At 42.1% G+C, this 144,179-nt stretch overlaps 2 protein-coding genes and 2 long non-coding RNA genes across 8 annotated transcripts; 3 read left to right on the top strand and 1 right to left on the bottom strand.

Annotated features, from left to right (window-relative positions):
* The first annotated feature begins 12,270 nt into the window (after positions 1 to 12,270).
* On the top strand, positions 12,271 to 34,689 carry SIAH2 (siah E3 ubiquitin protein ligase 2). The gene is made up of 2 exons (XM_516819.7): positions 12,271 to 13,347; positions 33,118 to 34,689. Exons 1-2 carry the CDS (start codon positions 12,931 to 12,933, stop codon positions 33,673 to 33,675), a joined length of 975 nt encoding a protein of 324 aa, XP_516819.2. The 5' UTR covers positions 12,271 to 12,930; the 3' UTR covers positions 33,676 to 34,689.
* A 4,642-nt stretch (positions 34,690 to 39,331) lies between these two features.
* Positions 39,332 to 43,673, top strand: LOC134809616 (uncharacterized). Its single transcript, XR_010155844.1, has 3 exons — positions 39,332 to 39,458; positions 40,940 to 41,006; positions 43,589 to 43,673. It is a non-coding gene; the product is annotated as an uncharacterized LOC134809616 (long non-coding RNA).
* A 10,842-nt stretch (positions 43,674 to 54,515) lies between these two features.
* Positions 54,516 to 72,275, bottom strand: LOC104005800 (uncharacterized). Of its 3 annotated transcripts, none has more exons than XR_008547142.2 (4): positions 72,108 to 72,218; positions 68,623 to 68,867; positions 67,785 to 67,862; positions 54,516 to 55,934 (listed from the first exon to the last, which is right to left on the bottom strand). It is a non-coding gene; the product is annotated as an uncharacterized LOC104005800 (long non-coding RNA). The 3 variants fall into 3 exon arrangements; XR_010155843.1 differs by having other exon boundaries at positions 55,657 to 55,934; positions 68,623 to 69,504; positions 72,108 to 72,275; XR_679245.4 differs by lacking the exon at positions 68,623 to 68,867 and having other exon boundaries at positions 72,108 to 72,244.
* Positions 71,778 to 115,871, top strand: ERICH6 (glutamate rich 6). Of its 3 annotated transcripts, none has more exons than XM_063807274.1 (14): positions 71,778 to 71,969; positions 73,613 to 73,670; positions 76,903 to 76,994; positions 89,424 to 89,480; positions 89,757 to 89,812; positions 89,920 to 90,036; positions 93,471 to 93,569; positions 94,852 to 95,009; positions 95,244 to 95,314; positions 97,215 to 97,360; positions 101,734 to 101,819; positions 106,322 to 106,477; positions 108,758 to 108,986; positions 115,601 to 115,871. In XM_063807274.1, the coding sequence occupies exons 2-14, from the start codon at positions 73,648 to 73,650 to the stop codon at positions 115,862 to 115,864; spliced, it is 1,554 nt and encodes a 517-aa protein (XP_063663344.1). In that variant the 5' UTR covers positions 71,778 to 71,969; positions 73,613 to 73,647; the 3' UTR covers positions 115,865 to 115,871. The 3 variants fall into 3 exon arrangements, with proteins under 3 accessions (XP_063663344.1, XP_516818.2, XP_063663343.1); XM_516818.6 differs by having other exon boundaries at positions 71,785 to 72,279; XM_063807273.1 differs by lacking the exon at positions 115,601 to 115,871 and adding an exon at positions 111,897 to 113,495 and having other exon boundaries at positions 71,797 to 72,279; positions 108,758 to 108,990.
* Positions 115,872 to 144,179: the final 28,308 nt, after the last annotated feature.

The raw sequence follows: 144,179 nt of genomic DNA, 5'->3' as shown, positions 1-144,179 counted from the left end.
CTTTTTGTTTATTCTCTTAATTGTGGTAAAGTTTCACTGGTGTATACATATCTCAAAACCTATCAAACTGTACACTTTATATGTCACTTGTTGTATGTCAATTAAACCTGAATAAAGCTGTTTAATAAAACAATCTATTATAGGACCGCACATACTTGGGAACCTAGTATGGATAAGAAGTTTTCACATGTATTATTTCAATTAATGAGGAAGATAATTTGTTACAACGTATGTAAGTGTGTAAGTGACAGACCCCAATTCTTTCTGGCCTGAGAAACCAAAATGGAGGATTATTATCAGGTCTGGTCTTATGAGCTAATAAGTTAGCCTGCAACTATTTCACAGATGCTGCCAGAGGATACAAAACTTCTGAATCAGATACAAGGAACTGTGTTACTCATGGTACAACAATGATGGTGTAACATGAGGAGCATTAACATATTTACATGGATTCCCTTGAACCCACTGATGGCAGCATTGGACTGTCCGGAGTGGCCCCTGGGAAGACGCTGCCTGTGGCAGGGGAGGCACAGCCAAGGTTGTGTGCTCTGTGAGGCCAGCAGGAGCTGGGAACAGGTGGAAGCCCCATCCCCTACTGAGTTGGTAGGGCAGGAACCCCACATTCCTGGGCACAGCTGCAGCCGCCCAGCTGCGGCTGTGGACCCACGCATCCCTGCGCTCTCGGGGGCCCAGGAAGCCCCTCTGCCCCTGCTGGGTTGGAAGGGCCTGCTTCTTCTCCCTGGCCTCTCCCCGCTCCTGGTGCCTGCTCCAATTTTGGAGCAAAGTTGAAGCTGAGCCCAGGCGCTGTTGTGACCCACCTGGGTGTGCATGCACTGGAGGCAGCACTGATATGACAGCATCCCCCTCCCCCTCCCATCACCTTGGCTCCTTCTGAAACTTTGGACATGCACGAGCTCAGGGAGGGAGACTGGGGGGTGCTGAGGGCGACTCCACGTGGGCCTGCAGATACTCCTTGGCACAAACATCCTGGGCACCATGGATGGCATGTTGAAGGCAGGAGGCAGACAGGTTACTGGGCAGGAAAGGGACAGATCCCTGGTGAAACCCCACCTTCAAGCCAGGACAGCCTGAAGCCTGGGGGCTGGGCTGCCACTTCCAGGTGGAGTCCAAGGCCCAGAGTGAGAACTTGTGGTTTTTCCGGGCTGCCCATGGCAGCCCATGGACCAATCAGCATGCACTTCCTCCCATTTGAGCCCATAAAAAGCCAGACTCACACAGACATCAGGACTACCAGCTGCGGAAAGGAGCTACTCACTGCAGGTCTCCTGAGAGCTGTTCTGTTGCTCAGTGAAGCTCCTCTCCACCTTCCTCACCCTCCAGTTGTCTGGTACCTCATTCTCCCCGGACATGGGACAAGAACTCAGGACCTGCCAAATGGCAGGACTCAAAGCGCCGTAACAAAAACAGGGCTGAAACATGACCCCCTGCTTGCCACATTGTGGGCGACGAGAAGGAGAAAAGACCAGTAGCCCTTCGGGGAATCCAGATTTAGGGCGTCCCCACGCCAGGGCTTTGACACCTTCTTTGGGGGCTCTGTGGTTCCTGGCATCTCCAAGCTATTGGGCACCAAGTTCCCCTCATCCAGATGCAGGTGCCCGCAGCCGAAGCCGTATGTGGTACATCTGGTCCAGCAGCAGCCTTGCACAGAGTTGGCACCTGTGCTGGTGCCTGGAAGTGCCCGCCCCATCACAGCAGCCGGCATGCCTAGCTGTGCGTAGTAGCTTGAACCCACACTCGCTCACCCACACACCCATCACTGCTCCGTGTCCAGCTTGCCCTTGGCAGGTATGGGATCTGGGCTGGTAGCGCAAGCTGAGCACAGCCTGCCAGGCCGAGTGGGCAGAATGAGCCCAGAGGGCATTAGCAATACTCAGGCAGGAGGCACTGCCGCACACAAGGTTTCCAGCTGGCAAGGTGACAGCCCAAGGATCCCGAGACACCATGTCCTTCCACGGTGACACAGTATGGCTCAGATGGATACTTTGCACACGGTTACATTTACATTGCAACCAAAGAACACTGAGCTTAGGAAATCCATCACAACTTTTCTAGCAAGCAATTATCTCCCAATGGCCTGGGTCACTTCCCTTTCCCTGATCTGTGGCCAAGGGTAGACTGCTCTAGTTAGCCAGGGTCAGAGCAGCTTTGTATGGTTGGACAGGTTGTGTAATATACACAGCACCACATGTAAAGAGGCACCATTCACACCATATATATCATAAATCTGTATATGAAATAAAACAATTTCCAATGGATGAAGGGAAAGGGTCCTGAGGAAGGTGCTGCATGGGTGGCCCTGGCCAGTGTCATGTGTCCGTTTTCTAGCTGTGAGGTGAAGTCAATCCTACCCAAACCACACAATGTAGTTCCCCAAAGTGACACCAAGGAATGTTTATCAAGAGTGGGAATGGGCCAGACACAGTGGCTCATGCCTGTAATCCCAGCACTTTGGGAGACCAAGGTGGGCAGATCACTTGAGGCCAGGAGTTAAGACCAGCCTGGCCAACATGGTGAAGCCCCATCTCTACCAAAACTACAAAAATTAGCTGGGTGTGGTGGCATGCGCCTGTAGTCCCAGTTACTTGGGTGGCTGAGGCATGAGAATCACTTGAAGGCAGTGGTTATGGTGAGCCAAGATCATGCCACGGTACTCCAGCTTAGGCAAAAGAGCAAGACTCTGTTTTTTTGTTTTTGTTTTTTAAAAGAGTCGGAATGGATATGGATGCTGGAAAGACAAAACCACAGATGCCCATTACCCACCAGTATGATTATTGCCATTTTCCAGATGAAGATACTGAGATTCTGCAGTTAAGAAAATTGCCCACTCCCATAAACTACAGAAAGGGACAGACTCAAACCCACGTCTGTAAATTAGCCAGGTGGGGTGGTGCATGGCTATAGTCCCAGCTACTTGGGAGGCTGAAGCAGGAGGATCGCTTGAGCTCAGTATATCAAGGCAACAGTGAGCCCTGATTGGGCCACTGCACTCCAGCCTGAAAAACAGAACAAGATCCTGTCTCAAAAATAATAATCACCAAGTCTGGGTGACTCCTGAACACACCCATTTTCCATTTTGGCCATCCGAATTCCCTGTTGTTAAGGCCAAGTCTAAACTTAGGTCTTTGTTGTTCAAATCCTTTTGATGAATGTTCCCACTTTTCCACCTAATCTCACCTCTCAGCACTCAAAATGGAATCCACTTTGAGGACCGTCTCCTGCCCTCATGCATTCCTTTTAGGAACCTATGATCCTTCTATTCTTATTTGAAATAAGCATTCTCTCTAAAACTCAAAGGCGTATGATCCCTTAAAGTCAAGATCAATACGTCCATCATAAACTCTAAATTCTTCCCACAAAATCAAAGATTTTGCATTCATTTGAAATAACCTCAACTTACCATTTAATTTCCCCAACGGGGCTTAAGTGCTGAGAAGCCAGAGGTCATGTCTTTCCTTAAAACACATAATAGGCTGGGTGCCATGGCTTATGCCTGTAATCCCAGCATTTTGGGAGGCTGAAGCAGGAGGATCACTTGAGCCCAGGAGTTCGACACTAATGTGGGCAACATAGCCAGACCTTGTCTCTACAAAAAATAAAAAATCAGCCTAGTGTGGTGGCGGGTGCCCATGGTACCAGCTACTCAAGAGACAGAGGCCGGAGAATCACTTAAGTCCAGGAGTTCGAGTTACAGTAAGCTACGTATCATGCCACTGCACTCCAGACTGGGCAGCTGAGTGAAACCCGGTCTTAAAAAACCAACCAACCAACCAACCACACATAACAGACAACTTTTGGAGTATCTGGCCAGCCCCAAACTGCTCTTGTCAGAATTCCTCCCACCCACCCACAAGGGCAGACGAGTGGCAGCCATGTTTCCACCCAGTGAGCCTGTCTGTGTGGCCTTAGCTTAATGGACTGGGAATGGTCACGTGACCTAAGCTGTCCAATCAGATTCTCTCTCCTGAGATTTGGCTTAAATCTGAGATCTGGCAGTGCCTCATCCCTCAGGAGAGGCAGCTGGAACACAGGATGATAAACTCAAAATCTGCAGGCTGGCTACCTTTGACCTTGGGCTCTGGAAAGCAGTAAGAGCCAGTTTGCAGAAAGGGGAAGGGTTAAATAAACTCTATGACAAATAATTGGAGAGCACAAGTTGCCTGTTTACTGGAGGTTTGCAGCTCCTGATTCTAGGGGTCTCAGGCCTGTGGACACTGCCCACCCCTGTTTTCCATGAGACCCCCTGAAGTAGTCTGAAATAAGTTTCATCTTATTCGAAGGAATTTACAATGGACCTAGCCCAAGGCTGGGCATACAGTAAATATTTTCACACTTGATGAATGCACCAATAAGGTAAATGGCTTGCATCTTATTACTCAATGCTACAGCACTCATTACACGGTAGATCAGCTATTCATTTGCCAGAATTATTTATGTTTATGCTGTGGAGACAGTGAAACAGGGGCTGGAGGAGGGAGAGGCTGGTGAGGTGGTGGAAGGCAGAGTCCCTAGGTGACTTGTGTAGGCCCTTGGTGAAGGCAGGGGCAGCAGGGATGGCGTGGTGAGCCAGGTGTGCAGGACGCACAGAATTTGGCTAAGCTGGAGGGAGGGAGACATAAGGACACCTCCTGGAGTCGAAGCCAGACAAACAGGGCAGTAACAGGGCCACTCACCAAGTCGGAGAAGACAGAAGGGGAAGAAGCAGCTTTTCTACTTTTTCTTGGAATTTCTGTAGCATAGACAGCTGGAGGAACCAATTTTAAAAATCACCTGCTTTCCATTATGGAGTCAGATTCTCCCTTTTATTACCATCTCTTTTCTTGGACTCAATGACAGTCTGTTATTGGATTTTTAATCTGACAAAACTGATGTCAAAGGAAAGGAATGTATTATTTGAGGCCTCAAGGTTATGTCAATTTTGCTGGTTCTCAGTGATCCACACTGTCTGTTGGGTTAGGCTGGCGTGGACGAGGCTCTTTGGGGGAATCTCAGATCAGACTTAGGGATGTGGGGATGGAGAATAAGGAGATTATTCCGGACTCTCTCCCCTCTGCCTTTCTTCACTTCTCACTAAAGGATAGAGATCTAAGAACAAACAGTCCTGGGAGAAATGCTGTATATGCAACTCTGCCTCAACAGTGGGTTCAGAAAGGAGGCCAGCAGGGATCCAAGGATGGTTCCTAGAGGAGAGAGGACAGAAGACTCCCCAAGGTAGGAAAGTTTCAGGAGCTCTGTACCTTCGGGTATATGCTGCCCTCTCTCTGGACTGCAGTCTTTACCCTCTTCTTTGGTTGTCACATTCCTACTCTTGCTTTTTCTTGATGTCTTCCTCACACTTGCCCAGGAAGTGCTGAACTTCGCCCTCCTCTCCTTTCCCATCTCCATAATACACGTATCACACTGTATTAGATTTTCCATATGATGTCTGGCAGGACAGCCAAATGGTTAAGAGCACAGTCACTGGAGTTAAAACAGCCTGGATCCAAATCATGTTTCTGTCACTTATCAGCATATGACCTAGGACAAGGGATTAAACCTCCTTTTGGAGGTTTGTTCATCGCTTAAAGGGGATTAATAGACTACATGCCTTAGAGCGTTCTAATAAGGATTAAATGCAATGTGCTTAAAAGAGTGTCTGGGGGCCGGGCACAGTGGCTCACGCCTGTAATCCCAGCACTTTGGGAGGCCGAGGCGGGTGGATCACCTGATGTTAGGAGTTTGAGACCAGCCTGATCAACATGGAGAAACCCTGTCTCTACTAAAGATAAAAAATTAGCAGCGCATGGTGGCTCATGCCTGTAATCCCAGCTACTCAGGAGGCTGAGGCAGGAGAATCGCTTGAACTCGAGAGGTGGAGGTTGTGGTGAGCCTAGATCACACCATTGCACTCCAGCCTGGGCAACAAGAGTGAAACTCCATCTCAAAAAAAAAAAAAAAGAGTGTCTGATATCCAGTGAGCATTGTGTAAGGGTTTTATAATTAATGTTATTCCCCTACCAGGCTACTATCTCTCCAAAAATCAAGCCTGGGCTTGATATTATCCGTGGCCTCCAAATGTGACACTATTGACTGAATAAATCTTTGCACTTAGCCAGCTGACCAGTGGCCACAACCTGGCTCATAACCTTCATCTCTACTTGACCCAGGAAGCCCCTCTTGGAGCACTAGATCCTCCAACCTATTTCCTTCTTTCTGGGATCTCCAAGTTATACTCACATACTGCCTTTGGGTTACTCTTCTTAAATTTAATATTTAATATTAATTTAAATTTAATATTAATTTCAGCAAGTCACCTCTCAGACCCAAAGACCTGACTGAAGCTCCTAGTTCCTTTCCCAGCAGTATAATGCCCACCTTTTCTGGCTGGCTAGTCTTTATCACCCATTTTGGCACCAACCCTGCAGCTAAATAAATCCTTCACTAAAATAACCCCCAGAAAGGCAAGGACAACACACTTTTTAAAAAATAACACACGAAACACATGAATAAATTCTCATTGTACAAACAAAAAAGAACAAGAGAAGAAAAAAGAAATAAACTCCAGAAATATAGGAAGTATGTATGTTTTCCATACTGCATATCCATTCACATTCCCCCTCCCTGGAGGCAGCTGCTGCCGTCAGTTCACTGTCTTCTTCCAGACCTTTCTATGCCCTTGTAAACATATAGTCATTTTGCCTTGCACGGTATTTTCTACAGAAATGGAATCATTTTGGGTTTTTTGGCTTCAGTGTTTTTTGTTTGTTTGTTTGTTTTTTGAGACAGACTCTCGCTCTGTCGCCCAGGCTGGAGTGCTGTGGCACAATCTAGGCTCACTGCAACTTCTGCCTCCTGGCTTCAAGTGATTCTCCTTGCCTCAGCCTCCCAAGTAGCTGGGACTACAAGTGCCCACCACCAGGCCCAGCTAATTTTTGTAATTTTAGTAGAGACAGGGTTTCACCATGTTGGCCAGGTTGGTCTCAAACTCCTGACCTCAAGCGATCTGCCCGCTTCAGCCTCGCTAAGTGCTGGGATTTCAGGCGTGAGCCACCGTGCCCAGCCACAGTGTGCTTTTTTCATGTAACAAATTGTCTTGGAGAACTTTTCTAAATTGCAGAGGGTTTTATAGGATGGCTTTCCATAGTTCTTTTTCTTATTGATGGGAACTGAGGTTGTTTCCAAACTAAATGATGATTTCATTTTCGCACATCTTCTATCACATCAAATTATCATCTGAAAAATATGGATTTACATAAAAATAAGAAATAAGAACATTAATTCTGGTTTTGTAGGTGTTCAATTTTTTTGTTTCTATAGCTGTAGATAACAAAAATAATATTCCTATATGTTTCCTTATATTTAAATAGCATTATAATAAAAAATCATTTTACATATAAGCCTTGTGACCTGGGATAGGTGTATTAGTTATATATTGCTGAGTAACAAATGATCCCAAAACTTTATGGCTTAAAACAACAAACACTGAAGCCAGGTGCAGTGGCACACACCTGTAGTCCCAGCAACTTGGGAGGCGGAGGCAGGAGGATTGCTTCAGCCTGGGAGTTCCAGGCTGTAATGCACTATGATTGTGTCTGAGAATGGCCACTGCACTCCAGCCTGGGCAACATAGTAAGACCCTATCTCTAAAAATAAAGATAAAAATAAAAACAGCACATATTCATTATCTCACAGTTTCTGTGTGTCAACTCAGCTGAGTCCTCTAGTTCAAGGTGTCACAGGCACAATCACTTGTGAGCCAGGGTTGCAGTCATCACAAGGCTCGGCTGAGAGAATCCACTTCCAAACTCACTCACTGTTGGCAAGCCCAGGGTTCTCACTAGCTGTTGGCCAGAGACATCAGTTCCTTGCCATGTGGACCGTTTTGCAGAGCTACTCCCAACATGGTAGCTGGCTCCATCCACAGAGAGGGCTCAGAGAGTGTTACAGACTGAATACTTGTGTCCCCTCAAAATTCACATATTGAAACTGTACTCCCTAATGTGATGATATTAGCAGGCAGGGTCTTTGGGAGGTAATCAGGATTACAGGAGGTGCTAAGGGTGTAGCCCTCATGGAGAGGGTTGGTATCCTTAGAAGAGTCCTGAGGGAGCTTCCTTCCTATCTCTGCTACGTAAGGACACAGTGAGAAGGCTGCCGTCTACAAACCAGGAAGCAAGCCATCGCTAGACACCTATGGCGCCTTGACCTTGGTCTCCCCGTCCTCCACAACTGTGAGAAATAAATGTTTGTTATTTAAACCACCCAGTTTATGATATTTTATTATAGCAGCTCGAGCTAAGACAGCAAGCGAGAGGAACGGAGGGACAGTAAGACAGAATTCATAGTCTTTTTTAACCTAATCTCGGAAGTGACATTCTATCACTTTGACCATATTCTGTTCACTTAAAGCAGGATCAGCCCTCATTCACAGGAAAGGTGTTACATATTGGGCGACACCAGGAGGAGGGATCCCTGGGAGCCTTCTTAATGATGACTTCCTACAACTCTCTTGGCCTCTCTGTACCTGTTTTGTCATCTATAAAGATCTACCCTATAAAAGACATGGTGAGAATTAAGAGAATTAAAATATGTAAAGTACTTGGAACACTCCCTGGTACAGGGTGAGCACTAATTAGCTAAGTGTGGATACAAAAATAATGCAAATACATAGAACTGCTCTTAGTACACAGTGCTAAGTCCATGATGGTTGTTCAAAAAATGCTTGAATTAGGAGTACTTGAGTATAGGAGTTTGAGGCCAGCCTCGGCAACACAGTGAGACCTCTTCTCTACAAAAACTAAAAAACTAGCAGGGCATGATGGCACGTGCCTGTAGTCCCAGCTACTCAGGAGGATCCTTTGAGCCTGGGAGGTCGAGGCTGCAGTCAGCCATGATCCAGCCACTGCATTAAGCCTAGGTGACAGAGTGAGACCCTGTCTCAAAAAAAAAAAAAAAAAAAAGACTTGAATTAAGAGACCTACAATTATTCAAAAGAAGTTTGAGCATTTGGAAATTACCCCAGAAACAGATGAAGTTAAAAGTTCCTACTATAATTACCAGGGGGCCTTACATCACCTCCAGATTTCCCACAAGCTTCCCCTGATGAGGAATTTCCATGCAGCAAGCTCCAATGCATACCTGAGTCATCTCTAAAAAGCCAACCACAATTTGCTCTGCAAATGCACACCATTTGCCTGATGGCAGAAGTTGCCTGATTTGCAAAACCACACAATTTGTAAGTTACAGAAAAAAGGGCAAGAGCTTGTCTGCCTAGCTGGAGCATTTCTCACTGTGCTCAGCAGTTTAGTGAAATTAGGAACTCACCTGTGAGGTGTTTTTTTTAAGACTCACCCTGCTATTTTAAGGAAAGAAAAGGCTACTCAGTACACCCCCAGTCTTTCAAGCTTAGCATAGAGCGGATGGGTTAAGGAGAGGTGTCCTGCTTGACATATGCAATCTGGGACTCAGTAGGTGGGCGAATGAGGCCAACCTCTCATACAGTAGATGTGGTAAATGAGTCATGAATCAGGAGATAACAAAAGGCTGGACCCTGCTCCCCCAGACCACAAAGTCACTCACTAAACAGGCCAAGAAGCAGCAGCGACACTCCCAAGGGTAAATAAACCTCCCAACAACTCAACTCAGCACACATTTTGAGTACACGCTAAATTCGACCTCTGAGCTGACTGCCCTCTGGAAGAGGAGGCTCTAGCTCATAGTGCCCGGTATGCAAAGGTCACCTTTCTTTGCTTCAAAAGTCACCAAGGAAGGAGGAAGAAGAAAGGCGACTGGGAAGACCAGCCTGGTCATTGATGTGGCTCACATAGCAGACCTATCCACTCTCCCCCTGCCTACCTTCAGCAACTGCCCAGAGTTTTTTTGTTTTGCTTTTGTATTTTAATTACCCTGGTTGACTTAATCAGGTGTGCAATGATGTGAAGGAGGAAGAAAGAAGAAATTTCTCTATACCAGGGGAGGCATCTGCCAGGGTAAGAGTGGATGGGTTCGCTGTATTTTTAGAAAAATAAACCAAATTCTCTCTGCAGAGAATTGCTTTTCCTGTTATTTCTTTCAATACCTCCCAAACCAAATTGTTTTCTGAATGACCAGGGCCTATCTAGCTGGAACACTTAAAGCTCATGTCAATGGGGCAAGGGTGAGGACTCCAGTCTCCTAATGAGAGCTAGTAAGAAGCCGTGGGGATGGAGGTCATCACACAGAGAGGCTGGAAGTGGAAGGAAAGAAAATGTGTTCCATTAATAAATTCCAAATGCTTTGATTTTAAATTAAGAATGAAAAATATTACATTTTCTTCAATAACAGTAAAACAGTAGGTGATTTTTGTGTTATCACTTATATTTTGTGTCATAAAAAGGTGAAAATAAATAGAACATGATTTAATTTTTCTCTCTAGACCAGCTAAGGAGTTTATGTAAAGTTTGCCCACAAAATTTAGTGCTTTATTATAGGCTGAACAACTGTTTTCTGACTCTGTTGAGTGTGCTAATCTTAACTGTTTAACAAGACTGTAAGTAGGAATCAGGCATAATTTAGAGGCATACAGACTAGTGGTTAAGAAGGGCTCCTAGCCTGTTCCCACATTCTCAGCTGTGTGATCTTGAGCAAAGTAACCTATGTCTCGGTTTCCTCAACTGTAAAATGGAGATAACAGTAGTATTCATCATAGAGAGTTATGATAAATACTTAAAACTATCCATGCCCAACATACAGTGGGCACTCAATTAACATTAGTTATTATTTTATGCTCCCTACCTATCCAAAAACTCAGGTTCAGCCACGTTACTAAAGAGCTTCCAAAAACCTACAAAACCTAGTGTTGTTGTGTGTTCTTAAAAAAACAAACAAAACCCTACAGTGGTTTACCCCTATCATTGAGGTAAATGTCTTATTAAGCCAGTTGAGGCTCCCCTTGTGCTAACGCCACACCCCTACACTCCCGTTATATCCCCTCCAAGTCCCAATGCAATCCCAGAATACATTCTTTCACTCTGTGCTTTTTAGCTCCTGCTATAATGCCTGCCCACCCCGTGGTATCTGAAATCCTTCTTCTCCCACGAGTGCTTGGTTATTGGGCCTTGCTCTCTTACTAGAATGTAAACTGCATGAGAACCATTCTCAGAGCTCCAACAGTAGCTGACACATGATAAATGCTCAGGAAACATTTACTGAACGATTGAATACACCTATTAAGTTTTTTCAAGATTTATACCAAATTCCATCAATTCCATGCATGTATTCTTTCTACAGAAGCCCTTTGTAAGATTAAACTTTATTTCTTCTGGGCTCTTACGCCATATTTCTTGGACAAATTGTATTCATTCATTTTAAACATCCACTAATATTTTTAAAAGATAAGAGCTAATGTTTAAACAGTGCTTATGATGGGCGAGGTTGTTTTAAAAGCTTGAAATATATTAAACTCATTTACTCCTCACTGCCCCACCTATAAGATAGATATTTTTTTTTCCCACTTTTACAGTTGGAGGGAACCATTTTTCACTCAGTCCTAACAGTTGGTCCTTACCTCTGTGTCTCCTATAAATATCCGATTTCTACCTAAGGTAACCCTTTCCCCAATTCCGGAATCGTTGGCTCAAGCAAAGTTTGCAGAAAAACAATTTTAACTGGGAGCACACAGTTACATTTGGACATGCGGTTCACCCCGGGCAACCGTGCCCTCTAGCGCTTCTGCTGGGCGCGCAGGGTGGCCCTACGCCTCGCAACAAAGACTCGGACTTCGGCCGGCTCTCTACCAAGCGGACGCAGCGCCTTACACTGGAGTTTCACCCACTGTCTTCAGAGACCTCACGACCCAACCTACGTTTCTGACATTTCTAGATGATCTCGAACTCTTTGCCAACGCTGCCCATGAGCTCCCTCCTCGGCCTGCTATACAAGCCAGGGGCGCTCAATTCAACGAAGCTTCCTCCTGGTCCGCTGGGAAAGGAATAAAGGGAGCTTACATCCTCCCCACCGCCCCCCTCTTTACTCAACCCCACCGTTAACTGTACAAAACTAGGTCCTGTGCCCGCTGCAGACCCAACTCGAGCCCCTCGCCCTGCTCCCACCCAATGCTTCTCGTCCTGACTCCGAACACAGAACCCGGGTGGCCGCGTCGCCCTCTTCTCCTGCGCGCTGGTGACTCAGCCCTGAGAAGAGAAACCTCTCGGTTTTTTCCGACTAGTGCAGGGGCGCCCGCGCCCCGCCCCGCCCCTGCCCGCCCGCGTCCGGTCCCACCCACCGTCCACGCTCCCGCCCCGCCTGAAGTTGCCTTTCTCGTTTGAGCTGAGGGACGCGTCAGCCAGGCACCCCGGGGTGTGGCCAGAGGACTTCGGCGACGCTTCCCCGAGAGTAGCCCCCCTCCTCAACCCAGAAAAGACAACCCCGCGGGGCTGCAGCGAGCCAGGCATGCTCACTGGCGCAGGCCCGGCCCGCAGCCCGAGCAGGAAGCGCCGGCGCTAGGCAGCCCCCTGCGCTGCCAGCTGGAGCCGGGCGGAGCCAGCGCCTCGGCGCAGGGTGGCTCTGCCAGTCCCCGCGCGCCTGGGCGGCCGCACACGTGTCCAGGCGTCACGTCCGCGCGCGCCCCCGGGGCTTGCGTCAGCGGCCGTTCCAGAAGCGGGTGGGCCAGGGCTCTTTGCGCACCGCTGGGGTTCGGGGCCCGGGACGCCGCCGGGAGGAGGGCACCGCGCGGGGTCCGACGCGGAGGCGTGCTCGGAACGCCGGGGGCTGCGGAGTGCATCAGCGCGGTGCAGCCCTCCGCCTGCCGGGCGCCGAGCGTCTCCGCCGCCCGGACCTGGGCTGGGCGCCGTGGCGTTGCCTCGGAGCTCGCTGCCCGCGGGGCGCGCACCGCCTTGACCCGGGCGGCCCCGCGGCAGGCAGGCGCCCGCAGTTCCATGGTTGGTTCGGAGCGCGATGAGCCGCCCGTCCTCCACCGGCCCCAGCGCTAATAAACCCTGCAGCAAGCAGCCGCCGCCGCAGCCCCAGCACACTCCGTCCCCGGCTGCGCCCCCGGCCGCCGCCACCATCTCGGCTGCGGGCCCCGGCTCGTCCGCGGTGCCCGCCGCGGCGGCGGTGATCTCGGGCCCCGGCGGCGGCGGCGGGGCCGGCCCGGTGTCCCCGCAGCACCACGAGCTGACCTCGCTCTTCGAGTGTCCGGTCTGCTTTGACTATGTCCTGCCTCCTATTCTGCAGTGCCAGGCCGGGCACCTGGTGTGTAACCAATGCCGCCAGAAGTTGAGCTGCTGCCCGACGTGCAGGGGCGCCCTGACGCCCAGCATCAGGAACCTGGCTATGGAGAAGGTGGCCTCGGCAGTCCTGTTTCCCTGTAAGGTAAGCCCAGGGACAGCCCACGTACCTCCGCCGGTGACCTCAGGGACTCCGGTATCCGCCAGCCCACTCGCAGGCCCGGAGAGGCGGGCGGCATCTCTCATTTAAAAAAAAAAAGAAAAAATGTTTACACTTCGTCCACCCTCCCTCAAGCCCACTTTGGGAGTAGGTCTGGGTTGACATTTACCGAGTAATAATTGTTAATAGACAATTAACAGATTAATTGGCATTTGCTGATCGTTAGAACATCGTAGCTCACCCGGCCCAATGCCCGCGTCCTCTGCAGACGTGTATTCGGGTACTCCCGGTAGGGCTGGGCCGCACCAGTAAAATTTGGACCGAGAAACTGACTGTGTGGGGATTGAGGAGGGAGGAAACGGGCGAGCTAAACGCCCCCTTTACCAGCGCTGGGCTCGGCTGAATTGATAACTGGAGTCCTGCACCCCGCGCCTACCGTCTGCGCACCCCTGACACGTGGGAGCTCTCGGGAGTGTAGCTAAAAAAAGGGCGCCTACAGCCTGTTTTCCTCTAGCTAGAAGAAAACCCTGCAAGCCACGCCTTTTTCTCTCCTAGCCTTCCAAAGACTGGGAAGGACTGAGGAGTTGTGGCTGCGTTGTTGTACTAAGTGGGGTGAAAACAGTCAATCAAGAAATTAACAAGGGCACTCAAGAGCTGTTGTTAACAGTTGTTTAAAGCTCATCACTTCATTTTTTATTTAATGTAAAAAGTTTTCAATGCCCTTGCGAAAAATGCAAGCCACCAAGACAAGAAGTAAAATGAAAGACCAAGATCTCTCCCCTCCTTTCCCACCATTGTTAGGTTTAGTGTGTATCTTTTTAAACTATATATACATACACCCTCGCAGCTAAATATAGAATCATAGATGTCAGTGTATGTCAGGGAGGTTTTTTAATACCCACACATAGATGTAAGTTTTTCTCCAAAAATGGCATCTGCAACTTGCTGTTCTTAAATTCATATTATCACACATATTTCTCTATACCTGAAACCTAGTCGACTTCATTGTATTTTAAATGGCTGCATAGTATTGCATTGTGTGGTCATATTATAACATTTGTTTACCTGCAGCTGTACGTGGAAACCTTCAGGAGCAGTTTCACAGACATACTTGTCTACATTATAACCTAGAACTATACTGTAAAGTCATTTTCTGAAATTAGAAGTGGAGATAATGTCATTAATACTTTCCAGTTTTTTTGTAAAAGTAACTTGCGCTGCCTCTTGGGCCATTTAGGCTGTCTTGCATTTCTCCTTGGTGCTGCTTATTTTATAGGACAAGAGCTCATTTTTAAATTAAAAATAATCCACCAGAGAATTCAGGCTTGGGACTCAGGTCAGTAAAATTAGTGCTTTAATTTGGTCTGCTGCCCTGCTGCAAATCAGGTTTAAAATAGCATATTTAAATAAGAGTTTGAATCGGTGTTTGGACTAGGGTGTTTCAGGCAACCTTAATAAATTGCTGTTAACCCCTCCTCATATAGTGCTTACTAATTCACTCAGCCCAGTTTCTCAAAATTTAGATAAAGTATTTGCATAGTTGTCTTAGGGTTGTGAAAAAGGTGACAACCTAGTGGTTGGAAAAGGTTTGGTGGTAGTTAACATAGAGTGGCTATTTGATGCTTGAGATATATTGCAGGGGTGGGGGATGCCCCATAGGATTTCTGGGGAGCCATTTTCTCACCCCTTTACTTTCCCTTAAACGCGCAGCGGCTAACAAAAGAAATGGCTTTTAGGTGAGTTTTAGTTCACAAATGAGCATTTGATATTAGTCAGTAATCCATAATTTGTTTTTAAAAGGTAACCATAATAGAATTGTGTTGTTCCCAAGAGAAAGGGAAGGAAACAGTTATGCTATATGGAGCATGAAGTTTCACTTTCAGGATCTAGAACTCTGGTTCCTATGAAAGCATACGTTCTTTCCTAACGTGAAACAGGCTAGTGAAATCAACCTTGAAGAGGAGTTCTGGGAATCAGGGGTTCTCAGCCTTTCTGTACATGTCAGTGGTTTTCTGAGTCTCTATTCTATAAGAATGCAGTGGGGTAAAGCTATTACTTTGCAAGCTGAAATTTAAAAGGGCCAATTATTCCCCTGCAGACCAAGAACCAAGCTTAGGATGTGATCTTGGGGATGCTTTTGTGTGTGCATGTGTGTGAGTTGTATAAAGCTGGGGTGTGTGTGCCTCACCTTTGGTTGATCAATAATCCAAACTATTGGCAGGGCAGCTCAGCCAGTTAGTCTGGATAAACCAAACTTGAATGTATACATAGGCCCAGCGACCAACCAAGATGTGTTAGTTGTAGAGGATGAGAAACAACAGAGAGCCGTAAGGCCTGTATCAAACTTAAAACAAGGCAGATCTGTTTACCTAGCCCTTTGGCCTACAGTTTGAGGCTCCTAGAAATTATGGGACTGCCTTTTTACTGTCCCCACCTGCTCTCAGAATCTCTCATGGGCTGGATCATGTGAAAAAAACCAACGTTGAATAAAGTACCAGAGCCCACATCTCAAGAGCTGCCTGGCACTGCCACTGTTTGCCTGAAAGACCACCTCCCAGGGCCTTGATTTCCTCATCTATATAAATGAGAGATGAATCTGCTTGACTTCTAAGGACCTGTAGCTTCTAGCATTCTATGAAAAGAAGGGAGGCTATCTGGAATGTTATTGGATGCCCTCTATCTGCCAGCTACTTTGCAGGGGTCAGCTTTTACTAGTTTGCCTTTTTTTTTTTTCAGATGAGGAAACTCATGCCTACAGAGTGGTTAAATGTGAAGTGACTTGTCAAATCACACAGCTAGTAAGAGGACCAGTCCAAGCGCCTGCATCTCAAAGGCACAGATGTTTTGTCCTACACCTTACTACGTAGGGATTTCGAATCTGAGTGTATACTCAAGATTCTGAATCATAACTCAAGGTTGACACCAGTAACAAAACCGTCTGGTTGGATGAGTTCACCAGATGGGCCTCTTATGGGACCATCCCAAAATGACAACATACATACTCACTGTGAAATTCATTGGCAGGAATTTTGTAGGGCATGTAGGGTAGGAAGATGGGGGGGTGGGGGAAACCTACAAACCTAGTATTTTGTGGGGTATCATCACAGCTCTGGACTGCTTCAGTTGGCAAAAAAATGGATGTATTGCCAAATAACTATCCCACTTAGGTTTAGGGTAATTAATTAAAGGCTAGAGTGTTGCCAGCACCTTTGATATGGGGAACTGGATGCATTATTAGCTCAGATCTTTGGGTGTGGTGACTCATGCCTGTAATCCCAGCACTTTGGGAGGCAGAGGTGAGCAGATCACCTGAGGTCAGGAGTTCGAGACCAGCCTGGACAACATAGCGAAACCCTATCTCTACTAAAAATACAAAAATTAGGGCCAGGCGCAGTGGCTCACGTCTGTAATCCCAGCACTTTGGGAGGCTGAGGTGGGCGGATCACCTGAGGTCAGGAGTTTGAGACCAGCCTGACCAACATGGAGAAACCCCGTTTCTACTAAAAATACAAAAAAGTTAGCTGGGCATGGTGGCACATGCCTGTAATATCAGCTACTCAGGAGACTGAGGCAGGAGAATTGCTTGAACCCGGGAGGCAGAGGTTGCAGTGAGCCAAGATCACGTCATTGCATTCCAGCCTGGGCAACAAGAGTAAAACTCAGTCTCATTAAAAAAAAAAAAAAAAAATTAGCCAGGTGTGGTGGCAGGCACCTGTAATCCCAGCTACTCAGGAGGCTGCGGCAGGAGAATCGCTTGAACCCAGGAGGTGGAGGTTGCAGTGAGCTGAGATTGTGCCACTGCACTCCAGCCTGGGTGACAGAGCAAGACTCTGTCTCAAAAAAAAAAAAAAAAAAATGGAATGTCTAATAGTGTATGGCTTTCTTCCACTTGGGGTATTTTTTAATCCATTCTGTGGCTTGTTCCATGCCTGAGAACTTTTGACATCCTGTGCCCAGACTTAAATTCACCCCTTCAGTGTGTGGGTTTAGGGGGAGAAGTGAAGGTTGACACATTCATATCAACAACATAGTCTACTTTACCATCCAACGGTGTATTTTGATATCAGCCAAGTATTTCTCTCTACAACTGTGAGCAATGCTAATCCACTCCAGCCTTCTTACACTGTGATGATACCTTTTCTTTGTCCTCTCTGAAAGTTTCTAGTAGCATATCTCCAAATAATTATTGAATTTGAAAGCCTCAGCCGGACAAGTCTTCTCTGTAATTGTGACAATGTCTGTGTTCCTTAAAAAAATAAAAAATAACATAAAACCAAGTAAGGTTAGACAAAACAGTTGAAAGTTTAAAAGCCCTTGGCTTCATCTAGTTCAGTGGAGACAAACTTTCTAAATGGGAGGAGGGCCATGTAATGGGAGGAGAGGAGAGGAGAGAAGTATTTGATGCACTCATGGCCTCGGGGTCAGGGAGACCTAGAGGAGCAGTGGAGATGGTGGAGAGCCAGAGAACAGGTGCCACCTCCCAAGAGGCAGCTTTTACTCAGCTCTGGCTGATTGGTGGGGTTGGGGATGTGGGTACAGGCATATCAGACCTTTAAATTTTTTCAAGAAAAGCCAGAAATCTGGATTTTTTTTTTTCCTTTAAGAGATGGCATCTCACTATGTTGCCCAGGCTGGTCTTGATACTCCTGAGCTCAAGCAATCCTCCTATCTCGGCCCCCCAAAGTGCTGGGATTACAAGTGTGAGCCACCGTGCCCAGCCTGGATTTTTTTTTTATGTTAAATATCTCGATTTTTTTTCTAGCATTGGCTGACTTCACATGTATAGCCACCACTTGCAGACAAAGCGAACCACCACGTCTCCAGGCCAAATTCCAGCTGCCAGCATGCAGCCTCTGATCTGATTCTCTTGTAGAAGCATTCCTTGAGCCTGGAAGTTCTCATTTAACTCTTGCCATACATGAACTTTGGAACTCTGTTAGGCCCTAACTGTTGGTGATTTTGTAGCTTGTTTTCTTTTCATCTTCATTTTGCCAAGAGAATATTATTTTCTGGCCATCAGGAACCCTCAGATGATGGCCTTGTGACTAGATGTTTGACTCTATACAGGTCAGTTTCTTTTTTGCACCTGAGGGTCTTTAAGAGAAGGGATTGGACTAAATGATTATCCCAAGGTTCTTTCTTACCCTAAAATTTTAAAATATAGTAAGCGGTCCCAGTGAAAAGAACGTGAGCCCGGAAACAGAAGACCTGGGTTCTCGTCCTGGCTTTGTGTGACTTTGGTCCAGTCACATACTTCCCTGACCCTGTTTGTTCATCCATTAGAAAGAACGGAGATAACGCCTAGTTAGTGGGTGCTCGGAAATCAGATTAGAAGTGCTGTTGAGGGCTTTTGCTTTACCATATGGAATGGAATATGGGGGGTATTGGGGTGGTTGGAAGGTTGCAATGGGGGATCACCTGGAAGCAGGAAGCACAAGCCGATTAGCCAAAAATACTTTCAAAAACTTCTTCCTAACCCCCAGAATTCTCCTAACACAAAACTATTTACTTTGGAAGTTGTCCGTGAAGTCCTCACTACTGCCTGACATGGGCAAGGTTGGCCCATAAAAGCACAGAGTGAACTGGCAAGGACCAGAGTCCACATACATTAACTCCGGGGCTCAAGATTTTAAAGAACAAAATTGATAATACACCTTTCGTTGTAGTTTACTTTTTGTATAAAGCAGAAGCATTAGAATACTGTATGGCAGTACTTAAGCTTAATGGTGATTCCACACATAATTGGCCAAAGATTTTTCACAGGTCACCACGACCTGGAACTGGAGTAAATAGTTATCAGTGAAAGTTGAGCCTTAGTATAACCAGAACAGAGGCTTACCATAAGTTACAGCAGGTCTGGCCTATAAAATACCAGCCCAAGATTGGGATAGACTCTCCCGTTCTGTGGTAGAGCTGTTTTTTGAAGCCCCATTAAAAAGTACTGTATATATGAATATAGTGAGGCTTCACTGTAAAATGTCTTAAGCATCAGATTTTGCTTCTGACAAAATTTGTGAGACATGGCCGTTCTTATTCAAACCCATAAGGTCCTCACTCCTTGAAAGGGGCATGTAGCAGATACACATTTGCTAAACTGTGTACCAGTGCCAGCATTTGGAGCCACTGTGTATTGCTGGCGAGTTTTTCAGGACATGATCATACACAGGGTATTTGAATGTGGTTCCACGCTGGACATCCTGAAAAGGAAAATAAGAAAGTCTTCCTGATCAAATGTATCTTTATTTTAAGCTTTGGGGTATCCTTTTAAGGCTTATGAAGGATACTGAAATGCTCTACAGAATTTCATCAGCTTTGCCCTAGATTGCAAAACTGTTGTTTTCCTCATTTCCAGTTTGGTAAAGATTTTATGTAATGATTTTTAGACTGTGTAGCATCTATGGAATAAAAGGGTTTTCCTGTTCTCAGTTTTTGCCCACAGGTGATATACAGATGGATGAAAAATATTTCTGGTCAGGTGTGGTGGCTGATGCCTGTAATCCCAGCATTTTGGGAGGCTGAGGAGGGCAGATCATGAGGTCAGGAGTTCAAGACCAACCTGACCACCATGGTGAAACCCCGTCTCTACTAAAAATACAAAAATTGTGCCAGGCACAGTGGCTCACACCTGTAATCCCAGCACTTTGGGAGGCCGAGGTGGGCAGATCACCTGAGATTGGGAGTTCGAGACCAGCCTGACTAACATGGAGTAACCTTGTCTCTACTAAAAATAAAAAATTAGCCAGGCGTGGTGGCGCATGCCTGTAATCCCAGCTACTTGGGAGGCTGAGAGGCAGGAGAATCACTTGAACCCAGGAGGCGGAGGTTGTGGTGAGCTGAGATCGCACCATTGCACTCCAGCCTGGGCAACAAGAGCGAAACTCCATCTCAAAAAATAAATAAATAAATACAAAAATTAGCTGGGCATGGTGGCTCGTGTCTATACTCCCAGCTACTCAGAGGGCTGAGGTGGGAGGATCGCTTGAGCCCAGGAGGTCCAGGCTGCAGTGAGCTGACATCTTGCCAATACCCTCCAGCCTGGGTGACAGAGTGAGACCCTGTCTCAAAAAAAAAAAAAAAGGGAAGAAAAGAAAAAGAAAAATATTCTTTTGCTAATGTGCCGGCCTATGCACTGCTTTAAAATTTTGAATCAGCAAAGATAGTATCTTTGGGTCCCTTTTACCCGCAGGATCCCTCTAACTCTGGCAGTTTTGAGGGCAGCCCCTCATCTGGCCTGGTCCAAATCCCAACTCCAGCCCCACTGTGACTGGCTGGTGACCTCTCCAAGCCTCAAGGTTGCCTTGAGGACCAAACACACTAATAATTCATGCAAAGTGCCTAACACAGCCCAGGCACTAAATAAATGTGCTCAGTTAGAAGCTGACAGAAACTAAATGGCCGATATCTGAGGTCAGGTTCATGCATAAACTTGAAAAAAAGGAATCATTCCTATTTTTTCCCATAGATTTTCCCAATGAGCTTCCCTTCCCTACTCTTAATCATATAGCATTTTCATAGAGCTGTGTAAGTTGGCCCTTGTATTGGTTTTTCAGTGATGAGGCTTTTTTTTTCATTTCTTTAAATTTTTTGAGAGGGAAAACTGGTTAGATTAAGCAGCATTTTAAATTATATGTATTATATTTTGTGTATTTTTACATATTATGTTTTCTAAAGTTATGATTATTTTTAAATGTAGAACATATAGAAAATAGTATAAAATTAAAATCTCCTATAATCTCCCTCACCTAAAGATAACCACTATACCATTTTGCATACATCCTTGCAAACTTATTTCTACATCAGTAGAGTTTTTCTTTAAAAACAAAAACAAAAACAAAACAAGTGAGATGGTGATATGGTTTGGGTCTATGTCCCCATCAAGTCTCATGTTCAATTGTAATCCCCAATGTTGGAGGTGGGGCCTGGGGGAGGTGGTTGGATCTTGGGGGTGGATTTCTCATGAATGGCTTAGCACTATCCTCTTGGTGCTGTTCTCATGAATGGCTTAGCACTATCCTCTTGGTGCTGTTCTCATGATAGTGAGTCTTATGAGATCTGGTTATTTAAAAAGTGTGAAGCACCTCTCCCACCCTTGCTCCTGCTCTTGCCATGTGAGATCCCTCACTCCCCCTTTGCCTTCCACCATGATTGGAAGCTTTCTGAGGCCTCCCTAGAAGCAGAAGCCGCTATGCTTCCTGTACAGCTTGCAGAACCGTGAGCCAATTAAACCTCTTTTCTTTATAACTTACTCAGTCTCAAGTATTTCTTTGTAGCAATTTGAGAATAGAACAATACAGGTGGGGAATCCTATTGTCTACACTGTTTCATAATCTGCTTCTTTATCTAACACATTCTTTAACACATCGTGACTGCTTTTCTACAGTGATAAATATTCTTTAGGATCATATTTAATGGCCACATATTGCAGTTCTATAACAGTACCAGAGTTATTTAATCAGGCTCCTATTTGTGGTCATTTAAATTCTGTTTTCTTACTGAGATTTTTTTTAAAGCACAGCTATAACCAAATCTTTGTACACAAAAATATAGTTATTTCCTAAAGATAAATTCCTTGAAGTTGGATGGTAGAGCCCAAGGGTATATGCAGAAATCTAAGTGTTTTTTTTGTTTTTTGTTTCGAGACAGGGTCTAGTTCTGTCATCCAAGCTGGAATGCAGTGGCATAATCACAGCTCAGTGCAGCCTCAACCTCCTGGGCTCAGGGGATCCTCCCACCTTAGCCTCTTGAGTAGCTGGGATTACAGGCACAGACCATCATGCTTGGCTAATGTTTGTATTTTTTGTAGGAACAGGGTTTCACCATGTTGCCCAGGCTGGTCTTGAACACCTGAGCTCAAGTGATTCGACTTCAGCTTCCTGAAGTGGCAGGATTACAGGCATGAGCCGCCACACCCGGCCTGAGAAATTGAAGCTTTTTGATAGTAGAACCAAATTGTTTTCTCCCTTAGAATGGCTTACAGTTGAATGTCCATTTCTTCCCAGCAGCACTGACATTGGGTGTTACCTTTTGGTTTTCTTAATGCCACAGCCTGCTTTTTCTCCCTGGTGCAGTGTCAGGCCAGAGTTGGCCGCTGCTGACCCCACCAACTTTACATCATACTCGCTCTTGCCTTGGAATCTGCTGCAGTTCCAGGCCCTCTCCTTCCCACAACCCATCTGCCTAGCCAGTTCTTGCCTCTGCTCACCCCTCTCGTCTTTCTGAAACTCTCCTAAGTCTACTGGTGGAGACAGATGTGCCAGTAGGGCAGAGCCCGTCTGAAGTACTAGGAGCCGAAAGGAGTCCGAAGACCTTGCTGCCATGGTGGCACCAGCTGCATGTTGAAGGTGCGCAGCGGTTTGCCCGTGAAGAAAGAAGGGATGGAAGCTCATAAGGAGGCTGTGTGGGAGGCCAGCAGAGTTGCTTGTGAAGGATGTTGCTTGCCTTGCTTATAGATGGCCCGAGCTAGGCACCCATGCTCATGCAGTTTTTAAGTTTGGGGGCAGAAACTCCAGTCTGGACTAATTACATATACAGTGTCTTTTTCACTACAACCTCTTGCTTTTTCTGTGCCCACTCTACCCTTCTGAGGAACAGTGATCCCTCTTCCCATTCTAGACCCAAGTAGTGGCTTTTGCAGGGATGGCAGTGGTACCAGCGGGCCCTCTTATTAGGGTTGCCAGATAAATACAGAATGCCCAGTTAAATTTGAATTTCAGATAAACAACAAATAACTTGCGGGGCCAGAGAAGAATAATAAGTATATTCCAAACATTGCCTGAGAGACATCTTGTATTTTTATTTGATAATTTTTTTTTTAATATTGAGATGGAGTCTCGCTCTGTCGCCCAGGCTGGAGTGCAGTGGTGCGATCTTGGCTCACTGCAACCTCTGCCGCCCGGGTTCAAGTGATTCTCGTGCCTCAGCCTCCCGATTAGCTGGCATTTCAGGCTCATGCCACCACGCCCGGATAATTTTTGTATTTTCAGTAAAGACATGATTTCGCCATGTTGGCCAGACTGTTCTCGAACTCCTGACCTCAGGTGATCTGCCTGCCTCGGCCTCCCAAAATGCTGGGATTACAGGCATGAGCCACTGCACCTGGCCTATTTAATAATTTTACAACCCTACCACTTAAGTCTTTTGGTGAATTCAGTTGGTTTCGTTGAGAAATAAAGACTGCTGAGGGGAATAGAGCTGTTTGAAGAACTGTCAGGGCAGTTACGTGGTTGTGCAGGTGGGAACCTGGCATGGAAGAGTGAGGGCATACTGAAAGGGTGGGTGTGGTACTGGTCACATGGCATAGAGCCTTTAACTCAGCTTTTAAGTGTTTTGTTTGCTTGAACATGCACTTTGAAAGGACCTCACAAAACTGGTTCTCCATGACAATGTGTGGTTACCTGCTAACTCTGGCTATGGACAGATGAGAAACATACATGGTCAAAAGTCAACCTTTGTTTAAAGTTTCTAAGATTAAAAATAAACCCCTGCCAGCCCTGGGAGTCTCTGTAAGGCTAAACACACCCTCCCTCGATAGCAGGGTGTTCTCAGATTTCTGCAGTAATAATTATGCCAGGCCAGTTGTGGTGGCTCATGCCTATAATCCCAACACTTCGAGAGGCTGACATGGGAGGATCACGTGAGGCTAGGAGTTTGAGATCAGCCTGGGCAACACAGCAGGACCCTGTCTCTTTTTAAAAAGAAAGAAAAGAAATTTATGCCAAAGTCTTCCCAAGACACCTCTTAGTAAGAAAGCTAAAAGGTGGTTTGTTGACTTTCTCTTAGGCAAAAAGGACAGATTTTTGGGCCCAAGATTTTAATTAGAATTGTCTTCCCCAGAAGAAATTTAGTAAAGTGAACAGTAAGTGTTTCCTTACTCTCACCACTGTTTGGTGACACTGTTTGACTTGACAGTTCTAGTGCTGAGTAATAGTGTCTTCTCCTATCACTGTCTGTAAAACTGTTACTGCACTATTGGTTGATGATATCTCTCTCTCTTTTTTTTTTTTAAGAGACAGAGTCTCTCTCTGTCACCCAGGCTGGAGTTCAGTGGCGTAACCTCGGCTCACTGCAACCTCCGCCTCCCGGGTTCAAGCAATTCTCCTGCCTCAGCCTCCTGACTACAGGCACATGCTGCCACGCCCGGCTAATTTCTTTTGTATTGTAGTAGAGATGGGGTTTCACCATGTTGCCCAGGCTGGTCTCGAACTCCTGAGCTCAGGGAATCCGCCTGCCTCAGCCTGCCAAAGTGCTAGGATTACAGGCATGAGCCACCGTGTCAGGCCTGATTATCTCTTCACACTGCCTCACAGCAGAGTTCAGGAATTTACCATTCAAGTTAAGGGAAAATACGCTAAGGTTCTTAGAGGAAGGATGCTAGACAGATGCAGGTTGAATATTATAAATAAGTCACAAGAACAGATTTCACTTTCTCCTGTTTCCCAAGCCTTAACATGATTAACTTGAAGAGTCTACAACTCTTCCACTGTTAATAATAGTCAAGGAGTAAGTCATAGACAGTTTTATAGACCCACTTATAGGTGATTTGGTAGGCTCCAGGTCACACAGGACACTGGCTACTTGAGTTCCAATCACAGCTACTCTACCATTGTTGTAAACATATTTTAAGCAAGAGGAACATACAGCCATCAAAAGGACAACTGTGCTCATGTTTTCCAGTCTAGGTAAGATCTCAGAAAGGCTATAAACCTTCTCACTGCCAGGCATGGTGGCTCACATCTTTAATCCCAGCATTTTAGGAGACTGAGGTGGGAGGATTGCTTGACGCCGGGAATTCATGACTACCCTGGCTAACAAAGTGAGACCCCGTCATTTCAATAAAAAAAAAAATTTTTTTCATCTTCTCACTCCAAATAGTTATGTAAATAAAATATGTGAAACACTTTCATCAAAAATGACAAAACCATAGTGCCTGAAATCTAAAACAAACATTTCTTCTTACATGATCTCAAAATCTATTGATTTTTTTTTTAATTCTAAGTCCCACAGTAAAACTTCTAATTAAAGTAAAATTAACATGGTGGAAAACATTCCATCTTTGGCAGATACATCTAACATTTATTCATTTATCAACAAATATTAGGTGGGCAAGAAGCAGGCAATGAATCAGTGAACCAATAAGCAAAATTAACAAACCTGTAAATTAACTAGAAAATAACCTGTGATCATTCAGTGCTCTTTGTGGGGCAGGTAAACATTTTAAATCACAAAACAGCTAGCTTGAATTGCTAGAAGTCCTTTTAAAAGTTTGACTGATGGTTAAAATGTAACTTTTACCATGATGTGGATCTATACTAGGCTTAGCTGCCAACTCCCATTTGCACAAGTCCTAATTATCTGCTAATCATACATAATAAATTATACTGTCAGAAATTCATCCTTCCAGTTGAGCTCATATATCTCTTCTTCCCACTTCCAGGTTCACCTCCCAAAAGAAAAAAGGGGCTGAAGTAAATTTTATTCCTGGAGCTCATCTTTCAAATGGGTCTAGAACAAAGTGGAGTTTACCTTGGACCACTGAGAGTGGTGAATAATGAAACTACATGCCAAGGCCACAGACTTGTCAGGCACCCGCAAACCTTTAGAAGGATCAGAGGACAATGGAGAATGCATTGTCTTCTATAGGGGCCAAAGAAGTGTTGGTTATTATGACAATTCATTTCTCATTGCAAAATTGTATTGGTTCACTACAGTCTCAAATAGCCTCTAGTAAAAGAAAAACTACCAACTTCAGTTGCATTTACATGTAGTTATGTAGTTAAAGGTATATATTCTTTTAAAACAAACACTATTATGATAAAACTTAATTCATTCAACCAATTCTGCATAAACCATTTCTGTCCCATAAAAGATAAATATGCTAACTCGGTCCCTGGATTCTTTAGTATGTTTTTATGTATGTATTTTTGAGACAGGGTGTCTGTCAGTCTGTTGCCCAGGCTGGAGGGCAGTGGTACAATCACAGCTCACTGAGCCTTGACCTCCCAGGCTCAAGCAATCCTCTCACCTTTGCCCTCCTAGTAGCCGGGACTACACGTGTGCACCACAAGGCCTGGCTATTTTTTTTTTTTTTAACTTTTTATAGAGACGGGTCTCCCTATGTTGCCCAGGCTAGTCTTGAACTCCTGGGCTCAAGCAGTCCCTTCATCTCGGCCTCCCAGAGTGCTTGGATTACAGGCTTGAGCTGCCTTGCCTGACCATGTTTTTATTTTGATATGATTTCAAACTTACACAGCAGTTGCAATAATAGCATTTAAAAAGTCCCTTATAGCCTTTATCCAGATTCACCAGTTACTTCCTTTTTGCTCCAGTTGCTTTATCATTTGTGCTGTCTTTGCTCATACTTTTTTTTAACCATTTGAATGTAAATTGCAGGCATCTTGTCCCTTTACCCCTAAATACCTCATTGTGTTTCATCTAAAATCATTTTCTTATATAATCATAGCACAGTTATCAAAATCAGGAAATTTGACACACAGCAGATCCTATTATCTAATCCACAGTCCACATTCAAATTACAGCTTTTACCCCAGTAATGAATGTCCTTTATAGGAATTTTGGTTTCTCATTCTAGAGTTATGCATTGCACTTAGCCATCAGTATGCATTCTGTGATCATTACAACTTATTTAGGTTGAAAGAAAGTGCCATTTGCTTTTTTTAACTCCAAGACAAGGTCATTTCTTAGATTTAATTCAAAAGTTTATGAGCATCAACAACAAAATATCGATTGTGGTTTGTTTTTCTTGAGACATTCTCATTTGAGGTGCTAGCAGGTATTTTGCTATAAATTTCAGCTGTTTCCTAGGACGTAAGCTGGTCTAGGCAGTGTGGTTACCTCACAGTTCCCTAAAGAGCCATGCTTCTGCTGTGGAGCACATGCTCCTCCCATTGAGTAGATTGTTGATTGCTGGGTTCAGTAAATCATTCTTGAATTGCATGGAATCAGATTTCATTAAATAGGTTAAGTGACTTGTTCTAAACCAGTGACAGCATCCATGACCTTCACTAGCACCATGGCTAAGAAGGCTTATTTTGCTTGCATACTCATTTCATAAGTAAACATAATGTGACTGTGTTTATTAGGTAAATAACAGGTGTCTTGTGTTTGACTGTGTGTTGCTGTATCTTGTTGTGTGTATTTGTGTATGAAGGGGTTTCTATGCTGAAAAGGGAAAACCCTGCCTAAATTCCAACTTAAATACAACCTTCAAACCCCACACCCAGGAAAAGAATGGGAACTATTCGCTGCTTTCTGCAAAGATCTAAGAATGAGGGTCCGGATTACACATCACATCTCAATGGCAGAACACATTTGCACAAGACTTTTGAGTCACTGCAACATGAAAAGTTTGTAAAGCGAAGTTAGAAATGGGATTTCAACATCTCTTTGTTTCTCATTCTGCTGGGCCATCATCTACCTCCCAATTTTTTTTTTTTTTTTTTTTTTGAGATGGCGTTTCGCTCTTGTTGCCCAGGCTGGAGTGCAGTGGCACAATCATGGCTCACTGCAACCTCTGCCTCCCAGGTTCAAGTGATTCTCCTGCCTTAGCCTCCCGGGTAGCTGGGACTACAGGTGCCCACCACCACAACCGGCTAATTTTTTTGTTTGTTTTTGTTTTTTTGTATTTTTAGTAGAGATGGGGTTTCACCATGTTGGCCAGGCTGGTCTCGAACTCCTGACCTCAGGTGATCCACCCGACTCAACCTCCCAAAGTTCTGGGATTACAGAAGTGAGCCATCGTGCCCAGTCCTACCTCCCTATTTTCTTCTTTAGTTTTCAGAGTGTGTGTGTGTGTGTGTGTGTGTGTGTGTGTGTGTGTGTGTGTGTTTTCTTTAGAGATGTTTACTTAAAACTAATTCCCCCTGGGGAAATGAGCAGATATTTCCCTAAGGAGAAATCTCATTTATAGCTGTGGGCTTGTCCCAGGAGACACAGGCAGCCCTCTGCGAACCAGCCCAGGTGCCTTCTCTCAGTAACAAAAGGGTACAGCTAAGAACCAGACATCTAAAGGAAAGCCCTCCCCAGCTTAAACGCACAAGTCCTTGACCTTTTCACATTTTGTGGGGCAAGCCCTAGCTGGAGTATGAAGTGAAACCTCAGGACTTTCTTGCCAGATCCCAGAGAAGGCTGGGAGGGCCTAATGGCTGGTTACTGATTTGAGATGCTGCTGCCTTATTCCTCAGGGAGTGGCACTTTCAGGGCTGTTTCTCTCTCCTTGCAAACCAAAGAAGTTAATATTAGAACCTGCTTCCAAAAGCAGTGTATCTGTGGACTCTGAGTTTTATGTGTGTTGGGTTGGTGGCCAGGGGTGAAGGCAGATATAAATTATTTGTTTATTTTTCCGAAAATATTGATTCTTTGACTCCTGAGCTGTTGTGTGCAGTGAAAGAACCCTGGCGGGGCAGCCTGGGAATGCAGGGCTCTGCTCCTTGTGAAGCCACAAATGACCACAGGGCCCTGACCAGTCAGCCACACTCTGGGAGCATCCAGCTTCTAGTGAATAAAACGGGTAGAATGGACTCCCTGGTCTAACTCCATGCTTTGCTAGCAATCATGTTCTGATTGTGTGGCAAGGCTGGCATTCCTGAGTTGCCCTGGTAGTGCTCATTGGGTGGGCCAGTGACCTACTGGACCTGCTTGCTGGCATGGGCCGCTCCTTGCAACTGTGATAGTGGCTGCCTGGAAGCCAGGTTTTGTCACTCTTGAGAATTGGAATGAGTAGTTCTTATCAGAGTCAGTGGTTCTCAACTGGGGCCATTTTGCCCCCTACGTGACATTTGGCCATGCCTGGAGAGCTGGAGACATTTCTGGTTGTCACAACTGAGGGGCAGGGGGTGGTTGCTATTGGCATCTAATGAATAGAGACCAGGGATGCTGCTAAACATCCTGCGGTACACAGCACAGCCCCCACAACAACGGATTATCAGGTCCAAAATGTCAATAGCACCACTGTCGAGAAACTCAAAATAAACTCCATTGTCAGGAAGGTCCCTGACCTGCCTTCTCCTTTAGGTTGTTTGTTTGTTTGTTTTTTGAGACAGAGTCTCAGTCTGTCGCCCAGGCTGCAATGCAGTGGCACGATCTCAGCTCACTGCAACCTCCTCCTCCTGGGTTCAAGTTATTCTCCTGCCTCAGCCTTCCTAGTAGCTGGGATTACAGGTGCATGCCACCACACCCAGCTAATTTTTTATATTTTTTGGTAGTGACAGGGTTTCACCATATTGGCCAGGCTGGTCTTGAACTCCTGACCTCAAGTGATCCACCTGCCGCAGCCTACCCAAGTGCTGAGATTACAGGTGTGAGCAGCGCGCCTGGCCTCCTTGAGGTTTTATCCCCACTGTTTCCTCCACTCACCCTGTGCTAGAACCAGATGGAACAACTCCATCCACAATCCACTTGTCTACAATAAAGCTTTCCTCACCATGTCCTCCTCACCCTGTCCCACCTTGAAATCACCTGTTGCCCTCCTGGTCTTCCTTTACATAGTTGTTAAATTTATTATATGGTCTTTCTCAACTGGAAACACCACAAGGGCAGGATCCACAGCTGATTCCTTCTGTGTGCTCTAGGATAGAGGTTCTCAGCCCTGGAAACTCTTAGAAACCCTTGGAGCTCTTCAAGAAAACACAAGCCCAGGCTGGGCACAGTGGCTCAAGCCTGCAATCCCAGCACTTTGGGAGGCCGTGGCGGGTGGATCACGAGGTCAGGAGATCGAGACCATCCTGGCTAACACGGTGAGACCCCGTCTCTACTAAAAATACAAAAAATTAGCTGGGCGTGGTGGCAGGCACCTGTAGTCCCAGCTACTTGGGAGGCTGAGGCAGGAGAATGGCATGAACCCGGGAGGCGGAGCTTGCAGTGAACCGAGATCGCGCCACTGCACTCCAGCTTGGGTGACAGAGCAAGACTCCATCTCAAAAAAAAAAAAAAGAAAAGAAAAGAAAACACAAGCTCAAGGCCAGGGGCCAGTGAGACTTGGCTTTGCTGCTCAGAAGCACCTAGACAGTTTTACATACAGTCTTGGGGAATTCACAAACTACTAAAGCCCTCCCTCGGATCCCTGGATGAGAGCCCCTGATGAAAGTGACAAAACACCCATGGTGCTCTGACATGCCATTCCAGAACAATGCCAAAACTGCTTGAAGTATGAAATGTGGCGTGTGTGTGTGTGTGTGTGTGTGTGTGTGTGTGTGTGTGTGTGTAGGGGGTTAAAGTTTAGACTTTAGTCATCATAAAAGTGGCACCAGTTGTTATGAAGACATGAACCTTACCCATGATGGAAAGAGAAGGGATAGATTGCCATGAAAGTTCTGCTTGTTCAGTAAAAGCAGAGTAAGCACCTAAGGCTTTAAAACTATTTATTTAAGTTAATAGAGGATGTAGCAAGATCCTTATGAAAAAACATGAGATCGTTGTCCACACAAATGCAAAGTAATGCCTTTTCTATTTGTGCAGTTTGGGGAGGTTCCCTGTTCTGTATATTTGGGTGGAAAGAAGTGTTGAATATGTGATTTGTAAGGCAAATCAAATAATTCAGAGTATAAATACTCCTACTTGAGTGGGGAAAGTTATAAAATGATTGCCAAATGATAAATATTTGCTGTAAATGTTGAGTTCGTCATGAATGAGGAGTGGTTTGGGACTTTGGGCAGAGGTGCAGCTGGTACCTTTCTGGGTGCCATTGGCCAAAGTTCATCTCATTCCTGGGCAGCTATGGGGAACAGTTCGTCTTGAAACATCTTCAGATATTGAGAGCTTGTTTCGAGACTCTGCCAGGCTCTGGGCTATTTCTTGCTATTTTTATTGTGTGTGTGTGTTTTTTTAAACTGGACAGAAATGTCTCACCCATCACTCACAGAAGAACATGAGGAGGCTCTGTATTCCTAGCCACACCCTAGATTTAAAACACAGTTAATAGGGATTTGTTTTTCAGGCCTTATAAAGTAAGGAACACAAAGTATAAATACACATGGATAAATAAATTTGTTTCTCCTGAGTTTTTTTACAGCCAGGCTTTAGAAATTAGTTCAGAGTTTTAAAAGATGAACAAACAATTCCTATGGGCAAATAAGTAACTGAAATATTTCTGCCAATTTCTGTTAAATATTATAATCCGCTTAGGTATGGGGAAGTGGGGGTTGGAGGATGAGCTACATTTCTTTCTTTAAGCCACTCTCCTTTCCGATTAGGGGAGACTAATCCCCCTGAGAGTGGAGGCTGTCATCCTTGCTTCGGAATCCTCTGAGTGACTGTAACTTAGCGTCTTGTATGGAGAAGTCACATAGTGCATACTATCTGCTTGTTGCTAGTGATAAATTCATCTATAAAGGTTAGAATTTGACCGACTTCAAGTTTAAAAGGGGGATTATTCTATAAAGCAGGGTAGAGAGAAGCAAAAACAGCAGTGGTGCTTTTTTTTTTTTAGCAACTGGACATAGCATCTTAGAAAAATGACCTGGCCTTGCCCTTATTTGGTGCCTTCATGTCTCAGTGGAGCAGGGGAATCCAAGTGTGGTTAGCCAGACAGTTCCCCTGCCATTCTGTGCTCCAGGGGTCTAAGGCTGACACCTAGTTTCACCTGAAAAGGTGATTCAGGTTTCTTAATTCTTTACAGAACAGCTTAGTACTCAGGGCAGGTGTCTACTTGTGGGCTGATCTCCATCTGGTATCTAGGAATTAACACTGTCATCCTTGTGAGAGTCTGGAGTAGAAATTGAGTTCCTCTTGGTGTGGTCTTTTGCCACGGCAGGTATGATTTATCCACTAGGAATGTCATCCCAAGTGCAAGGGAGAAAATGATTTTGTTCTCCTACCCTATTAAGGCAGTGTCTGAGGGGCAGACTGATCATGTCAGCAAACTTGTCTAGTTCTGCTTCCTCCCGGGCCTGTTGTGAGGACCTGACATACCTGACCATGAAATGATGTGCTCTTGAATCTGAGGAAGTGTTGGGGGTCAGCAAGCTTTGAGAGGAGGGTTAGGCCCTTCTCATGTTAACCTCCACTGGCCAGAACCAGACTGACCAGTAGTCTTCTGAGTTAGTTAAGTAGCTCTTGGATGTGATTTCCTTCCACCCAAAAAATATGGGCAAAGCCCCCCAGAGGGAAGGTCAAAAGGATGCATTGGGGTAATATTTCTAGCAGTATGAAGGGGTCTCCAGGCCTCCGCTGCCCTAGCCTGGTGATGCCAGCAGCAAAGAGCAAGGAACCAAAGGGCAGCCTTCCCCACGGCCTGCCTGCCAGTCACCAGTTTGAGCCAGAAAGCAGTGGAGGGGGACAACAGAATTATACTGTTGTTAATATTGTCTATATGTGAAAACTAATCTTGGGATAATATAATATTCCTTGCCCAACCCCATCCCCACCACCCAAGCAATTGAATTCTTTAAAAAACAGCTTCACAGAAAATATGGGGAAGACCAGCTTTTATAGGGCTTGCTCAACAATTTTGAGATGTGCACAGTAAGAGAACTTTAGTTCTCATCCCTTTGACAGCAGAACAGGGGGCATGGAAAACAGCATATTTCTGGTTCAGGAAATACCCTTCATTTTATGCATGACAGCATTGATGATGAATAGAGACTGAGACTTTTAGTCTTGAATATTTCACTTGCTTTGAGCAAAAGTAGTTAAGAACACAGTTTAAGCCCAGGAAAATGGAGTAGTTAAGTACTCATAGAGGGTTGAAGCAATAGAAGTTTTGAGAAGGCCCAATGGCTCAATGCATTTCTTTCTTTGCAGTATGCCACCACGGGCTGTTCCCTGACCCTGCACCATACGGAGAAACCAGAACATGAAGACATATGTGAATACCGTCCCTACTCCTGCCCATGTCCTGGTGCTTCCTGCAAGTGGCAGGGGTCCCTGGAAGCTGTGATGTCCCATCTCATGCACGCCCACAAGAGCATTACCACCCTTCAAGGAGAAGACATCGTCTTTCTAGCTACAGACATTAACTTGCCAGGGGCTGTCGACTGGGTGATGATGCAGTCATGTTTTGGCCATCACTTCATGCTGGTGCTGGAGAAACAAGAGAAGTACGAAGGCCACCAGCAGTTTTTTGCCATCGTCCTGCTCATTGGCACCCGCAAGCAAGCCGAGAACTTTGCCTACAGACTGGAGTTGAATGGGAACCGGCGGAGATTGACCTGGGAGGCCACGCCCCGTTCGATTCATGACGGTGTGGCTGCGGCCATCATGAACAGCGACTGCCTTGTTTTCGACACAGCCATAGCACATCTTTTTGCAGATAATGGGAACCTTGGAATCAATGTTACTATTTCTACATGTTGTCCATGATGTGACTTTCGTAAACCTTCAAAATTATTTGGGCATAGTGCTCTATGTTTAATAAAGGTTTTTATAGATGTTTTATTCCATATGTCTTCACAAGTCAGGACCCACAATTACCCGTGTTTTGTTTGAACAGCAGTTTCCCATCTGGCTTCGACCCAACAAAGTTCATTAACCTGGGATGAATGGGGTTGGCCTGTTGGTAATTTGGATGCTGTTCTGTGATCTAAAACAACTCTTACTGAATTGTATTTACTCCCTAAACAACACTTGACAGGCTGTTGCACAGGGCTTCTATAGATCAGTGTGTTAGGAATGGGAGGCCCCTTCCTGCCTGCCTTCCCATATTGGTCCCTTGACATTGACAAAAGCACAGTGACTGTCAGCAGATTCCTTTACTTTTGTTTGTGGGAGGTAGGAATTGTTTTAATGCATTTTAAACAGTGTTTCTGAAATTGGATGGCTGGCTAATAGACACTGAATCACCCGGAGTGCTTATCTTAAAATTGCAGATTTAGGGAGCCTGCCAATTTAACAGTCTCATCAGGTGATTCTTTTCAACAGTAATGTTTGAGAATTACTGGGTTAAATTGTGGGAAAGAGTCCAGATTTTAAAGGTGCTTTAAGGTTGCCCTCTGCCGATACTGTTTGTCTTTCTACTGTTTCATCCCCTAACTTCCCCCAACCCTCAAATTAAAACTAGAACTATAGATCCACATGAACGCACGCCTGAGATTTGGTCACTCACCTATGTTTTGGGTGGATTGCCTAGGAAAGCAAGTCATATGGCCATTGATAGTTCTCATGTAATTAGTTTTGCTCACCACTAGTACAGATGACCCGTTTACACGTGGCTTCCCTCGGAAGCCCTCCTCAACAGTAGCTGGTGTGAAAGACTAAATCAGTAGAGTTGGAAAAGCTTTATAACCGGTGTGTCATATGCTTGCTATTTAAAGCTGTGTGTTGGTTTTGTTTTTCTGCCACATTCACTAGTTTTTTAATAAATATTTTCCAAAAATGGATATTGTGCTTCATTTCCCTAATTGAGTAATGGGTATTTATTGAGCATCTACTGTGTGCAAGTGCAATGAACCTTCATCACTACATCTGGGGTTGGAACTTTCACTGTTTGTTTCCACTGTGGAAACAGTCATTGGGCCAAGGTCATGGCACGGGTCCATGACAGCACTGGGGTCCGGGCTCATGTGTCTGAACCACTGACTGTCAGTGCTGCAGGTCTCCTCCCATGGCTGTCATTTCTATCTGACAGTGCCAGTACCTGTGCAATAAGAGGATTGCTCCAGCTTTACAGAGTCAGAAGGAAGACGCTTGGCCACTGCTGACATCCAGAGTGCTGGCGTTGATCCAAGGTGACCCACTCCCTCAGTCCCAACCCTAAACTCTCAAAAGAATTCAGAGGATTAGGGCCAAATGCTCAGCAAGGATTGAAGGCTGCTTACCTCAGTGTCCCAATTTCTTTTTTTTTTTTTTGAGACAGAGGCTGGAGTGCAATGGCACTCACTGCAATCTCTGCCTCTAGGTTCAAACAATTCTCCTGCCTCAGCCTCCCAAGTAACTGGGACTAGAGGCCTATGCCACCACACCCAGCTAATCTTTGTATTTTTAGTAGAGATGAGGCCAGACTGGTCTCGAACTCCTGACCTCAAGTGATCCACTTGCCTCGGCCTCCCAAAGTGCTGGGATTAAGGCATGAGCCACCACACCCAGCCCTCAGTGTCCCAGTTTCATTAGCATACTACCAAATGGAGGTGATGGCTTTGGAGTTGATTTTGTTTTTTAAGTGAGATACAGCGTTGAGTTTTTATTAGCCAGCACAGGGCTCTGACATTTAAAGAATTGCTAAAGTAACCTCTTCTGTAAAAGTGAAAAACAGTGCCCTACACAAAAGTAGGGGTTTACAACATCTGTGGTGAATGAATAAAAACCACAACTCTTACCACTAAGAAAGTCACATTTCAAGTCAATATACAGAGGAACCTATGAAGGTGAAACTAGGATCCAGGAGCAGGTGAACTCTGACCCTCAGGACCAGAGCCAGTCCAGATATGGCCTCCAGGGCCCTCATGGCACCCATGCAAGGTGCAGTGTGCATACACTAGCCAAGCTTGGCAGCATCACTTCATGTCCACGGCTTACCCTCTTATTACGTGTGGTAGAGGAATCAGGACTGATTGGTTAACAGTGCATAAAAGGCAAGCCTATAAACAAAAGACATAAAGAAGGAGAAAGTGGACACAAGTTATTCCAAAAGCACAAAAAGAGTTTTAGCCCAAAAAGGTAAAGTGATGGGCCAGCAGCCACACAGTGCATTACTGGCAGCACTGGTTCTATAATTCAGGCTTCTTGATTCCCCATTCAAACTTGCTCCTAGAACTTAACAAATGAAAAAGTTGTAAGCAACGCAACTCTGAACTTTTATTTTCCAGAGTTACATAGTTCCCTTTCATCTCTGTCACTGGAAATCTGTAAACTTAACCTTTACTCTTGACTTTCTTGAAACTGTGCATTTTCTACCAGAAAATAAAAATCCCCAGGTTATTCCGTTTTAACAGGAAGTGAAAACAGCAGAAAAAGATTATGTAAATTAAAATGCCTTTTTATGCAGTTCCAATTGCAAATGCAATTTAAAACATGATGAGTATATTCCTTGACTTGTTGCTTTTAAAAAAAGTGAGAAAAAAACAAAATGATAGGCATTTGTCAAAACTCATCACGTGGTCCACTTAAGTACCATATTTTAAAAAATAAAATAAGAATATTTTATCTTTCCTGTCCTAGTTCAATATTCTAATTTGGTAATCTGGCGATTAAACGATGGTAGATTAAGCCTGTGTCTTATGATGCATGAGTCATTCTAAAGAAAAAAGGGTTCTCAAAATACCTTGGGAGAAAATGTTAACAGTCATTAATTCTGGGTGCCTAGAACCTGGGTATATGGTATATTATTAATTGCATTGTTCTACGTTTTTAATTTTTTTAAAAAAACCAACCAACCTTGAGATTAGGGGTTCCCAGTGTTCTTGTAAGGAGGAACTGGTCTTGGTTTCCCTGAATCCAGAAGACTTAAAGGATTGAGACAGTGGAGTTCTTAGAGGGAACTGTCCAGGGGATTATGGGAAATACTTCGGAGAAGAGGCACCGAAGCATCAACTATCTTGGAACTCTGCCAACTAGAACCTCGGCCTCAACTGACACATCCAAACTAATGGCTGAGTGTCTTTTTTAGCAGCGTCAAGCAACTCGTTTACAATACCACCCAAAGTAATTTTCCTGAAGAAATTCTCCTTGTATCTAACTTCATTCAGGTTCTTGGGGCTTGCCAAATAGCCAGCAATGTGACCTTAACTTGGTCAGTTGACATCTCTGGTCTTAAGTTTCCTAATCTGCAACATTTGAAGGTTTATTTTCTAAATGTTTTTACTTTAGTACTAATTTCTGGGAGACAATCAAGCTATTCAATGTTAGGTTGAGGTATGTAAATCATTCCTGCCAGCCTTTGTACGAGGTGGTTCTGGTATCACTGTGGCCCAGCATGTGTCTGTCTATCAGTGTTGGCAGGTGAGTCATGCTCCAGCTACCTCTCAGATTCCCATGGTTTAGAGCTAGGGGTGGTGCCTGGGTAGAGAGACCAGTTTTGCTTTGTGGCTCTGGCTTGAGAGGCCTGTGGCCTTGAACCTTCCTGAGTCATGCAGGCTGTGCTTGAAAGTATGATTATAATTTCACTGACCTGTGAAAGGGAGGCAAGAGTGCTTAAAGGGAGAAATCTAATTCCCCATATTGTTAAACCTTCTACTAATTTGAAGCTTAAAATCTCTTATTTGTGAATACCGTTAATGTGTCTTGGAGTCTTCAAATGATAAGCAGAAAGAAGCTTGATCCCACTGACACCAACACCCACCACCACTACCATTTTACAGAATAAACAAGACCTACAGAGGGAAACACACTGGCCCCAAACCACACTGCTGATTAGAATTTTCTGTGATGATGACATGGTGTCTTCTGTATTGAGTAAAAGGGAAAAAATTACAAAACAGCTTAAAGTACAAGCCAACATTTTACCATGACTAAGGGAAGTGGCTCCCAGTCTTGATTCCCCATTTCCATTGCCACCATCTGGGCCAGGACCACTGTTGGGGCTCCTAACTGTTTGTCCTCCTTCTTCCTGCCTGCTCCAATGTATTCTACACATAGGCAGAGGCTCTTTTGACATGAAAATCATTGGCATCACAGCTCTTCAATATTCTCTTGCGGTGCACCCTATTTCTTTTCCTTCATGGCACCACAATTGTGATTACGTATTTTTTTTTTATGGTTCAGTGCCTGCCTCCCCTTGACAACCTGCAGGGTAATAGAGACAATGAAGTCCCTGGCACCTAGGCACCCAATTAATATCTGAATGAATAAATAACTACTAACAGGCTAGTGTGAGAGCAGCATTGAAGTCAACACTTTAAGAGTTAAGGTTTTCTGGTTTTGTACCAAAAGTCCCTGGGGAAATTACGCAAGTAGGCAGGGAACAGAGATGGGGAGATAATCTAACAATCCAGAGAAGGGAAGAAACAAAGGGTTTCTCTGCCCCTGTCATCCTCCAGGCAAGGTCACTAAGGCTGGTTTGAAGTTTCTGTGCCTTGAAATTTCTTATGTCATAGAGTCACCTGACATTCAGATCAAAGGCCGACTCCGCTCTATGTTTGATGATCCTTGCAGCAAGCACAGATCAAGGTTCCTGTGACCTGCAGCAATTGGATTACAAGATTAGATCAATTTGCAAAGTACACCAAGATCACAGCAGTTGCCATCCATTAGGTACCTATCGTGTGCAAAGTGCTTTGTCTGTATTAACCCATTTAATCCTCTCAATAAAATAAGCAGTGTTTATTATCCCCATTTTGGAGTTGAGGAAATGAAGGCTCAGAGAGATTAAGTAATTTGCCTACACTCACACAGCTGGTAAGAAACAGAATTGGAATATGAACCCATTGTGGAGTCCATGCCCCTTCACCATATCACGTGATCCATCATTATTCTTATTTGGCTTTCACATATTTTGACCATCAGCAGAAATATTGCTTATTTGTAACAGATAAAGATGAACAAGGATGGAGGGGTGCAGGATGCTTGGTGAATACAGAACATACCACCTGTGCTTTGGAACTGCCTTCCCCACTGTCATGGCATGCTAGAAGGGGATGGAGACCTAGAAATCGTTCAGACCCTCACTAGTTAAAGTGTGGTCCATGCACCAGCGGCATCAGCATCACCTGGGAACTTGTTAGAAATGCAGCATCTCAGCCTCCACCCCAGACCTCCTGACCAGAATCCGCATTTTAACACAGTATGCAGGTGATGTGGATGCATGTTCAAGTTTGGGAAGCACTGGTTGGATCAAAGGTTATCACCCCACACGTCCTTTGGAATCATGTGGGGAACTTTAAAGAATGCCAGGACCTAAGTTAGAATTCTTGGCAGTAAGGCTGAGCTTCTGTGTGCTTTTTAAAGCTTCCCAGAAGGGACCAGCACACAGTCAGGGTTGAGAACCTCTGACCCAGTCCAACCTCACTGCCTCATTTTCTCTTGTATTTCTCATACAGCCACTGAGACAAGTGATGTCACCTGCCAATACTGTAGATTGAATAACCAGGGAAGGCTGAGGAATGCAAGTGAATGTAAAAACCACCTGGAGGGAAGCATTGCAGCAAGAAAGGAACAGCAAGTGCAGAGGCCTGAGGCAGAACCAGCAGGGAAAATGCTTTGAGGTGAGGCAGGTAAGGAGCTAGAGCCTTGCCCTGTGAGGCCAGCTAGGGGTCTGGCTTTCTTTCCAGGTACAATGGGAGGCCACTGGAAAGTTTCAAGGAGCATGGATGATGGGATTCGGGTTTTTAAAAAGTGCTGTAGGTGTTCAATTAAAACAAAACAAAACAACAAAAACAATGATTATAAAGGGCAGGAATGGAAGCATTTTGGAAGCTATTGCATTTCACCCAGTGAAAGATAATTATGGCTTGGACAGAGTGAGCAAAGGTAGAGATTAACAGAAATGGGCATATTTGGGCTCTGTTTTCAAGGTAGAGTTAACAGGAGTTGCTAAAAAGTTGGATGGGTGGGAGAGGGGTGATGATTATAGGAATAAGGAAAAGAGAGAATCAAGGATGATCACTCCTAGGCTCTCATCCTGAGTAAATGGGTAAGAAGTTCCATGTATTGGGGCAGAGACTAGTGAAGGAGCCAGCATAGGGCAGAAATCTAAAGAGACACATGGCTGAAGACATCAACCAGACAGTTGTTTGTATGAGCTTGGAGCTCTGAGGAAAGGCCAGGATGGAAATACCAAAATGTGTGCACCATCACTATATGTATGGTGTTTAAGCTGTGGGGTGGAAGTGAGAAGACCCCGGGGTTTGGGCAATGGAGGGAGGTGCATACAGACAGAAAAGAGGGTGGGACTCAGGCCTATCTCCTGGGACTGCCAACCTTTTAGAGGTCACATGAGGAGCCAGAGCCTGGAAATGAGGGTGGATAGAGGAAGTGGCCATCAAGATGAGGGGAACTCCTAGACAGTACGGCATCACAGAACCCCAGGAAAAAAATCTGGCTCAAGTAGAACAGAGGAGTTAGCCACTGAGAAGACAATCGAGGTCATGGCAAGATGTCAAGAGCAGTCTCATGGAGTGGAGAAGACAGAAGCCCAGAGGAGAGCAGGTGAGGGAGAGAACAGGGCATGGGTGAGGTAGAGGAGGCAGGAGCTATAGCTATAGAGCTATAGACAAGTTGCTATAGACAAGGCTTTTAAGAAGTTCCGCAGAGAAGACGTAGAGAAATGAAGGAGTTGCCGCAGGAGAATAGTGGGATCAATGAAAGATTTTTATTTTGTGTTTTAAAAATTGGAGCCACTAGAGCATGGCACTGTGCCAATGGGAAGGATCCAAAAGAGAGAGCGAAATGGATGATGTGGAGAAGGAGGCAATCACAGCGGGGGCAAAGTAATCAGAAAGACAAATTTCCAGGGCAGATTACTTACTTATGCAGTAGAGATGGTCAGGAAGCAGCCATTATTGAAATAGAGAGAGGTGGGAAAAAAATTGTGCCAACAAGCAAGGGTTGAAGCAAATTATGTTTAGAAGGCCCTGGTGAGGGCGTCTGTGCATATCCAGCCCTGAACAGGAGAAAGGCACTGGCTGCAGCTCAGTCTAGAACATCCCAGGCGTCTGAGAGGTTTACACCTTAGCAAGCTGTGGTGTTTTTCTAGGTTCCATGAAAACCTGGAAGAAATATTCCTGAGGACCATCCAACACCATTTCCCTGAGAGACAAGCTGTAAGTACTGTCCTAGTTACAGATCCGAGTCCCTGGTACATTGATATCAAGTAAGGGTGCATGCAGCTCAGAAGGCAGTTTCCATTACACTGGACAAGAGTGTGGCTGCCTGAGTCCTAGAACTGCAGTGGCTTCTGCTGACAATGTGAGGAGTAGCTGCCCTGTCCAGAGTGTGGCCCCGCACGCTGCCCCCTCCCCTGGAGGGACTGAAGAGAACAGCTTGGAGCATGCCCTTCCCTTTCCCTTATCTCGCCCACTATGCTAATGCTGCTCATCCCTCAAGATCCGAGTTATTCCTCCTCAATTCAATACACACCAATCAACTGCCCTGTGCTTGGTCCTGTACTTTATATCCTTGATATGGTTTAATTTTCAAAACAAAACACCTTGAGGTGGGTATTATCACTCCCATTAACAAACAAGAAGGTGGGGGCTCAGAGAGGCTAAGTAACTTGCCCAAAGTCACACAGCTTGTAAGCAGTGAAAATGGGATTTACACTCAGGAATGTAGCCCTTCCAACAGCCCTGCTGCCTGCAAAAGTGACTCAGATATGGACTTTACAGTCTAGCAGAAGTCTGAAAGCATCAAACAAAGAGGCAACTTACAGTAGCATGAAATATGCAACCACAACTACATCAACTATGTTTGCAAAGCAAGTTAAGACAAGGACGTACAAATTGCTATGGAGTTCAAAAGAGGATTGGAAAAGGCTTCCGGGAGAAAGCAGCACGTGCATTGGGCCTTGGGTGTTGGGTAGGTTTTTGCAAGGCTGAGGTAGTTAGGAGGATGTGCCAAGAGATCAGCCTCTCCTGGATCAAGACCAATCCACTCAATGCCTAAGTCCAGCCTTGTCCACCTCCCATCCACTTCTCAGGGCTATTCTTCTCTCACACTTCCTTTGTCCCCGCGTTCCTGACACCCACACAAGGTCAGACACATAGAAGGTGCCGAGTGAATATCAAAGTTCAGCAGTGCCTTGTCTGGTCCCTAATTCTAATCTATCCTTTAACCCATCCTCATACTAGCTAAATTTCAGGACGAACCGTGTCCAAAATAAAAACTACTTCTTCTAGAGAATTTGCCTTGCCCATAGTTCCTGGAACACCCCATGCAAACCCCCCACTAATTCACACACCCACAAACTTGTAATGCAGGCCACAGCTGATAAGACCTTACCCAGGCCAGTGGTTCATTGGCTGAGCAGCCACCAGTCAGATTCTCTTGAGAGAGTCAAAGACAGTCAGTGGTGTGCACCAGAGTCACACAGCCCTGGAAAGTCAGCACACTAGCAAAGGAAAAGACTTGATAGCAAGAGGCCCCTAGGGGTGGAGGGAGCAGCCACTGCCGCCCACCCTGCCAGGTCCTAATCCCTCCCCAGGGAGCCCAGAAACACTCCATTTCCTGCTTTGAGGCATCTTGGAGACAGCCCACTGTGCCTTCACAATTAATTCTTCTTATCACTTTTTTTTTCAATTTTAGACCATATTTATTCACTCCCACCACCAAAATTGAAGAAAGTAACACACAAAGTTTCTCCCTCCTTCTAATTTTGCTTAATTTTATGATTATTGCTGTCAAGATGTATAACTTTTTTTTTTTTTTTGAGATGGTGTCTCTCTCTGTTGCCCAGGCTGGGGTGCAGTGGTGCCATCTTAGCTCACTGCAACCTCCGCCTCCCGGGTTTAAGCGATTCTCCTGCCTCAGCCTCTGAGTAGCTGGAATTACAGGCACCTGCCACCATGCCCGGCTAATTTTTGTATTTTTAGTAAATACAGGGTTTCACCATGTTGGCCAGGGTGATCTTGAACTCCTGACCTCAAGCAATCCACCCGCCTCAGCCTCCCAAACTGCTGAGATTACAGGCGTGAACCACTGCACCCAGCCAAGATGTATAACTTTTAAAAAAACATTTTATTAGTAAATTTTCAAAAGGAAGGAGAATAATATAACGAATTCAATGTGTTATCACCAACTTCAACCATTATCAACTCTTGGCCAGCTGTGCTGCATCTATACCCTCACCTACATCCACGTGTGGATTTCTTTGAATCAAATCCCAGGCATCATATCATTTCATCTGTATATGTTTCAGTATAGAATATCTAAAGATTAGGACTTTGAAACATACTCACAATACTGTTTTTATATCTATAAAAATTATAAATTTTAATATAATCAAATATCCAGTCAGAGGTCACATTTCTCTGGTTGATATACAGTCTGTTTGAACTGGGATACATATATAAGATCCTTACATTGCTACTGATAAAATGCTTATGTCTCTTTTAATCTACAGATTCTCCCTCCATCTCTTCTCCTTTCTTGAAGTTATTTATTGAAAAACCCAGGGTTCCTATAGCAGAGTTTCCTATAGTCTCATTGCAACCCCAAAATATCATTTTATCAGATTCAGATTTGATTTTTCTTTTTGTAAGACTGCTTCAAACCAACCAGGGAACTGTTGGGGAGAAAAAAAAAGGAAGACTGCTTCATAGGTGATGGTAGTGATGTGTATGTCTATAACACAAAGGACAATGCCTGTTGCTCTCTTCCTCTAACTCTGTCTCTTTGTCTCTTTTAGTGATATTATCGGCCATTGATGGCTCATATTCACCTGTGAGGAATTACAGAATGATCTTTCAAATCATTCCTTCTTTATGAACTGGAAAACTTCTATAGTGACAAACTTCCTCTTTTCAACTATTTGTTTACCCTAAGGTACATTTTACAAGGGAAAGATAACATAAATGCCTGATTATTTTCCTTTATCAGTTTTCAAAACAATGAGGTAGTTTTTTAGCATCCTCCAAAAATAAAACCAATGAAGTAACATTTTAAAAATATATCAGGCAGGCCAGGTATGGTGGCTCATGCCTGTAATCCCAGCACTTTGGGAGGCCAAGGCGGGCAGATCATCTGAGGTCAGGAGTTCGAGACCAGCCTGGCCAAAATGGTGAAACCTCGTCTCCACTAAAAATACAAAAGTTAGCCAGGTGTGGTGGTGCATGCCTATAGTCCCAGCTACTTGGGAGGCTGAGGCAGGAGAATCGTTTGAACCTGGGAGACAGAGGTTGCAGTGAGCCGAGATCACACCACTGCACTCCAGCCTGGATGACAGAGCAAGACCCTGTCTCAAAAACTAAAAATCATTATGTCTCTTAAAAAAAAGAATATCATTATGAATTCATGGATTTTAACTTTTTTATGTATTTCAATTCATTGCTATTATTATCCTTGTTGATACTCATATCATTCCATCTTGGCCTGACAAATGCATATTCAGCTTGGTTCCTGAGTGCTTTTGACATGACCACAAATAGCCTCTGATGTTCCAGGCTCATCTTGTTCTTTTCCTGCACTCAACATGTAATCAACGATGTCTTCAAGGAACCTTGATTTCTTTAGTGTGAAACAATGATTCAAGACCACAGTCTAGGCAGTAGGAGCCCCCGTTATTCAAACTTGAGCCAGTTTGAATGGATTTTCCACCCTGGAGCTGAATAGATGTTGACTAGAATTCTCAATATTTCCACCAAAATAAGTTATGAAAGCAGCAAATCTGGTCACACAAATCTAATTTAAAATCTTCCCTTTTTTAGACAAGAGTGCCAAGATAATTCAATGGAGAAAGAATAATTGTTTCAACAAATGGGACAACTGGATATTCACATGCAAAAGAATGAAGTTGGATCCCTGCCTCATGCATGTGTGTGTGTGTATATATATATATATATATATATATATATATATATATATATATATATATAAATTTACATGACAGACAGACACTGTCCTTTGTGTTATAGATGTACCCATCACCACCATCAACTATGAAGCCATCAGGGTTTTTTCCCCAGTAGTTCCCTGGTTGGTTTGAAGCAGTCTTGTAAAAAGGAAAATCAAATCTGAATCTGAGCAGATTATATTCTTGGGCTGCAATGAGACTGTAGGAAACTCTGCTATGGGGAACCTGGGTTCTTCAATAAATAATTTCAAGAAAGCAAAAGAGATAGAAGGAGAATCTATAGATTAAAAGAGACATAAGCATTTCATCAGAGGCAATGTAAGAATGTTTCTATTATATATTACATATTATATATTCATTCATTTATCCAACACACATATATACATACTGCTTCCCTACACTATGCCAGGTACTGTTCCATACACAAAGGATCCAGCAAAATGTACAAAAACTCTAGCCCTTGGCTGGGCATGGTGGCTCATACCTGTAATCACAGCATTCTGGCAGGCCAAGGCTGGCAGGTCACTTGAAGCCAGGAGTTTGAGACCAGACTGGCCAACATGGTGAAACCCAGTCTCAACTAAAACTACAAAAAAAAATTAGCCAAGCGTGGTGGTGCAAGCCTGTAGTCCCAGCTACTCAGGAGGCTGAGGCACAAGAATTGCTTGAACCCGGGAGGTGGAGGTTGCAATGAGCTGAGATTTCACCACTGCAACTCCAGCCTGGGTGACAGAGTGAGACCCTGTCTTCAAAACAAAATAAAACAAACAAGCAAAAAACCTCTAGCCTTTGTGTTGCTTACATTCTCATGGAGAGAAGAAGGCAATAAACAAAATATATGCAAAGATTTTATACAGTATAATACACTGAAGATAGTCAATGCTATGGAGAAAAATAAAGCAGGTAGAAGGGATGGTCAGTAGGGGAGTAGGGGAGAGGAGGGATCGCAGTTATAAACAGAGTGATATTTGAGCAAATGCTTGACGGAGGTGAGGGAATGAAACATGCAGCTAATTGGAGGAAAAACATTCTAGGCAGGGGAAATAACAAGTCCAAAGGCCCTGAGGTGTGCATGTCTCGTGTGTTCAAGGAATATCCAGGGAGCGGAGTCCGGGGAAGGAAAGTAGGAGCTGAGGTGAGAAAGTGCGAGGAGAGAAAAACTTTGCTATTTTATTGGAGCAGAGCACAGCGGCGTGTTTACGTCTAAAAAGAGTAGAAATTATTCTGGATGGTGACTCCACAAGGGGAACATATGCAGCTTGCCTGGTTTCAAGATAAGGGCCATAATCAGTGGCACACAGGAGCCGGCACATACCAACTTGCAACAGTCAAATGTTTAGGAATCTTGAGAGCCAGTTGATAAACACAGCTATTATTAAAAATTAAATTCTGGATTTATAATTAAATAAGTTATATTTAACAGTATTATATTTAACAGTATATATTTAACAGTAGCAGTATTTAGTACTTAGAAAGTGGCAAAAGCAACAAATTGGGGCTTGATTTATTAGTTGTTGTCTAGACTTAAGAAAATGATGAAGAAAATGTTAATAATAGAGCTTTAACTTAGAATTATGTCATACTTGGAACCATTACATTGCAAATAGAAAAAAAAGTTGAAGAAATATTTTTCTAGCAGTCAAAAACTATTGCCCAAATCAATAAAGAAGTCACTCACATCATTGATGACACTGATGAACCAGTGAAATTTTGACAAACATCTGAAAGTTAAGGCTTCTTCATTTTAATCTTACTGGTACCAACCAGCATTTATGTCATAATTGCTTGTTTGTCAATATCAACCACAGGTTGGCATACAATATATGCCAAGGGTTCAGCAAAATACAAGGTTCAGATACAACGGTTCAGCAAAAAGCAATGAAAACATTCTGAGGGAATCAATAAGCTATATGGAATTTACAGTTTAGAATACTGTATAATTTCTTATTATTTGTACATTGGGTGCTACAATTCCTTTATATCAGTAAGATTTATCTGACACTTGCGTGTGTTAAAAAAAAATTTAATTTCTGGAGCACCTGTTGTTAAACATTTACCAGCACACCTCTGGCTACAATCTGATCAAATCCAATTTTACATATCTTAGAGCCCAGACAGATAGAGGAGAGAGAGGCCTCTCAAGGCAACGAAGCAATTAAAAGGAATGGAGTTACTTCAAAATCATTCTGCTCTAGAATTTGGAGTTGGCCACGCTGGAGACCAAGAATTCCTTTGTGTTTATATTTATGATACCTTCTATTTACAGTAGGTGATTCTAGCTCTCCATTTATGGTAGTGATACAGTTTCCTTTTCAAGTAAACTTGTTTAAAATACCAAAAAAGACAATTTCGAGAAAAATGTTAAGTAAATGATAAACAGGAAATACACAGAAGTGACAAAAATTCAAATGATGACCTGCAGTATCTCCACTGGGAAACACTAGCTCAATGATTAAGAACTCAGGCTGGCTAGGCACGGTGGCTCACGCCTGTAATCCCAACACTTTGGGAGGCAGAGGTGGGCAGATCACTTGAGGTCAGGAGTTTGAGACCAGCCTGACCAACATGGCAAAACCCCGTCTCTACTAAAAATACAAAAATTAGCTGGGCGTGGTGGCGGGCACCTGTAATCCCAGCTACCCAGGACGCTGAGGCAGGAGAATTGCTTGAACCCAGGAGGCGGAGGTTGCAGTGAGCCGAGAACATGCCACTGTACTCCAGCCTGGGTGACAGAGCAAGACTTCCCCTCAAAAAATAAAAGAACTCAGGCTTTCAAGCCATATCTGGGCTCAAATTCAGACACTCCTAATTACCGCTACCTTTGTGAATTCATTGGCCTCAGCGTCCTTGTCCATAAAACAGGCACGCTGCCAACTCCACAGGGTTGCAATGAGTTGTGAGATCCAGGGAAGCCCAGGGCCTGGCATAAATGGGAGCTGACAAAAGAGGGGCTCCAGGGAGAAGCCTCATCTGGGGCCTGGCCTCCTCAGCCCAAAACAGGCAATGCCTTCAACTTTCTCTCTGACGTGTATAAAATGTGAATGTTCACAAGCACACACACGCAACAGCAGCACACACTGTTCCCTGACTCAGCGTTCTCCCCTAAGGCCCTAAGTGCTTCCTTCTCCTATCTGCTGGAGTAGCAGGTTCTTAGGGGTTCCTTAAACCTCAACAGAGCCCTCAGTGACAAGTCCCTGGTTCTGCTGGACACTCTGGTTATAAAGAGGAAAAGACTTCTGCCCTGCCCCAGAGAGCTTTTCCCAGCTAGTGCGGGAGACTGGTAAACAGAGTAGAGCTGGTAAACAGAGTACCTGATGATGACCACGGGAATGGCGTGGTCCCCTAGGTCTCCCTGCAGAGCTCCCGTTGCCCTTCTCTGTTAGTCTTTTTTTTTTTTGGGGGGGGGGGTGGTGAAGCCTTGCTCTTGTCGCCCACGCTGGAGTGCAGTGGCATTAGCTCACTGCAACCTCCGCCTCCTGGGTTCAAGTGATTCTCCTGCCTCAGCTTCCCTAGTAGCTGGGATTACAGGTGCCTGCGGCAACGCCTGGCTAATTTTTGTATTTTTAGTACAGACGGGGTCTCACCATGTTGGCCAGGCTGGTCTTGAACTCCTGACCTCATGTGATCCACCCACCTCGGCCTCCAAAAGAGCTGGAATTACGGGCATGAGCCACCGTGCCCAGCCTCTGTAAGGCTCTTTTGTTTGCAAGGAATGGCGACTCGGTCAAGGCCTCAAGTGAAAGGCCTCTATTGTAATAACAATACTGCAGCCAACATTGGCGATATTTGTGCTGGAGAGGCTGCAGTGGCTCCTAGATCCCTGCTCCATGCCTCACCAACTGCTCTGGGCCTGGCAGGCTGACCACTGCGTTTTGTAACCACCTAACAGCCTCATCCTTTGGCCTCCAATCGGATTGGCCTTTGGGTATCATGGGCAGGAGATCAGAGTTAGGGAGAAGTCTTAAGAGTATGTATGCTTTCCACTCCTGCCCTGTAGGGCCAGGTTGGCCCAGCTGCACTCTTGTCCAGACCCCCACAGTTCCTGCCCTGTCACCCCGTTTTGAGGCTGCTGGGTGTCTGATAACTACTTCCTCCCTTCGCCTCATCAGGCCTAGGAGTACTAAAGACTTCTCAGCCAGTTATAGCCCATGGTGTTCCATCATCCTTTGTCCCTTCATCTGACCTATACTTTTGTAAATAGTCTCTCAGCCTCTCCTCAGTTACCCAATTTGGGTGTCCTGCCCAGACCCAGACCGCTACCTGCTTACAGAGTACTTCATATGCACCAGCAGGCCCTTCTCCACATCTTAAGCCCATTAACTCATTCAAGCATCAAAACAACCCTATGAAGCAGACACCAGTAACAGCCCAGTTTACAAGTGAGGAACCTGAGACACAGAGTGCTCAGTTACTTACTCAAGTTTACATGGTGGGAAGTAGCATGGCCAGGCAGTGTCTCTGCTGACGCTACTCCGTGTTAGGATATGTACAGGAATAGGAAAGTGCGTGTCTATTTTCACTTCCTGGAGCGCAGGACCAGCCACACCAGCAGGTTTCTGGCACTCTGGAGTGTAGTTCAGAAATGGAAATCTCACCAGGCCCCACTGGGGTCTGAAGCCTCACTATCTCCTAGCCGCTGGTGTTGGCACATCGGTGTTACTCAGCCACATTCAGTCTGCTTCTCCTGCTGCCAGCACCCTGCTTCTCTCTGCTCTCCTCCAATCCTCACTACTTCTGCCTAGCATCTTCTCTGTGTATCCTTTGATTTCTACTCCTTACCAACTACTGCCAAAGAGGGGACCACTTGATTCGGACAGCCACTAGTCGACTTTAAAAGTCACTGGTCTCAGCAGGGTGCAGTGGCTCCCACCTGTCATCCCAATATTTTGGGAGGCTGAGGCAGGGATCACTTGAGGCCAGGAGTTCAAGACCAGCCTGGGCAATATAGCGAGACCCTGTCTCTACAAAACAAAAGTAACTGGGCATAGTGGTGTGTGCCTATAGTCCCAGCTACTCAGGAGGTGGAAGGATCACTGTGTCCAGGAGTCCAAGGCTGCAGTGAGCTATGATCATGCCACTGAACTTCCAGCCTGGGTGACAGAGCAAGAACCTGTCTCTAAAAAAAAAAAAAAAAATTAATTAATTAGTTAATAAATATTTAAAAAGTCACTGTCTTTTCCCTGAGTCAGGAGATGCATGGTTACCCGTCAAGATATAGGGGTCAATGGGAGGGAAGACACCAGCAGACCCACACAGGATTGTTTCATGGCAAAGTAAACAGAGACACACACGAGCAGGAGATTGCACAGCCTGCTCCCAGGCAAAGGTAGACACATTCTTCTAGTGGGTGGGGAAGTGGATACACCCTCCCAGCCTCTTCCGGCTGTGCTGGAAGCTCTGGCTGCAGGCTGGCTCTCCCCAGTGGCAAGAAGCTGATGCAAAACAACCCTTGCACATTACCATGAGACTAGGTGAGGCGAGACTCAGTTTCCCAGGAGCACCCCAGCAGACTGGGGCCTCAGGCCTACCCCAAGTCCATTCCTGCAGGTGTCCACTGGCCAGCAGTCATGGCAACAATGAGAGGGCCACCTAGTGCGGAAATACAGACCAGGCCATCAACGCAAAAGAAGCCACTGAGGGCCCGTTCGCTGACCTCTCGGAGTGTAGCAGGCACCCAGGTCTTGACAGACTCCTCTATAGCACATTCCTAAGGCACCCTCCGCTCCAGTCTCCCTGAACTTCCCACAGTTCACAAACATACCGAGTTCTTTCATGACTCTGTGTCTCTGCCCAGACTAGTCTCTCAGCCCAGAAGGTCTTTTCCCACCTTGTTCCTGTAAACTACTTCCTGTTCATCCTTTAAAAGACGCTCCTGAGAAAACCTCCTCAGATACCCCAAGCCAGTTCAGCTGTCCTGTCTCCTGTGTTCTTCCTTCCTGGTTCTCTGGAACAGCATTCACCTTGTGATACACTGACTTTTTTTTTTTTTTTTAAGCTGTCTGTTCTCTCTCTCTCTTAAACCAAGAACTCCTCAAGAGCAAGGCCTGTGACTGATTCCGTTTTATATTTTAGGGCCCTTTCCCAGACCAGGAGCACACTAGATGTTCCCCAGGCAAGTATTAAAGAACTGAATAGATGAAGAGCAAGGAACATCATCAAAAAACAGCAAATAGGGTGGTGACTGTTGTTTCCCCAAAGCAAGCAGAGCCTGAGACAAAGCTTATATGAAGTTTATTTAGGAAATGCTGGGCATGGTGGCTCACACCTGTAATCCCAGCACTTTCAGAGGCCAAGGTGGGCAGATCACCTGAGGTCAGGAGCTCGAGACCAGCCTGGCAAAGGTATACACATTCTTATGGTGTATACTACATGGTGAAACCCCCATCTCTACTAAAAATACAAAAATTAGCCAGGCGAGGTGACATGTGCCTGTAATCCCAGCTACTCAGGAGGCTGAGGCAGGAGAATCGCTTGAACCCAGGAGGCAGAGGTTGCAGGGAGCCGAGATCACACCACTGCACTCCAGCCTGGGCAACAGAGCGAGGCTCCCTCTAAAAAAAAAAAAAAGACATTTATTTAGGAAAGTGATTCCAGGCAACAGACTGAAGGACTGAAGAGGGGAGTAGGGGAGGAAAGAAAGCCAGCACAGGTGCATTATCTGCCAGTCACTGCCTTAGGTAACTGAGGCTCAATCCCGCTGGGGGCTTCTGAGGCACTGTGTAGAAGGACCTCAGAATTGTCCACTGAGAGAGAGAAGAGGGAGGTCTTCACCCTCCAGTTCCCATCCCCAGCTCATCAAAGGGTACCCCCTATCACGGTAAGTACCCTGCAAGTCCAGAAGGCAACCAGGAGGCAAATGTGTCCTGTGCCACGCTGCAGGATCCAGGAAACGTCAGGCAGCCAAAGCCAGAGCCATCAGCCACACCTGCACAAAACTGGTTGCTGCAGCAGTGGCTGAAGTTGCAGCTGGGCCAACAGGATGTGCAGCATCCATTCAGGTCTGTATAAGAGTAGGCGAAGTTAAAGCTAGAAAAGTCGGGTTAAGATTATATTGTAGAGGGCCTTAAACATCAGCCCAAAGCTTTATTTGCCACTAAGGATTTCCACACAATGCAGTAATATAAATAGCAGTACCAAGGGGGTGATTTGAGTTCCTTTCAGTCACCTCTCTCAATAAACCCAATCTGCCATTCTCCAAAAAAAACAAAACAAAACAAAACAAAACATTATCTTAGTAAAAACAATGCAAGTCATCTCCTGCTCCTCTCATTAATCAGTTGCCATGCTTAAGCCACTCTATAGAAATACTAAGCACCCAGTCGGGTGCAACTGTCTCTCTCACCCTTCTATGAGGAAACTCCAATAAATAAATTGTTTTAATGTTTAGATCTCTGTGTCCATCTTTAAGATAAAAAAAAAAAAGGCAAAGCTTAGGAACCTTTAAGGAAGAAACCAGTCAAGGTGGCTCATGCCTGTAATCCTAGCACTTTGGGAAACCAAGGCAGGAAGATTGCTTGAGTCCAGAAATTTGAGACCAGCCTAGGCGACATAGCATAGACCCTGGAAAGAAAAGAAAAGAGAAAGAAAAAAGAGAAGAGAAAAGAAAAGAAAAGGAAGCAGGGGGAGAGAGAGAGAAAGAGAGAGAGAGAAAGAGAAAGAAGATAGGAAGGAAGGAAGGAAGAAAGGAAGGAAGGAAAGAAGGAAGGAGAGAAGGAAAGAAAGAAAGAAAGAAAAGAAAGAAAGAAAGAAAAAGAAAGAAAGACAAACCAGTCAAGAGGGCCCTCCTTGCTCAATCCATAAGGAGTCTTCAGATGATAGGGAAGTTCCATTCTAATTTCCAAAAAGGCTTAGAGGAATTATTCTCTGATTTGCCACTATTCAGAACAGTCTGGGAAGCATTTCCCTATCTCCTCCTGACTCTGGTGGCACACCCATATGAAAATCTGCCATGGTTGCTGTCTTTGTCCTTTTGTGGTAAATTAGATTTTCTTGAACAGTCAAAGATCAAAGGCAAGATGAGAGATTAAGATTTATTTTCTTATATGAGTCATAGCCTGGATCACCAAACAGAGTTCACCAAATGTTTTGAGCAGCGATGACATGACTGAGACAAGATTATGGAGTTCTGGTGTGACGTTTAATTAAAACTCTTCATCTGATCAAGGGCACTGTCACTGTTGGTGACAATGTAAATTACCCATCACCCAGAAATTCTGCCTCTGGGAATTTATCCTAAGACACTAATAAAGAATGTGGGCTTACACTTAGCTACACGAATATTCACCAGACTGCTCTTTAAAAGAGCAAAAATTGAGAAACAGCTTAAATTCCCAACAGAAAGGGATTAGTTTAAAAAAAAAAAAAAAGATAGATGTAGGGCTGGGCACGGTGGCTCACACCTGTAATCCCAGAACTTTGGGATTCCAAGGCGGGTGGATCACTTGAGCTCAGGAGTTCAAGACCAGCCTGGGCAACATGGCAAAACCCTGTCTGTACCAAAAATACAAAAAATTAGCTGGGCATGGTAGTGCACGCTTGTGGTACCAGCTACTCAGGAGGCTGAGGTGGGAGGATGAGGCCAAGGTTGCAGCGAGTCAGATCACACCACTGCACTCCAACCTGGGTGACAGAGTATAGACACCATCTCAAAAAAAAATTTAAAAAGATAGGTGTTCCATGCTGCCATAAATGTAAACACTATATATATGTACACACACACATATATTTATATATTATACTCCGACATAAGGTTAAAAGAATCTGTAGTATTCCCCAGGTTAATATTGGATGGATGGGATTATGAATATTTTAGATGTTCTTTTTGCATGATTTTCCCATTATGAGCATGAACTGTTTTTATAATCCAGAAAAATAATGAAAAATATTCACTGGTTAGGGGTGCAGTTTAGAGTCCCATTGCTCAGGCATAAAGTGAGCATAAATTTCCCTCTTTTTCTGTCTGCAGCTCATGAAGCAGTTTAGTCCAACAGACATTATCCAGCTTCTCTAGGGCATGCCCAGCACTGCAAACTGCTGGGGATGCAAAGGTGAAGATGGGGTACGTTCCCTGCCCCTGAGGGACTCAGGCCGAGTGAGCCCACATACACCCCAACAGAAACGCACTGGACATCTCAGGGAAGCCTAGAATTTGAAGCACTCCTGGGCCTCCCAGAGACTAGATATTACATTAAAGTGCGTTGTAAGGCAGCACTATACTAATGTAGGCTTCCAAATGCCTCCCATCGGAGGAACCGGCTCACGGGAGAAGCTAAGTGCTCTCAGGAGAGCTGGGGTGTGGAGTGAACAGCACGTGAGGAAATGGTTATGTGACATCTTTATGGCAGGCACATACAGGCAGGATTTTTTAAAATGCCGCAGCTATCCTTCCAGTAGGAATACTCATCCGATAGAGTAATAATACTTCCCTCCTATAGGAGAATACTACAAGACACTATATTAAAGGAAGACATTTCACTTTCCTTTGATACTAGACATCTTCTATCTTGTCTGAATTTCAAGTGTACTGATGCCGATTTTCTTCATTGCAATTGCATGCTGCCCTCTAGTGTTCGTCTATATTATTACACCCTGTTGTAATAGGTTGAAGATGGAGGGGAGGGAGGTCTGGGGGAAAGTAAATGTATAGGGCATGGGATAGAACTGTCGAAAGCACGCAAACAATAGCCACTTAAATGGTGAAACATAATCAATGGTCCAATTTTTTCTGTAACAATAAAAAATGTTCTTGTTTTGGGTCGGAATAACGACAGCTAATATTTATTTATCATGTGCCAGGCACAATGCTAAGAGCATTGCAGGTATTAAATCATTTAACCCAATAGAAGAAATAAGACGTAGTGTTTCATAGATCACTAGGGTGATTATAGTTTAGAATAACCTATTGTATATTTCAAAATAGCTAAGAGAATAATTCAAATGTTTCCAGCAAAAAGGAAGGACAAGTATTTAAGGTGGTGGCTGTCCCAATTACACTGATTTGTTTTTAACAAGTTAGATAAATATATTAAATTATCATATATACCCCCAAAACACATATATCTATTATGTATCAATAAAAAATAAAATTCAAAAAAATTTCATCCAACAATCCAAAGAGGGAAGAACTATTAGCTGCTCTGCGCATGTGCAGTGCTTCAATGTCACATCAAAACAAAGCAAAATCAGGGAAGAGAGTGGTTAACGGGCTACAGAGCAACATGCCTAAGTTTTGTTGTGACTTCTGCAATACATACCTCACCCATGACTCTCCATCTGTGAGAACCTACCATTGCAGTGGAAGGAAACACAAAGAGAATGTGAAAGACTACTACCAGAAATGGATAGAAGAGCAGGCTCGGAGCCTGGCTGACAGAACAAAGACTGCATCTCAACAAGGAAGAACACCTCCTACTCTGTTCTCTGTTCCTCCTCCTGCAGGAGCGATGATCCAACCTCCCCCCAGTCTCTTCCTGTTCCTCACCAGGTATGATGCCAGCACCCCAGCTGGGGGGCCCTCCCATGATGCCAATGATGGCCCCCCCTCCTCTCCTGGATGATGCCAATGGGATGTGCTCCTGGAATGAGGCTGCCCATTGGAGGTGATATCATTTGGCTCTGTGTCCCCACTCAGATCTCACCTTGAGTTGTAATAATCTTCACATGACATGGGAGGGACAAGGTGGGAGGTAATTGAATCATGGGGGTGGGTTTTTCTCATGCTGTTCTTGTGATAGTGAATAAGTCTCATGAGATCTGATGGTTTTATAAAGGGGACTTCCCCTGCACATGCTCTCTTGCCTGCTGCCATGTAAGATGTCCCTTTGCTCTTCCTTTGTCTTCCGCCATGATTGTGAGGCCTCCTTAGCCATGTGGAACTGTGAGTCCATTAAACCTCTTTCCTTTATAAATTATCCAGTCTCAAGTTGTCTTTATTTGCAGCATGAGAACAAACTAACACAGGAGGCCACATGCCAATGATGCCTGGGCCCCCAGTGATTAGTCCTCCCACCCTCCCACAATGGTGCCCACTTGGACCCAAATGACTCGACCAGACAGTTAAGAGTAGACGGGAGGCCTCTTTAGATCAGTTTTATATTACTTGTTCTGCTTCACAAGGAGATCATGGTGCTGTGACTCTGGGTATTTTCTTAATAGCATGACAAAGAAGACTTGCTCCTCCTTCCTATCAAAGAGAGAATAGTATTAGAGGGGAGAAGTGGGACCAGAAAAAGTGCAGTTTTCATTTGTATTGTGAAATGTGAAAATAAAATTATCGACTCTATCAGTTAAAAAAAAGAAAAGCAAAATCAAGGGGCATATGATGGACAGAGAAAAGAATATCAGAATGAAGATACACGCAGATGGCAGGGTCAGTGCTCTATACTGCTGTTACATTAACTGTTGTTAATAATATCTGGGTGGGGAGCTTTCAATTTACCCTCAAAAGTAAACCATTTCCTTTCCTTTTTAAAAAACAACTTTTTTAGGATATAGTTCACATACCATACAATTCACCCACTTGAAGTGTACCATTCAGTGGTGTTTAGTATGTTCACAGAGATGTGTAAGAACACCACAATCAATTCTAGATCATGTTCATCACCCCTAAAAGAAATCACACACCCATCAGCAGTCACCGCCCATTTCCCCAAACTCCACTGATTCTAGAAAATCATGACTCTACTTTCTTTACAGACTTGCCTGTTTTGCCTATTGTATATTTCATACAAATAGGATCACACAATACATACATGGTCCTTTGTGACTGGCTGCTTTTCTTTAACATAATGTTTTCAAGGTTCATCCACGTTGTAGCATATATAAGTAATTCATTTATTTTTATCACCAAGTAATATTCCATTGTAAGGACACACTACATTTTAATTATCCATTTATCAGTGTCTGAACTTTAGTAATTTCCTCAGAAGACATAATTTTTTTTTATTTTTTTAATTTTTTTTGAGATGGAGTTTCACTCTTGTTGCCCAGGCTGGAGTTCAATGGCGAGATCTCGGCTCACCACAACCTCTGCCTTTCGGGTTCAAGCGATTCTTCTGCCTCCACTTCCCGAGTAGCTGGGACTACAGGAATGCACCACCATGCCCGGCTAATTTTGTATTTTTAGTAGAGACGGGGGTTTCTCCATGTTAGTCAGACTGGTCTCGAACTCCCAACATCAGCTGATCCACCCACCTCAGCCTCCCAAAGTGCTGGGATTACAGGCATGAGCCACCAAGCCTGGCCTGACATAATCACTTTCAAATTGATCTGTCCTTGTTTTTAATTCCATTCTATAGCTAATACAGGAATTTGGTTACTTAAAAAATTCAGTCTCTTAAAATTAAAAAAGGGGGCCGGGAGCGGTGGCACACGCCTGTAATCTCAGCACTTTGGAAGGCCGAGGCAGGTGGATCATGAGGTCAGGAGATTGAGACCATCCTGGCTAACATGGTGAAACCCCGTCTGTACTAAATATACAAAAAACTTAGCCGGGCGTGGTGGCGGGCGCCTGTAGTCCCAGCTACTCGAGAGGCTGAGGCAGGAGAATGGCATGAAGCCAGGAGGCAGAGCTTGCAGTGAGCCGAGATCGCGCCACTGCACTCCAGGCTGGGTGACAGAGCGAGACTCCGTCTCGAAAAAAATAATAATAATTTAAAAAGGGAATCAATTAAACAAATTATGCTCTATCTTGTCCTGAAGAACCAAGACCTACCTATATTCATAAAATTCTCATTAAAGTATGAATTAAAAGCTATAAAAATAATATGCTGCACACATCTTTCTGAAGTAAGCACACAGTGAAATCTGCTAATCAGTGATTCTTCAAGTGAGGAGCTTTAACTGGCTTTGCAGGATATTCTATTGGGATTAACAAGGGAGAAAGAAAGCAGGTATTAAGAAATCAAGAAGCGAAGTGATTATGTTCATCCATGTTAAGGAGTTTACCTAGACTTCAATGACCCCCTCAATAATACAGTGGTGAAGGATTCTAGAATCCCACAGCTGAAAGTGTAGAATTCGATTATATTATTGTTATACACATTCCTTTTCATCAACTCGTAGAACCAAATCCAATACAAGCTAATTGAGCACAAGATACGGTGTTCTTAAAGTTTGATCCCTGAAGCAGTTGTATCAGCATCATTTGGAAAATTGTTAGAAATAAAAATTTTCAGGCCGGGCGCGGTGGTTCATGCCTGTAATCCCAGCACTTTGGGAGGCTGAGGTGGGCGGATCACGAGGTCAGGAGATCGAGACCATCCTGGCTAACATGGTGAAACCCCGTCTGTACTAAAAATACAAAAAAAAAAAATTAGCCAGGTGTGGTGGCGTGTGCCTGTAGTCCCAGCTACTTGGGAGGCTGAGGCAGGAGAATGGCATGAACCAGGGAGGCGGAGCTTGCAGTGAGCCGAGATCGCACCACTGCTTTCCAGCCTGGGCAGCAGAGCAAGACTCCGTCTAAAAAAAAAAAAAAAAGAAAAAGAAATAAAAATTCTCAGATCTGTCCCAGACCTACTGAATCAAAAATCCAGGGGAGCCCAGGTGCAGTGACTCACACCTGTAATCCAGCACATTGAAGGCCACGACAGGAGAATCAGTTGAGGCCAACAGTTTGAGGCTAACCTGGGCAACAACATAGGAAGACCCCATCTCTCAAAAAAAAAAAAAAAAAAAAAAATTAGCCAGGCATGGTGGTATGCACCTGTAGTCCTAGCTACTCAGGAGACTGAGGTAGGAGAATCACTTGAGCCCAGGAGTTCAAGGTTATAGTGAGCTATGAAAGTGCCACTGCACTCCAGCATGGGCAACGGAGCAAGACCCAGTCTCAAAAAAAAAAGTCCAGGGGGATAACACTCAGCAATCTATCTATCTATATGTGTGTGTGTGTGTGTGTGTGTGTGTGTGTGTGTGTGTGTGTGTGTATCTATCTATCTATATACTATATACTATCTATCTATATCTATAGATAGATAGAAAACCATACCTATCTATGGTTTTCTGTTCTTGTGTTAGTTTGCTGAGAATGATGGTTTGCAGCTTCATCCATGTCCCTGCAAAGGAGATGAACTCATCCTTTTTATGGCTGCATAGTATTCCATGGTGTATATGTGCCGCATTTTCTTTATCCAGTCTATCATTGATGGGCATTTGGGTTGGTTCCAAGTCTTTGCTATTGTGAACAGTGCTGCAATAAACATACGTGGGCATGTGTCTTTATAGCAGAATGATTTCTAATCCTTTGGATATATACCCAGTAATGGGATTGCTAGGTCAAATGGTATTTCTGATTCTAGATCCTTGAGGAATCGCCACACTGTCTTCCACAATGGTTGAACTAATTTACACTCCCACCAACAGTGTAAAAGTGTTCCTATTTCTCCACATCCTCTCCAGCATCTGTTGTTTCCTGACTTTTTAATGATCACCATTCTAACAATGGGGTTTTCTAAATATACAATCATGTCATCTGCAAACAGAGACAATTTGACTTCCTTTCTTCCTATTTTAATATCCTTTATTTCTTTCTCTTGCCTGATTGCCCTGGCCAGAACTTCCAATACTATGTTGAATAGGAGTGGTGAGAGAGGGCATCCTTGTCTTGTGCCAGTTTTCAAAGGGAATGCTTCCAGGTTTTGCCCATTCAGTATGATATTGGCTGTGGGTTTGTCATAAATAGCTCTTATTATTTTGAGATATGTTCCATCAGTACCTAGTTTATTGAGAATTTTTAGCATGAAGGGCTGTTGAATTTTGTCGAAGGCCTTTTCTGCATCTATTGAGATAATCATGTGGTTTTTGTCACTGGTTCTGTTTATGTGATGGATTACATTTATTGATTTGCATATGTTGAACCAGCCTTGCATCCCAGGGATGAAGCCAACTTGGTCATGGTGAATAAGCTTTTTGATGTGCTGCTGGATTCTGTTTACCAATAATTTTTTTGAGGATTTTCACATTGATGTTCATCAGGGATATTGGCCTAGACTTCAATGATCCCCTCAATAATACAATAGTGAAGGATTCTAGAATCCTGCAGCTGAAAATGTGGAGTTCAATTATATTATTGTTATACACATTCCTTTTCATCAACTGATGGAAGCAAATCCAATACAAGCTAATTGAGCACAAGATTCAGTGTTCTTAAAGTTTGATCCCTGAAGCCTGTTAAAGTTTTCTTTTTTTGTTGTGTCTGCCAGGTTTTGGTATCAGGATGATGCTGGCCTCATAAAATGAGTTAGGGAGGATTCTTTCTTTTTCTATTGTTTGAAATAGTTTCAGAAGGAATGGTACCAGCCCCTCTTTGTACCTCTGGTAGAATTTGGCTGTGAATCCATCTAGTCCTGGACTTTTTTTGGTTGGTAGGCTATTAATTACCACCTCAATTTCAGAACTTGTTATTGGTCTATTCAGGAATCGATTCGACTTCTTCCTGTTTTAGACTTGGGAGGGTGCATGTGTCCAAGAATGTATCCATTTCTTCTAGATTTTCTAGTTTATTTGCATAGAGGTGTTTATAGTATTCTCTGATGGTAGTTTGTATTTCTGTGGGACCAGTGGTGATATCCTCTTTATCATTTTTTATTGCGTCTATTTGATTCTTCTCTCTTTTCTTCTTTATTAGTCTGGCTAACTGTCTGTTTTGTTGATCTTTTTAAAAAACCAGCTCCTGGATTCATTGAGTTTTTGAAGGGTTTTTCATGTCTCTATCTCCTTCAGTTCTTCTCTGATCTTAGTTATTTCTTGTCTTCTGCTAGCTTTTGAATTTGTTTGCTCTTGCTTCTCTAGTTCTTTTAATTGTGATGTTACAGTGTCAATTTTAGATCTTTCCTGCTTTCTCTTGTGGGCATTTAGTGCTATAAATTTCCCTCTAAACACTGCGTTAAATGTGTCCCAGAGATTCTAGTACATTGTGTCTTCGTTCTCATTGGCTTCAAAGAACTTATTCATTTCTGCCTTAATTTCATCATTTACCCAGTAGTCATTCAGGAGCAGGTTGTTCAGTTTCCATGTAGTTGTGCAGTTTTTAGTGAGTTTCTTAATCCTGAGTTCTAATTTGACTGCACTGTGGTCTGAGAGACTGTTTGTTATGATTTCCATTCTTTTGCATTTGCTGAGGAGTGTTTTACTTCCAATTATGTGGTCAATTTTAGAATAAGTGTGATGTGGTGCTGAGAAGAATGTATATTACGTTGAGTTGGAGTGGAGAGTTCTGCAGATGTCTCTTAGGTCCAGTTGGTCCAGAGCTGAGTTCAAGTCTTGAATATTCCTTGTTAATTTTCTGTGTCGTTGATCTAATATTGACAGTGGGGTGTTGAAGTCTCCCGCTATTATTGTGTGGGAGTCTAAGTCTCTTTTTAGGTCTCTAAAAACTTGCTTTATGAATCTGGGTGCTCCTGTATTGGGTGCATATATATTTGGGATAGTTAGCTCTTCTTGTTGCATTGATCCCTTTACCATTATGTAATGCCCTTCTTTGTCTCTTTTGATCTTTGTGGGTTTAAAATTTGTTTTATCAGAGACTAGGATTGCAACTCCTGCTTTTTTTTTTTGCTTTCCATTTGCTTGGCAAATATTCCTCCATCCCTTTATTTTGAGCCTATGTGTGTCTTTGCACATGAGATGGGTCTCCTCAATGCAGCACACTGATGGGTCTTGACTCTTTATCCAATTTGCCAGTCTGTGTCTTTTAATTGGGGCACTTAGCCTGTTTACATTTAAGGTTAATATTGTTATGTGTGAATTTGATCCTGTCATTATGATGCTAGCTGGTTATTTTGACATTAGTTGATGCAGTTTCTTCATAGTGTTGATGTTCTTTACTTGGTATGTTTTTGCAGTGGCTGGTACTGGTTGTTCCTTTCCATGTTTAGTGCTTCCTTCAGGAGCTCTTGTAAGGCAGGCATGGTGGTGACAAAATCTCTCAGCATTTGCTTGTCTGTAAAGGATTTTATTTCTCCTTCACTTACGAAGCTTAGTTTGGCTGGATGTGAAATGCTGGGTTGAAAATTCTTTTCTCTAAGGATTCTTTTATTTAAGCATGTTGAATATTGGCCCCCCCTCTTCTGGGTTGTAGGATTTCTGCAGAGAGATCTGCTGTTAGTCTGATGGGCTTCCCTTTGTGGGTAACCTGACCTTTCTCTCTGGCTACCTTTAACATTTTTTCCTTCATTTCAACCTTGGTGAATCTGATGATTATGTGTCTTGGGGTTGCTCTTCTCGAGGAGTATCTTTGTGGTGTTCTCTGTATTTCCTGAATTTGATTGTTGGTCATCTTGCTAGGTTGGGGAAGTTCTCCTGGATAATATCCTGAAGAGTGTTTTCCAACTTGGTTCCATTCTCCCCCGTCACTTTCAGGTATACCAATCAATGTAGATTTGGTCTTTTCACATAGTCCTATATTTCTTGGATTTCATAGTCCCATATTCCTTTTCATTCTTTTTTCTCTAATCTTGTTTTCTCACTTGATTTCATTAAGCTGATCTTCAGTCTCTGATATCCTTTCTTCCGTTTGATCAGTCTGGCTATTGATACTTCCGTATGTTTCACGAAGTTCTCGTGCTGTGTTTTTCAGCTCCATCAGGTCATTTATGTTCTTCTCTAAACCGGTTATTCTAGTTAGCAATTCCTCTAACCTTTTTTTAAGGTTCTTAGCTTCCTTGCATTGGGTTGGAATATGCTCCTTTAGCTCGGAAGAGTTTGTTATTACCCACCTTCTGAAGCCTACTTCTGTCAATTCATCAAACTCATTCTCCATCCAGTTTTGTTCCCATGCTGGCGAGGAGTTGTGATCCTTTGGAGGAGAAGAGGCGTTCTGGGTTTTGGAATTTTCAGCCTTTTTGTGCTGGTTTCTCCCCATCTTCATGGATTTATCTACCTTTGGTCTTTGATGTTGGTGACATTTGGATGAGGTCCCTGAGTGGACATCCTTTTTGTTGATGTTGATGCTATTCCTTTCTGTTTGTTAGTTTTCCTTTTAACAGTCAGGCCCCTCTGCTGCAGGTCTGCTGGAGTTTGCTGGAGATCCACTCCAGACCCTGTTTCCCTGGATATCATCAGCGGAGGCTGCAGAACAGCAAAGATTGCTGACTGTTCCTTCCTCTGGAAGCTTCGTCCCAGAGGGACACCCGCCAGATGCCAGCCAGAGCTCTCCTGTATGAGGTGTCTGTCAGCCCCTGCTGGGAGGTGTCTACCAGTCAGGAGACACAGGGGTCAGGGAACCACTTGAGGAGGCAGTCTGACCCTTAGCAGAGCTTGAACACTGTGCTGGGAGATCAGCTGCTCTCTTCGGAGCTGTCAGGCAGGGGTGTTTAAGTCTGCTAAAGCTGTGCCCACAGCTGCCCCTTCCCCCAGGTGCTCTGTCCCAGGGAGGTGGGGGTTTTATCTATAAGTACCTGACTGGGGCTGCTGCCTTTTTTTCAGAGATGCCCTGCCCAGAGAAGAGGAATCTAGAGAGGCAGCCTGGCTACAGCGGCATTGCTGAGCTGCAGTGGGCTCCACCCTGTCCAAATTTCCTGGTGGCTTTGTTTACACTGTGAGGGGAAAATCGCCTACTCAAGCCTCAGTAATGGTGGACGCTCCTCCCCTCACCAAGCTCCAGCGTCCCAGGTTGACTTCAGACTGTTGTGCTGGCAGCAAGAATTTCAAGCCAGTGGATCTTAGCTTGCTGGGCTCTGTGGGGGTGGGATCCGCTGAGCTAGTCCACTTGGCTCCACGGCTTCAGCCCCCTGTCCAGGGGAGTGAACGGTTCTCTCTTGCTGGCGTTCCAGGCGCCACTGGGGTATGAAAAAAAAAAAAAACTCTTGCAGCTAGCTCAGTGTCTGCCCAAATGACCGCCTAGTTTTATGCTTGAAACCCAGGGCTCTGGTGGCCTAGGCACTGGAGGGAATCTCCTGCTGTGCGGGTTGCGAGGATCACGGGAAAAGCATAGAATCTGGGCCAGAGTGCACCGTTCCTCACAGCACAGTCCCTCACAGCTTCCCTTGGCTAGGGGAGGGAGTTCCCTGACCCCTTATACTTCTCGGGTGAGGCAATGCCCCACCCTGCTTCAGCTTGCCCTCCGTGGGCTGCACCCACTGTTTAACCAGTCTCAATGAGATGAACTGGGTACCTCAGTTGGAAATGCAGAAATCACCCACCTTCTGTGTTGATCTCCCTTGGAGCTGCAGACTGGAGCTGTTCCTATTCAGCCATCTTGCCAGCAATCATTTTTATTTTTTTATTTTTTTATTTTTTTGTGTGTGATGGAGTCTTGCTCTGTCAGGTAGGCTGCAATGCAGTGGCGCAATCTCAGCTCAGTGCAACCTCTGCCTCCCAAGTTCAAGTAATTCTTCTGCCTCAGCCTCCCAAGTAGCTGGGACTACAAGTGCATGCTGCCACGCCCAGCTAATTGTTTTTTAATTTTAGTAGATACAGGGTTTCACTGTATTGCCCAGGCTGGTCGCAAACTCTGAACTCAGGCAATCCACTTGCCTCGGCCTCCCAAAGTGCTGGGTTTACAGGCGTGAGCCACTGCGCCCGGCCAGCAATCTGTATTTTAATAAACCTTCCACATAATTCTGATGCATGCTCTAGTTTGACAGCCACCACTTGAATTCATCCTCCCTTAACACACAGAAGTATCAGGTGTCCCTCCTCATGTATGAAGCCATATTGATGTCTCTCCTGGGCTGGGCTTGTCCCATTAGCCCATTGTGGGAATTAGATGTAATTCTCTACCTCTCTTAACCAGGGTCCATGATGGAGACTGCAAATTGTTCCCCAGGGTCTATTCTACTCTTCTTTCTACCATTACAGTCACTGGCCACCCCTACACGCTGTCACAACTTTTAGCAAGTCATACAGTTTCCCAGCAAGAAGTGACATGTCCAATCCTCTCTGGCCTCTAGCTATGGCTATGCAAATAATTGGTTTGGACCAAGAATGTGTGAATGGAAGTGATGCATTCAACTTCCAGATTATATTCTTAAAAACACACCAGCAAGCCAGCAAAAATCTGGCTGCCCTCCTCTTCCTCTTTCCTTCCCAACTGGAATATTGATATGGTATTTAGTGTGAGGGTGAGAACCTCATCTTAGGGGATGGTGGTGCAACAAGATAGATGAAACCTAAGTCCCTGGATGCTTGTAGATCAGAGCTGCCCCAATAACATAAACTATCTTCTTCTGGACTCCTATGGGAGAGAAATCAATGCACTGCAATCTTGTTGGAACTAATGTATTTTTCTTTGTTACAACAATCTAGCCTATACCTTCTTTAGAAGATATCTTCTTTATAAGATGAAGGTTCCTTCCTAGAACTTCAACCCTATATCCTTTCCTAAGGTTGAGATTTCATGCACTCATTCCCATAAACCTACCTGTCTTAGTCCATTTGTGCTTCGAAAACAAAATACCACAGACTGGGTAATTTATAAACAACAGAAACGTTACACAGTTCTGAGGACTGGGAAGTCCAAGACCAAGGTGCCAGCAGGTTTAGTGCCTGATGAGGGCCCAGTCTCTCTGCTACCAAGATGGTGCCTTGTTGCTGTGTCCAGAGGTGACAAACACTGTGTCCTCTCACGGCAGATGTGTAAAAGAGATGCTAGTTCTCTCAAGCCCTTTTGTAAGGTCATTAATCCCATTCCTGAGGGCTCTGCCCGCATGACTGAATCACTCCCTAAAGGCCTCCATCTCTTAATACTCTCACATTGATGATTAAGTTTCAACACATGAACTCTGCGGCACATTCAGACCACAGCATCACCTTTTATATATTTCCCCATCAAAGACAGTTGCCACTTCTACTTCCAGTAATGATGAGCTATGTAAGTCTGACTAATTTTCCCACCGAGGACATCTACACAAGCCAGACAAATGTATTTGGTGAAAACTCATAAAGGCACAGAAGAACTAGCAAGGCACTTTAAAATAACTAGGCTAAGATAATAAAGAAGAGGAGAATCCAGAGAGGTGTTTTGGGCTTGCTTTTTCCCTGAAGCATTTGCCAATTCTAGAACAGGTAACTGAGAGTCTGAATAAGATTTCTGATGATCTTGACTGGCTAAGAAAATGGAAAAATGAGAGTCAAAGCCAACCAAGGGTGGAAGAGAGGTGCTGGTAACTCCCCACTTGAGACTGGGGTTCTGAAGGGCTGCATTTTAAGCATATTTTAAGCATAAAGGCTAAGTAGAAATAGAATATCCTTGTAGGGACACAGTCTAGTTTTGAATCATGGTAATCACTGAAATTGGATTAAGATGATCCTGGATTATGAGGCCTCCTAGGTGCCTTCCTAAAGCAAATATAATTCCTTCCAGAGGAACTTAATCCTGAACCTCAAATTTTTCCACCATTTTTTTTTCAAATAACATCTGGCATAGGATAAAAAATAACCAAGTATTTAAGGAGACAAGACTACATGAATAGTAATAACAATAACAAAATATTAAGAGCAAGGATAAAGTGGATGTCACTGCTAATTAAGAGAGAGAAATGGGCACTCAGAAATCACCTTCTGAAAAGAGCTTGTCGGGAGAAGAGAATATGATGTTTAGAAAGATGCCCCTCATAGCTAATGCAACCAGGCACTTTTCTTTTTTTCTGTTGCCCAGGCTGGAGTGCAGGGGTGCAATCACAGCTCACTGCAGCCTCAACCTCCTGGGCTCAAACGATTCTCCCACCTTGGCCTCCCAAAGTGCTAGGATTACAGGTGTGAGCCACCGCACCCAGCTTTAGGAACATTTTTAATTAGCCATCATCAAGGCTACAGTTCTTTAAAGTTGTTCTTCCACCATGAATCAGAACAATGCTTAACTAAGGCATTCTGAAGAGATACTGTGCTTTCTTCATGGATGTGCTAGGGAGCTATCTATAGCCCATTCAAAATATTCTATATGCAAATAAGAAGTTTAAGCTGGACAAAAATTCACTTTCCTGCCTTTCTCAAAGTGGTGGTATTCATGGCAGTCTTTGAGGGAAAATGGAAAACAGAAAAGGAAACAAAAAGAACAAAGCTGGAGGCATCACACTACCTGACTTCAAAATATACTACAAAGCTGTAGTAACTAAAACAACATGATACTGACAAAAAACCAGACACACAGACCAATGGGACAGAACGGAGAACACAAAAATAAATTCACATACTTAGAGCCAACTGATTTTCGACAAAGGTTCCAAGAACACACAATGGAGAAAAGACAGTCTCATCAATACATAGTGCTGGAAACTGGATATCCACATGCAGAAGAATAAAGCTAGATCCCTATCTTTTACCATATATAAAAATCAAATCAAAATGGATTAAAGACTTAAGTGTAAGACCTGAAACAATAAAACTAGTGGAAGAAAACACAAGGGAAATGCTTCATGACATTGTTCTGAGCAAGGATTTTTTAAATAAGACCCCAAAAGCACAAGCAACAAAAAGAAAAATAGACAAATAGAATTATTTCAAACTAAAAAGCTTCCACACAGCAAAGGAAACAATCAATGGAGTGAAGAGACAAGTTGCAGAACAGGAGAAAATATTTGCAAATCATACATCTGACAAGGGGTTCATATTCAGAATATATGAGGAACTCAGAATACTCAAAAGCTAAATAATAATAATAATGATAATAATGTGCCAGAGTATGGTGGCTCACAGCTGTACTGCCAGAACTTTGGGAGGCCAAGGTGGGAGACTCACTTGAGGCCAGGAGTTCAAGACCAGCCTGTGCAAAATAGCAAGACTCTGTCTCTACAGAAAATTAAAAATTAGCCAGGCATGATGGTGCACACCTGTAGTCTTAGCTACTGGGGAGGCTGAGGTGGAAGAATCGCTTGAACCTAGGAGTTTGAGGCTGCAGTGAGCCATGATTGCACCACTGCACTCTAGCCTAGACAATAGAGCAAGAATCTGTCTCAAACAAAGAAAAAGTGGTGTATAGATACAATGGAATACTATTCAGCCATAAAAAGGAATGAAATCTTGTCATATACAACAATGTGGATGAACCTGGAGGATATTATGTAATGTGAAATAAGCCAGGCTATAGAAAGACAAATACCTCATGATCCTGATCATATGTGGAATCCAAAGAAGTTCACCTCATAGAAGTATTGAGTAGAACAGTGGTTACCAGAGGCTGCAGAGGGGAGGATGGAGAGAAAATAAAGAGAAATTGGTCAACGAGTACAAAGTTACAGTTAGATAGGAGGAATAAAGTCTGGTATTCTACTGCACAGTAGGCTGACTATGGTTAACAATATTACATATTTCAAAATAGCTAGAAGAGAGAATTTTGAATGTTCTCATCACAAAGAAATGATTATATAGTTTGGCTGTGTCCCCACCCAAATCTCATCTTGAATTGTAGTTCCCATAATCCCATGTCGTGGGAGAAACCCATAGAAGGTAATTGAATCATGGGGGCAATTACCCCCATGCTGCTGTTCTTATGATAGTGAGTGAGTTCTTACAAGATCCGATGGTTTTATAAGGGGCTTTCCCCACTTTTGCTCGGCACTTCTCCTTCCTGCCATCATGTGAAGAAGAATGTGTTTGCTTTCCCTTCTGCCATGATTGTAAGTCTCCTGAGGCCTAATTAAACCTTTTTCCTTTATAAGTTACCCAGCCTCAAGTATGTCTTTATTAGCAGTGTGAGAAGGAACTAATACAAACGATAAATGTAATAGATGATGGATATGCTAAATATCCTGATTTGATTTTCACACAATGTATCACATATTGAAACATCACACTGTATCCCATGAATATGTACAATTATGATGTGCCAATTAAAAACAAAATTAAAGAAAGGCAAACAAAATATCAAATGATGACAATAGGGAACAATTACATAATATTATATACTTGAGATAGGAAATTTTTTAAAAATCCATTACCTCTTGATATGGTTTGGCTCTGTTTCCTGACCCAAATCTCATCTTGAATTGTAATCCCCACATGTTGAGGGCAGGACCTGGTGGGAGGTGATCAGATCATGGGGGTAGTTTCCCTCATGCGGTTCTCGTGATAGTGAGGGAGTTCTCAATGAGATCTGATGGTTTCAAAGTGGCAGTTTCTGGCTGGGCATGGTGGCTCACACCTGTAATCCCAGCACTTTGGGAGGCCAAGGCGGGTGGATTACCTGAGGGCAGGAGATCGAGACCATCCTGACTAACATGTGAAACCTCGTCTCTACTAAAAATACAAAAAATTAGCCAGGCGTGGTGGCGGGCGCCTGTAGTCCCAGCTACTCAGGATGCTGAGGCAGGAGAATGACGTGAACCCGGGAGGCCAAGCTTGCAGTGAGCCAAGATTGCGCCACTGCACTCCAGCCTGGGCAACAGAGTGAGACCCTGTCTCCAAAAAAAAAAGAAAAAGTGGCAGTTTCCCCTGCACTCTCTCTCTCCTGCCAACAAATAAGATGTGCCTTGCTTCCCCTTCACCTTCAGCCATGATTGTAAGTTTCCTGAGGCCTCCCCAGTTATGTGGAACTGAGTCAATTAAACCTGTTTATTTTATAAATTACTCAGCCTCAGGCAATTCCTTATAGCAGTGTGAAATCGAACTAATATACCTTTGAAGCACTCAACACATTAGAAACATTTTCTAAACAGAGTTATGTGGTCCTAAAATAATAATAATAAAATACAAAATCAGTCCTCAGAAAATAGGCCAGACAGGATGACTCACACCTATAATCCCAGCACTTTGGGAGGCCAAGGTAGGAGGATTGAGTCCAGGAGTTCAAGACCAGCCTGGGCAACACATTGAGATGCCATCTTAGGGAAAAAAAAAAAAAGAAGAAGAAAATAAACAATAATTAAATTTTATCTCAAAATAGCCCCATAAATTAAGTGGAAAGGTACTGATATTTCCATTTAACACACCAAGAAACTGAGGCTCAATAACCCCAAAGTCACAGTTAGTCAGGGCTGGTGCCTGGTTCTCAAATCTCAAGTTCCTGAGTCAAGCTAGACACCAGGAATGGGGAAGGGGAAAATATAAACTGACCCAGCATCATATTATCTCTGAACGGCCAAAACAAGAGAGTGGCATCAACTCATGAGAAAATAAGGGACTGTTCTTTCCGTAGTAAGTAGATCCAAGGGAAGGAGATTCCATAAAATGTTCAAAAAAGGTCTTAAATAGAGGGTCTAAACAAGGAGTACTTAAACAAATTAATTCACCACACAATTGAGAAAATGCCAGGGCAGTCACAGAACTGAGCTACAGCAGGCACAAGCGGAGTAAGCACAAGCACTGTCACCCTTGCTGTCTGCCAGCCCCGTGTCTCATCCCCACATCCTGACTTCCAGTCTGCTCTCTGAGGACCCTGGTTGAATTTCCTAACTTCTAAGATAGCTTCCAGCATCAAACTGTTAGTATTGTCCAGAAAAGAAATGAGCTTTTTCTTATTTTCTCTTTTTAAGTTACACTTACCTTATTTGTACCTCAATATCTGTACACATAGTTCCCTGTCCTGACCCTCCTTTCCTGCCGTGAGCCTGCTGGAAAGCTTTTCACTTTCCTCTCTGGTCACCTCATTTTGCCCTTCCTTTTAAAGCAACTCAGATGTCTCCTCTCATCTGTGCTGCCTGCTCCTTTAGCCTGCAAGAACTCTACTTTCAAAAATATTCCCTAGCCAGGCACAGTAGCTCACGTCTGTAATCCTAAGAACTTTGGGAGGCCGAGATGGGAGGATCTCTTGAGCCCAGGAGCTTGAGACCGAGAGTTTGAGACCAGCCTGGGCAACATAGCAAGACGCCATCTCTACAAAAAGTAGTCCCAGATACTCGGGAGGCTGAGGCGGGAGGATCAGCTTGAGCCGGGAGGAGGAGGTTGCGGTGAGCTGAGATAGCACCACTGCACTCCAGCCTGAGCGACAGGGTAAGACCCTGTCTCAAAATAAATATAATACAGGCCAGGCACTGTGGCTCACGCCTGTAATCCCAGCACTTTGGGAGGCTGAGGCAGGCAGATCACGAGGTCAGGAGATCGAGACCATCCTGGCTAACACGGTGAAACCCCATCTCTACTGAAAATGCAAAAAATTAGCCGGGCGTGGTGGCACGTGCCTGTAGTCCCAGCTACTCGGGAGGCTGAGGCAGGAGAATTGCTTGAACCCGGGAGGCTGAGGTTGCAGTGAGCCGATATCGTGCCACTGCACTCCAGCCTGGGCGACAGAGCGAGACTCCGTCCCAAAATAAATATAATATAATATAATATATAAAATTGGCCAGGCGTGGTGGCACACATTTGTTGTCCTTGCAACTTGGGAGACCGAGGTGGGAGGATCACTGGAGTCCAAGAGTTCAGGGCTGAAGTGAACCATGATGCCGCCACTGCACTCCAGCCTGGGTGACAGAGTGACATCCTGTCTCTCAAAAATAAAAAATGCATATATTTTACAAAAATTTAAGTAAATACAAAGTCCCAGAAGGACGCAGGTGGTACCTAGGTGGCCAGATGCTTCAGGACTTTTCTACTCCAGGATGGATAGATGGGCCAAGTAAGAAGCAGGACCCAGATCACAGCAAGGAGCAAAATTTATGGGACGCTAAAAATGTCGCCAATCAAGATTAATTAATATTAATCTAACAATATTTAAGACAACTAACATTTAAGGCAATTTTAATACACTTATTAATATTTAAAGCAATTTAAAAAATATCCGCAAACGAGGGCCCAAGGGCTGGCGCCTGATTTTGTAAATAAAGTTTCACTGGAAGTTCCAGCAAGCATCTGTCTACTCAATAACCAGACTCCAGCATCCGCAATACCAAATGGCACCGTGTGTGTCCGTCGCTAGAAGCCACTTCCTCCACCCAAGTTAAAAAAAAAAAAAAAAAAAAAAAAAAAGCCCCAAATAAGCTGAGAGACGAAGAAAAGATCGTTTCTCCGCAGGCTGCCAGGGGTTTCAGAGACGCTGAAGAGCAGGGACAGAAAGAAGTCTGCGGTGGCCCCCACCGGCCCTCGGCACCCACATTCTATCCGGCTAACCAGCTCCTGCCGCTTTAAATCCGGGAGGCTCGGTGGCGCAGGGCAAGCAGTTGCCCCGGGAGACCAACGCACAACAGAGGCTCGCGCTCGCGAGAGCCGACCGGGGCCGCGGCCAAAGAGCTGGCTGTAATCCCGCCTCCCGCCAGCCATGGCCCACTTGCGCTCGCCTAGCGGCTTCGGAGACCCGGGGAAGAAGGACCAGAAGGAGTCAGAGGAGGAGTTAGAGGAGGAGGAGGAGGAAGAGGTGGAGGTGGAGGAGGAGGAGGAGGAAGAGGTGGAGGAGGAGGAGGAGGAGGAAGAGGTGGAGGAGGAGGTGGTGGAGGAGGAGTTGGTGGGGGAAGAGCAGGAGTTGGAGGCCCCTGAGACGTTCAGCGAAGAGTACCTCTGGAAGGTCACGGACATCGGTGACTACGACGACGACTTCCTAGACGTGCGCCCCCGCTTAGCCAGCATCGTCAGCCCTAGCCTGACCTCTACGTTCGTGCCCAGCCAGAGCGCGACCAGCACTGAAACGCCGAGCGCAAGCCCACCCTCCAGCACCTCCTCGCATAAAAGTACCGCCCCCGACCCACCCCTTCCTCGAGGGTTTCTCGTCTCCAGGGGGCACCTGGTCCACCCACTCCTGGGTGGTGCCTTCGTCGACCTGCGCGTCGTGCCTGATTTCTAAATGCATGCACCATTCCACACACCTAATCTCTCTCACGCCCTTGTCAGAGACACTGAACCCTTGGCTGAGCTGTTGTGATGAGGCACGATTTAGGATATAGGCGAAACACCATAAAAGTTGAACTTGGGCATGGCTGTATGAAGTGCTTTTTTTTTTTTAGACAAGAGTCTCGCTCTGTCGCCCAGGCTGGAGTGCAGTGGCTGCAGCCTCGACCTCCTGGGCTCAAGCCTTCCACCGCAGCCTCTCGAGTAACTGGAACTACAGGCACACGCCACCACACCCAGCTAATCTGGCGTCTCACTATGTTGCCCAGGCTGCTGGGAGTGCTCATTTTTATAACATTTTTGCGTGCATTCACACCGTGACATCTCTGTCTCTCTCTCTCTCTGTTCCCCCTCCCCTCCCTCTTCCTCCCCTCCCTCTCCCCTCCCCCTCTCTTTCTCTCTCCCTCTCTCTCTCTCTCACAGACACACACACACACACACACACTCTCATATTATTTCCAGAGAAGTGCCTTAAGGGTGCTGTACTACTAAAACAGTCCTGCAAAAAAAAAAAAAAAAAAAAAAACAAAACAAAACAAAAAAAAAACTCTCTTTTGTGTTTAACATCCTGTGCTGAAGCCACTCCAGTCACTTCCTTGAAAAAAGAAGCAGAGAAGTCTTCTAGAGTAGGCTTCTCAAGCTCTAGTATTGACATTTTGGTCTGGATAATTCTTTGTTGGGGAGGATTGGGGACTGTCCTGTGAATTACAGGATGTTTAGCAGCATCCCTGTCCTCTACCCGTGGCTGTGCTAGAAGCACACACCCTTGCGATGATCAAAAATGTCTCCAGGCCGGGCGCGGTGGCTCACGCCTGTAATCCCAGCACTTTGGGAGGCCTAGGCGGGCAGATCACGAGGTCGGGAGATCGAGACCATTCTGGCTAACATGGTGAAACCCCGTCTCTACTAAAAATACAAAAAATTAGCCGGGCGTGGCGGCGTGCGCCTGTAGTCCCAGCTACTTGGGAGGCTGAGGCAGGAGAATAGCGTGAACCCGGGAGGTGGAGCTTGCAGTGAGCCAAGATCGCGCCATTGCACTCCAGCCTAGGCGACAGAGCGAGACTCCGTCTCAAAAAAAAAAAAAAGTCTCCAGACATTGCCATGTGTTCCTAGGGGGGTAGAATTGACCTTTTGATTTAGAGGGAATAGCTGATTTTTAAATGTTTCATTCAACAGGTTTCCCTAAAATATTTCAGACATTTAGGAAAGACATGTCTGAAATGAGTATAGATAGGTAAGAAAATGTTTTCAAATTTCACATTTTTTGAACCCAATAATGTTTACCTTTTGGATAAACATGTTAGGAAGTAGAGTAAAATAATCCAGGGCATTTGTGACTTACTTATTTTTAAAAGTTTTTTTTAAATATACACTGGTAGACACTTTGAAAGAGATAAAGGTTCCCACTTATCCCCAGCTTATTACCTAGCTCTAGAGATTACATGTCCACTTATCAATGTAACATGAAAGAATAACTATATATGCCATGTGTGCAATTGTAAGTGCTTGAGAATTTTGAATATAGGCTTTTATTGGCTAAATGCAAGAGTGACCAGGGACGCCTTTTGTGGAAGAGAGTGGAAATAATAGCTTTTCCTTTTTCCTCTCTCTCTCTTCTTTTTCTTGTTATTGCTATTAGCCTTCAGGCACTTTAACTATAATAAGAAGATACCAGTGAAATGCCTTCTGGAACATCTTTGTAAATATTCCCTGAAATCTCACACCAAACCTGAGTCAATGATCTTGAATTATTAGTTACCCTAACTTTGCTTTTGTAAGCAACTTTTGAATTCTTAAGTTTAAGGAGAATTGTTCTGTCTCACTTACATGTTTTTAGTTATCCTTTTAATTCAATTTGTAATAAAGATAATGTATACATGTGGTTAAAAAAATCAAACTACACAAAGGTATAAAAATGAAAATCTCATGCCCTTCTTCACCCCCACTCCCACTCACCTTCAGTTTTGTTTCCATTATTATTTAAAATGACATTTTCATTTCTTGGTTTATCAATTTCTGACATGTGTATTGAATTCCCACCTCTCCACTTTGGTAGTTATATTATTTTTAGTTTTTCTAACATTTAGGACTTCGAGGTATTTAAACCTCTACTTCTTGATTCATCAATTTTAGTATCTATTGACTATAATGAAAAATTAACATGTTAATGCACTTCCTCCTTCCATCTCTCTTCTCTCCTCTTTCTTCCCAATTAACAACAAACTATATGAAATGATAAATTATATTAAAATGCAATATATATTTACATAAAGTTATATTACTTTTCCAAGCTTTATTATGCTTGTATTATGGTTTGTTAATTATAATTAAAGTGCTCTGGGGTTGTTTGTAAAAATTGAAAACCAACAAACAATTCTAACACTTCTATGTTGACAAACCAGTAATATGATTGAATCTATGGACAAGAAAATATAATCCTATGTCCATAAAACTTGTCTCTTAAAAAGTAAAGTTTTTGCCAGATGCAGTGGCTCACACCTGTAATCCCAGCACTTTGGGAGGCTGAGGTGGGCAGATCACGAGGTCAGGAGTTCAAGACCAGCCTGGCCAACATAGTGAAGCCCTGTCTCTACTAAAAATACAAAATTAGCCGGGCATGGTGGCGTGTGCCTGTAGTCCCAGCTACTTGGGAGGCTGAGGCAGGAGAATCGCTTGAACCCAGGAGGTGGAGGTTGCAGTGAGCCGAGATCATACCACTGCACTCCAGCTTGGGCAATAGAGTGAGACTTCATCTCAAAAAATAAATAAAAAATAATAATAATAAAATAAACTTTTTGACTCTCTGTTGTTCTGTCTACAGTTTTTCTGGGTTGGCTCACCAGCCACACTTTATTGGTTCCCATATTGTCTTCTTTCTTTTGTTGCTTTTCCTTTTGCTGGAGAAACTCCTCAGGTGAATTTTTTATATAGGTCTCACGGATAGTCAAATTTCTGAGTTCTTGCCTGCTTTGAAATTTCTTCATTTTGCCCTTGTACTTGACTTGTTAATAAAAAAATAAATAAAAACCTGCCAAAAAGAAGAGATTTAAAACCATTTCACATGGTGAAACCTCGTCTCTACTAAAAATACAAAAAAAAAAAAAAAATTAGCCGGGCATGGTGGCGGACGCCTATAGTCCCAGCTACTCTGGAGGCTGAGGCAGGAGAATGGTGTGAACCTTGGAGGAAGTGCTTGCAGTGAGCCAAGATCGCACCACTGCACTCCAGCCTGGGCAACAGAGCGGAACTCCATCTCAAAAAAAAAAATTTCCCTCAGAGATCTGAAGACATTGCTTCTTTGCCTCCTAGTAGCCAATACTGCCTCACCAGTCTTATCCTCAGACCATTCTGATATATAATTACTTCCTCCCCTTTTCTTCTTTTCTTCAGAACTCCTCCTAGATGCTGTTGGACCTCTTAGGTAGATTCTCCATCTTTAATAACATTTCCTTTGTATTTTCAGTATCTTCAGGATTTTTGATGTTTGTTTACATGCTACTGTACAGCCCTTGTACAGAATTTTTTTATTGGAGGATTCATATTTGAAATTTCGAAGAACCAGTGCTTGTTCTCTGATTGTTGCTGTTCAAAATTATTTGGTTTGTTTTTTGTGTTTTTTTTGTTTGTTTTTATCTCTTTGAGGGCTTTGTTCTAATATATTAAAGTTCTCCTTTGTTCTTCGTATTATTTTTCCTTTCAAAGTCAATTGTTCTGTTTATTTCTCTTGCTTTTTCTCTTCAATGCTATTGATTTTTCTTAAGTGGTAATCCTTCGTTGCCCATTTTTATTTATAAATGAATGGCTGGTAAATAGCTAGAAAGGAATCCTTCCCTAGCTTTAGTAGTTCTGTTTTCTGACAGAGCTTGCATAGGAGAGTCTGCTATGATCCCTGTGCAGATGGGTGGGGCATGTTAGAGTCATTTCCTGTGGAGTGTCTAGGCAGGGAGGAGTGAAGCTGGGAAATCCTAGTATTACTAGAGTTAGGGCAAGGACACGTCAGTGTATGGTCATGGTTTATTTGTTTATTTGTTTGTTTTTGAGATAGAGCCTTGCTCTGTCTCCCAAGCTGGAGTGCGGTGGCACAATCACGGCTCACTGCAGCCTCCACTTCCTGGGCTCAAGCCATCCTCCTGCTCCAGCCTCCCAAGTAGCTGGGGCTACAGGCACGGAACAGAACATCTGGCTAATTTTTTTATGTTTTGTAGAGATAGGGTCTCACCATGCTGCCTAGGCTGGTCTTGAACTCCTGGGCTCAAGGTATCCTCCCAGCTTATCCCCCCAAAAAAAGATTTGATGCAAACACACTGAGTTAACTTTACTGAAAAGATAAAAATGGAAGAAAATATTTCAAAGAAAACAAAATATTTTCTACGTGCATTAATTAATTGATTATTAAATGTTCAATGTTTAGAAGACCTGCTAACAACTATGTAGGTATACTCAAAACATTTTTGTCGAAATTTCAGAAATATTCATCGCAATTTGTCTCCAGGAATTCCAGTATCAGTACAAACAGAAGAAAGTTGGCTCCAAGATTTGTCTGATAAAGTGCAATCGAGTGAGTAGTTTGATTTCTTAGCTTTTCCTGGGAGAAGGGATTGCATGTTGGAAATATCACAGGTGTAGAAGGCCAGTACAGCTAGATTTGAATCCCAGCCCCAACACATACTAACCTTGTGATGTTGGGCAAGTTGCTTACCCTCTTTGAGTCTTACTTTCTTCATCTCTTGGAAATAGTCATATTGTCACAGGATTCTTATGAAGATCAAAATAAGATTAAATATTTTCAGTATTCAATAAATGGTAGCAATTATGTTCACATCAAGAAATAATCTGCCATTATATTTTTGATACATATCTTCATTTTTTTATTATACAAGTAACATATGCACACTTTTTAAATGTCAAACCACTAAGAAGTGGATAATGTAATCATTAAAACTTTAACTTTTCCAGTATATTTCCCTTCAGCTTTTATATTCACATTTTATTTTATGTCATTTATTCATCGACTGCTTACCGAGCACCTACCATTTGCCAAGCACCTACCATTTGCCAAACACCTATCATAGGTCTAGCCTATAATAGGGTATCAGCAGTGAAAAAAACAAGCAAATCCCCTGTCTCAGTGATATTAAAGTGTGGGAAGTGGAGGTGATGGCAATAATATAGAGAATAAATCAGTTAATATATAAAACATTAGATGATGTAAGTGCTAAGAAGAAAAGTAAAGCAGGGAAGGGGTTGGAAAGTGTCGGGGGTTGGAGGTAGGGTGCAAGTTTACACAGGGTGCCCAGAGAAATCTTTCCTGAGAATCTGAGGTATTTGAGAAAAGACCTACAGGAGGTGAGAGAATGAGCCAGGACAATCTCACAGGAAAGGTGTTCCAGGCAAGGGAACAGCAAGTGCCTCCTTCTAGAACAAGAGGCCAGTGTGGCTGCAGTGGAGTAAGCAGGGAGGAGAATCTTAGGGGATGAGATCACAGAGATCTGAGGACCAGATCTTTCTCACTGGGAGTGAGGTGGGAAGTTGCTGGAGAATTTGTGCAGAGAAGTGATATAATCCAACTGGTATTTTTAATGACTGCTGGCTGCTGAGAAAATATGAGGGCAAGAGCCCAGAGATTGAGCCCTGCAGCACTCCATTGTTAAGTTGGGGACATGAGGAAGAAACTAAGGAAAAGCATCCAGTGATGTAGAAGAAAAACCAGGAAGTGTCCTAGATACCAAGTTTCAAGGAGGCAGGAATGATCAATAGGCTCAAATGATACTCAGAGGTTAGGAAGATGAGGACTGAGAACTGACTACTAGATCTAGCATGTGGAAGTCATTGGTGATGTGGATAGGACCAGCTTCAGTGTAACTCTGGGGATAAAAGCCATATTGGAGTGGGCTCAAAGGAGAGTGAAATAAGTGTAGAATAGAAATGGAATCATACTCCACAGTCCCATTTCATTGCTAAGCTTTTAATGGTACAGTGGTGTAACTAAAACATCAACATAGTCTTATTTTTTAAAGTCAAAAGATACAAATCAAACAATAGTTTCTTTTGACTATTACCCTCAGTTTCAGATGTCACCACTATTATCATGTTGGTGTGTATCTTTCCAAATCTTTTCCTAAGCTTTTATATCCATATAAAAGTGTAGTAGTGTGGCCCCTTTTGTTTGCTGTTGTTATTTACATGAATGGTATCACACCGAATCTGTTGTTCCACTTGCTTTTTCGCTTAATAGGCCTTGAAAATTTTTACCAGTAAATACAGGTAAAAATTCTTTGTAATTGTTGCATAATAGCACATAGTACAGATGTACAATTATTTATTTAAAGATTCCCCAACTGATGCATAAAATTGTTCCTAGATATTTATTTCCACAGTGTTACAGTAAGCCGCCTCCTCTTTGTGTACACACCGAGTATTGCTGTAAGACAAATGCCACGAAAGTGGTATTGTTGAGTGAAAAGTTACACATTTTAATCATCACCTTCCTAAAGAGCTGACCCAAAGTATGCGTCCATCAAAAGGGTTGTTGAGACCACCCTTTTCCTACTCTTCCCTATATTTGATATTGTCGTTCTTTTAAATTTTTGACAGTCTGTTAGGTGGAAATGATTATTATTTTATTTCTTAATTATTATGATTATTGCCGAGGTTGAGCAACTTGATACCAATAATATGTTTTTTTGGTCACTCGATTATCTTCTTTGAATTCAGCAAACAGTGTTCATATCTTTTTCCCATTTTTCCATTGAGTTGTCTTTTCTTTCTTGATGTTTATTTTTTGGCAGCTTTTTACATATCTGTAATACTTCTTCGAATGTTGTATATGTTGCAGATTGCTCCTCCCAGTTTGTCTTTTACATTTGCTTGTGGTCATTTTTGTTAAATATAATTTTAAATTTGATGTAAGTAAATCTTTTCCTTGTGATTCTCACATTTTGTGGTTTAAAAACTATTTCCCTAATTCAATAATATATGTATATTTTCCTACATTTTCTTCTAAAACTTCTAGAATTTTACTGTTTATCTTTAGCACCTAAATCAATATGGACTTCATTTTTGTGAATGGCTTAAGAAAATAACCATCCTTTTTCCCCCAAATTTTGTCTCTATACTACTCCTTAACCAGTCCAACCTTTCCACTCTGCTTTGAAATGGTGTCTTTATCCTATACTAAATTATCAAATATATATTGTGTATATATTTCATGTGTGTACATACACACATGTGAATATTCTGTTCCACTGAACTATTGGTATTTTCCTATACCAATATCACACTATCTTAATTTCTATGGTTTTACATATTTAATATATGATAAATGAATTTCTCCCCTCCTTATTCTTTTTCAAAATATTATTCCCAGTTATTCTTGGGCACTTGTTCTTCCAAAAGTATTTTAGAATCAAAATTCCATTGAAAACTCCCACCGAAACTACATTGACTATGTAGATTAATTTGTGAATAATTGATACCTTTTTAATATTAAGTCTTGTTTTTCAGGAACCTAGTGTACCTCTCCATTTTGTTTCTGATCTTCATATATATATATATATAGTATATACTATATATATGAGCCTCATAAAGTTCTTATTAGTCTATGCTGGGTGTTTTATAGTCTTTCATTGATGTAGCCAACCATTGGGGTCTTTTTTTCTTTCTCTTTTTGAGACGGAGTCTCGCTCTGTCGCCAGGCTGGAGTGGAGTGGCGTGATCTCGGCCCACTGTAGCCTCCGCCTCCCAGGTTCAAGCGATTCTCTTGCCTCAGCTTCCCGAGTAGCTGGGATTACAGGCATGAGCCACCATGCCCAGCTAATTTTTGTATTTTTTTTTTTTTTAGTAGAGATGGGGTTTCACCACGTTGGCCAGGATGGTCTCAGTCTCCTGACCTTTCCTGACCTCATGATCTGCCCGCCTCGGCCTCCCAAAGTGCTGGGATTCCAGGCGTGAGCCACTACAGCCGGCGAGAATCTTTTTTTCTATTGTATTTTCTAATTGGTTATTGTCAATCAGTAGGAAAACTATTGATTTCTAGGTATCAATCTTGTATCTGACCCCCTTGCCGTACTTCCTTATTCATCATAGTAGTTTGTCAGTTGAGGGTCTAGTGGACAATTACATTTCGTGTGAATAGTGGCAGTTTTATCTATTCTCTATTGTTTTTACTTAGCAGTTGTTATTGTCTAAATATTTGTGTTCCCCCAAAGTTCACATATTGAAATCTGATCACTAATGTGATAGTATTAAGAAATGGAGCCTTTTGGAGATAATTAGATCATGAGGATGCAGCTGTCATAAATGGGATTAGTGCCCTTGTAAAAGAGGGCCCAGAAAGCTAGTTCATTCCTTCTACCATGTGAGGACACAGCTAGAAGGCACCATCTATGAACCAGGAAGTGGGCACTTACCAGACACCAAATCTACCGGCACCTTGATCTTGGACTTCTCAGCTTCCAGAACTGTGCACATAGATTTCTGTTGTTTATATAAGGTACTCAGTTTATGATAATTTGTTATAGCAACCCAAACAACCAAAGACAGAAAATTGGTACCAAGATGTGGGGATGATAAACCAAAAAGTATCTGAGACAGGTTTCAATCAATTTAGAAAATTATTTTGCCATGGTTAAGCACATGCCCAGAAGAGAAGTAAGACAGAGTCACTGAAATGGTCTTTGCCTTCCTCCAAAGATGATTTTGAGGGCTTCAGTATTTAAAGGGGAAAAGCAGGTCGGAAGGAAAGGAGGAACGAAGTGGTAATCCACGTGTTGCAGGAGAAAACGAGCAGGTAGGGGAATAGTCAATTCTGTATTCATCTGGCACTCAGTAAATCAGCACTTTAAATAAGATAAAACGAACATAGAGTACCTACCCATGGAGATATTTAACCTTTTATCTGTAGCTGTCTGCTTAGGAACAAAAGGAAAAGTGGTTTCTTGCATGACTCAGATTTTAGCTTTATTTTTTCCTTGTAGCATAGTGAATTGTGTTCCTGAGTTTTTATTTTTCATTCACATTTCTTCTCCCTTTTCTTTTAAAGATGTTTCATCTTTCTGAAACACACCAAATAATAATAATAAATAAAATTTTAAAAATAAAATTTTTCAGAGAAAGCATTTTAGAAAATAATGAGTCTGGTCTCAGGTTGTTTCTGATCTTTCATGGCTAAAATGGTTTTAGCAGTTTGTGAAGTCTCATGTCCTATGAAGAAAAAATAGGAGGAGGAAGGGAGAAAAACAACAACAAACAAAAGAACAATCCTGGAAAACTGCTATAGGCCACATTACTCTGAAGTCCATACATCATTAGGCAGGTATGAAAGTGGCTTATGTATGTAAATAGGTTGTTGTTATTTTCTTCTGAAGTTTAAGTTTTCTAGCTTCAGTTTGCAGGGCTTTACAAAAGCACAGCTTAGTTTTCAGTGACTCCAAATTGGGGAAAATGGGGGAAGAAAGAAGGAAAAAAAATTGAAAACATTATTTTGAAGATTTGTAACCAAGAAAAATTAGAATTCAGTCCAAACTGTAGAAAATAATAAAAATTGAAAAACATTAGTCAAGACAAGAATCTAACAACAAGTATACTATAGGTTTTGAAACATAATTTTTCTCTCTCCAGTTTCCCATTTTTACTAAAGACAAATTGTGGTAGGACTGGTTTGCTTTATTATACTTGGCCTAATCATTTGTATACAGTGCAGTAAAAAAAAAAGTAATTATTTTTACATAGGCTTTTAAATTGGCTTTGATGGAATTTTGTTCTATAGAAAGAATCTCAGATAAGACTTTTTTAAAGTTGAGCCCAGCCATGGATTTGTACCATCAAATACCTATGAGTTGGGTGATCCTCTCTCCTCTTGAAGTTCCAAGATAAAAGTTGGGGCTCCTAGGCCTGTCAGAAAGTGACATTCTTTACTTACCACAGGTCAGGAACTCTGTACAGGGACTGTATGGACAAGTATGAGGCCAGTTTTCCCAAAGGGCTTTTATTGGATCCATAAGTCAGATTTGATTCCTTAAGGAAAGCACACCATTCCAGTCAAAGCCTTGATAAAATAACCAGTTTCTCCAATTGTGTTCTGTCATGAATGAAAACAGATTCTTATTGCACTTATACAAATAACTGTATTGCTATAAGTTAAGAACACTCACAGATAGTTTCCAAATTCTGGAGAAATCAGGTAGAGAGAAAACAAATACACTCCAAATTTTGTTCTTAGGAGTACACTTTACTCAATTGTTAAAAGCTGTAAATAGCTTAAAAGTTTTCTTGAGTCCAAAAAACAAAACAAAGGATCAGCAACGTTTTAAGCAAAAAGTTAAAAAGATTGCTTCAGACTTCTATTAGTTTAGTCTATGCAGTTAATTCCTGTTCTGCTTGATATTCTTGAATATTTCAGCTCTCCATGAGTCCTGAAAGCTTTTCCTCTATTCTGATGTCACAGTCTCTGAAGTTATCAGAAACCTGCATTTGAGAACACCTGTTAAGAGTTTTATAACTGATTATAAATCCACCTTCTAAAGAGCACCAAAACAAGATAACAATTGTCTGGGGATGACAAAAAGTTTTAGGGCAGCCATAGTCAAAGACACAATTGACAAGAAAATTTGTTACCTCTGTGGTACACAATAATTTAACATAATTATAATTATTACTGATAATGTACATTAACTCATATCAAAATTATAGGAGTTTCCCATAATTTTAGAACACATACTAATAACATATTTATACAAATACAGGCCAAAGAAAACCAAACATCATTTTATATTTGACAGTACTTCCTGTATAATTTTTATACCAAATAAGCCAAATATGTCATTTTTGTACTTTAAGGAACCTAATATCTTAAAGGATTAATTAGATCAGGAAAAGACATAATTTATAATTTGATTTGGAAAGTTTGACCATTATCAAAGGTTTAAAACACTTGATATCATGAAATAGGATCACAGGTTATTGTAAAATAAGTCATTTCATTTAACCAAAGTGATAACTCAAGGATTTCAAAAAAAGAGCAAAAACCTTCATTCTTTGAGAGAGGAGACTTAATTTCCCAAATTATAAGCCCTAATAAATACAGCATGAAGCCAATTAAATTTGTTTTTCAAAATTTTATAAACAATCTATAAAATTTTAATCTTGATATAAGATAAGCTATAACTTCCATAAGCTTTTTATAACCTTTATCACCTTTATTAAGGAGTTGGTTAATGCTTCATGAAAACCTTGTTAAACTGACACAAGCGCCTATATGCTAGTCTTATATCAGTGTGCTTTTGACATTGATGATTAAAGAGAAACTGAACTTTTTTTATCCCTCAAAATTGGCTCTTACAATCTCACAGGCCCATCTGTTCCATGATAGTCCCTGGGCCTTGAGGAGTGGAATAGTTTTAATTTCTGGCCCTGTGTCTCGGGAATGCAGTTTATTTTGATTGACATCTTCTACCAGGCCTGAAGATGGGGCCTTAATTGCTGTCAGTGTTTAAAATTCAGCCGGACTTGGTGTCCTTTTTAGACCCAGTAGTCAAAGCCCTGTAACTCAATCTCACAAGTACTTTAAAAGTGCATACAGAAGGATACACAGATGTAATAACCTTAATTAAAAAAAAAAAAATAATCTCAGCTTTTTTTCCTAAGCAAACCAAAACTTAATAATAATATGACAACTTGATTATATAAGTTTTTTTAAAGAAATCCTCTTATTGTGACTTACACAGACCATTCATGATATGATTGGACTTTCTGGTTTGTCCTGAACATCCCTTTCTCTTAAACAACCAGTCATTCCACTCTAGGACTAAATTTACCATACAAGATTCTTTCTTTCTCATTGAAATTATTTCTCTTTAAGCTTTCTTACAAAAAACAAATAAACCTCTTTATTTTTGTAACTTTCTTTACATCTCTCTTATTTCCTGGTTCCTTTTACCTTGTTTAATACATGATCTTTCAATTAGACAAAAATTATTCACCTTTTTTAAAAGGACACCCTTTTTTTAAAGAATGTTTTCCTACAAATATATTTTTAATGCAAAATACCCAAATAATGAAATATCTATAATTTAACTTTAGATTCTAAATTATAATGAGTTCATCTACAAGTATGTATCCCATTACATTTACCTAATTATTTTAATTGTTTACCTGGATTATTTATGAAAACTGTGATAGTCATCATTTAAAGTTATGGAACTGCCATTGCAAAATTATAACTGAGACAGTGAAAAAGATTAGACCCAACTGATTCCATCTTGCTTTTAACCTCCAAGCTGTCCTTGTTCATTCCTGGGCATACGCTGAACTAGCTTTGGGAGGAAATTAGTTTAGAGTTTAGCTTTGAAACAAAGATGATAATGGTCCTTTCCCAAAACAAACCTCACTGCCTGTGGACCAGACTGCCTAAAGCCACAAGATTAGAAGTTATGGTAATCTTACTAAATTTAAGATGTAGCTATTTTTTATTACATCAATATCAATGTCTTACTTATTAAAGATTATACAAGCAAAGATCATTTTGTCTTGGGCTGGGTTTATAGTTTTGTAACCCCTATGTCAAATTTTGACATCTTATCATATTTGGCAGGGATAAGTATGAAATTGCTTGATTAATAAATGCAGACAAAAATGTATGCTGACAATTCTTAAGACATTTCTAATATTACTTTACCAATAACTGAAAAGCTAGTTTATTTATTAAAGATTTTACTGAAGTTACATAAACTTGAAAAAGCATTTGACTGGTCTTTTCTTTTTTCCTGATAAAGTATTTGATTAAAGTGTTTTTATTTTTCTTTAAGCCAATTAATTAGAGTTGTTTTATATCTTTTCAGTAATGAAACAGTGTGTACAAAACATGTAAATACATAGATATATTAGGCATGCCAATAGAAGTACATCTTATAGATTAATGAAAACCTTTTTTTTTCCCCTATCTTAGACATTCAGATTCTTGATAACCTGTTTCACAACGCAAGGCAGTTTTCAGCTAAATAGACTTAAATTTGCATATTAAAGGAAACAACTCAGGTGAAAATCAAATAGCAAAATGTATATCATAACATATGGAGAGAAAAAGTCTGGTGTGCTAGAGGGAGATTAAAGATGGATACCAAATCAAAAATAAAATTATAAAAATCTTTCATAGTTTTGTATAAGGAGACCAGTTTTATTTAGACAGGGACTACCTATCATTTAACTGGATCGCTGAGCTCTGGGCAAAGCCCATGCCGAATCCTAGGTTTCCAAAGAGGGAGAATTATTATGAGGCTAGACCACATCATGTTTTTACAGTGCATGTAAAAAAAAATTTTTTTTAAACAAAGACATTTATAAGTGCCTAAACTACACCTGTCTTAAAAAACCCAAGAGTAACCTCTGTTGCAGTAACTATATCAGCTAATAAATCAGGTAACACAATACCGAAGAAAGCAGTTTAAAAGCTGAGCTGAACTTGTCTGTTTACACTCTTGGAGTTCCCATAAGGAAAAACAGCGTTCTCCCCCAAAGGGACTCTGGTACCTTCTCTGTTTTCTTTAAGGAACCCCAGGCTATTATAAACGATTTTAGGCTCCTCATGCAGCAGAGGGTACAAGAGAAAGGAGGGACAGCAGAAGTAAATGAAGAAAACAGAATTCAGTCAACTGAGAAGAAAAAAACTTTTGCTCAAAAAAAAGGGACAAGATTCTAGGAGGAAAAAAGATAACATGAAGGCCTTTTAAATACAAACACACACATGCACACATACACACACACACACATCTTGGATGTTAGCTTTTAATTAAGCTAATTTTAACCATTGAGCTTCTTTTAAAAAAATCTTTTAAAATCTCATTAGCATATTTCAGCTAGAAAAAATTGCTGCTATTTCAGAAGTACCAAGTATCAAACCAGGAAGGGCTTGATTTAGGAACAAAACCCAGGCTGTTGTGATGGAAAAAAGAAGGCAAAACCTTAGCTATGGAACTGCAGCATGAGGCAACAACCACTGTTTCAGTTTGGCCTGGCTAGCAAAAAGGTGGCCTTGTTATGTAAAGATACAAAATATATGTTATATAAAATAGTTACCTGCCTTCTGTTGTCATGGAAGCAGGAAAAAAATGACTTCCTTGAGTTGGAAGCAAGTAAAACTTCAAAAAAAGAGAAGTTGTACAGCAAAATAAAGTTTAGATCGTGACCAAATTTGAGGAGATCAGGGATTCTCTGGAGGGGGTGCTTCCAAGCCTCAGCAAATTGTCCTATTGGTTTGAGCCATACAGATAGCTCAAGCTAGTACCAAGCACCGATAGAAGATTTGTCAAATATCAGGGGTAACTCCACTCAGAATTCCTCTGTGGTTACTAAAATGTGAACCCCGAAAATCTGAGACAGGCCTCGGTTAATTTAGAAAGTTTATTTTACCAAGGTTGAGGATGCGCACCTGTGACACAGCCTCAGGAGGTCCTGGTGACATGTGCCCAAGGTGGTCAGAGCACAGTTTGGTTTTATACATTTTAGGAAGACATGAGACATCAATCAACATATGTAAGATGAATATTGGTTTCGTCTGGAAAGGCGGGGCAACTCAAAGGCGGGACAACTCAAAGCCGGGAGGGGGCTCCCAGGTCGTAGGTAGAGAAGAGACAAATGATTGCATTCTTTTGAGTTTCTGATTAGCCTCTCCAAAGGAGGCAATCAGATATGCATTAATCTCAGTGAGCAGAGGCTTGACATTGAATAGAATGGGAGGCAGGTTTGCCGTAAGCAGTTCCCAGGTTGACTTTTCCTTTTAACTTAGTGATTTTGGGGCCCCAATATATTTTCCTTTCCCATAAGCTACCCAGTTTAAGGCATTTTGTTATAGCAGCCCAAATGAACTAAGACAGCAATGTATCATGGACATCTCTCCATGTCAGGAATGATTGACCTAATTCTTTGAAGTTACTGCATAATATTTCCTCATATACAGTTATTGTGACTTATGTAATGCTAGATATATCGGGGTTGTTCTTGTCTTGTTTTGCTTTTTTGCTTTTTTTGAGCTCTTCCCTATAACAAATAATGTATTAATAAAAACCTTGGTGCATTAATTTTTTTACATGCCTGTGCTGGCATTTCTATAGATAAAGATGCCTAAAACATCTTTAAAATTTTTTCAGATGATCCACATTGCCCCCCAACCTCCCCAAAATAGATCAACTTCTTTTTTAAAAAAATTTATTTATTTGTTTGTTTACTTTTTGAGACAAGGTCTTGCTCTGTCACCCAGGCTTCAGTGCGGTGGCGTGATCTCAGCTCACTACAGCCTCAACCTCCTGCTCAAGCAATCCTCCCACCTTAGCCCCCACTAACTGGGACCACAGGCATGCACCACCACAACCAGCTAATTTTTTTTTTAAGTTTTTCATAGAGACCAGGTCTCAGTATTTTGCTCAGGCTGTTCTCAAACTCATGGACTCAAGTAATCTCCCCACCTTGGCCTCCCAGAGTTCTGGGATTACAGGCATGAGCTACCACGCCCAGCCCAGATCAACTTCTGAAGCCTATCTGTCTCCACCAGCAGCCCTTGCTCTCCTGGCTTTGCTAAGAAAATGAGTCCCTTGCATTTTAATAGCCTCTTTCCTTTGCCTCTGTCCCATTATAGGTTGCTCTGATTGGTTTTTCATCATTCCAATCCTATGTGCTTTAAAGCTTCTAGACATTTACTCAAAGTTGCTGATTTGTGGATGGCTTCTTCCCCATTTCCAGTGCTGCTCTGGAATCTAGATAGAATAATCCTGGTGGTTTACTTCACTGTCTTGAAATAGAACCCTCAGCACCCTCCTACCTGAAAAATCTCATGAAGAATAACAGACATAAAGTAGATTGATGGTACTTAAAAGAAGCAGAAAATAAAAGGGTATGCAAAGCATGATTATAACCAAGGAAAATATTGATCTGTGTAGCATAATAGTCCCCTCTTATCTACAGTTTTATCTTCTGTGGTTTCAGCTGCCTGCAGTCTGAAAATGTTAGTGGGAAATTTCTGAAATAATCAACACGTAAGTCATAAATTGCATGATATTCTGATTGAGTGACGAAATCTCTCACTATCCCACTCTGTCCTGCCTGGGACATGAATTATCTCTTTGTCGTTGGAGTCACTTAGCAGCCTAGTGATTATCAGATCGACTGTAGTGGTATTGCAGTGCTTATGTTCAAATAACCCTTAATTTCTTTTATTTATTTTGAGACACACATTTGCTTGGTAGCCCACGTTGGAGTACAATGACACAATCTTGGCCCACTGCAGCCTCTGCCTCCCAGGTTCTACAGGTGACCGTCATCACACCTGGCTAATTTTTGTATTTTTAGTAGAGACAGGGTTTTGCCATGTTGGCTAGGCTGGTCTGGAACTCCTGACCTCAAGTGATCCACCTGCCTTGGCATCCCAAAGTGCTGGGAATACAGGTGTGAGCCACTGCACCTAGCCCTCAGTTTCTTAATAATGGCCCCAGAGCTCAAGAGAAGTGATGTTGGCAATTTGGATATGCCAAAGAGCATCCATAAAGTGTATCCTTTAAGTGAAAAGGTAGAAGTTATTGACTTCATTTAAAAAAGAAAAAAATAGTATGCTGAGGTTGCTAAGATACATGGTAAGAATGAATCTTCTATCTGTAAAATTGTGAAGGAAAAAGAAATTTGTGCATAGTAGGGTTTGGTATACCTGCAGTTTCAGGCATCCACTCAGGATTTTGGAATATATCCCCTGCAGATCAAGGGGGACTACTGTATTCTAGGACTAGAAAGGAAGGGGAAACATTTTAAAATGTGATATATAGAATGCTAACTTTCCTTTGTTTATTCCTTATTGTTGGCAAAATGTTATTTGGAAAAAGAGACAAAAGATTAAAAGATAAAAGAAACATAGTAAGGGTACTTATTTTTCCGAGAGATGTATTTTCTTTTATATTCAGCTTCTTTTCTACTTTGTCAGATTGATGACACATGTACCCTGTTTTCACAGGGAAGAAAGCCTCTAAAGAGAAAGCTGAACCTGAATGTCTGGCATCTAAGTTAAGAGGTAAATACATGTTTGGCATCATCTCCTTTTGCTGGCAAAGGTAAACTACCAGAAGGGAATCACCTTAACTCGCACAGAGCCCATCTGCTTTGAAAAAGGACTCACCTAAGAACAGGTGTGAGAAGGTGGCAAAAACGTCGGGGATCAGGGCATCTGAACAGTGTGTGCATGCTGGGCAAGGAGGATGATGGTGGGTGTGAATCTCCAAATTACAGAAGTGGAATGCACTGCACAAAGGCTTTAAACATTTCTTATAAACCTATTCTTTCTCTCCAGAAAAATGGGTAATTAATCCAGAAGAGTCGAAACTAAATATTTTATATGAGCTGGAGGTAAGAAATGTTTATCATACTAACTAGTACACTGTTCTCATAGTAAAAATGGCTTATCAAATCTTCAATTATTTCCCCTCGCCACCCCTTTCTCTTTTTAAATTTAGTTTAAGGAAGACTTCATAACACTGTTCGAGCCTTCTCTAAGAACGTTACCCAGCATCGGACCACCATCCATTCTGGCATACAAAGAAGAGAGCTCCAATTTAGGCATTAACTTCAAGGTGACTTTAATTCGTGTTTTTTATTATTACTCTTAACAAAATGACATAAAAAAACATAATGATTTGCACAATAGACAGTGAAAATACTCTAAAAGGAAAAAAAAAAAAAAAGCCAAAGAGCTCAATTACTTAGAATAGCACTTAGAGTGTCTGTGTTAGTTGCCTAGGGCTGCTATAACAAGTACCACAAACTGGGTGGCTTAAAACAACAGAAACTTACTGTCTTGTAGTTATGGAGACTAGAAGTTCGAAATCAGTGTTTTGGCAGGGCCAACATATAGGGGAAAATCCTCCCTTCCCTCTTCCTAGCTTGTGGTGGTGGCAGCAGTTTTGGCATTCCTTGGCTTGCAGCTGCATCACTCCAATCTCTGCCTCAGTTGTCACAGCATTCTCTCTGTGTGTCTGGGTCCAAATGTCCCCCTTTTCTAAGGACACCAAGTCCAGTTGGATTTGGGCCCACTCTCATGACCTCATCTTAACTTGATTACATTTGCACAGACTGTATTGCTCAATAAGGTCACATTCACAGGTACCAGGAGTTAGGACTTCAATATGTCTTTTTGGGAGACACAATTCAACCTGTAAGAGTGGCCACAAAGCCTGGAAACAGGCCAGACACGGTGGCTCACACCTGTAATCCCAGCACTTTGGGAGGCTGAGACAGATCACTTGAGAGCAGCCTGGGTGACAGAGAGAGACCCTGTCTTTTTTTAAAAAATTATTATTATTATTATTATTATTTGAGACAAGGTCTTGCTGTGTCACCCAGGCTACAGTGTAAGTGGCACGATTATGGTTCACTACAGCCTCAACCTCCTGGGCTCAAGCAATCCTCTCACCTCTGTCTCCCAAGTAGCTGGGACCACAGGTGTGAACCACTATGCCTAGATAATTTTTTAAATATTTTGCAGAGATGGGTCTCACTATGTTTCCCAGGCTTATTATTAAAAAAAAAGAAAGAAAGAAAGAAAAAGAACAAAACCTGGAAACATGGGTGAATATTTGCCATATTTGGTCATGTGAAGTGACCGATTAATGCCTGTATTTGAAGGGCAAGAGAAAGTTTACCTCAAGTATTCCAATAAGATGGTGCACCACCACACTGCCGCTAGAGTGGTGAGGGACTGACTGGTGGAATGCTTGTTTCCAAACCTGGGCTGGATGCCATGGACATGTGGAGAGAACTGCTTACTCCCCAGATCTGAGAACCCTTGATGACTTCTTCTTGGGCATAGTAAAGGTGGAGGTTTATTCATTAACAATAAGGGGCACGAATCATGCAAGGCAACATGTCATGGATGCACATGTAGAGATGAATGGAAATGCCGTATGGATGCACTGAGGTGGTGTTCATTGCTATTTTGTACAGCACTTTGAGCTATGCAATCTAGTGAGGGGAAACATTAAGTATATCATGTAATATAATATCTATAAACATTTACTCTTTATATTTACCCAGGTTTCTAAACTTTATGGTCACTCAACAGACTCTTCGGGCTGAAATTCTTTTGTCTTTTTATTTATTTATTGAAAAGATGTGGTCTCACTATATTGCCCAGGGTGGGCTGAACTCCTGGGCTCAAGCAATATCCCTACCCTGGCCTCCCAAAGTTTTGGGATTACAGGCATGAGCCATCACTCCCAGCCCTGAAATTCTTTATTTAAATGTAGCACCTTCCTTTTTCTGCACCGCAAAGGCTTGTATCTAGGGACGTCTCTGAGGTTATACTCGCCTCCCGCAACACCCAGAGATGGGTCTTACCATGGGGAAGGCCTTGCGGCTTCTCCCCCAAGACGTCCCTGAACTGGCACTTGGACGAGGCTGGCTCCTCCTGCTCCTCAGCAGGTCTTTCAGGTCTAGTGTTGATGCCAATCTAGTTCAGGGGTAGCAGTGGCTGGCTTGCCCAGCTCTTCTCTCTAGCCACACCCTCTTCAGGTGAAGATCCAAACTCCCCTCATGGTCTTTGTGTTTTTGTTTTTGTTTTGTTTTGAGATGGAGTCTCACTCTGTCACCCAAGCTGGAGTGCTGGACTGCAGTGGCATGATCTTAGCTCACTGCAACCTCTGCCTCCCGGGTTCAAGCAATCCTCTTACCTTAGCCTCCCTAGTAGCTGGGACTACAGGCACACACCACCGTGCCTGGCTAATTTTTGAATTTTTAGCAGAGACAGGGTTTACCAGGCTGGTCTCCAATTCCTGACCTCAGGTGATCGGCCTGCCTCGGCCTCCCAAAGTGCGGGATTACAGGTGTGAGCCACCATGCCGGGCCTCCCTCATGGTCTTTTGAAGTATCTCCATCTTGCTTCACCCCTAGCTGAGGGTGAAAGGACAACGGGCTGAGAAGTTCACAACCAAGTCCCTTGTATGGAGCAGGTTGTGAATGGCTTGGTATTGCCCAGCTCTCTTTCTGTCCTACTCCATCATTTGATAGCTATCCTAGATTTTCCTCCATCATCTCTCTAGTGCAAGACTTCACTCTCCAAGCATTCTGCTTTTAGCAATGTGCAGTACTTACTATTGGGTAGTTTCAGTGGCCTAAATATGTTGGACATTACTCTGGGGTAGTGAATCCCTGGCTGCACTGGCCACCTTAGTCACTTTTTAGCCCTATGTGGGGCATTTTTGCCAGTCTCAGAGAATGGTTACCATGGCATATACAGATGCCCTGGTGTTGTTAATGATCTGCAAGTCATGATCTGGGTCTCTTCCTGGAGGTCTATACTGAGGCTTGGCTGCTCACCTGCTCAGGAGCCTGTGCAATCACAGACATGACCTCAGGTCATTGACATGGCCACTCCACATTGAGTCAGCTGAGCCCCTAACTCCCAATCTCTCCCTTGTTTTGTGTCCCCTCCTCCTCCCTGTCCTGAATTACCTTCCCAATACAGACAAAATTCAGAGCTCCAACCTAGGCTCCCCAGAGAAAGGATTCTCGTTTATTTTAGAAAGTTGGTCATTGTACATGTTGGCCTACACAGTAATGTCAAGGCTTTTTCTTACTTGGCATTTCTTGAAAGAGTTAATGATGTTCAAATACTTAGATCATTTGTATAAAATCCAGTGTGTGTTATCCTTATCTCTTGCATCTAGGTACACACTACACATTCCCCTCCCCAACAAGGGACTCTGGTATCCACAGTGAATTCATTTCTGCAACTTTCTTCTTTTACCAGGAAGGCATCCTGAAGACCACACACTTCCTGATAGGCTCAACTCTGCTCTGGGGAATTGCACCAGACAGAGACCTGCAAAACACCACCTCAGGCTCCTGAAGCCTCACCAGCCCTTAAATGGAAGTGATATCACTTACTGGCACATCTCATCACCACTGCTGTTCCATTCACTGACCATGTCCAGGGTCGTGCTCCTGCTGCTCTCAGAGCCTCTGGGCCTCTTTGTGGGGACTTCTTTAATTTTTTCCTCTCTCTCTGAAGGATGAAGAGGAGGAGACATCACCCAAATGTGAATTTTGTGGCAGCGATCTAAGAGCATTTTTTTCTAATGTGGATGTTTCCTCTGAACCAAAAGGGCATGTAAGTTCTAAGTCAGGTTTACTGTGGAAATAGTATTATCTTTAAACATATGTAGTATTTTCTCTTGCATCTTTCCCCTGCATTGCCATTTTTAAAAGAGTTAGGCCGGGCTTGATGGCTCACACCTGTAATCCTAGCACTTCGGGAGGCCGAGGTGGGTGGATTGCCTGAGCTCAGGAGTTCGAGACCAGCCTGGGCAACACGGTGAAACCGTGTCTCTACTAAAATACAAAAAATTAGCCGGGCATGGCGGTGTGCACCTGTAGTCCCAGCTACTCGGGAGGCTGTGGCAGGAGAATTGCTTGAACCCGGGAGACGGAGGTCGCAGTGAGGCAAGATCGTGCCACTGCACTCCAGCCTGGGCAACAGAGTGAGACTCTGTCTCCAAAAAAAAAAAAAAAAAAAGAGTTATGTGTTAGCTGTCAGGGAAACGCAAATCACAAGCACAGTGGGATACCACTTCACACCCATTAGGATGGGTATAATTTAAAAGACAGATAATAACAAGTGTTGATAAAGTTGTAGAGAAATTAGAACCCACATGTACTGCTGAGGTGGAATATAAAATGGTGCATCACTTTGGAAAACACTCTAGTAGTTCCTTGAAAGGTTCAACATACAGTAACCATATGACCCATCAATTCTATTCCTAGGTTTATACCCAAGAAAATGGCAACATATGTCCACACAAAAACTTGTACAAAAATGTTGACAGCAGCATGATTCGTAATAGCCAAAATATAGAAACAACCCGACTGTCCATCAATGGATGAATGGATGAATAAAATGTGGTATATCCATACCATGAACTATTATTCAGCCATAAAAAGAAATATGAAGTACTGAAACATGTTACCATATGGACAAATCCTGAAAACATTATGCTAAGTGAAAGAAGCCAGACATAAAGAGTGCCACATGTTGTATGGTTCCACTTTATAAACTGTACAGAACAGGCAAATTTAGAGAGACAGAATGTAAATTAGTGGTTGCCAGGGGCTGTGAAGAAGAAAGGAGAGGAAGTGACTGTTAGTGAGGACAGGTTTCAGATTCTAAAATTGATTGTGATGATGACTGTACAACTCTGTGAATATACTAAAACAAATGAATTGTACTTTTTAAATGGGTGAATTGTATGGTATGTGAATTATATCTTAATAAAGCTATTACCAGAATAAAAACTTATGATAGATTGTTATCCAAACCTTGTTAGTCATTTTTATCCCCTCTAATCCTCTTCATCTAGGACTAATGAGATGAGAGTAACTTCTGTGTTTTCCAGGCCTCCTGTTGTATTGCTTTCCAAAATCTGATTGACTATATCTATGAGGAGCAAATAAAAACCAAACCCCCTAAACCTGAATTAATTGCTATTGACCCTCATGCAGCCCATGGCAGTGAGATCGACAGACTCAAGGCAAAAGAAAAAGCCCTGCAAAGGTAACATTGAGACTTCGATACTGAAACTCATACAGGCCAGCTTAATTGGAGCTCGTTTTGTAAATGAACCTCATTTTTTCAAGATATATAACTTTGAAGATGTATTTCCTAGATTCACAAGTAATAACAGATCAAACAGACAAGGATGGCATTTAAGCAGCTGAATTTTGTAGTAGACTGTTTTAAGCTTCAACCACATTTCAGATTTATGCCTGATGTTTTCTGATTTTGTAGGAAACAGGAGCAACGAATGGCCAGACATTTTGCAATAATATCAAGGGAACAGACTCATTTCTCTGAAGATGGTGAGTTCATTAGTGCTGATCTTATAGACCAGCTGTACGACGTCAGAAAGCTCAGATGTTTAACCAAAAGATGAAATGGGTGTATTTAAAAAATAGTATTGGCCAGGTGCAGTGGCTCACGCCTGTAATCCCAACACTTTGGGAAGCCAAGGTGGGAGAATCGCTTGAGCCCAGAAGTTTGAGACCAGTCTGGGTAACACAGTGAGATCCTGTCTCTATGAAAAATAATAATAAGTAGTAGTATTGAAAATTTTGTATTTCTAAGTACAGTATAGCCTACATCTGTCAAAATGGCCCAGAAAAGCTAGTGTTTCCAGCCATCTGGTTTTTGGAGTTTTCAGTCTTCATCTCATTGTTATTATTCATTGAAATAAATTAGCAACACCTACAGAGCACTTTACAGATAACTGCAAAGAGCTTTCAAGTTCATTGTCTCATATTTTATTAAGCATACTTTCCATTTTCTTTTCAAGCTTGGATATGGAAAATCTGTCAAAAATAAGTCAACTTGGCTGGGCGCGGTGGCTCACGCCTGTGATCCCAGCACTTTGGGAGGCTGAGGTGGGTGGATCGCCTGAGGTCAGGAGTTCGAGACCAGCCTGGCCAACATAGTGAAACCCCATCTCTACTAAAAATACAAAAATTAGCTGGGCATGGTGGCAGGCGCCTGTAATAGCTACTCGGGAGGCTGAGGCAGGAGAATCACCTGAACCTGGGAGACAGAGGTAGCAGTAAGCCAGGATCGTGCCATTGACTCCAGCCTGGGCAACAAAAGAAAAACTGTCTCAAAAAAAAAAAGTCAGCTTATTTTCTTCATATATTAGTTGTCGTATAAGTTGGCTCACCAGTATCACTGTAGTACTGGTACAGTTGAAGAAACACTGAGTTTAGAATCAGAAGTCCTGGATTTATATCCTTGCTTTTCTCCTTACAGGCTGTCTGATTCGGGGTAAATGACTTAATCTTTCTGGGCATAAGCCTCCTCCTCTACCACCCAGAGCTACTGAAAAGATACTTAGATGGGAGCTAAGCTATGAGGACGCAAAGGCATAAGAATGATACAATGGACTTTAGGGATTCAGGGGGAAAGGGTGGGAGGGTAGTGAGGGATAAAAGACTTCACATCACTGCTCAGGTAGTAAGTGCACCTAAATCTCAGAAATTGCCACTAGAGAACTTATTCATGTAACCAAACACCACCTGTTCCCCAAAAACCTGTTGAAATAATAAAATAAAAATAAATAAAAATAAAAGTTGAACTGCCAAAAAAAAAGATACTTAGAGAAGATATATTTTTATTTATTTTTGTAACTAAATCCCTAATACAAAGTTTCCTGATATCCAACTGTTAGAGTATCAGTTCTGCTAGAACTAAGGCCAGAAAGTTTCACTTAATGAAAATTGTCTTTTTTTTTGAGACAGAGTCTTGCTCTGTCACCCAGGCTGTAGTGCAGTGGCACAATCTTGGCTCACTGCAACCTCTGCCTCCCGGTTCAAGCAATTTTCCTGCCTTAGCCTCACAAGCAGCTGGGATTACAGGCACATGCCACCACACCCAGTTAATGTTTGTATTTTTGGCAGAGATGGGGCTTCACCATGTTGGTCAGGCTGGTCTCAAACTCCTGACCTCAAGTAATCCACCCGCCTCGACCTCCCAAAGTTCTGGGATTACAGGTGTGAGCCACTGTGCCCAGTCTCATTTTTCTTCTTTTAACAAAGGAATGTTCTCATTTTTTGACAAGGGGGAATAATAAAATTTGTAAAGATGACGAAAAATTTGAATATAAAAATGTCTTATGAATCAGTGCATTTATATTGGGGTTTGAAATTTCATTTTAGAAAAGAGGCTTTAGAAAATTTAAAACATATATGTATTTCTATGTGATTCTTTTCCCACTAGATTCAAAGCGCTTAAAAACAATTTCTTATCAACTTTCTGTGGATATTCCAGAAAAACAGATAATTGATGACATTGTATTTGATTTTCAACTAAGAAACAGTAACATGTCTATCATTTGTTGTGATTCTCGGATAGCATGTGGAAAGGTAATGAACTTGTAATTTTTTTACTTGCTATTTAAAAAAAAAACCAGTTTTACCTAAAATTATAAAGTCTTTCATGAAGCTTGGCTACATGATGCATTTAACTAGTTGTCAAAAAGAATTGGTACAGACTTGGTCTTTTAACTTCTGCTAGACTTTATAACAATGTCATATGTTTGGGTTAAAGGCTGTTTACTTTAAAATGTAAGAGTTGCATATTAGAGAACATTTGAAACCCTTAGAAAATTAAAAGGAAGGGAAGAAAATTACCAAAAGTCCCAATCACTTCTCCCAAAACATTAATATTTCAATATTTTCTAGACTTGCACTGCCCAATATGGTAGCAATACTACATTTGGCTATTTAGACTTAAATTAAATTAAGAGTGTAATTTCTCAGTCTCGCTAGCCATTCCACAAGTCCTAGATAGCTACATGTAACTAATGGCTACTGTACTGCAGTGATGATATAGAACATTTTTCTTGTAATCAAAAGTTATATTAGCACTGTTCTAGATGGTTTTCCTTGCATGGGTTTTTGTTAACATACTCATAATTGTATCATATATATAATTTTTATCTCTTTTTTAACTTAATTATAAAAACAAATTTTCCAAGACCAGGTACAGTGGCTCACACCTTTAATCCCAGCACTTTGGGAAGCCAAAGCAGGCGGATTGCTGGAATCCAGGAATTCAAGACCAGCCTGGACAACAAGACAAAACCCCATCTCTACAAAATAAAGAAAAATTAGCCATGCATGTTGACATGCACCTGTAGTCCCAGCTACTTGGGGGGGCTGAGGCAGGAGGATCCCTTGAGCCTGGGGGTGGAGGTTGCAGTGAACCGAGATTGCGCCACTGCACTCCAGCCTGGGTGACAGAGCAAAACTCTGTCTCAAAAAAAAACAAATTTTTTTCATGATATTATATAGTTTACATTAATATTATTTTCATAGCTATATAATTTATCATGTAGTTTAACCCATTTTTCTGTTCTCGGACATACTGATTCTTAACAATTTTTTTGCTATACTAAATACCATTTCCTTAAATATCCGTGTATGTAAGTACATTTCTATGTAAATATAGTCCCTCAGAATAGACCTCTCGTAATTAAATTACTGAGACCTGGTTTGTTTAACTTGGGAGATATAGAATTTAAGGGGTGAACCGGGCAAACTGGCTTGCACCTGTAATCCCAGCTACTCAGGAGGCTAAGGTGGGAGGATCATTTGAGGCCAGGAGTTTGAAACCAGCCTGAGCAACATAGCAAAATCCCGTCTCTAAAAAAATGTTTTTGGCTGGGTGTGTTGGCTCACGCCTGTAATCCTAGCACTTTGGGAGGCCAAGGTGGGTGGACTGCATGAGCTCAGGAGTTCGAGACCAGCCTGGGCAACATGGTGAAATCCCATCTCTACTAAAATACAAAAATTAGCCAGGCAAGGTGTCAGGCACCCATAATCCCAGCTACTTGGGAGGCTGAGGCAGAGAATTGCTTGAACCTGGGAGGCACAGGTTGCAGTGAGCCAAGATCGCGCCATTGCACTCCAGCCTGGGCAACAGAGCAGGACTCTGTCTTAAAAAAAAAAAATTTTTTTTTTAAATTAATTAGCTGGGCATGGCAGCACATGCCTGTAGGCTCACTTACTTGGGAGGTTGAGGCAGGAGAATCACCTGAGCTGAGGGGTTTGAGATAGCAGTGAGCTATGATCATGCACTCCAGCCTGGGTGACAGATCAAGACCCCCATCTCAAAACAAACAAACAAACAAAAAGAATGTAAGGGCTGTCAGTAAACCCAGGTGACTGGCAGAAGTAAATCCAAACTATCTTTGGAGGACGGTCACTAATTCCACCTTCAAATCACACCTACAAATTATTTTTCAAGTTCAGTTACCAGCACACAGTGAAAAATAACCAAGAACACAAGAAAAGTTAACAATACAACTAAAAATCTAGAGGAATAATATCTAATAAGAAGAGACCTGAAAAGACTTTGGAAAATGAGGAAGTCTAACCGTGATCATGAAAATAAAAGATCAGCTTGAAGATATATGAAGGGAACAGAAAACTATAAACTGACATAGCAAATTTGAAATGGAAAAAAATGAACTGAAATGAAAATGAAAACTGCAACAGCTGAAATGAAAAATACAACAATCAAAATTAAAAACTTAAAAGATGAAAGCTGAAAGCAGGTTAGACTCCACTAAAGAAAGAACTAGTGCCCAGGAAGAAAGGTTGAAAAGAAAAAATATCAAAACTCATTATGGGGATTAAAAAAGGCAAGAAACACAAGAGAGAGTGTATGGAACAAAAATAAAAAGAAAGGTCTAACGTGCATTTGTTCAAAATCCCAGAAGAAGAGAAAAAAAGATAATCAGGTAGAGGTAATATTTTAAAAGATAATGGATGATAATTTTTCAAAACTGATAAAAGAGACCAATCAACAGGTTTAAGAATCCCAGTGATCTCAAGCAGTATGAGAAAAAAAAAAAAATTCTAGACACATCATAGTGAAACTGCAGAAAACCAAAGACCAAAAAAAAAAGGAAAGAAAGAAAGAATTATTAGAAGTAGCAGAGGAAAAAAAGTTCAGGTTACATTTAAAAGAAAACAGTTAGACTAGCAGATCACCTCCCAACAGCAACAATAGAGGCTCAAAGGCAATGGAATGTCTTCAGTGTGGTAAAAAAAAAAAAAAAACAATGGCCAATCTAGAATTCTATACCCAGTTAAAATATATTTCAAGAAAGTGTAAGCTAGGTCAGGTGCAGTGGCTCACACCTGTAATCCCAGCCCTCTAGGAGACCAAAGCAGGCAGACCACCTAAGGTAGGGAGTTTGAGACCAGCCTGGCCAACATGGTAAAACCCCATCTCTACTAAAAATACAAAGATTAGCCAGGCGTGGTGGCACATGCCTGTAATCCCAGCTACTCGGGAGGCTGAGGCAGGAAAATCACTTGAACCCAGGGGGTGGAAGTTGCAGTGAGCCAAGATCTTACCACTGCACAGCAGCCTGGGCAACAGAGCAAGACTCTTGTCTCAAAAAAAAAAGTGTGAGATAAAGATAAGAGGATCACTTTATAAAATAAAGATAAAGATGATCACTTTTTAATTGACAAAATTTCAATCCACCAGTAAGATATAGCATTACAAAATACATTGTCCATATGAGCACAGCCTCAAAAATATATGAAGCAAAATTTCACAGAAGTAAAAGGAGAAATAAAGAAAACCATATTCATAATGAGATATTTTAGCCTACCTCTTACTTTTTTTTTGAGACAGTCTTGCTCTGTTGCCCAGGCTGGAGTTCAGTGGCATGATCTCGGCTCACTGCAACCTCTGCTTCCCAGGTTCAAGCAATTCGCTTGCCTCAGCCTCCCAAGTATCTGGGATTACAGGCGTGTGCCACCACGCCCAACTAATTTTTCTATGTTTTGTGGAGACAGGGTTTCACCATGTTGGCCAGGCTGGTCTCGAACTTCTGACCTCAGGTGATCCACCTGCCTCAGCCTCCCAAAGTACTGGGATTATGGGTGTGAGCCACTGCACCCAGAACTACCTCTTTCAATAATTGACTACTAGACCAAGAAAAAAAAAAGGTTGGGGGGCAGTAATGCTATAGAAAATATGAGCAATCCATTTACCAAATTTGACCTAATGTTCATGGATAGGCAGAGGAAATATTTTAAAGATGACACTCTTTGATCATTCTTTCCAGAGTGATCCATAGATCCAGTATAATCTCAGATTCCAGCAAGATTGCGTATGTGTGTGTATTGGGGGAAGGGAAGTCTTGACAAGTTGATTCTAAAATGTATGTGGAAATATAAAGAACCTAGAGTAACCAAAACACTCCTGAAGAAGAAGAGGCTGAGGAAAGGAGGATGTGTTCTACCAGATATTAAGATCTATTACAAAATATAGTAATTAAGGCAGTATAGTATTGGGGCAAGATAAACAAGGAAATCCATATGCATAATAGAGTCCAGAAACAGACTCATGCATGCATGAATATCTGATTTATGATAGCAATGGCACTGCACATTGTGCTGGGGCTGGTTTTTATCTGCTTTTGTTTTGTTCTTTTAGTAACGTGTATAAAGTAAAAAAAAAAAAAAAAAAATTAAAATAGATATGTAATGTCAGATTTCTACCAGAAGGATTTTTATCAAGTTATACTTGCAAGGATTAGGGACAATCTGTTAATAATTGCTAAGGGTTGTCTCCTGTTGTTGAAGCAGCGCCAACATTTAAATTAATAATTGATTTGTATGACTGTCTAGTAACCAGCTGATGTCCATTGTTGTCGTACTTACTACTTTATGTCCGAAACAATTAAGTGTCTTTTCTTTTCTGTGGTGTATAGGTTGTCAAGAATGAGCTCTTAGAGAAGCACTACAAACATGGGAGCAAGTTTCTGACTTCATTTCCAGATGGGACAACACAAATATTGTATCCTATTTCAACAAGTTATTTTTATTAGCTTTATTACTTCAAAAAAAAGAAAGCTCAAGGAAGGAAATACATGGTTGGGTGCAGTGGCTCACACCTGTAATGCCAGCACTTTGGGAGGCCGAGGTGGGCAGATCACTTGAGCTCAGAAGGTTGAGACCAGCCTGGGCAACATGGCAAAACTCCGTCTCCACAAAGTGTTAGCTGGGCGTGATGGCACATGCCTGTAGTCTCAGCTACTCGGGAGACTGAAGTAGAAGGATCATCTGGGCTCAGGAGGTGGAGGCTGCAGTGAACTGAGATTGTGCCACTGCACTCCAGCATGGGCAACAAAGTGGGACCGTGTCTCAGAAAAACAAACAAACAAACAAACAAAACACAGAAAAAGATAAAGATCCAGTGTAATTGAAAAATAGAAATTTTAATTAAAAAGACAGATAAATAGAAAGATAAAAGAAAACTATAAAGGAATTTAGTGTGGTGGCTTACGCTTATAATCCCAGCACTTTGGGAGGCTGAGGCAGGAGGATTACTTGAGCCCAGGGGTTTGAGATCAGCCTGAGCAGCATAGTGAGAGCTCATCTCTACAAAAAATAAGAAAATTAGCCAGGTGTGGTGGTACACACCTTGAAGTCCTGGCTACTCAGGAGGCTGAGGTGAAAGGATTGCTTGAGCCCGAGGGGTCAAGGCTGCAGTGAGCTATCATCATGCCACTGCACTCCAGCCTAAATGACAGAGCAAGACCAAGAAAGAAAGAAAGAAAGAAAGAGGAAAGAGAGGAAGAAAAAGAAAGACAGATGGAAGGGAGGGAGGAAGGAAGGAAGGAAGGAAGAAGGAAGGAAGGAAGGAAAAAGGAAGGAAGGAAGGAAGGAGATACTACCCTCAAATTCTACCACCCAGAGAAAAGCTGTTAGCATTTTATTACTATTGTTTTTTTAAGACAGGGTCTCACTGTGAGGCCTGGGTTAGAGTGCAGTGGCACAATTATGACCCACTGCAACCTCAACCTCCTGGGTTCAAGCAGTCCCCCCAACTCAGCATCCTAAGTGGCTGGGACCACAGGCATGCACCACTACACCTGGCTAATTTTTTAAATTTTGGTAGAGATGGGGTCTCTCTATGTTGCCCAGGCTGGTCTTGAACTCCTGGGTGCAAGCGATCCTCCCACCTCAGTCTCCCAAATGGCTGAGATTACAGGTGTGAGCCACTGTGTCTGGCCAGCATTTAAAAATATATGTTTTTTTGGCTATTCTGAACACAATTCCCATGGAGTAGCCTTGCTCCACGAAGAGCAATTAAAAAAAAAAGAAAAGAGAAAAATAAAAAAAGAAAAAGAAAAATATATGGTTTTTGTTTGTTTGTTTGTTTTTTGAGACATAGTCTCACCTAGGCTGTAGTGCAGTAGTGGGATCTTGGCTCACTGCAACCTCCACCTCCCAGGTTCAAGCAATTTTCCTGCCTCAGCCTCCCGAGTAGCTGGGATTACAGGCACATGCCACCACGCCCAGCTAATTTTTGTATTTTTAGTAGAGACAGGGTTTCGCTATGTTGCCAAGGCTGGTCTTGAACTCTTGAATTCAGGTAACCTGCTCACCTTGGCCTCCCAAAGTGCTAGGATTACAGGCATGAGCCACCACACCCGGCCTATGGGGTTTTTTAAAATGTTTTTTCTGTCTATGAGCATATATATATATATGTATATATAAATGGATTCTTTAACTGTTTATTCATATTTTCTGACTCCTTTACATAATGAAATTATACAATAATGTTATAAATATATGATATGCAATAAATATAAAGATACAACACATTTTTTCCCCAAAAAACCATCCACAGGTAGCAACACCATTTTATAACCACATAGTACTTTATTATATAGATGTACTATAATTCATTTAACCTATCCCCTATTACTGAACAAAAGTGGTTTCACAATTTTTGCTATTACACACAACAGCTAAATAAACAGCTTTGTGCATACTTTGTGGCATAGTTACCACTTGTTTTCTTGAATTAAATACCTAGGGGTTGAGGCTGGGCATGGTGACCCATGCCTATAATCCCAGCCCTTTGAGAGGCCACAGTGGGCAGATCGCATGAGCTCAGCAATTTGAGATCAGCCTGGGAAACATGGCGAAAGCCTGTGTCTACAAAAAAATACAAAAAATTAGCCAGGTGTTGTGGTGCACACCTGTAGTTACAGCTACCTGGAAGGCTGAGGTGGGAGGATTTTTCTGAGCCAGAGAGGTGGAGGCTGCAGTGAGCTGTGATCGTGCCATTGCACTCTGACCTGAGCAACACAGCAAGACCCTATCTCAAAAAATTAAATAAATAAATAAATAAACATATAGGGCTAGAAATTCTGGAATAATAATTTGGACATTTTAAAGCTTTGATAGATTTTGCCATCCCTCCACCCCAGAAAATATATACCAGTTTACACACCCATGAGTGGTAGACAATTTTTAATACCAAAATTAAATATCCATTTCATGGAACACTAAGTTATTGATCACTTGGACTTTCTGCCTGATGGCCAGGTCATTCATTTAATATTTAAACTTTTTGAGCTTTTCAGATCCTCATAATATCTGAGGAAAGTAAAAACAAGAAGCAAAAAAATGAGGAGGCCTTTTCATGAACTGAGAGCCTCCCCCTGTAGAAGAAAGTCATTTTTAGTCATCGTTTCGTAAGTGTTTACTTAAACCCCAATAATAAGCCAGAAAAATGACTTTCACAGAATAGGAAGCATAATGAAGTTTTAGTTCCCTAGACCTTATGAGAGTGTGTAGGTTTTAATTACATCAATAAATTTTAAATAATTTACCTGACCTAAAAATTTTTTAAAAGTTTTTAGAGACAGAATCCTGCTATGTTGCCTAGGCTGGCCTCAAACTCCTGGGCTCAGGTGACCCTCCCACCTCAGTCTCCCAAGCAGCTGGGACTACAGGCTGTGTCTGTATAAAAACCATATAAAAATATACGGTTTTCCAACTTTTATTATTAATCATTTCATGCCCTGACTTTATTCCTCTTAACTTTCTTGAAGGCTGTGGCTGATTTGCAAAATGATTTAGAATCAATCTTGTGTTTATTTCTGGACTTCTAATCAGCCTGGATATGGAAATGAGTATTAACAGTTAGTGAATTATCTTCAGTATATTTTATTGCTTTTGATGCTATTGAAAATAGAATTGCTTTCTTAATCTCATTTTTAGAATGTCTACTGTTAGTGTATAGAAATACAATTTATTTGTGTATATTGATCTTGTAGCTTACAACCCTGCTGAACTCATTTATTGGTTTTAATACATTATCTTATGAATTCCTTAGGATTTTCTATATACAAGAACATGTCATCTGCTAATAGGTACAGTTTTACTTCCCTTTCCAATCTGGATGCTTTTCATTTCCTTTTTTTTTTCCCTAAACTTCCATGGCTAGAACTTTTTTTTTTTTTTTTTTTTTTGAGATGGAGTCTTGCCCTGTTACCCAGGCTAGAGTGCAGTGGCACGATCTTGGCTCACTGCAACCTCCGCCTCCCAGGTTCAAGCAATTCTCCTGCCTCAGCCTCCTGAGTAGCTGGGACTGCAGGCGCACACCACCATGCCTGGCTATTTTTGTAATTTTAGTAGAGATGGGGTTTCACCATGTTGGCAAGGATGATCTCAATCTCCTGACCTCGTGATCCACCCGCCTCAGCCTCCCCAAGTGCTGAGATTACAGGTGTGAGCCACCACGCCCAGCCAGAACATCTATTAATAGTGCAATGTTGAATAGAAGTAGTAAGAGTGGACATTTTTGTTTAGTTTCTGATCTTAGGAAGAAAGCACTAAATCTTTCACCATTAAGTATAGTTTTAATTGTGGGTTTTTTTTAATTAAAAAAATCAAAATTCTGAAGATGAAAAAAATTGTTTTGTAGAGACAGGGTCTTACCATATTGCCCAGGCTGGTCTGGAACTCCTGGGCTTCAACAATCCTCCTGCCTTGGCCTCCGTAAGTGCTGGGATTATGGGCATGAGCCACGATGCCCAGCCCAGCTGTGGGCTTTTTGTAGATACTCTTTATCAGGTTGAGGACATTCATTCTTATTTGAAATCCATTGAGTTTTCTTATTATTAAGAGGGCTGAAACTTGTCAAATGCTTTTTCTGTGTCTGTTGAGATGATCATGTGTTTTTTGCTCTTTATTAATATGGTATATTAAGTTATTTTCAGATGTTAAACCAACCTTGCATATCTGGGGTAAACCCTACTTCATCATGGTGCGTAATCCTTTTTATATTGTGACAGTTCATTTGCAAGATTTTGTTGAGGATTTTTGCATCTCATGAGTATATTCTGATCCACATAAAAAGCATAAAATCTTTTGTATTAATATAGTACCTCCCATTTTCAGAATGCTTTATGATTTCAGAGTGCTCTCTCATAAATTGAATTTGTTCCCAGAATAGTCAAGGAGCATTAGAACAATTTATATGACCTTATCTGATCTCAGCTATCCATCTGGAAACCTAGCCATCATTCGAGTGCCCAACAAGGTAAATGGTTTTACTTGTATAGTCCAAGAAGATATGCCCACTAACCCTGCTATCCTAGCAGTGCTGGATTCCTCTGGCAGAAGTTCCTGCTATCATCCCAATGGAAATGTCTGGTAAGCTTCCAGGTTCCTGCTGCTGCCATTTTGTGGCTTTCATTCTGGGAAATTTTGTTTTTTCTTTTTAAATGATAAGAATGGGTTTCAGAAGATTTATTTAAGTTAGTGTTCTTTAGATGGTAATGTTCAACTCAGAGACATTTTTGGTTTACACCATTCCGTATGCTTTTCAGTGGAAAAATCCCAAGCAATTATAAAAATAAAGCTCATCATATTATTTCTATACATAGTAAGAATATATGAACTATATAATTACAACATACAAAAAAACTTGATAAATGATATGGTAACTCTAGGGATTTGGGATGTAACTGAGGCAGTCTCTAGAGCCTGTGCCCTGATGATGTTATTCTGCTTCATCTATGTAAACAACTTGTCAATAGACAGTTGATACACTATGTTGTTATTGTTTGAGACACATTCCTAACTAGTAAGCTTCCTATAGCCACAAGCAAGAACAGTAACATACACACAAAATCTCCAGAGAAATTAAGATCCTGGTCCCAATTTAACCTACTATGTATATACTCTGTGACTTCATTTAGCCTGACAAAGTGAAATTTGGGTTCTAACTTCCAATACAATTTAAACTTTTTGAACTTTTCAGAAAGAGGTCTTTTCCTTTAAGTTATATACAGGTATAACAATCTCATCTCGGGAACCTCTGCCAGTAATTGGTGAAGTTTATATACTGCTAGTCCTTCAGAAAGTTAGGATACCGAGCTATTTGTGTTTTTCGTCCACAGCAGTAGTCAATTCATTACCACCATGTATGTTGGAAACTTTCCACTTATCTTTCAGGATTCTATAGCAATTCTATGTTACCTTTGATGCAGTGCTATACTGTCACCAATATTCGTTGGTTTCTAGACTGGAAACCAATAGGTTCTTCCAGATTGGTTTTATGAAGCCCCTGCCCCATAAACTGAACTCCGAGGCACCCTGAGATGGCTCCTTGATACTCTCATAGCCCTCTCTGCCTCTTGTGTAGTGAGTCCATTTCCCTTACTTGACAGACATTCCTTGAGGGCACATCCTGAATCTTTGCTACTACATAGCAGCACATCTGTACATAGTGTAGACTCAAAGAATGTTTACTAAATAAACAAGGGACTGATTTAGCCAGATAATTTTAGCTGGATATTATTTTCACCCCGATTTCAAGATAAAACTAAATCTTCCCTTCCTAGACACAATCAGATAATCACCTCAGTTTCTCATTTGTGCTTTTGTTATTAGATTACTACCACTGATCAATACTGGGTCCAATTTAACCTACTATGTATATACTCTGTAACTTCATATTATTTCATTTAGCCTGACAAAGTGAAATTTGGGTTCTAACTTCAAATACAATTTAAACTTTTTGAACTTTTTAGAAAGAGGTCTTTTCCTTTAAGTTATATACAGGTATAACAATAACATCTCTAACATGAGATGTTAGCTAGGGGTCCCCATGGCCAAGTCATCTAGTTTTCAAAAAATAATTTATTATCAAATTAAGCCAACTTTCTGAGTACCCAGAACACTATATCTATTGTCTCTCCTCAAGGTGGGGATGGTAAGAGGGTATGAGAAGGAGATAACTGAATAGAATGGCACAGCGATTAGTGCTGCCAGATCTCAGATGGTGAGGGGCTAAACGTGATGTAGTAAAATGTAAGGCATTCATGGTCTGAAGAGATGGGGTCGCCTCATGGGTCTAAGGTCCACCTTTGCTCTGTCACAGACCTCTTCTCCACTGCAGTGATCACAGAGGTGTTCCCTGAGCCTCTGCCCCCACATTCAGCCATGATGGGAGGACTCCTGGAAGGACTCCTAGCTCCTAGTTGGGCATTGCCAGAAAACAGCTCTCTTGTACTGAGGTCAACACAGCCTTCCCCAGAATTTACAGCCACAGGTCTTTATTTTGGTGTGGTGAAAATCTAAGCACTGGTCTTTCCTCCTCTTTCAGGATTAATCTACTCTTCTGTATCTCATTTTCTCCAGACTAAGCCTTCCCTGCTCCCTCTTCAACCTTCCAGACTCCTTCATCCCAGGCTGATCCTTTGGACCCATTTTAGTTTATCAGTATGAACTCAAACAGGATACAGTACTTCAGATTCGTGTAGAATTTAGTCATAGTATTATCACTCCTAAGATTACCTGAAGTTTCCACCACTCCTGCTAATCGCTGGCATAAACCGTTACTCCCCTTGGTTAGCAAGTGACAGGGATAATTCCAGTATTTAATTACAGTGTTACTGTTTATGATTTTTACATTTCCTTCCTGCCCAGGGTATACATCAATATCTTGGGAGGTCAATATTCAGATCAAGCCGGCAACAGAATAAGGGCTTGGAATTGGTCAAATTCCATCACTTCCTCACCCTTTGTTTCATTTAAACCTGTCTTTCTGGCTTTGAACCGTTATATTGGAGTCCGCATCTTAGAACAAGACAAGATTTCTATAACTTTTCTAGCAATGGGCCAACAGGCAAGAATCAGTGTTGGAACCAAAGTGAAGGTAGGTACATTTTTAAAAACAGTTTAAAGCATTTAGAATAATAATAAGAGTAAAATAACTTTTGTTAGTATTATTACTGATAGATTACACTAGTGCATAATCTACTGTCCACTAGGATTTTGGAATTCAATGGAAAAACATGTAATGAAATCTTCATATGGAATTGAGGTGGCTTTACTGTTTCTTACTCTGAAATTCCTTTTAGTTCAGACTCAAATCCAAGTAACACTTATTGAGTGTTTGCTCTGTGCCAGAGTAGTGCTGCTTTGGGGGTTTAGTTTAAAGATTTCGTATTGTGTTTGTTTTTCTCCCCGCCATGGTAGAGAGACTTGGGTTGGGTCAGGAGACCTGAGTTTGAATCGTGTTCAAGACCAATCATAAGCCCTGTCTCCTTAGAGACACTTCCCAGACCTCCTAGTCCTTCACCCAGTCAGCCTCAACCACATCCTTCTGTGGGTTTTCTGTGTACTTGCCACCATCCCCGTGCTTGTTGAACAGTGCTGCCGTTCCTACTGGATGGCAAGCTCCTTACAGGAAGAATCTCTATCTTATTGACTTCTGTAACTCCAGTGCCACTCCCAGGGCACAGCCCTGAGTACACTCTCAGTGACCGGCAATAATGCACGATGGTTAAGAACGTGGAATTCAGGTTGCAGATTCTCTGTAGTTTCAAACCTCAGCTCTGCCACTTGACTGAGTGAGCTTGAACTTCAGTTTCCTTATCCATAAAATGGAATAATGATTCCGACCTTACAGATCGCTGTGAAGATTTGATGAGAATGCAAAGTACTAAGGGTGGTACTTGGCACTAAATAAAATAATATAGACATAGAGATGGATACAAATAGAGATGGATGTATAGCTATATACATAAATAACACATATAGTGTGTGACTCGAACAGGTCCCTTAAACTTTAAGGACCTTTGCGTCATTGATTTTTTTTTTTTTTTGAGATGGAGCCTTGCTCTGTCTCCAGGCTAGAGTACAGTGGCGCGATCTCAGCTCACTGCAACCTCCACCTCCCAGGTTCAAGCAATTCTTCCTGCCTCACCGTCCTGAGTAGCTGGGACTACAGGCGCCCACCACCATGCCCAGCTAATTTTTGTGTTTTTAGTAGAGACAGGGTTTCACCATGTTGGCCAGGCTGGTCTCGAACTCCTGACGTCAGGTAATCCACCTGCCTCAACCTCTGAAAGTGCAGGGATTCCAGGCATGAGCCACCACTCCCGGCCTGTTTCGTCGATTTTTTTTTTTTTTTTTTTTTTTTTGAGATGGAGTCTCTCTCCGTCGCCAGGCTGGAGTGCAGTGGTGCGAGCTTGGCTCACTGCAACCTCCGTCTCCCGGGTTCAAGCGATTCTCCTGTCTCAGCCTCCCAAATAGCTGGGACTACAGGCACACCACCATGTAAGGCCTGTTTCGTTGATTTTTAAAGGAAGACATAGCTCCAAACTTCAAAAGTGCCTTCAACTTTTAAGTATGTGGAAATAGAATCTCAATATTCAACACAGGAAGGAATATCTCATGACTACCAAACAAAGGGGAGATTTCAGATTCAGGCAACATAGAGCGAGGGTCTACAATGTGCTAAGCACTATTCCAGTTCCTTTCAGTAAGTCTGGAAACTGCAGTCAAATTTTTAGGCTCCAGACAAACTTCTTTCTTGGTTAGAAATCTGCAGTATCCCCTCCTTTTGTTACATTACATCCATAGTAAATACATTCTTACACAAAATATAAAAATACTTCTCCCCTCTCTCTCTCCCTCTACTTCCTTCCCCCACCCCTGCACCTCCCTTCCTCTCCCCACTTAGAAATTAATTTTAATCAAAAAAGAGTCATTTTGATGCAAAAGGAAGAGTTCATTATTAAAGTTTTTTACTTTTCTCATTGTTCTCATAATCACCCTTTAGGTTTTTTTTTTAATTACAAGCAACTTGTGAATATATTTTTATATTTAAAGATTCAAACAATACAGAAATAAAGATAATTTTTTAAAAAATGAGATTCCCTTTATTTCTTCTTCTATTCTAACTCCCTTCCCCAAAGTAAGCACCACACAAAATTTAGTGTGTACCTTCCTTCTTACTATGTATTTATAAATTATTTTATACATCTTTTTTTTTTTTTTCAGATGGAGTCTCGCTCTGTTGCCCAGACTGGAGTGCAGTGGAGTGATCTTGGCTCACTGCAACCTCCACCTCCCGGGTTCAAGCGATTCTCATGCCTCAGCCTCCTGAGTAGCTGGGGCTCAGGCGTGCACCACCACACTCAGTTAATTTTGTATTTTTAGTAGAGGCGGGGTTTCACCATGTTGGCCAGGCTGGTGTCGAACTCCTGACCTCAGGTGATCTGCCTACCTGGGCCTCCCAAAATGCCGAGATTATAGGCGTGAGCCACCGTGCCCAGCCTATTTTTACATCTTTTTTAAAACACAAAAATTAGATAATATACAGATTATATTGTTGATGGGGGTTCCTATTTGTTTTTGTTTCCCACTTAGTAAGTATTGAAGATTTATTTGTGTCTACATTTTGAAGAATATTGAATTCAATATAAATATTAAATTTATATGAAATTTAATGACTTCTCAGTGGCATTAAACACTGATGATCTCTTCTTCCCGGAATCATTTCTTCCCTTGCTTCCAAGATTATTCTCCCCTGATTTTCCCTGTACCTCACAGGCCGTTTCTTCTCATTTTTCTGGCCTGATTACTCTTCATCTCCCCTTTTTCTAAATATTGGAGGAACCCAGAGCTTGTCCTTGGGTGGTCTTTTCTCTATATTCACTCCTCAGATTATCTCAGATAATCTCATTATCTGATTATATTATCAGATTATCTCATTGAGTCTCACTTCCTTAAATATCATCTGCATGCTGATAGCCCTTTAATTTGTATCTTCAGGTAGATCTCCTATGAACTTGAGACTTGCAAGTCTCTGATTCCAATTCAACATACCCATCTGGATTTCTAAGAGGGCATTAAAAAAAACACAGGCCAGGCGCGGTGGCTTATGCCTGTAATCCCAGCACTCTGGGAGGCTGTGACGGGAGCATTACTTGAGCCCAGGAGTGTGAGACCAGCTTGGGCAACATAGTGAGACCCGATCTCTATGAAAGTCGTTTTTTAAATTCTCCAGACATGGTGGCGCATGCCTGTGGTCTCAGCTATCTGGGAGGCTGAGGTGAAAGGATAACTTGAGCCCACCATTGGCGGGGTGGGAGGCAGGGGGTTCAAGGCTGCATGAGCCGTGATTGTGCTGCTGCACTCCAGCCTGGGCAACAGAGCAAGACCCTGTTAGGAAAAAAAGAAAAAACTTAACACAGCAGAACTTGATTTCAACACTTGATCCAGTCTCAGTCCTCTCCATCTCAGAAAATGGCAACTACATTCTTTCACTTATTCAGGACAAAAACTCGGGAGTAGTTTCACAACTCTAAACGCTGTTTCACAGTCCCATACCAACTCATCTGTAAACTCTACCTCCAAAATACCTCCAGAGTCTCACACTTCTCACATTTTCCAGTGCTATCATTCTTGTCTGCCTCTTTACCTGATCCATCTCTTGCTTGATTATTGCAATAGCCTCCTAATAAGTCTCCCTGCTTCTGGCCTTCCCAAAGTCTATTCTAACACAATACTTAGAATGATACTTTGAAAACGTAAGTCTGGTCAGAACTCTCCAGGGGCTTCTAATTTTACTCGAGTAAAAGCCAAGGCCCTATAAAGACTTGCAATGCTGTACACAATCTGGACCTCTTTCTTTGAATAGTCTCTCTGTATTACCTTATCTCACTCACTCTGTTCCAGCCATACTGGCCTTTTTGCTATTCCTTGAAAATATCAGGCATGTTCCTGTCACAGGGTCTTTGCATTTGCTAACCCCTCAACCTAAAATGTTTTATCCCCATTTAGCATGTGGCTGTTCCCTCACTTCCTTCAGGTTTCTGCACAGCGTCCTTTTCTGAGCAATCCATCAAAACCAGCTACACCCACCCCGACCTTCTCCCTAGCACTCTGAGTGCCTCGTTGGTCATTTGCCACACTTTTTAATATATAGTGCTGTCATTGTCTTTCACTTCTAAATAATTTAGAATATCTATTTTGACTTCAATGCAGTAGTCACTGAATTTTCAAATAGATAGATTTACCCCTTTCTTGTTAATTTCAAAATGGTGAGGAAATATGACTTGCAGTTTTTTCCTTCCTGTTTAGAATATATTGATATTTTCTTTGTGGTTGGTTACATAATTTTTATAAGTGTTCCATGTATATTTAACCAAAAAAGTTGTACAGTTTATTGGTACAAAATTCTATGTCCAGTTGTTCTAGTCACACCTCCCTCTCTATCCTTTTATTTTTGTGTCATTGGGTTTACTTCTGAGAAATGTATGAAAGTTTCCCAAAATGGTTGTGAATTTGTTCATTGTTCCTAGTATTTCAATCAACTTTTGCTGTATATATTTTGAAGCTCTGTGATCAGGAAATTAAAGATGCTGACTCTCTTCTTTGTGAGTTGTACCTTTCGCCAGGGCCAGCCCATTCTTTCCCCTCACTCATTCGCTCTTCAGTTGTTCCCATTACGCGCCCTAGTGTATTAGTGAGGGTTTTGTTTTTATTTTGACAATAAAGGTAGTAATGTTATCAACGTGTGTTATTCCTAATTTCCCTTTTAGTGGCCTTTACCTTAAGTGCTATTCCATCTGATGTTAAATTCTTACACTTGCTTTCTCTTTGTTAGCATTTGTTTGATATTTTTTCATCCTTTGATTTTCAACCTTTTTAATGTAGTTTTGAGTTATACGTTCTCGGGCAAACCACATATAGTTGGATTGTGTTCCTTTCCTCAACCTAGCAGACTCAGTGGTTTTTTTGTTTGTTTGTTTTTAGAGACAGGGTTTTGCTCTGTCACCCAGGCTGGAGTGTAGTGGCGTGACCATAGCTCACTGTAACTGAAAACTCCTGGGTTCAAGCCATCATCCTGCCTCAGCCTCCCAAGTAGCTAGGACTACAGGCATGCACCACCATGCCCAGCTAACAGACTCAGTCTTTTAATACACTATATTTTAATGGTTAGTTTAAAATTAACATATCTTTTATAATATGCATAGAATTAACTTCCAAATCCTCTAGTTGTTTTTCTTCCTTAACAATATTCTCTCAAGTCCCTCGGAAAATATTAACTATATAAATATGGATATATTTCCTAAAGTCTTCCTCTATCTCCTAATTATTTTTCCTTGAGTATAAGTTTCTCTGATAGGTAAATCTGGTGCCTCTCTTTAGTGGAGTCAAATATTCAGTGATTCTCAGTTGTGTGTTCAATTTGAATTTGAGAATTCCTGTTTCCCTGTTCTGCTTACTAAAGTTTGCTTCAGATGCTAAGGGGTAGAAGGCTAGCGCTAGTGCCCGCTGCCAGCCTCAGCCTGTGGGCATCCGTGCTCAACACAAAAAGGAAAAGGTGAGGGGCCTGCCTCCCAATTGATCAGCCTAATGTTTACCTCAGACTCCATCCTGCTTCCCATTTCTGTTGAGTTTGAGCTCAGAGTATATGTGTTTTTGGTTAGTGGTTTCATTTCGTCATTTCTCTCTATATGCATATGGTCTCATCTGCTTTTTGATTTTTCAGGAATTCCTTAAAATTATCCTGCCGATGAAATCTTTCTTATTCCAACCCCGCTGGAAACAAGGTGGGGGCGGGGGGATAAATCTTTCTTATTAGAGCCATCATTGACTTAATCTGTAAAAAAGTTTTCTGTCATGGTGTGATATTTGGGGTAAAAGATTCTGAACTATTCTTTGTTATTTGTCCATCTCATACTCTTTCCTTCCTCCACTCCTTCCTTTCTATGGAAGGAGGAGTGAAATACAGAAATGATACTGTAAGTATCATCTTTTGCAGATAAGTGGTCACTTAGCTTGCAGAGGGTAGTAGTTCTGCTTGCATTTAACCTGCCCCAGAGAGGCTAAATGCCCCTCCTAGGCTGGCTTTGAAGCTACAGACTGAAAACACTTCAGGCAAGACTGTCCTGGCAAATCCATTTAGGCTTCTGCAGCTGCAAGAAGACAACACCAGCCTTGAATCGTCAAAAGCTGTGAGAGAGTGGGGAGAGCAGAGGCCAAAGAAGAGTAAGGGAGAGGTTAATTTGGAATGGCCTCCTGGAGGTTGGGGCACATTTAGGAGCAGGAAAGGGAGTTTTAGTTTTTCCCAGTCCTACCTTCTCTGAGGAAAACTGCCCTTCTCAGTGCCTTCCCAGTGAGCACCCAGCCTTCAGACCAGCACTCACCCTACCTCCCCCACTGGGTACTTTCCAGGCAAGGGACTGTGTCTGAGGCATCTTTGTGATCCCCTCAGTAGGTGCTGGTTAAATTACTGGAATAAATTATAGGCTTTTGAAGGTATCCAGATTCCATTTGGTCTCTCAAGTCTCCACAGTGTTTCAGCTCTTTCCTCATTCAGAGTAGAACACCACCGCCCCTGCTTACGGATGAATTAGAGTGGACCCTCATCAGGGAATCCAACCCCACATAAGTGCCATGACTCAGCTCCTCCCACCTCCCCAGTTCCACTTCTGGACTCTGAGTTTCCTTCTCTTTCTCTTTGCTGAAAAGCTACCAAACCCTGAGGAGATTCCAATCCTCCGATACGTAAGTGGAGATGACCTTCTTCTGCTGGCCAGTTTAATAAAGATCCGTCGCCTGTTTCATAAACTTGAAGGATGTGTGAATTTTCCCTCAAGCCAGGTTTGGGAAAAATTTAAGCAACCTTCCTACCTTTCTTCACTTTCTCTAAAACTAATTGCCCTTTGTCACAGTTCTGGTATAAAGCAAGATATAATGAAGACAATAAGAAATATAATAAATGAAGAAATTTAACTAAGAATGATGGTGCTTTCATTTGTTTTGTTGAATTTTTTGGGGTTTTTTTGGTTGAAGTTTTTTTGGGGTGGGAGGATCAGGAGTGTGATGGCTAGTATCAATCAAGGGTCAGCTTGATTGGATTGAAGGATGCAAAGTATTGTTCCTCGGTGTTGTCAGTGTGGGTGTTGCCAAAGGAGATTAACATTTGAGTCAGTGGACTGGGAGAGGCAGACTCACCCTCAACCTGGATGGGCACCATCTAATCAGCAGCCAGCGCAGTCAGGATAAAGCAGGCAGAGGAAGGTGGAACGAGCAGACTTGCTGAGTCTTCCAGCTTTCAACTTTCTCCTGTTCTGGCTGCTTCCTGACCTCGAACATCAGACTCCAAGTTCCTCAGCTTTTGGACTCTTGGACTTACACCAGTGGTTTGCCAGGGGCTCTCAGGCCTTTGGTCACAGACTGAAGGCTGCACTGTTGGCTTCCCTACTTTTGAGATTTTGGGACTCAGACTGTCTTCCTTGCTCCTCAGCTTGCAGAAGGCCTAGTTTGGGACTTCACCTTGTGATGGTGTAAGTCAGTACTCTTTAATAAGCTCCCCTTCATATATACATCTATCCTAGTAGTCCTGTCCCTCTAGAGATCCCTGAATAATACAGGGAGGATTCAAAAAAAGTGTACAAAATGACTAAAATACCAAGAAATATGCTATATTATCAATTTAGAACAAATTCTGAGCATTCACTGGTTTACTTTCTTTTTTTAAGAGATGAGGTCTCACTGTTGAAGTGGTGTCATTTTCTGGGGTGATACCCAAGGTTCATTGCCTCATGCCAGGAAAATTAAGCACACAGACACACACACACAAGGAGTGAGTTTAAGAGCAGAGGTTTAGGCCGGGCACGGTGGCTCACACCTGTAATCCCAGCACTTTAGGAGGCCAAGGCGGGAAGATCACAAGGTCAAGAGTTCTAGATCAGCCTGACCAATATGGTGAAACCCCGTCTCTACTAAAAATACAAAAATTAGCCAGGCGTGGTGGCACATGCCTGTAATCCCAGCTAATCAGGAGGCTGAGGCAGGAGAATCGCTTGAACCCAGGAGGCAGAGCTCGCAATGAGCTGAGATCGTGCCACTGCACTCCAGCCTGAGTGACAGAGCGAGACTCCATGTCAAAAAAAAAAAAAAAAAAAGGCAGAGGTTTAATAGGCAAAAGAAAGAGAACGGAGAATAGCTCTCTCCTGGGAGAGACAGAGGAGCCCAAATGGGACTTCTGGCACTGGATTTTATAGACAGGCTTGAGGAGTCGGTGTCTGATTTACATAGGGCCCATAGATTGGTTAGACTAGGTGTGATGTTTACATAATGCACAGGGAAACTGGCTGCCCCACCCTAATCTTATTATGCAAATGGAGTCTTTGCCTGGTAGGCACCATGTTGCCTGCTTCTTACTGTACACATGGCTGGCAAAGAGAAGGGAAGATGGAGCCACCATTTTGGACATGCCTAGTCCCTGTAGCCTTTTCCTATTGGCACAGCTGCCAGCATTCACCCATACAAGCTTTCAGTTTGCTTGTCTATGTTTGCAGCTCAATTTTACAGGCTGCTCTTTGTTAGAAAAGAAAATCATTTGGGGGCTGCTTTTCATTAAAAGGAAAACCTTACTGAGGACATCCTTACCCTCATTATTTGCCTAAGTAATTCCTTTTTAACTCTTATATCACTGTGTTGCCCAGGCTGGTCTTGAACTCCTGGGCTCAAGCTATCCTCCCAGTGTGGCCTCCCAAAGTGCTGAAATTACAGATGAGCCACCCCAGCCTAATAACGCAAGAATGCCTCTTGTTATTATTATTATTATTATTTTGAGAACGGGATTTGCTGTGGCACCCAGACTGGAGTGCAGTGGCTCAATCTCAGTTCACTGCAGCTTCGACCTTCCTAAGCTCAAGTGATCCTACCACCTCAGCCAGTTCAATGATAGGGTTGCTTTAGAACAGAAAGCAAAGTTGAGAGTTGGAGGTGGAGGACCCTCAAGACATAGAAGGGCGCCAGAATTCTGCAGCTCCTGCACTTCCTGGGACTTACTTCTCCACTCTTTGTTCTTTGGGAGAGGGTGAAATGTAGTTTCAGGGGACACTCCTTACACTGAATTCCAAATTTGGCGCTAGTGTGGAACAAGAGAGATTAGGCCTACCCACCATTCACGAACTAGTGTCAAATTATATCGTTTCCCTGCTAAGAGCTACCTGAGGAAATACAAGAGAGAATGGAAAGGAATGGAGTAAGTGGAAGCATAGAGTATTCCAGGGAAACTGAGTGACTGGGAGATAGAGGGCCTGGTTCTTGCTACTAATCCATTAACTTCCCTTTTTTTCTTTTCCTGCCTTTAGTTAGCCTTCTTTCTAGGAATTTTGTTAATACTGAGGATTCTGTTTTATTTTATTTTTTATTTTCACTTTTGCCATTCTCCACTGCTATCGTTGTGAAAAAGAGGTTCCTAGATTCACATCTTAATCTACATTAAAGTCTCTCTCTTTTTCTTTTTTCATTTTGCCTTTAGCCTCTTCCTTTTCATTGATGAGTAAACTTTTAGCTTCTATCAAGTGAGATATTAAAATAATTGAGCTAAAATGTATCAGAATAGCACTAAAAATTTGCACATAAGGGCAAATTGCAACAAAGCCCTAATTGAAATCTGTTTTTGTACATCATTAAAAACCACTTTTGGGTTGCTGAGCCCCAAAGGCCTTGATTTGCTGAGATTAGAGGATAATGGGACAGCGTCTTTTACCATGTTGCTTCATGTCTAATGCCAGAATGTTATTTACTTTACTAAATTATAATTAATGACATGTAATAAGGGTGTGAAAGAAAATAAAAATCTCAGGACTCCAAACTCACTATGCCAAAGGAAAGAGTCAAGCTTGAGAACTAAGTCACGCAAAACTGCTATTTTGTTCCTAATTAGATAGCTACAAAGAGAAAAGGCTACATACTTCCTTCACAATTTACTCAAAAGGAAATTCTTTTGGGGGGCCCCAAAATCTTTACCCTAAAACAGCTTCATTGAATGTTAACCTGACAATGTAAATTAACAGCTTCTCATCACAGGCATAGGGAAAAGTCATCCCTCTGCTCACCTGAGACAAATGCATATTTGACTACTTCCTCTACTCTATGTTTATCTTATATAAAAATGCAGATCCACCAGCATGAGATGAATGCATAATTTTTCCTATATCCCCTCCTTTCCCGTGTAAAATGTGGATTCAGTGAATGCTGATCAAAGACGCAAAAGATGCAACTGCTTGCCCCTTTTATTCCTTCCTCTTTTTTTCCTCCCCCTTTTTTTCCTTCCTCTTTCCCTTACTACCCACTCTTTCCCCTTTAAATATTGAAATCTCAGGTCAGGTGCAGTGGCTCACGCTTGTAATCCCAGCACTTTGGGAGGCTGAGGCAGGCGGATCCAGCCTGGGTGACACAGCCAGACTTTTCTCAAATAAATAAATATTGAAATCTCAAACCTTATTTCGAAAAATAATGGGTCATTGATGTTCCTGTGGTTTTGTGCTCCTTTCTCCCGGGTGCATCCTCAATCTTGGCAAAATAAACCTCTAAAATGATTGAGACTCATTTCAGTCATTTAATTTGATTTACATTTTCTTTGATTTATAAGAAATTTACATTACTTATTTTAAAAATTATTAAAAGTGAAAATATTCCCAAGTGGAAAACATCTATCTATCTATCGGTCTCATATTTCAAGGCAGTTAGACTTATTTAAGGGAACTGAATAATTCAAAATAACAATAGTGATAAACCTTTTTTTATATTTGAGACAGAGTGTCACTCTGTCACACAAGCTGGAGTACAGTGACACAGTCTCGGCTCACTGCAACCTCTGCCTCCCGTGTTCAAGTGGTTCTTGTGCCTCAGCCTCCCGAGTAGCTGGGATTACAGGCACACGTCACCACACCTGGCTAATTTTTGTATTTTTAGTAGAGACAGAGTTTCACCATGTTTCCCAGACTGGTCTCGAACTCCTGGCCTTAAGTGATACACCCAACTGGGCCTCCCAAAGTGGTAGGATTACAGGTGTGAGCCACAGCACTGGGCCAGATAGCCATCTTTAATATTGTGCTCAATTTCATTCCAGTCCTTTCTCTCTGTGTGTGTGTGTGTGTGTGTGTGTGTGTGTGTGTGTGCGTGTGTGTGTGAAATTTCACACAGGGGAATTAGTCATTGCCAATAAGAATTTTGAAAGATAGAAAGTAAATGGAATTTTTGTTCCCAAAAGAAAGCCACAGAAAAACTCTATTATAGAACTGCAAAATAAGCCAACAAAATTAAATGCACATTGTTTGTTAGTAAACTGGAAATAAATATCTTGTGAAACTGTTAGGATTTTCATTTTCACAGTAAATTTACTACTAGTTTATTAAAAAAATAATTAAGCAAAGGCTATTGGAGTCTACTTTGTTTTAATAGATGTATTTAAATAAAATTAATAGGATTTGGATGGCCAATAACATTCAGAAGCAAATGTTATACTATAATAATAAAAATTTCTTAGAAACACAGAATTTCTGGCTGGGCATGGTGGCTCACACCTGTAATCCCAGCACTTTGGGAGGCTGCGGCAGGAGGATCACTTGAGCTCAGGAGTTTGAAACCAGCATGGGCAACATAGTGAGACCTCATCTCTACTAAAAATCAAAAAAATTAGCCAGGCATGTAGTCCTAGCTACTAGAGAGGCTGAGCCTGGGAGGTTGAGCCTGCAGTGAGCTGTAATCACACCACTGCACTCCAGCCTGGGCAACAGAGTGAGGCTCTGTCTCAAAAAAGCAAAAACAAACAAACAAAAAAACAGAAATGAACTGTATTTTTCTCCAACTATGTTAGAGGGTACACCAAGGGCAAGTAAACAATAGATTTTACTTCAAACCAAGTAATTTTGTCCTGTTCATTCTGTCATTCTATTGTTCCATTTCCCTGCAAAACAACAAATATTATGCTTTTTTTTTCTTATCTCTGTCTTATTCCAGAAATGATATAAGGTGCCTTTTAGGAATATATCCAACATAGGAAAATAAAATACTTTAAAAATAGGTGAATATCAGTGAGGCAAGTAGAAAATAATATGAAATGAGATATGAAATGAGGAGTAAGATTGTTTTCAAAATGCCGTAAGGGGCTGGACAGAGCAAAACCCTGTCTCAAGAAGAAAAAAAAAAAAATCACAAGATCTAATACCCTTGCTAGGTTGGGATAATACAATCTGTAATGAGAAGATAACCAACAAATGATTACGGCCTCCTCGAGCTACACGTTTCCTTAGAAAGAGTGTTGTTTCAGTTTCTCCCATATAACACAGAGTGAAATCCCGGAGTTAGGAATACCTTGATTTGAGCCAAACTGGCAAGTGTAAAGCAGGTAATGAGAAGACTGTGTGTGTTCACAGTCACGCAAGAAAATCACTAGAGCATCTATAGTACACCTTGTCGTGTGACCCAGCATTAGACAATGCACAGAAAAGTCCAGGGATCCACTTTTCACATACTTGCTCTATAGGACTGACACCGGGAAATGAAAACCACAGTGTAACATCCATCCATACTCTTCAGAGACGATGCCCAATTGTGTCGTTTTCAAAATAACACAGAGGCTTCCCTCTGTTAAACTATTAAGCAAAGGGGCAACACGCTGGAAACATAATCAACCCCTTGATCTCTTGTTTGTATGAATGCGTATTAGCACCTGACAAATGTTGAATGAATGAATGAACAAGTAAAGTGAAATCTCTACAAGAGATATACATGGCCATGGAGGAAAATTCTTACTGTCTCTTTGCTGCTCTATTCAGTGCTTGACAGAGTGGGTTGAAAGTAGATTAAAATAGATTCATATCAAAGCCTAGTTCCCACTTCAATCCTTTTATGAAAAACCTGGCTTTCTCTGGAGTTGAGCTGCCACTGGTAACAAATTTCTCAGAAACATGGCTGGCACTGGCACTGTCTCTATATAAACCGAATGTGTTAATAAAAGTTTTAATTCCAGGTTCAGAGTTTACTCCATCCATTCATTTGTTCATATGTTTAATAAACATTTATTCATTGCTTATTTCATACCAAGTACTGGTGATACAAACTTAGAACTCATAGTTTCCTGCCCTCAGGAAAAACAGGACACAAGAAGAGGCCATGACAAAACAATGAGGTATGCTCAGTGACAAAAAGAAGTACAGAGAGCACTAAAAGGAGAGCATATGTCTCAGCTCAGGAAGTAGATGTCATGTGCGGGTGGAGGGAGGAGGGAGCAAAGAAGGCAAAGGAATCAAATGACCCATCTCAGAATGATCATAGAATTTTTTCCAGAAGCAATAATTAACCCATGAGTATGTTGACTGGAAGTCAGAATCACAGGTGACTCAAATGATGACGAGAAAGTCACAAATACCCAGATGATAATAAGTATGTGCTCAACCCCTTGAGGACTTGCCCACACCATCAGATTAGCAAGAAAGGGCCAGAAATGATTCAGGCAAATCCTGTCCTTGACCAAGTACTGAAGGAGGCCACAATGACCTCTGGAAAGGTAGAGAGCAAAAGAAGGAGTCACAAGCTTCATCTCAGGCACTGAGGGTAGAAGGAGATGGCCTGGCTTTGATCCAAAGTGAAAGGTTCAGTGGTGGATGAAACCAACGCAAAGTGAAAGGTTCAGTGGTGGATGAAACCAACGCATGAGATGTTGGGACATTCAGAAGGAAAGGCAACACTGGCTAGAGCCTCTGTTTAGGACACTACCAGGTTCCTCTGCATTCTCCCTAATCTATATGCCAGTGATCAGCAAAATGCAGGAAGGATGAAGAATGAAATGATAGGAAAGGGTAACAGGTTTGCATGGTAGAGAAGGCATCAGTGTGTGCATTCATTCATTCAATACAAATTTAGCACATGCCAGGCACTGTACATGGCACTTGTGGTGTTAATATTCCAGTGGGAAATAATTTCAGAATGTGTTAGGAGTAAGTAATCAGGTAAGCAGGGCACTACTTTACATATGTAGTCAGAGAAGGCCTCTCTGAGGAGCCAATATGTAAAAATGGAGAAGAAACTAGTTGCACAGTGAGCTGAGACAAGAGTGTTCCAGAAAGAAAGAACATCAAGTTCTGAGATGGGAATGAGCTTGGCTGCACACTCCAGGGCTAGAAAGGAGGCCACTGTGCATGACAGGGAGCGTGGTGCAAGGTGAGGCTGGTGAGGTAGGAGGAGCCAGTGAAGGCAGCTGTGTGCACTAGGGTAAGGAGTTGGGATTTTAATCCACAGATGCTTGTCTTTTTCTTGAAGGGGTGCCAATTTTTAAAACCTGCAGAGTTGATCAAACTATGCGTTTTTTCTCTATCCTACCCAATAATGATGATCCAGGAGCAAGGATGGAAAAACAATGGGAACACTCAAATACCTTTGGAGAAAATGAAAATTAGTATCATCATTTGGAGAGCAAATTGCATTAGCCAATAAAGCTGAGGATGTGCCTACCCAACACAAGGAGGTTCCGTTCCTAAATAGAGATATCCTAAAGAAACTCACTGTATCAGTCCATTCTCGCACTGCTATAAAGAAATACCTGCGACTGGGTAATTTATAAAGAAAAGAGGTTTAATTGGCTCACAGTTCCGCAGGCTGGACAGGAAGCATGATGGGGGAGCAGGCACTTCACATGGCTAGGAGCAGGAAGAAGAGAGAGAGGGCTGGGGGGCGATGCTACACAGTTTTAAACAACCAGATCACATGAGAACTCACTCACTACACTGTACCAAGGTGGGGGGTGGTGCTAAACCATTCATGAGAAACCATCCCCATGATACAGTCACCTTCCACCAGGTCTCACCTCCAGCACTGGGGATTACAATTCAACATCAGCTTTGTGTGGGAACACGGATCCAAACCATATCACTCACGTTTACTCAGTGAAACAAAAACAAGCTTGTTCACTGAAGCATTGTTTGTAATAGAAAAACAACAGCAACAACAAAATGTCCATCAACAGAATAGGTAAATTGTAGTGTATTCACACAGTGGAATTCCACACAGTACTGAAAACGAATGAACTAGGAACTGCATCAATATGAACAAATCTGAAAAACATTTTCACTTTGAATGAAAAAAGCAAGAGGGCAAAGGAACACATTCAGTATTATTCTATTTATATGAAGTTTTAAAATATGCAAAATGATCCCATGTATCATTTAGGTAGACATACTTGTGTAGGACATACTTGTGTAGGAAAAGTATAAAGAAATGCACTGGAATGCTTGATATCAAGTTTTGGGATGGTGCTTACCACTGGAGCTTTATGTGATGTCGAGAGGTATACAGCGGGCTGTGACTATTTCTTAAGCAACATGGTAAGTTCAGGAGGTCTTCATTAACTATTCTTTATATTTTTTTAATATCTGAAATTTCTCTTTTTATATTTAAAAGACTAGCCAGAAGCAAGCAAGTAAATATAAAAAGGAGACTGGAAGCAATTACTGGGGAGAAGCAAACAATTCTGTGAGTCAGCAGAGGCTTTAGTTGAATTCTTCAAAGTAGATTAGGGAATCAGGCCACCAAGGCTGGAACTTAGACATTTCATCTTATCCAGAGAACAGATGAACTTTCTTTAATACAAAGTATATCTTTACTTTTTTTTAACTCTACGCTTACATAATTCTCTAGAGATGGAGACCAGATTTAGAACTTAACACAAACAACCTAGAAATTCTCTACCTGAGTTCATTCAATTCATGGATTACCTATAATGCACACAGGTAATGTGTCTCTATCTAAAAAGATGTGTTACATTTTCCTGTGTTTGCACTACCTGATTTCTTTTCCCAGTGCCCAAATCAGGCAGGGATACTACACACTTCCATGCACTTCTAAGTTTTGACAATCCATTTGCTGATGGATACAATCATTTTGCATTCAACAAAGATGGAAAAACATAACCCAATTCCCAATTCCACAAACTCAGATGAGGTTTTGGGAACTCTTCTGGGATCAAAAGGTGATATCATTTTTTTTTTTTTGTCAATTTTATAACAAAATCTGGGCCAGAGGATAGGGTAAAATAATCCTCCTTCATACTCATATATTGCTTATACTTTGAGTCTCACAATACTGCAAATTTTCAGCAAAGATATTAAGACTGAAAGATGGCAAGTGACTTCTTAGGTCTCACAGCTAAGCAGCAAGTGGAGTTAGAAAGTGATCCCAGGTCATCTGACCCCATCAAATATTCTTCCCTCTGTTCCTCACCAGGGCTCACTTTGCCAAGGACCAAATCCCAGAGGGGTCCAAAGAGTATATCACTCAGACTATCCCAGGGCAAGTCCCAGCTCTCCATCAACTAACTGTGTGCCCTTGGGCAAGTTACTGAACTTCCTTAACCTCAGTTCTCTCAGCTGTAAACTGAAAAAGATAAAATCAACTTCTCATGGTTGTAGTGTCTCATTCAGTTTGGGCTACTATAACAAACTACCATAAACTGGGTGGTTTGGGTAACTGGATAAATGTTTAGTCAATAAACATCTTTTACAAGTCTGGAGGCTGGAAGTTTGAGATCAGGGTGCCAGCATGATCAGGTTCTGGTGAGGACCTTCTTCTGGGTTGCAGACTCCCAATTTCTCACTGTATCCTTACATGGTGGAAAGAGAGCTATAGACCTCTCTGGGTTTCCTGTTTGTAAAGGCACTAATCCCATTCATGAAGGCCGCATCCTCATGACCTAATCACCTCCCAAAGACCCCACCTCCAAATACCATCATGAGGGTTGAGATTTCAACATAGGAATTTGGGGAGGAACACAAACCTTCAGACCTTAACATGTATGTCTGGCCACTAGAGAGAATATGTGTGCAGTGCCTGGCCTGCTGTAGTTGTGCTTAGTGATGGAAACTACTGTAATAATTACAGAGACCCCAGCCTCTCACTGACACAGTCCTTCTAACCAAACCAAGGAATTAACTCACCTTTCTTCTGCGGCTTCAAAGAATTAGAAATAATTGTAGAGTCTGAGTGTGGTGACTCATGCCTAAAATCCTAGCACTTTGGGAGGCCAAGGTGGGAGGGTCACTTGGAGCTCAGGAATTCCAGACCAGACTGGGCAACATAGTGAGACCTCATCTCTAGTTTATAATATAAAAAAAGAAATAATTACAGTTATGTTAGATGAGAGACTTAGTAGGAACTGAAAGCTCACATCAGAAAGGAATTATTTATTAGTATTAAAATAAATGATGTTAATAAGTACTAACAATAATAGAAGTAACTTTGTACCATACAAACATATTTGTTTCTCCTTTACCCACAGAGAATAAACAGAAAGTGCTACATAAAATGTACCCAAACAATTTCCTTAAGCACACATTTAAGTTTTTGTAGTGTTGTTTACCAATCTTAAAACAAAGGACATTGTAAAGTATGGATCAATTTCTATTTCATTAAATTTTCTCTTTACAATAGCATATGTAAAACAGACATGGTTTAAAATAAATTACATTCTAGTGAATGGCACTTAGCCCCCTCAGAAGGAACCAATCAGTCCAGATCAGTGATCTTCAAACTTTTCCCATTTTATGCCCTTAAGAAAACATTTTAATGCATGTTCCCCCTTGCACATTTTTCAATTGACATCTATAATGATTCATCATAAATTTAGGCAGTTGCAAAAAATGTCATTTTCAATGTATTATAAATCTTGACATTTTGAAAGAAACATTACCTTCCAAAATGAATCCAATGGAATCTAAATACCACAGTAATATAACACTTGACATTAACCATTTAAAAAATATATGAACTAGCTCTTTTTTAGCAGCCAGAAATTCTGCAACATTCCTTTAATTTTCTTTTGAACTTACAGTTTCATCCTACTTCCTCCAAAGAAGTTTATTTGGGCTGTGATATATTTTTACGCTTGAAAATCTATTACTGATCATCTTCTCATATTTCTTGACTACAAAAATAATATATTAAAATTTAAAAATGTAAAAGTTTACTTTCTATGACCTTAAGGCTCTGCGTTCAAAAAAATCCTTTGATTAACATTACAATTATTGTTAGCACATAACTGATCAAAACAACATAGCAAATTTTGATGAAAGTAAAGTTTCAGTGGAAATGTATGATTCACTCTCCTTAAATTTGGTTAAACTCAAAGAATTACAAACTGCTTAACATGTATGTTTACCAGTCACTAGGGTCACTGATTTTCTCAACATGGATCCCTTGGGTGGAGCCTTGGAGGGTTGTGCACCTGGTACACTCCCTCAGTGAGACACCATGGTGAGGGGTCTGCCATTCGTCGTAAATGGGAGATGAAGAAAGAGCCTACAGCTTCATTACACACACAATCTCTGTCCATTCCCATTTAGAGAAGGCATGATACTGAGCCCATGGGAACTGATACCCTAAGAAGCCTTTACCCCTGAAGGTCCTCAGATCTCGTTTGAAGATCACTAAATTAGACCACCCCCTGAGGGGAAAGCATTGGCTGAACATCCAGAGAAAAGTTGACACCCCACATATAGTATAACCAATTTTCCTACCCTTGCAAGGTGCAAAATGGAGGTTCTTTCTGGTCATAAAGCAAAGACTATTATACACACACACACACACACACACACACACACTGCACACACTGTAGGGAGGAAAACTTTCTTCCCTACCACCTTATGTCCTAGAGCATGGAACCTGGAGAAAAGTGTATTACACATGTGCAAGCACCTGAGAGAGAGCAGGAGAGAGGGCGGGAATGAAGGACAGACTTCCCAAACAGCTAAGGGTAAGGATTTAGGTGAACATGGGCTGCAGTGGGAATATATGGAAGATTCTGCGAGGCTCATTTACACAATATTCTTGGAATGTCACTGTGTTAAAGGTCAGTTGCTTCTCTGTTTGAAGACTCTCTTGGAGAGGGCAGGCAGTGGGCTATGGCAACTGAATTCTCAGGGAGCTTTGCTTTAGTCAGATATGGGGCATGCAGACAAGATTTATTTCTGCATCTGCTGTAACTAAAAAATTTTCAGTTTAAAATAATCTTTATGCCATTTTGGTAGCATGTTAGTCCTATCAACACACACCCACACCACTCCCCCAAAGACCCTGTGGTCTATAGCCTCGCCACTCAGGGTAGCCCTTGAACCAGCAGCATGGACATCATGCAAGAGCTCGTTAGAAATGTGGAATCTCGGCCGGGGGCGGTGGCTCACGCCTGTAATCCCAGCACTTTGGGAGGCCGAGGCGGGTGGATCACGAGGTCAAGAGATCGAGACCATCCTGGCTAAAATGGTGAAACCCCGTCTCTACTAAAAATACAAAAAATTTAGCCGGGCATGGTAGCGGGCACCTGTAGTCCCAGCTACTTGGGAGGCTGAGGCAGGAGAATGCCGTGAATCCAGGAGGCGGAGCTTGCAGTGAGCCAAGATCGCGCCACTGCACTCCAGCCTGGGCGACAGAGCGAGACTCTGCCTCAAAAAACAAAACAAAAGAAAAACAAAAACAAAAAAAGAAAGAAAGAAATGTGGAATCTCAGAGCCCCGAATCAGAAACTGCATGTTAACAAGTTATCCAGTAGATTTGTGTGTGCTCCCTGTGAGTTTGAGGAGCATGGATCAGCATCTAGTAGTTCTCAGCTCTGGCTGTACATTAGAATCACCCTGGGAGCCTTTCAAATCCCTCTGCCTGGGAAATTGGAAGTCTCCCCAGGTCATTGATAAAATTAATATTAAATTTTAAAATGTGATCATGCTTTTGTGGTTATTTTTGTAAGGGGTCATTCTTTTCGATACACATACCGATATATGAATAGAATATGATATTTAAGAATTGCTTCTGAATAATTCAGCAGGGGAGGAAGGAGGAAGAAAGTATCAATGGAACAAGAATGATCATGAATTGATCATCTTTCAAGCTAGGTAAGTGGTACATGAGGATTCCCTATACAATTCTCTCCATTTTGATATGTATTTTTAAATTTCCATATAAGTTAAAAACACATACATATATTTCAAATTTTTATATATGCACACAATTTTACACACACACACACACACACACACACACGGCCTGGTTCCACTACCAGAGATTACAAATTTAAACTGGTTGGGGCGATCGCAGTGCGTCACATCTGTAATACCAGCACTTGAGAGGCCGAGGCAGGAGGATCACTTAAGGTCAGGAGTTCAAGACCACCCTGTGCAACACAGACAAACCCTGTCTCTAAAAAAATAAACATAAATTGGTTGGGGTGGAGATGGATTTCAGTCATTCCTCATCCCCCAAGTTTATTAAGGTATAATGAATAAAATTGTATGTATTTATAGTATACAACCTGATAATTTTATATATATATAGTGAAATGATTACCACAATCAAGTTAGTTAATATGTACATCACTTCACAGTTAACAATTTTTTATGTGGTGAGAACATTGAAGATCTACTCTCTTAGCAGATTTCAAGTATTTAATACCATATTATTAACTACAGTTACCATGTGTGCATTAGATCCCTATAATTTATTTATCTTATAACTGAAAGTTTGTACTCTTTGACCAACATCTTTCTCATTTCACCCACCCCTAAACTCCTGGCAACTACCATTCCATTCTCTGTTTCTATGACTTCGACTTTTTCAGATTGCACAAATATATGATCAGATTTCAGATCATACAGTATTTGTCTTTCCTGTCTGACCCACTTCATTTAGCATAATGCCTTCAAAATTCATCCATATTGGCACAAATGGCAAGATTTTCCTTTTTTAATGGTTGAGTAATATTCCACTGTATAAGTATATACCACATTGTCTTTATCTGTTCATCTGTCAAAGGACACAAGTTGATTTCATATCTTGGTTATTGTGTATAATGCTGCAATGAACATGGGGGTGCAGATATCTCTTCAGGATACTGATTTTATTTCCTTTTGATACATACTTAGAAGTGGGATTGCTGGATTATATGACAGTTTTAATTTAATTTTTTGAAGACCCTCAATACCCTTTTCCATAATAGCTGTACCAATTTACATTTCTACCAACAGTGCACAAGGGTTCCCTTTTCTCCACATCCTCATCAATAGCTATCTTTTGTTATTTTGTTAATACCCATCATAATGAGTGGGGTGACATCTCATCGTGGTTTTGATTTGCAGTTCCTTAACGTTTAGTGATGTGGAGCACTATTTTTCTGTACTTGGCTATTTGTATGTCTTCTCTGGAAAAACGTCTGTTAAGGTTCTTTGCCCATTTTTAATGAGATTATTTGTTTTGGGTTTGTTGTTGTTGCTGCTGTTATTGAGTTGTATGCGTTCTTATATGTTTTAGATGCTTGCCTCTCATCAAATATATGGTTTGCAGATATTTCTCCCATTCTGTAGCTTGCCTTTTTGGTTGTTTCCTTTGCTGTGCGGAAACATTTTAGTTTAATGTAGTTCCACTTGTTTATTTTTGCTTTTGTTGTCTGTGCTATTGGTGTCATATCCAAAAATCATTGCCAAAATCAATGTCAAGGAGATTTTTTCCCTATGTTTTCTTATAGGAGTTTGACATTTTCAGGTCTTACATTAAAATCTTTAATGTATTTCAAGTTAATTTTTTGTGAGTGGTGTAAGACAGGGATCCTATTTCATAGTTTTGCATGTGGATATCCAGTTTCCCAACACCATTTATTCAAGAGATTATCCTTTCTTCGTTGTATATATATATATTTTTTTCTTTTGAGACAGAGTCTTGTTCTTGTCACCCAGGCCAGAGTGCAGTGGTGCGATCTTGGCTCACTGCAACTTCCACCTCCCCGATTGAAGCAATTCTCCTGTGTCAGCCTCCTATGTAGTTGGGATTACAAGAATGTGCCACCATGCCCGGCTAATTATTGTATTTTTAGTAGAGACGGGGTTTTGCCATGTTGGCCAGGGTGGTCTCAAACTGCTGGCCTCAAGCAATCCACCCACCTTGGCCTGCCAAAGTGCTGGGATTACAGGCGTGAGCCCCCACACTTGGCCCATTGTATACTTTTTTTTTTTTTTTTGAGACGGAGTCTCGCTCTGTCGCCCAGGCTGGAGTGCAGTGGCGCGATCTCGGCTCACTGCAAGCTCCGCCTCCCGGGTTCACGCCATTCTCCTGCCTCAGCCTTGCCAGTAGCTGGGACTACAGGCCCCCGCCACCAGGCCGGCTAATTTTTTGTATTTTTAGTAGAGACTTGGGTTTCACCGTGTTAGCCAGGATGGTCTCGATCTCCTGACCTCGTGATCCACCCGTCTCGGCCTCCCAAAGTGCTGGGATTACAGGCAAGAGCCACCGCGCCCGGCCGGCCCATTGTATATTCTTAATGCTCTTTTCAAATATCAGCTGACTGTATATGAATGACCTTGTTTCCAGGTGCTTGATTCTGTTCCATTGACCTATGCGTCTCTTTTTATATGAGTACCATACCATTTTGATTACTATAGCTTCCTGCTTGTATACCAGGAAGTATGATGCCTCAGCTTTGTTCTTCTTCCTCAAGTTTGCTTTAGATATTCACAGTCTTTTTTGGTTCCTTATGAATTTTAGAACTGCTTTTTTATATTTCTGTGGAAAATACCATCAGAATTTTGATAATATTGAATCTATAGATCTCTTTGGATAGCATGAACATTTTAAGAATATTAATTCTTCCAATCCATAAACATGGGACATCTTTCCATTTATGTGTGTCTTCCTCAGTTTCTTTCTTTCTTTCTTTCTTTTTTTTTTTGAGACAGAGTCTAGCTCTGTCACCCAGGCTGGAATGCAGTGGTGCCATCTCGGCTCACTGCAAACTCTGCCTCCCAGGTTCAAGCAATTCTCTGCCTCGGCCTCCCGAGTAGCTGGGATTACAGGTGCCAGTCACCACACCCAGCTAATGCCTCAATTTCTTTCATCAATATCATGTAGTTTTCAGATTTTTCATCCCCTTGGTTAAATTATTCCTATTTTATATTTTTTTGATGCTATTGTAAATGGTAAATTAAAAAATACATTCCTAAATAACACATGGACCAAAGAAGAAATCACAAGGGAAAGTAGAAAATACATTTCAGATAAATGAAAACAAAACACAATATACCAAAACACAGGATGCAGCTAAAGCAGTGCTCAATAGAAAATTTGTAGATGTAAAGACCTATATTAAAAAAGACAATAATCTCAAGTAATGTGATGCCTGTGTGGCTTTGTTCTTTTTATTTAGGATTGCTTAGGCTATTTGGGCTATTTTTTTGTTCCATATAAATTTTAGAATAGTTTTTTCTAATTCTGTGAAAAATGACATTGGTAATTTGATAGGAATTACATTGAATCTGTAGATTGCTTTAGACAGTATGGACATTTTAATGATAAATCCATAAGCATGAAATATTTTTTCCATTTGTTTGTGTCATCTATTTCTTTCAGCTGTGTTTTTGAGTTCTTGTAGAGATCTTTCCTCTCCTTAGTTAGATGTATTCCTAAGTATTTTTGTGTGGTTTTGTGTGTGTGTGTGTATGTGTGTGTGTGTGTGTAGCTATTGCAGATAGAATTGCATTCTTGATCTGATTATCAGCTAGAACGTTATTGGTGTATAGAAATGCCACTGATTTTTGCACGTTGATTTTTTTTATATCCTGAAACTTTACTGAAGTCATTTATCAGGTCTAGGTGTCTTTTCATGGAATCATTAGAATTTTCTATGTATAGAATCATATCATCAACAAAGAGAGATAATTTGACTTCCTCTTTTCCTGTTTGGATGTCTTTTATATCTTTCTCGCGCTTGATTGCTCTGTCTAGGACTTCTAGTACTATGTTAAATAGGAGTAGTGATATGGGCATCCTTACCTTGTTCCAGTTCTTAGAGGAAATACATCCAACTTTTGCCCATTTGGTATGATGTCTCACTCTCACCCAGGCTGGCATACAGTGGCTGATCTCGGCTCACTGCGAACTTTGCCTCCCAGGCTCAAACAATCTTCCCACCTCAGCCTCCCCAGTAGCTGGACTACAGGCGTATGCCACCATGCCCAGCTAAGTTTTTGTATTTTTAGTGGAAATGGGGTTTCACCATATTACCCAGGCTGGTCTTAAACTCCTGAACTCAAGCAATCCACTGTCCTCAGCCTCCCAAAGTGCTGGGATTACAGGTGTGACCCACTGTGCTTGGCCTGAATTGCACGTGTTGAAATATCCTTGCATCCCAAGGATAAAGCCCACTTGATCGTAGTGAATTATCTTTTTGATGTGCTGCTGGATTCAGTTTACTAGTATTTTGTTGAGGATTTTTGTGTCTATGTTTATCAGGAATATTGCCTGCAGTTTTCTTTTTTGTTGTGTCTTTGGGAGATTTTTGGTATCAAGATGATGCTGGTAAAAAAAAAAAAAAAAAGAAAAAGATACTTGTTTCACAAAATGAGTTAGGGAGGAGTCCCTCCTCCTTTTTTCTTATAGTTGCAGTAGGATTGGTTCCAGCTTTTTGTATATCTGGTAGAATTCGGCCATGACTCCATCTGGCCCAGGGCCATTTTTGGTTGGTAGATTTTGTGTTACTGATTCAATTTTGTAACTCATTATTAGTCTGTTCAGTGTTTCAATTTCTTTCTGGTTCAATCTTGGGAGGTTGCGTGTTTCCAGAGAATTATCCATTTCCTCTAGATTTTCTGATTTGTGCACATAGAGATGTACATAGTAGTCTCTGAGAATCTTTCATATTCCTGTGGGATTGGTTGTTATGTCTGTCACCTTTGTCACTTCTGACTTGCTTATTTGGATCTTCTCTCTTTTTGTTTTTTTCTTTGATAATCTAGCTAGTGGTCTATCAATCTCATGTATCCTTTCCAAAAACCAACTTTTCATTTTGTTAATCTTTGTATTTTTTGGGGGGTCTCAATTTCATTTAGTTCTGCTCTGATTTTAGTTATTACTTTTCTTCTGCTAGCTTTGGGTTTAGTTTGTTCTTGTTTTTCTAGTTCCTTTAGGTGTGAAATTAGGCTTTTAATTTTAATCTTTCTATTATCTTGATGTAGGAATTTAGTGCTATAAACTTCCCTCTTAAGACTGCCTTTGCTGCATTCCAGAAGTTTTAGTACGTTGTGTCTCTATTTTCATTTGTTTCAAATAATTTTTGATTTCTGCCTTAATTTTGTTGTTACCCAAAAGTCTTTCAGGAGCAAATTGTTTAGTTTCCATGTATTTGTGTGGTTTTGAGAGTTCTTCTTGGTATTGATTTCTATTTTTATTTCACTGTGGTCCAAGAAGATGCTTGGTATGATTTTGATTTTTTTGAATTTATTGTGATTTGCTTTGTGACTGAGCATGTGGTTAATCTTAGAGTATGTTCTTTGTGCAATGAGAATGTACATTCTATGGTTCTTGGGAGCACTATTCTTTTTTTTTTTTTTTTTTTTTTTGAGACAGGGTCTCACTCTGTCACCCAGGCTGGAGTGCAGTGGCACAATCAGGGCTCACTGCAGCCTCAGCCTCCTGGGCTCAAGCGGTCCTCCTGCCTCAGCCCCCACCCCAACCCCGAGTGGCTGGGACTACAGGTGTGTGCCACCATGCCTGGCTAATTTTTTATATTTTTAGTAGAGACAGAGTTTCACCTTGTTGCCCACGCTGGTCTCAAACTCCTGGGCTCAAGTGATCTACTCACCTTGGCCTCCCAAAGTGTTGGGATTACAGATGTGAGCCACCACACCTGATGGGAGCACTATTCTTGCAGCCCAAAAGAAACAACCTGAGTGGTCACAGTGTCTCATACCTATAATCACAGCACATTGGGAGGCTAAGGTGGAAGGATTGCTTGAACCCAGGAGTTTGAGACCAGCCTGGGCAACACAGGAAGACCCTGTCTCTAAAAAAATAAATAAATAAAAATAAAAATAAACAACCCAAGTGCCCACCAATTAATGAAATAAAATGTGATATACTCATATATGGAAATATTATTTTGCAATTAAAAAATGAAGTGTTAATAAATTAAACAGCATTGACGAACCTTGAAAATACCACACTAAAGTGGAAGAAGCCAGCCACAAAATATTACGTATTATATGATTTAATTTATATGAATTGTTCAGAATAGGCAAATGTGTAGATACAGAACATAGATTAGAGGTTTCTTAAGTCTACAGGATGCCAGGATAGGGAAATGATAGCCAAAGGGCACAGGCTTTCATTTTTGAGTTAATAAACATATTCTAAAATTGACTGTGGTAATTGGAGAAGCTTGTTTTAGGCAGGACAAAAATGTTCTAAAATTAGGTGGTAGCGATGGTTGCACAAACCTGTGAATACACTTAAAAACATCAAACTGTGGATTTTAAATGGGTGAATTAGCATGTGAGGCATGTGAATTACGTCTCAATGAAAAAATTTTGGCCAGGCGCGGTGCCTTACGCCTGTAATCCCAGCACTTCGGAAGGCGGAGGTGGGTGGATCACGAGGTCAGGAGATGGAGACCATCCTGGCTAACACAGTGAAACCCCATCTCTACTAAAATTACAAAAAATCAGTGGGAGGTGGTGGCACGCGCCTGTAGTTCCAGCTACCTGGGAGGCTGAGGCAGGAGAATCACTTGAACCCAGGAGGCAGGGATTGCAGTGAGCCAAGATTGCGCCATTGTACTCCAGCCTGGGTGACAGAGCAAGACTCCATTTCAAAACAAAAAAAATTTTTTTAAATGATCAGGCATAGTGGCTCACACCTCTAATCCCAACACTTCAGGAGGCTGAGGCAAGAGGATCACTGGAGTTTAAGAACAGCTTAGGCAACATAGTGAGACCCTGTCTCTATTTTTAAAAATTTCAGAATATTTTTCACTATTATTTTTAAATATTTTTTTCTGATCCCTGCCTCCTCTAAGATTCTAATTACCTGTAAGTTATAGCTCATAATGTTGTCTACAGGTCACTGATACTCTCTTGATTCTTCAGTCTTTGTACTCTTTCTTCGTTTTCATAGTTTCTTTTGTTCTCTTCAAGTTCACTAATCTTTTTCTTTATCAGTGTCTAATCTTCTGTTAAGTCTCAGTGAATTATTCATATAAAATATTGTATTTTAAATACTAGAAGTTTCACTTGGTTCTTTTTTAATATCTTCAATTTCTATTGTTCTATTCATGTTTTTCTTTAAATATCTGACCACATACACATAAATTATTTTAAAATCCTTGTCTGCTAATTCCATCATCTTTGTCATTTCCAATTGGTTTTTTAAGTTAAATTAAATTTAAAAAACTTTTTAAAATAGAGGCGGGGTTCGCCATGTTGCCCAGCTGGTCTCGAACTCCTGGGCTCAAGTGTTCAGCCTACCTTGGCCTCCCAAAGTACTGGGATTACAGGCATGAGTCACCATCTGGCCTCTGGGTTGGTTTCTATTTACTGATTTTTCTTCTGTCTAAAGTTCATATTTCCTGCTTTTGTGTGTAGTAATTTTTTACTGGATTAACACTGCAAATTCTACATTGAGGAGTGTTGAATTCTGTTATTTTTGTCAATGGATCTAAGACGTTGTGCTGTGAGGCTGTTGGGTTACTTCTCGGATCACTATGAGGCTTTCAAAGTGAAAAAGTTTTAAAACCATAAAAGAAAACTTTCTTGGCTGGGCATGGCTCACACCTGTAATCCCAGCACTTTGGAAGGCTAAGGCAAGAGGATCATTTGAGCTCAGGAGCTGGAGACTAGTCTGAGCAACACAGCAAGAGCTCATCTCTATTTCTAATCAAAAAATAAAAATAAAAAAGTAAAAAATACTTTTTAAAATTTTTAAAAATTGTTTCCCTACTCACACTATACTTCTGATATCAAATGTGTATATTGAGGGGGGAAAGATTCCCACACTTACCAGCTGAGTGTCCTGACATTCCATTCATTTCTATTAATAACACTATCTACCTGGAGTTAGTGTCAGATCCCACAAGTTAAGTGTTCGGTTCCACAAGTCTGTTCCCACTTCAGACACCAGTTGCAGGTCCTGGACCACCCATACTTTTGACCAATCAGACATAAATCGGGGGTTCCCACAACCCTCAAGTTCAATAATTTGCTAGAATGGCTCACAAACTCAGGGATACACTTTACTTAAAATGTTCTGGTTTATTATAAAGTATACAACTCAGGAACAGCCAGGTGGAAGAGATGCATAGGGCAAAGTGTGCCTAGCTCATGGAATTTCAGCAATACTCAAACTCCTGTGTGGACTTCTGGAGTTCCTTCTCTGCATAGCTCTGTTCTCTACAGTTGTCTGCCCTGCCAATTCTAAATCACCTTCTTGAACTCCAATAGTGAGATGACTGTATTGTGCTTGGGATCCCCCTCTCTGTACCTTAGTCTAAAAAGTGTCCCTTGGCCAGGCTCGGTCGCTCACACCTGTAATCCCAGCACTTCAGGAAGCCAAAACAGATCACCTGAGGCCAGGAGTTTGAGGCTAGTCTGGGCAACATAGCAAGACCCCGTCTCTACAAAAATTAGAGAGGCCATACCAGAAACCAACTCTGGCCAGGTGCAGTGGCTCACACCTACAATCCCAGCACTTTGGAAGGCCAAGGCAGGAGGAATGCTTGATCTTAGGAGCTCAAGACCAGCCTAGGCAACATAGCAAGACCTCGCCTCTATTAAAAATCAAAAAAATTAGGCAGGTGGTGGCACACACCTGTAGTCCCTGCTACTTGGGAGGCTGAGGCAGGAGGATCACTTGAGCTCAGGAGATTAAGGCTACAATGACCTATGATCACACCACTGCATTCCAGCCTGGGCGATAGAGCAAGACTCTGTCACAAAAATTTTTTTAAATTAAAAAATTAAAAAGAAACGAACCCTGACAACACCTTGATCTTGGGCTTCTGGCTGTCAGAACTATGAGAAAATAAGTTTCTGTTGTTTAAGCCACCCAATCGGTGGTATTTTGTTATGACAGCCCTACCTAATTAATACAGCTTCCTCGAAACATTTTGTGTAGTTCCTTGCTATTTATCTTTCTCTTGGGGATCAAGGCCCTGCACTGTCTGTTGTCCAATTTCTGAGAGTAGTTGTTTCACATATTTTGTCTACTTCTAGTTATTTATATCAGGAAGGTGAGTCGGGTCCCAATTACTTCAAGTCCCTTTGCAATGTGTTTCTTTAATCTTTTAACTAAATGAGTTTCAGAAATTTCTGAGAAGGGAAAAAGAATGGGGAATTGCAACTCCATCATAAGGGACCCTTGAGAAATCTGCCGTCACTGCTCATTATCTTCCCAGAGAAGGACAAGTAAGTGCATCATGCCATCTTGGCTGGGGTGGGAGGGAGCATCCTATATATTGTATACCAGGCAGCCCGTATGCCTTGCCAGATTTCAGCAAGATAAGATGTCTAGGTCCTACTCATGCTTGTATTGAATGAGAATTTGGAGGTTCTCATTCAGTTCACAAGGGTAATCAGTTTAATTTCTATCATACAGGCTGGGCGCTGTGGCTCACGCTTGTAATCCCAGCACTTTGGGAGACTGGGCTTGGCAGATCACCTGAGGTTGGGAGTTCGAGCCCAGCCTGACCAATATGGAGAAACCCCCATCTCTACTAAAAATACAAAAAATTAGCCGGGCATGGTGGTGCATGCTTGTAATCCCAACTACTCGGGAGGTTGAGGCAGGAGAATCGCTTGAACCTGGGAGCCGGAGGTTGCAGTGAGCCGAGATCGCGCCATTGTACTTCAGCCTGGGCAACAAGAGTGAAACTCCGTCTCAAAAAAAAAAAAATTCTACCTTACAATTTTCCTTGGTATGAGCAAAATTCATCCTCTAAGTGAATATCTAGGATCAGTGTCCTTCCTGAAATAAATACTCACAGTGTATTGTCCCTAGAGATCAAAGTCAGGATTGACTGGTCCACAAAACACAAGGATACTTCTCAGAAAAACAAGAAAGAATAATCACATTAAGCCACTAGGCTCTTTAATTGCAATGAATCTTATATTCTCAGGGCAGGAAAAAGGCTCCTTAGCCAATGAGCAGAAAATAGACGACAAAAAAATGTAAATGTTACCCAAAGTTTAAAAGCTAAATTGGGAAGATGAGACTAGATTTAAGAAGGATAATTCTAATGGAGTATAGGTTTCAGCATGACAAAAGAAAACTCAGAGGATAGAAGGGGAATGTAACCACACAAGTTGACATTTTTAAATTGAATATATTACTTATAAATTATTAATCCAAGGCCAAAGATGTCTGGGGTGCGATGCTGAAAGTGCCCACAGTGCTTTTGTTAGAACCTCTACCTCTTCATCCTCCTCTCCGCCCACCATAGCCTCAGTGCAGACAGATTCACCCCTAAAAGCCAGATCTGATCTGATGGCTCATCAACTCAGAAACTCTCCTTGGCTATCATCTATAGAAAGTAGTCCAATTCCTCACCTCAGCTGTCAATGCCCGCAGGCTGTTTCCCAGCATATCTCCCTCCACCCGCACCAATATATACTACGGTCCAGCCACCTTCCCTATAGGAATTATCACAGAAACCCTGTGCTTCTGCTTTCTCATCCTTGAAGTGCTGCTTCTCCTGTGCACTGCCCCCATTTATGGAAAATTATATACTCAAGCATCTAGAACCAATGCTCCCTTCTGCTCCTATAGGCCTCATGAGGCTTCTTATCGTTTTGCTGTAAGATTTTTGTGATTCTCTCCTCTGCTATACCATATGCACTTTGAATGCAGGAATTGTGCCACACATCTTCACAACTGTTACCCCCCACGGTACCTAGCACATAGCAATCCCTCCAGAAATGCTCTCAAGAAGCTAAATGGAAACAATATTCTGGAGAAGTTAGAAAATTAAATAGGATTGACTTTCAAACTGTAAATCTGCCTGGTCCTCAGTAAAGATTCCAAAGCTATTTCCCACCCCTCAGTCAGCCTAAGTGAAGGTGAAAGCTCGGAGGATTAACACAAGTTATTTTCACTGTTGGAAGACATTTCTGAAATCTACTGATCTGGAAGGTTAATCACCTCTTACCATCCAACTCATTAACACAAATGCTTTGAAAGAAAATAAATAAACTACACTAAAACCAGTCTTTTTTTTTTTTTTTTTTTGGTCACATTTCAAAGCTGCCTCTCACCACAGTTCACATTCCCACACAAGTTCAAAGAAAACAGGAAGTGCCCTAGAAACACTGAGAACCCTCTTTCTTTGTGTCCTCTGGGATAGTCCACTAGCCACTTAAAGCCCCAAAAGTAGTTCTTTGGCTTTTTTCTCTAATCAAAAGAAGAAAAGAGCTAATAAGAGATATTTCCCTTTGTTGGTTTGTTATCCTTGACAATCTTTCCCACTAAAACGTTTGTTACCTTGAATTTAGCCTTTTATTTCATTATTGGAATGAAAAGCTTCCTCTGTTTGTTTTAAGCATAAATATGGAAAAACTACTCACAGAGGCAAGGAAGACTGCTTGAAATGACACTAAGCCTCCTTAACAGCTTTCAGCCTTTCAGAGTGGCTAGGAAACAAGCACTGCCCTCTCCCCGTCTGGGGACCAATTAGGATAAGACTCTTCCACCCCAGGCCCCAGCTAGCGGTGGTGGTTAAGAACAGGACCATTACAGGACCCAAAGAGGCCACTCTGCATGAGCCTGGAGAGTAAAACCCCGGTTGAGAACCACTGCCTTAACCATATTCATTCAGTCAGTCAACGTATGGAACCACAATTTTAGCCTTCCTCAAGACTGTTTTCAGCATGTTTCTCATTACTTTGTACGGTATTTAACTGCTTTTCTGGTACTGTAACTTTGTGTATTATTTTAAAACTCATTATCTTCATTTTCCGTATAATCTTCCCACATGCATTTTCTGGATACAAAGCTCCGGAAACACATCTTCTTCTGTTACTGCAATAATCCTTTTTTTTTTTTTTTTGAGACGGAGTCTTGCCCTGTCGCCCAGGCTGGAGTGCAGTGGCACGATCTCGGCTCACTGCAAGCTCTGCCTCCTGGGTTCATGCCATTCTCCTGCCTTAGCCTCCCGAGTAGCTGGGACTACAGGCGCCTGCCACCACATCCGGCTAATTTTTTGTATTTTTGGTACAGACGGGGTTTCACCGTGTTAGCCAGGATGGTCTTGATCTCCTGACCTCATGATCCGCCTGCCTCGGCCTCCCAAAGTGCTGGGATTACAGGCGTGAGCCACTGTGCCTGGCTTATGTTACTGCAATAATCCTTAAGCAGAAGGCTGTACTACACATTATCTAGAAAACTTATACAAATTTGAAGAAGATGACTCTATAATGATCACCTTATTTCTTAAGATGCTGTCCACACATACACACACACATTCCTCCAAGCATTCCTCCAAACCCATGGGGAATAAGATGCCGGGGTTACACGCAGCCTCAAGAGAAACAAATTTCCCAAGCATCCATTTTGCTTAAAGATTTAGGGAGTTAAGAACAATAAAACAACATTTTTATATTAAACCCAGCAATGAACAATTTGAAATAAAATGATTTTTGGCATGAATTTTAAAATGAGACATCAACAAAATTGTGTTTTGCAATGGGCCACATTAGGCCATGGTCCCAGGCAGGCCAGTGCTTCAGCAAAGTTGAGATCCAGTTGAACACAGCATTTCACCAAATTAAAATGGCAAGAGCGTTGAGAAAACATGTGATCCAAACTGCACCTGAGAAGCAGGTGTGCTGGGTTTTTTTTGTTGTTTTTTTTTTTTTGAGATGGAGTCTTGCTCTGTCGCCCAGGCTGGAGTGCAGTGGCACGATCTTGGCTCACTGCAACCTCTGCCTCCCGGTTCAAGCAATTCTCCTGCCTCAGCCTCAGCTGGGACTACAAGGCATATCGCTCCCACGCCTGGCTAATTTTTGTATTTTTAGTAGAGATGGGGTTTCACCTTGTTGGCCAGGCTGGTCTTGAACTCCTGACCTCAGGTGATCCACCCACCTCAGCCTCCCAAAGTGCTGGGATTACAGACGTGAGCCACTGAGCCCGGCCAGGTGTGCTGTTTTTAAACTTACCTTACACGTGAGGTAGCCATCTTGCCTGGGACACATAGCTAGTAATCTCTGTGTGTTTTCAATTCTCATCATGTAATCAGTGAACAGGATGAGTCGTCTGAAGAACTGCAATTTATAAACCTGCTTTCGGGGAAGGATCTTTCCAAGTGGGGAAATTGATCCAGTCAATCTGAAACCTGAATTTCGTTATATTAGGATAAGAAATTATTATGTAAACTTGCCTTCCTCTGATGTATCTTGCACACACATACACCTGCCTTTTTTAGTTTATTTGAAAAATTTCAGCCCATCTTAGCTAAAGCGTACATGTGAAGTGAAATTGAGATTAAATTTGTAGAATTGCCTTGTTACTGTCTTCTCTCTTCCCACCTAATTTCTGACAAAGTCCTCTGCTGTTATTCTGCTTTCCCCAAGCCCCGCCAAGGGTGTAGGGTTTGTTTGGTTTTGTTTTGTTGCCATAAGCTATATAACCAGGGCAAGACATTTAACCTCTCTTGGCCTTTTTTTTAAATTTGAAAATTCAAGTACTGAAGTAGATCTCAACACCAAATTTCTATATATCTGTATAAAACACAATTTTACTGGAAGAATCACATTTATGAGTCACCTGTTGCTTATATACACTATGTATTTTAATATATTAAAAAATAATTTTATTCCTAGATTTTATGAGCTGTTAAAAGACAAAATTCAGCAGCATTTTCTAATACTATTTTTTACAATGCTTAGGGAAAAATGTCAATGGCACACTTTCTTTCAAACAGATCTGCTCTTAGCAACTCCAGAGTAATAAAGGAGCTGTAATGGTTTTTTTCCTCTTGTAAGAGTTGTTAGTACACAAAACAGACGAGTATGGCCAGTGGCCCAAGGGAGTGTTGGTAGCAACCTCCCGAGGCCTTAATATTTTTGTTTCTTAACCAAGCAATCAAGTGCTGGCTCCATCCATTCTAGACAACTCTCAAACAGGTTAAATAGCTACCTGATCTGAGCAGTACTTGATCTGAGCAGCCTGTAACCACAAAGCAATAGGCTTGTCTTAAACAATTATAACCCTGAATGAGGAGGAGGTCAATAAAGGGTGGAAGGGGTCAATAAAGGAAAAAGGGATTAACAGATGACAAAATGATCAGGGAGTAGATATCAAGTGAGAAAGTTCCAAGATAGGAAATGTGACACACAAGTTGGACCAGAGTACTTTTCTGGGACTTTGATCCATGCTCTCCTTCTTCCTTTCCCCTCCTCATCATCTCCCCTTCTCACCCCCTACCCCAACTCTCTTCCCTAATTATAATTTCTCTCATGGAGAAAATGAGGCCGATTTAGAGGAGAGTTCTGATTCTCTCATTTGAATCCCTGAAGCCAATTCTACATTGGACTTTCTCAGTTACATGAACTAATTAATCCTTCTAGGGGGGCTGGTGGGATAAAATAGTAGATTGGGTTTCCCTGGCAATTTAAACAGTTCTATTATGGTTAATTACTCTAATAAAGCTAAATATGTAAATTTTTCTCTACTCAGAATTACAAGAATTTACATAGATTTTTGCTTAATGTGAAAATCAAAATCAGTTGTCACTGTAAATTAAGGATAATGTAGGTATGCTATTGCCTGGTTTGCACTGAGAAAATCTGGCAATTCAAACCAGTTATTTTATATTATACTCAAAGATTTAATACTTCCTTCTAAAAGAAATTCATGCAAAAGGTTGTAAAGTGATAACAAGAAAGGATGTGTTGCATTGATAAGACTGGGACAATTAAGTCAGTGTTTTCTTAGAAACATAATCTCCCTCTCATATCATTCTTTTTATCTCCTGAGCTCCCATTTTGCTGAATTTGTGTTAAGTCATTCTACACGTGACGCATCTAGGATGCATCTAGGATGAATCTTCTGCATTCTGCTCTGTGGTATGGCGCTACTCAGTGTAGACCAGCGGTCCCCAACCTTTTCTGGCACCAGGGACTGCTTTTGTGGAAGACAAATTTTCCATAAACGGACAGGGGGTTGGGGGGATGGTTTTGGGATGAAACTCAGATCATCAGGTATTAGGTTCCACCTCAGATCATCAGGTATTAGGATTCTCATAAGGAGCGCACAACCTAGATCCCTCGCAGGCACTGTTCACAATAGGATTCGGGCTCCTATGAGAATCTAATGCACTGGTCTGACAGGAGGCAAAGCTCAGGAGGTAATGCTTGCTTGCCTGCCACTCACCTGCTGGTGTGCGGCTGGTTTTCTAAGAGGCCACAGACCACCACCAGTCCATGGCCCAAGGACTGGGGACTCCTGGTATACACCACAG

Source organism: Pan troglodytes, chromosome 2, assembly GCF_028858775.2.
Source record: "Pan troglodytes isolate AG18354 chromosome 2, NHGRI_mPanTro3-v2.0_pri, whole genome shotgun sequence".
Lineage (NCBI taxonomy): Eukaryota > Metazoa > Chordata > Mammalia > Primates > Hominidae > Pan > Pan troglodytes.
The sequence above is the reverse complement of the archived record's forward strand: the minus strand, read 5'-3'. Positions and strand labels throughout refer to the sequence as shown.

Coding starts and splice junctions, on each gene's coding strand:
- ERICH6 (XM_516818.6), top strand. CDS start 71,874: ATGGCCCACTTGCGCTCGCCTAGCGGCTTCGGAGACCCGGGGAAGAAG. Junction 89,481..89,756: donor TCTGGCATCTAAGTTAAGAG/GTAAATACATGT, acceptor CTTTCTCTCCAG/AAAAATGGGTAATTAATCCA. Junction 101,820..106,321: donor GATGGGACAACACAAATATT/GTATCCTATTTC, acceptor ATCTGATCTCAG/CTATCCATCTGGAAACCTAG.
- SIAH2 (XM_516819.7), top strand. CDS start 12,931: ATGAGCCGCCCGTCCTCCACCGGCCCCAGCGCTAATAAACCCTGCAGC. Junction 13,348..33,117: donor CAGTCCTGTTTCCCTGTAAG/GTAAGCCCAGGG, acceptor CTTTCTTTGCAG/TATGCCACCACGGGCTGTTC.